General features: G+C 40.4%; 1 protein-coding gene across 8 annotated transcripts; it reads left to right on the top strand.

Annotated features, from left to right (window-relative positions):
• Positions 1-28,656: 28,656 nt before the first annotated feature.
• On the top strand, positions 28,657-141,774 carry DCUN1D4 (defective in cullin neddylation 1 domain containing 4). Of its 8 annotated transcripts, none has more exons than XM_064285823.1 (12): positions 28,657-28,821; positions 71,862-71,932; positions 72,113-72,152; positions 86,634-86,748; positions 90,542-90,633; positions 99,243-99,313; positions 109,431-109,499; positions 110,822-110,913; positions 118,598-118,706; positions 136,057-136,161; positions 138,275-138,377; positions 138,488-141,774. In XM_064285823.1, exons 1-12 carry the CDS (start codon positions 28,806-28,808, stop codon positions 138,541-138,543), a joined length of 939 nt encoding a protein of 312 aa, XP_064141893.1. In that variant the 5' UTR covers positions 28,657-28,805; the 3' UTR covers positions 138,544-141,774. The 8 variants fall into 8 exon arrangements, with proteins under 8 accessions (XP_064141893.1, XP_064141892.1, XP_064141897.1 ...); XM_064285822.1 differs by lacking the exon at positions 28,657-28,821 and adding an exon at positions 41,990-42,121; XM_064285827.1 differs by lacking the exon at positions 28,657-28,821 and adding an exon at positions 42,530-42,586.
• Positions 141,775-144,179: the final 2,405 nt, after the last annotated feature.

Raw genomic sequence — 144,179 nt, 5'->3', positions numbered from 1 at the left:
CCTTGGGAACTCTATGGGGCAGTTCTACTCTGTCCTATAGAGTCGATATGAGTTGAAATAGACTCCATGGCAATCGGTTTGGTTGTTTGGTTTGTTTATAGTACACCTGATACAAACACATTATGACCTTGGGTCTCTGTCATGGATTGAACTGTGTCCCCTCAAAAAAATGTGTCAACTTGGCTAGTCCATGATTCCCAGTGTTGTGTGATTGTCCACCATTTTGTCATTTGATGTGACTTTCTTATGTGTTATAAATCCTACTTTTATGATGTTAATGTGGTGGAATTAGTGGCACTTATGTTAATGATGCAGGACTCAATCTACAAGATTTGGTTGTGTTTTAAGTCAATCTCTTTTGAGACATAAAAGGGAGAAGTGAGCAGAGACATGGAGACCTCATACCACTAAGAAACAAGAGCCTGGAGAACAGCTGGCCCTTTGGACCTGGGGTCCCTGCACCTGAGAAGCTCCTAGACCAGGGGAAGATTGATGACAAGGATGTTCCTCCAGAGCCGACAGAGAGAGAAAGCCTTCCCCTGGAGCTGGTACCCTGAATTTGGACTTTTAGCCTACTTGACTGTGAGAGAATAAATTTCTGCTTGTTAAAGCCATCCACTTTTGGTATTTTTGTTAAGGCAGCACTAGATAACTAAGACAGATACATATACCACTCTCTCATAAGGACTATGATGAGAGTTAAGTGAGCTCCTATATATGAAAGCACTTAGCGAGCCATGAACACAAAATAGATGCTTAGTTCCTCTCTTCTTCTCTTGCTGTGAGCCCCATAGCATCAGCAGTTTGGGATAAGTTCTTCTAGCTGATAGGGTAGATATCTTAGTCCCCACAACCCTCAGTATATGTATGGAAGCCAAAAATATTGTCTTAGGGTCTATAGGCTACGAGTTGAAATTTTATACTTTGTGAAGCTTTGGTCATGAAGTTAGAGAGGGCAGTGAATGAGGTTGACATATATATTTACCCTGTTATTTTCCACTTTAATTTCAAGCTGAAAAAAAAAGAGCAGTGTCAGTGATGTAGATTGTAGTAGTTCAATATCACATTGTTTTGTGGAACAGCTAGTAAAATCACTTTGCTGATTATTCTGATAGAGCAAGTATTTGGAGTTCTGCCTCAGGCCCTGCATGCTTCAATGTAGCAGCTGAACACAGCTGAGTTAGTTTGTGGAGATAATAAAAAAAGTTGGCCAAAGTTTTTCACTAAGGGGCCTGGGAAAGTGATTTTAACCTTTAGTGTTTCATAAAAATAGCCTGGGAAGCTTGTTAAATTTGCATATTTCTTCTGGACCTCACCTGCAGAGGTTTTGATGAAGTGGACCTTGGAATCGGCATTAACAAGTACCCCATGCGATTTTGTTGCAAATGATTTGTGTAGGAAAAGAATTTACATGACCTGAATCTGAAGATGTCTTCAAGCTGATAAGCACTTTAGAGCTCATTTGGTGTAAGACTTCCTAACTTTTTCCCCTTCATAAGAGCCATGATGATTGCCATTAAGAGAAATACGACGCTCTCTCATTAATATATTCAAATCTCACAAAACTACAAATCTTAGGAGAAAAGAATATTCTCTAATTACTAAAAATGCCACAACTATTAACAACAATAATTTATTGCTGACTGAGGCATAGCTAAGATTGTCGATGTATTTTACTCAATTCCCTACTGCTGATTTTAACCCTACCTCTCAAGAAAGAAAACCAGAATGCAAAGGAGGAATGCTGGAAAGATGGCGGCATAAGCAGGTCTACAATCCTAACCCTTCCCACACGAACATCAAGAAAACATCTAGAAGTCTGTGCTCGTCCCTGTGAGATTTCTGAAAGGTGAACAAAGGACAACAGCAAGGAACCATAAACTAAAACAAGATAAGGACAGAACAAGTAGGACAAGATCTTTCACACTGTTCCCCCCAACCCCCAAGCGTGGCAGATGGACAACTGCAGCGGAGCCATAGTCACACTCCCAGTGGACTCATGGCTCTCCTGTTCACTAAGAGTGGCCATGTCTTAGTTATCTAGTGCTGCTATAACGGAAATACCACAAGTGGATGGCTTTAACAAACAGAAATTTATTCTCTCACAGTCTAGGAGGCTAGAAGTCCAAATTCCGGGTGCCAGCTCCAGGGGTAGAGTTTCTCCCTCTGTCAGTTCTGGGGGAAGGTCCTTATCTTCAATCTTCTCTGGTCGAGGAGCTTCTCAGCACAGGTACCGCAGGTCTAAAGGACATGATAGTCTCTTGGCTCTTGTTTCTTGGTAGTGTGAGATCCCCTAGTCTCTTTGCTCATTTCTCACTTTTATGTTTCAAAAGAGATTGACTCAGAATACAACCTAAGCTTGCAGATTGAGCCCTGCCTCATTAACATAACTGCCTGTAACTGTGCTTCATTAACATCATAGAGGCAGGAATTACACCAAAAAAAAATCAAACCCAGTGCTGTCCAGTTGATTCCAACTCATAGCGACCCTACAGGACAGAGGAGAACTGCCCCGTAGAGTTTCCAAGGAGCACCTGGTGGATTTGAAGTGCCAACCCTTTGGTTAGCAGCCGTAGCACTTAACCACTACGCCACCAGGGTTTCCAGGAGTTACAACACACAGGAAAATCACATCAGATGACAAAATGGTGGGCTTACACCATACTGGGAATCATGGCCTAGCCAAGTTGACACACATTTTGGGGTGACACAATTCAATCCATAACAGGCCCCTATCTCTGACTCTGAGGTAAGCAGAACAAATATTTCTGGCACATCTTCCAGGTAAACTGTTGAGGGTGCCCCTGCCCCTCCGCCTCCTGCCACTGTAACCGAACACCGCTCGATTTCTTATCCTGTCCTATTAGCCAATACAGATAACATGGACACTAATTGCAAGGGAAACAGAGAGTGGCAAGTTTATTGTCTGTGCAAACAAGGAGCAATGCGGGGTCTAGTGACCAAAAGACCACGTGTTCCCCACCTGAGGGGGTTGGGGAGTTTTTAGTTCTAATGGTGTCCAGGGGTTGGGTTTGGTACCTGGAACTCTTCACCCTTAGTCCTCCCATGTCCACATTTGGAGGTCTGAATGTTGAGTCATCTTCCATCTGATGTCCATGTGGTGGGACCTCTCGCTTCTCAAATGGGCTCGGATAAAACCATGGGCTGGGAAATATCTTTCTTTCCGGTGACAATCCCATCTGGGGTCATGTGAAGGATGCAATTTTCTCAATCTGTGCATGCACCAAGGTCTAGCTAGTGCCAGTTTAGTGGACAGAACTGCAACCTGCTGGGACTTCCTGAAAAATGTTGCTCAAAACAAGCTTGTGGTTAGCAAGACAAAGAAAGGACGGGAAGGGGTGTTGACTAGGGGTTTCACCATGACAGAAAGCTACTGCATAGTCTCAATCACACTTGCACCTGCAACCGATGCACAGCTCTCCTGTGTGCTGGGAAGGGTCCTAATCTTTGGCTCCAAAATAAATAGGACAGATCTTGTTGGAGGACAATTGTGAGAATTTATCTTGACTGGTCTGGAGGTGGCCTGTAAGGCTGAAATTACAGTCTGGTCAGAATCAGAGCCCTCAAAGAACAAGAAAGGGAGCACTGACCAAGGACTGAGGGCTATACTTCTGAGGATAGTTTAATCAGTGAGTGCTTTCTGATAGGTTTAGTAGCTGCTAAAGCATGCAGTCTTGGTCTGGCCAGAATTTGGAGCCCTCACTGAACAGGGTAGGGAGTGGTAATCAAAGACTGACGGTTGCACCCCCGCCAAAAAAAAGCAGGTTGATTAGTGTGTTTTCTGATCTCTCTGGGAGCCACTGAAAAACTGAAATTTGTCCAGAGTTATCCCAAAGAGTAAGAGGGAGCAATAACCAAAGCCTGAAGACTGTGCCCTCCTATGAATTTCTTCGATAAATTAGCACTGTTGAAAGCACTGCATGTTTGTGAGACTTGAGAAAACTAACACCTGGTAAAATTTTAATGTCCTGGCTTCAATAAAAAATATCAAGGCAATAAAGAAACTAGAAAAGATAGCTCGTTCAAGTGAATAGGACAATGGGAGAGAAATTGTACTTTTGGAAGCCCAAATAAAGAACAGATTGAAAGAATATGATACAGTAATATTAAATATATTTAAAGAACTAAAGGAAAACACAGACAAAAATCTAAAGGAAATTAGGAAAATGATACTTGAACAAACAAAAAAAACCAAACCCAGTGCCATCGAGTCGATTCCAACTCATAGCGACTTGAACAAAATAAGAGTATAAATAAAGAGGTGCTATGGACTGCCAAAAGAAGAAACAAATCTGTCTTGGAAGAAGTACAACCAGAATGCTCCTTAGAAGCAAGGATAGTGAGACTATGTCTCACGTATTTGAACACGTTATCAGGAGGGATCAGTCCTTGGAGAAGGACATCATGTTTGGTAAAGTAGAGGGTCAGTGAAAAAGAGGAAGACTCTCAATGAGATGGGTGAACAGAGGCTGCAACAATGAGCTCAAGCATAACAACAATTGTGAGGATAGCACAGGACCGGGCAATGTTTTGTTCTGTCATACATAGGATCGCTATGAGTTGGAACCGACTTGACAGCATCTAACAACAAAAACGACATAAAAAGAATGCGTCAAATCTATTATTGAGATAGACGAATTGTGGAGTGACATCAAGGACATCATACATGAAGAAAACAAAAGATCACTAAAAAGAGAAGAAAGAGAAAAAACCAAAATGAATGTCAGGAGAGACAGTGAAACTTGCTCTTGAATGTCGAGTAGCTAAAGCAAAGGGAAGAAATGATGAAGAAAAAGAGCTGAACAGAAAATTACAAAGGATGGCTCAAGAAGACAAAGTAAAGTATTACAATGAAATGTGCAAAGACCTGGAGTTAGAAAACTTACAGAGAAGAACATGCTCAGCATTTCTTAAGGTGAGAGAATTGAAGAAAAAAATTAAGCCTCAAGTTGCAATATTGAAGGATTCTATGAGGGAAGTACTGAATGATGCAGGAAGTATCAAAAGAAGGTGGAAGGAATACACAGAGTCACTGTACCAAAAAGAATGGGTCAATGTTCAACCATTTTAGGAGGTAACATATTCAAGAACTGATAGTACTGAAGGAAAAAGTCCAAGCTGCACAGAAGGGAATGGTAAAAAAACAAGACTCCAGGAATTAACAGAATACCAATTGAGATGTTTCAACAGATGCAGCACTGGAGGTGCACACTTGTCTATGTCGAGGAATTTGGAAGACAGCTTCCTGGCCAATTGACTGAAGATGATCCATATTTATGCCCATTATAAATAAAGGTGATCCAAGAGCATATGGAAATTATCGAACAATATCAATATTACACACAAGTAAAATTTTGCTGAAGATTACTCAACAGCCATTGCAGCAGTACATCAACAGAAAACTGCCAGAAGTTCAAGCCAGATTCAGAAGAGGACTTGTAACAAGGGATATCATTGCTGATGTCAGATGGATCTTGGCTGAAAGCAAAGAATACCAGAAGGAGGTTTACTGTGTTTTATTGACTATGCTAAGGCATTCGACTGTGTGGATCATAACAAATTATGGATAACATTTCAAAGAATGGGAATTCTGACACACTTAATTGTGCTCATGAGGAACTTGAGCATAGACCAAGAGGCAGTCACTGGAAAAGAACAAGGGGATACTGCATGGTTTAAAGCCAGGACAGGTGTGCGTCAGAGTTGTATCCTTTCACCATACTTATTCAATCTGTATGCTGAGCAAATAATCTGAGAAGCTGGATATATGAAGAAGAACATGGCTTTGGTATTGGAGGAAGATTTAACAACCTGCGATCTGCAAATGACACAATCTTGTTTGCTGAAAGTGAAGAGGACTTGAAGCACTTACTAATGAAGATCAAAGACTACAGCTTTCAGTATGGATTACAACTCAAAAATAAAGAAAACAAAAATCCTCACAACTGGGCCAATAAGCAACATCATGATAAACAGAAAAAGATCGAAGTTGTCAAGGATTTCATTTTACTTGGATCCACAATCAATGCCATGGAAGCAGCAGTCAAGAAATCAGAAGACATATTGCATTGGGTAAATCTGCTGCAAAAGACCTCTTTAAAGTGTTGAAATGGAAGGATGTCACTTTGAGGACTAAGGTGCACCTGACCCAAGCCATGGTATTTTCAATTGCATCATATGCATGTGAAAGCTGGACAATGAATAAGGGAGATTGAAGAAGAATTGCTGCCTTTGAATTATGGTTTTTGTGAAGAATATTGAATATACTGTGGACTGCCAGAAGAACTAACGGATCTATCTTGGAAGAAGTACAACCAGAATGCTACTTAAAAGCAAGGATGGTGAGACTTTGTCCCACATACTTTGGGCACATTACCAGGAGTGACCAGTCCTTGGAGAAGGACATCATGCTTAGCAAAGCGAGAGTCAGCAAAAGGGAGGAAGACCTTCATTGAGATGGACTCACACAGTGGCTGCAATAGTGGGATCAAACATAGGAGGAATTGTGAGGATGGTACAGGACAGGGCAGTGTTTCATTTTACTGTACATAGGGTAGCCATGAGTCAGAATCAACTCAACAGCACCTAACAACAACAACAATAAAAAGAAACCAAACAAATGGACTGGAACTAAAAGACACAATAACTGAAATATGAAATTCATTGGAAGGACTTAAGAGATTTGACTTGGCAGAAGAAAGAATCAATGATCTAGAGGATAAGGTAATAGAAATTATGAAGGCTGAAGAACAATAAGGGAGAAGGCTCAAGACTGCTGAGCATTGTCTAATGGAAATTTAGGATGCCATCAAGTTAACTAACGTGCATCATGGAAATTCCAGGAGGTAAAAAAGGGAAAGAAAGAATATTTGAAGAAATAATAGCAGAAAGCTTGAAAAAAAGTTTGAAAATTGAATAACTAGTCAAGGAAAAATTTATATGCATACCTCATTTTATTGCACGTTGCTTTATTGCCCTTCACAGATACTGCATTTTTAACAAATTGAAATTTCATGGCAACCTTGTGTCAAGCAAGTCTATCAGCGCCACTCTTCCAACAGCATATGCTCATTTTGTGTCTCTGTGTCACATTTTGGTAATTCTCACAATATTGCAAACTTTTCCATTTTATTATATCTGTTATGGTGATCTGTGATCAGTGATCTTTGATGTTACTATTGTAATTCTTTTGGGGCATCACAAACCATGCCCATATAAGACAGTGAACTTAATCAATAAATATATGTGTTCTTACCGCTCCACCAACCGGCCGTTTCCCTGTCTTTTTCCCTCTCCTTGGGCCTTCCTATTCCCTGAGGTATGACAATGTTGAAATTAGCCCAGTTAATAACCCTACAATGGCCTCTAAGTGTTCAAGTGAAAGGAAGAGTCGCATGTCTCTCACTTTAAATCAAAAGCTAGAAATGATTAAACTTAGTGAGGAAGGCATATCAAAAGCCAAGAGAGGCCAAAAGCTAGGCCTCTTGTGCCAGTTAGCCAAGTTGTGAATGCAAAGGAAAAGTTCTTAAAGGAAATTAAAGTGCTACTCCATTGAATACATGAATGATAAGAAAGTTGTCTTAGGCTGGGTTCTCTAGAGAAGCAAAACCAGTAATGCATATAAATATATACAGAGAGAGGTTTATATTAAGGAACCAGCTCACACGATTGTAGGGGTTGGAAAGTCCCAAGTCCTTGAATCAGGATAGAGTCCTTTCCCAATTTACAGAGCTGAAGAAGCTGGTGAACCCAAGATGAGCAGGTTGCAGGTTTGGGATTCCGCTCACAGGTTGTGATGGTTGAGGAGTCCCCAAGGTTAGCAGACAAGACCGCAAGGCTTCTCCTGAGCCACTTAGCTGCAGGGGCTGGTGAACCCAAGATAGGTAGTTGAGGAGCAGAACTCTTGCTCACAGGCTGTGAAGATTGGTGAATCCCAAGGTGGACAGGTTAGCTGTTAGCTCAAGTCCCAAGACCCAGAGGTCAGAAAAGAGACAGCTGCTGGATCCAGAACAAGCCAGCAACCTTTGCAAGGGAAGCAAGAAGGAAGTAGGTAGTGGAAGGTGGAGAGATGAAGGCTAAGGGGGTGGTGAGCCTCCACAGGCCCCATCCCCACTGGTACCAGTCAGCAGATTCCATCATGGGGCTGATCACACATCAGATTTCAACAGGAAAATAATCACAATATTATACAACTGCCAAAACTGAGAAACATGGCCCAGCCAAGTTGACAGATAATCTTAACCATCACAAAAGTGAAACAGCCTTCCTGCTGATATGGAGAACATTTTAGTGGCCTGGATAGAAGATCAAACCAGCCATAACATTCCCTTAAGCCAAAGCCTAGTTCAGAGCAAGGCCCTATTTCTCTTCAATTCTGTGCAGGCTGAGAGAAGTGAGGAAGCTGCAGAAGAAAAGTTTGAAGCTAGCAGAGATTGGTTCATGAGGCTTAAGAAAAGAAGACATCTCCATAACAAAAAAATACAGATGAAGCATCAAGCACTAATATAGAAGGTGCGGCAAGTTATTCAGAAAATCTAGCTAAGGAAATTGATGAAGTTGGCTATACTCAACAACAGATTTTCAGTGTAGATGAAACAGCCTTATATTGGAAAAAGATGCCATCTAGGACATTCGTAGCTAGAGAGAAGTCAATGCCTGTCTTCAAAGGACAGGCTGGCTCTCTTGTTAGAGGCTAATGCAGCTGGTGACTTTACATTGAAGCCAATGCTCATTTACCATCCCGAAAATCCTTGGGCCCCTAAGAGCTATGTTAAATCAACTCTGCCTGTGCTCTATAAAAGGAAAAACAAAGCCTGGGTGACAACACATCTGTATAAACTGTGGTTTACTGAATATTTTAAGCGCACTGTTGAGATCTACTATTCAGGAAAAAAAAAAAAAAAAGATTCCTTTCAAAATATTACTGCTTATTGACAAGGCACCTGGTCACACAAGAGCTCTGATGGAGATGTACAGCATATTAAATGTTGTTTTCATGCCTGCTAACACAACATCCATACTGCAGTTCATGGATCAAGGAGTAATATTGACTTTCAAGTCTTATTATTTAAGAAATGTATTTTGTAAGGTTATAGATAGTGATTCCTCTGTTGAACATGGGAAAAGTGAACTGAAAACTTTCTGGAAAGGATTCACCATTTTAGATGCCATTAAGAACATTCATGATTCCTGGGAGGAGATCAAAATATCATCATTAACAGGAGTTTGGAAGAAGTTGATTCCATCCTTCATGCATGACTTTGAAGGGCTCAAGACTTCAGTGGAGGAGTAACTGCAGTGTGGTCAAAATAGCAAAAGAACTAGAATTAGAAGTGGAGCCTGAAGATGTGATTGAATTGCTGCAACTCATGATAAAACTTTAACAGATGAGGAGTGGCTTCTATGGATGAGCAAAGAAAGTAGCTTCTTGAGATGGAATCTACTCCTGATGAAGATGCTGCAAACACTGGATTTAGAATATTACCCAAAGTCAGTTGACAAAGCAGGGGCAGGGTTTGAGAGGACTGATTTAAATTTTGCAAAGAAGTTCTAGTGTGGGTAAAATGCTATCAAACAGCATCGCATGCTACAGAGAAATCTTTCAGGAAAGGAACAGTCAATCGATGTGGCAATAACTTCATTGTTGTCTTATTTTAAGAAATTGCCACAGACACCTAACCTTCAGCAACCACCATCCTGATCAGTCAGCAGCCATCAGCATCGAGGCAAGACTCTACCAGCAAAAGATTACAACTCACTGAAGACTCAGATGATGGTTCCCAGTATTTTTTAATTAAGGTATGTGCATTTTTTTAGACATATTGCTATTGCACACTTAATAGACTACAGTATAGTGTAAACATAACTTTTATATGCACTATGAAACCAAAAAATGCATGTGACTCACTTTATTACAATATTCACTTTACTATGGTGGTCTGGAACTGAACACATGCCGTCTCTGAGGTACGCCTGTATATAATATTGATACTTTAAATACAGTAATTAACAATCATTAACTAAATAGCAAAGGAGTCCTGGTGGTGCAGTAGTTAAGCACTCAGCTGCTATTCAAAAGGTTGGTGGTTCAAACCCACCCAGCGACTCCACAGAGTGATGTGGCAATCTGCTTCCAAAGATTACAGCCTATAAAACCCTATGGGGCAGTTCTGCTTTGTCACATGGGGCCTTCATGAGTTGAAATTTACTCAGTGGAACAGCAACAATAATTACCAATTAAGAAACAAAGAACAATTAATAACTATGGACCTGGAATTTTTTTTCTAAATTTTATACTTTGGTGAAAATATACACAACAAAAGATACACCGTTTCAACAATTTCTATATGTACAATTCAGTGACATTGATTACATTCTTCAAGTTGTTCAACTATTCTAGCTATCATTTTCCAAATTATTCTGTTAAAATTAACTTACTGACCCCTAAACTACTCATCTAATCTTTCAATTTGTTGACAATTTGATCCCACATAGATGATTCCTTAAAGGAGCACAATGCTTGTCTTAGATTGGGTTCTTTAGAGGTGCAATACCAGCGAAATATATATATATATGTATTTATAGAGAGAAAGAGATTTGCTCACACAGTTGTGGAGGCTGGCAAATCCCAAATGCATAGGTCAGCCATCAGGCTGGAAGTTTCTCCTGATTCACATGCTTCAGGAGTTCATGAATCCAAAATCTGCAGGTCAGAAGGTAGGCTGCTGGCTCACATCCCAAGAACTGGAGTTTGGAGGATGATAAATCGGATGCAGGATCCAGAGAGGGTGAGCTTTGCCAGAATATCTATATATATTGGATGCAGTCCACACTCCCAAGGAAACTTCCCTTTCAATTGATTGGCTGCTCACATTGGATCACAAAATGGAGGATGATTACATAATATCTGCCAAACCACTGAGAATCATGGCCAGGAAAGCTGACACATAACCTTAACCATCACAATGCTCAAGACAGACATACTTTACTAATTATGCTAAATCATTGTTTGGCTCAAAGAAGACTTTAGGGGATAGTTTCAGTTTGAGGTTTAAGTTTGAGGTTCATGAAAATATTTTCTGGGTTCATTCAGCCTCACTGGGTCTAGAATGTCTGTATTCCATTGAGATTTGAGATTTTGTTTCACATTTTTCGCTCTTTTGATCAGTATTCTTCTATAGAATCTTTGATCAAAATGATCAGTAATGGTAGTCAGGCATCTTCCAATTCCTCTGGTCTCATGGCATAGAAGGCAGCAGAAAAAACAGTTTTTAAAAGTGTAAATCCATAATAATGTGGTAATACAAGAAATGGTATTGTCATCAGGTAAGAGATTCTCAGTATTCCTATGAATAATACTGAGAAATCCCTAAAAGGCAGAAAATAAGTGGGATTGGGTTGATGGGTATAGCGGATACTTTCAAATACCTGCATTCATATTCCCTTGCACATTCTTGATTTCAGTTCCATACACAAGGGCAACATCCCACTCAAGTGTGCACTGCATGTCTGTCCACTTTTCTGTCCCAAGGTTTTCTCAGAAGCCGTGGGAGAATGTTGCTTTGAGGGTAATACAGGATGGAATACAGTGAGGACTCATACAGGTGCAATCTGGAGGTGTATGAAAGATAATACTCTTAGAAATCCTTTCCCAGCTGGGACAAGAGCCAGTGAATAAATGCTACAGCCTCATGTCCTTTGGATGAACCTCTTCTCAAAGGTCCCTGCAGAGTTGAGCCCCCATTGCCTACAAGATCCTTGATAATACAGCCTTTATTGGATTTTCTTCTTTTCTTTTATGACTTTTGCCTGCTTTCACTCTTTTTCTTCCTGAGATTGCTTACCACATAAACCATCTGCCACCAAGCCCTTGCCTCAGGCTCTGCTTTTGTGGGAACCTACAGACGGCAGTGGGTTTGGTTTTACACTAAGACAATGGAAAATCAAGGGCAGAGAAAGCCACAGCTGGAAACACACATAGGAGAAGATTATTGAAGAAGCAGGCAACTTTCCAGTGGTACTACGGACTCAGTTACACATACAAAGAACAAAAGTGGGACTTGTGATACTCACCAGGGTAATTAATTCAAGTTCTTTTTTTCAGACAGATGTGGCAATTTGGATTCCCTGCTCTTTTATTCAACTCCTAATAATGGTGACTTTCTCCCAGGCCAAAGTTCCCCAAACTACTTTTTAAACAGTGTGCATCTCCGTTTGAGGTGAATCCCTAGCATGGGTGGTAGGGCTGGGGGGAGAGAATCAGAGCAGAGTAGAAGCAAAGTCAGTACGTCATAAATAAGAGCAACAGAGAAGAACAAATGAAAAGGCAGTAGCTGACTTAGACATGTGGCCCAAGATTGCTCAGTTTCCAATCATAGACGGGGTTTTGTTCCACAAGGTGCAGCTCTGTTCACCACCCCCTACAAGCTCAAAGGGAAGGGCCTATCACGTGAGGGTAGCATTCAAATCACAGCAGCAGATTGGGCCACATGTCCCTAGGTGGTAGGGGTAGAGTGGGGTAGGCGATGGTACTGGTGTCATGGGAGTTCACCGTGGGGGAAAACATACCCTGGATAGGGATTCTTGAGTGGGGGAATCTCCTGGGCCATTAAGCTGTAGAGGGGTAGGATAAAAATCCAAGCAGGGTGAGGCATCTTACATGTATGTAACAAGTCTGTGACAGGCAAGGGGCTACAGCAGAAAGCTGGAGAGTGAAGAAGGGAATGTGAGGGGTAGAGAATTGACTGAGCTGGTAAGTTCCCCAGGTCTGTGGTTTGCAAAACTGAGAAATTCAGGCACTAGCAGCCACCTCAGAGTGCAGTGTTAAAGCAGGGACTGGGACCTAAGGCAGGTAAATGACTTGCCTTGATGTATTGAGGATGATTCTGGGTGGAATGCAGTGAGGGCTCTTCAACTCCCCATGCCAGAAACTGACTCAGGTATATTTGAAAAGATATTATATCCACAAAACAAAGGAGGGGCACCCAATATTGGGTTATTAAATAGCACACAAATGAAGATTGAAATAGTGAACTAGAAGTTCAAGCCAAAAAGTGTGCCCAGAACTCAATGAAAAAGGTTAACAGATGGAATCAATGAGAAAAAAGTTAAGACAAGTAGTGGAATAGTAGATAGATTTATAAGTTTTTATATTTGTGTAGAAATTATAAAAGGAATGGAGGAACAGGAATTAAGAAATATTACAAGAAAAATGTCCAGGCTGAAAAAAAAATCTTCTGACTGAACATGCCCTCCAAATTCTGAGCAGGATGAAGGTGACTAAATTCACATCAAAAGACACTCTGTGACATTTCAGAAATCACAGTCCTTGTTGCTATGGGATCCAGGCAGATTTCTAATTGCTTAAGACTGTGGGGTTGTAAGATTTTGCTTCAGTACCTCAACTCCTGAAATAATTCATCTGTCTTCAAGATACAGACCAAGCACCTAATGAATGTGTCTTGACTGTTATGCCTCAAGAGGAAAATGCCCAGAATAAAAATTATAAATTTAGATTCTAGGAATGGCATCACATATGAAAGAATGTAAAATGCCAGCAAGGGAGATACACAATAATTCACTGAAGAAAATAACTTTTATTTCTGTGCCTGCAGTTGAAGTCCCATAAAAACAGCACCAGGCAAACTTGTTGATTATACAAAGTGAGAAGCTGAGTTTATTCAACTTGCTGAGCAAGGGAAAAACATGACCTTGACAGAGTCTTAGTAGGGTCTCCAAATGGGAAAAATTAAGAAAGGTTCTTAGAGGATTTAGGGGGCTGGAGTTAGTCAGAGGGAGGTTTTAGGATAAGGATTGATAGATTTATAAATCTGGCAAATAGCTGGAAGAGTCAGTGGCCTGTGGAAACATAAATCCATGTGGAGTTACTATTACTGTGGTCATATCTTAGAATACATGGATCTGAACCAGCTAGTGTTAAAATAATTTGAGTTTAGATTGTTAACATTGCACATCCAAACTGGTTTGGTACCATTCGTTTCATGAATTACAGCACATTTGTTTGCGAACTGTGGTTTCCATTTCTTTTCTCACTGTAGGATTTAGCACAGTGCCTAGGTGCACACTCAGTGAATGTTTGGTTGAATGAATTAGTAAATTAATTATTAAAGAGGAATCAAGAACAAAGTTAGTGATCTCAAATGTCTACACATGAAAGTCTATGGCAGTGGTGGTTCAGAAAAACACAGATACCTGAATCACCACTCAGATATTTTGATTCAGGAGGTCTGGATTTGGGGCTAGGTGATCTGATTTCCAGAAATGATGGTTTTGTCAGTTTTGTCTAGCTTAATAGTTGTTTTGGGAATAAAGGATTTACTGATCTCTTTATTCGACCGTTGCCGGAAGTCACATCTTATTTCTTTTGATTCTACTGATTAGGTAACATCTTTGTTGGCTGTCCACCTATTTTTGTCCTGGACTCTGTGCTCTACTAACAATTTCTGTGGCTTTCTGATGATTAGGCTTCTAACAGTTATTCATTATCAACTGTCCTCTATTGTTGTGGGGTCCTCTCATTCCTATTGCTATCAGTGTAATGGCATATCCTCAACCTGCCTTGGCCTAGAGAAGACAACACTACAAAAGATTTCAAGGATACTGATGCCCCAATCACCAATGTATATCGCCTATGGCCTTGGGAAGCTGTGTAACCTCCAGGATTTTTCCATGGACCGTAATTATCTGATAGGTTTTCTAGTCTTACATAGTATATTCATTCTAGCTTGCCTACTTCTCTGACTCTTTGAATCCTTCTACCATGGCACTTCTACAGCACTTAGTTTTGGCCATTGCTTTTTTATGCTCCTAGGAGATATCCTAGCAGTGTGTTTACACTGTCTCTTAGATTCTTACTGGGTTTTAAATCCTATATTCTGTGTTGGTGCTATTAAATTGATAAGAAAAATCAAACTCTTCGCTGTCAGGTCGATTCCTACTCTTGGCAACCCTGTGTGTTACAGAGTAGAACCGCTCCATAGGGTTTTCTTGGGGGTAGTCTTTATGGAAGCAGATCACCAGGCCTTTCTTCCACAGCACAGCTAGGTGGGTTTGGACCGTCAACCTTTAGGTCAGTAGTTGAGTTTGTGCCACCCAAGGACCTTCCCAAATCGACAAACTTTCCCTTATCTTGACGCAGCACTACCCTAAGAGTCCAGACCCATGCACACTCTCCCAGCTCCAGCCAGTCCATGCTCACTAGGTCCTACAGCTCCTTTGGGATATAGTTAGGGTGACGAACATGTCCTGGTTTGTTCAGGACTTTCCTGGTTTTAGGGCCATGTCCAGGGAAACCCTTCAATCCCTGGCAAACTAAGTGGGGAACTGGAGTGTTATATTGGTGGAAGGGACTGCACCTAGGTATCGTCTCTTCTTTTCATAGCAGGGTCAGCATATCCGCAGTTGAGTTTGCTATGGCTCTTTCAGAGTTATTGGTTAAGTGACCAGGAGAAGATGTCAGGCAGATCCTGGGCCACGGAAGGGGGCAGCAGTTGTCTTAGGGAGAAGAGGCCTCTGTGGCATCTTCTAGTAAGTGAGGAGTGGGCCACTTCCACAGACTTAGGTGGTTCTGGGAATCTGAGGATTCAGGACTTCCAGATGTATTAACACAAATGTCCTCATCCCATGCATCAGGGTTTCCTTATTTCTCAACCATGGCCCTGACCTTGGCAGAGCATACCTGCCTTTGTTGGGAGTTTTACCCCTGAAGCTCTGTCACTTAAACAATGAAGTTCTGGGCCTGGGCCTCGGCTTTCTCTGCCCTCCCATTACAGGGGATGAGAGCCTCTTTATATGCTACCGAGGAGACCCTCTGGCTTTCACACCGGGCTTTTAATTGCCAATTAATCACTCTCAGCCTTTCTTTATTCTTTTCCAAAGTGTCAATCCAGCTTAGCAACAGCCACCCAGTTCCAGTGTCCTTATAGTTTTTATTTCTCTCACATCTCTGAAATGCCTGATACATTTCACCAGCCAGTATTTTCCCTTCTACCAACAGAACCTTTCAGTTCACCATCAAGTAAGTTTTAGCTCTGCTTCCTTGTGCTAGGTGCCATCTGTACTTCGTCTACCACAGTGAAGGGGTCCTCTTTGCCAGCCAGATAGTGAGTACTCCAGTTTCAAAGTCCTATCCCTAACTGCTTACTCAGACCACTTCCGTCACCAGCCCTCTTAAGCTGGGTTCTCCAGGAAGCAGACCCTGTGAGGAAAATTAGTGTGTAGCAGGTTTATAAAGGGGTGCTCTTTACCAGGGGGGGAGGGAAGAAAAAGTAGGCTTGAACAGCAGGAGAAGCTGGGTTACAACGTAGTTTCAGTGGAGGCCTTGGCTCTGAAACCAGAATGACCCTCCAGAGTTGTCCTCCCTTGGAGTGAGGGGACTGGGCGTTTATACCTCCTCATCCACCTGTCGTTCAATGCAGGCTACCTGGGATATGAACTTGACCTTGGGCAAGGCAGCTCTCTTCATCCTTGGCAACTCTCAAAGGGAGCTCATAGTTGAGAACTGCCTGCCACTCCAGCACTCACAGCAGGTGGGAGATAAGTCCTCTCCCTCTGACGGTGGACCGGGTCGAAGTAGCACATTGCAGAATCTACAGTAACAACATCATCACTCATCATCACCGTCAGTGAGATTCGATTATCATATGTCTTTTGAGGGGTTCTTTAGACAAGACCTTTTAAATCAAATGTAGTTATCTTCCCCACTAAACCATAAGCTCACCAAGAATAAATGTTACCTCTTATTCCCCTTTGTTTTCAATGTCTAACTCAGTTTTGGGCAATCAGTAGGTGCTCAATAAATGTTTAGTAACTGAACTGAACCAGAGGGCATATTCTTTCTACTGAAGAAGATTGCAGTCTAATAGGCAAGAAAACAACAAATAACCAACCAGTTGCCTTGGAGTCGATCCTGACTCGTGGTGATCCCATGTATGTCAGAGTGGAACTGTGCTCCATAGGGTTTTCAGTGGGTGATTTTTCAGAAGTAGATTCCCAGACTTTTCTTCTGATGTACCTCTGGGTGAACTTGAACCCCTAACCTTTCGGTTAGCAGTTGAAGGCATTAACCATTTGCATCACTTAGTGACTCCACAGGCAGGAAAAGACATGTAGTATTTGTAATCAAAGTAGTACATGATCAGTGCTGTAGAAGCGGCCAAATTAAGTGTTATCAGAATGCTCAATTGGATCCTGATTGGCCTTGGGAATGCCACCACTTAAGGGTATGCCCACTTTGGTTCTAGGGTTGGCTGATTGAGCCCTGTAGAAGAAAGCTTTACTTCCTCAACAGAAGGAACAGCCAGAAATCAACTGAAGTGTGGGGTGAGTCTTGTTTTAATTCCATTTCTCGGGTCCCCAAAAGGAATCTCAAATTTAAAGTTAGTCTAAAACTGAGTTTCTTGTCTTTTACCAGCCCCTTAAAAAAAAAAAAAACACATTTCACCTGCAACATTCCCCACCTCAGTTGATGGCAATTCCACCCAGTCGCTCAGGACAAAATCTGGGAGTCATTCTTGACTTTTCAATTTTTCTTACACAATTACTATATCCAATTACTTAGGAAGTCCAGTCAATTCTACCTTCAAAGTATAACCAGAATCCAAATACTTCACACCACCATCACTGACACTCAGGTCTGTGCCACCATCATGTCTAGATTACTTCAATAGAGTCCTAATTGGTCTCCCTGATTCTAACCTTGCCCACCTCCCTTCAGTTTATTCTTAGTTCAGAAGCCACAGTGATCCTGTTAAAAATATGTTAGATCATGTCCCTCCCCCAACACGTCAAAACCCTCCAATGGCTTCCTATATCACTCAGCTTAAAAGTCAAAGTTGTACAATGGCCACAAAGTCCACATGACCTGTACCCACTGCCCCTTCACCAATTCTTTGACCTCAACTTCTCTTCTTTCTTTCATTCCTTTGGCCTCAACCACACTGACTTTCTTGCTTTTCCTTAAACATACCTGGGATGCTCTTACCCCAAAACCTTTGCACTTGCTGTTTTCTTTGCCCGGAACACTCTTTCCCAGATGCACATGCGGCTTGCGACCTCACCTCCTTTAGGTCTCTAAGCATGTGTATCCTTTTTCGGGATACCATCCCTAACCACTCTGCCTGCAGTTCTAGCCCCTGCCCCTCCCTGGAACTTCCTATCCCCCATATGCTTTATCATCATTGAAAAAACTGTGTTTTTTATTTCTATTTTTCTGTTTGTTTTTCCTATCTCTCATTAGAATGTGAGCTACATGAGGGCATGAATGTTTCAGCAGCTTTATTGAGGCATAATTCACATATCATGCAATTCACCTATTTAAAGTGTACAATCCAGTGGTTTCTAGTACCTTCAGAGATTTCTGCAACCGTCACTGCAATCAACTTTAGATTGTTTCCGTCACCCCACAAAAAACTTTGTACCCGTTGGCAGTCACTCTCCTGACCACTCATGTCCCACCCCAGCCATCCGAAAAAAACCCCACTGCCATCGTGTCAATTCTGACTCATAGCAACCACGTAGGGTTTCTAAGGCTATAAGGATCTATGGGAGCCAACTGCCGTATCTTTCTCCTGCAGAGCCACTGGTGATTTCCAACCGCCAACCCTTTGGTTAGCAGTCAGTAGCTCTAACAACTGTGCCATCAAGGCTCTTTACCCTAGCCATAGGCAACCTCTTATCTACTTTCTGCCTCTATAGATTTGCTCGTTCTCAGCATTTCACATAAATGGAATCATACAATATGTGGTCTTTGGTGATTAGCTTCTTTCACTCACCGTATTTTCAAGGTTTGTTCATGTAGTATCATGTATCAGTACTTGATTACTTTTTATTCCCAAATAATATTCCACCATATGGATATATAACATTTTATTTATCCATTCATTAGATGATGGACTTTTGCCTGGTTTCCACTTTCTGGCTACTACGAATAATGTTCCCAAGGTTTTTGGGTGGATATATGTTTTCATTTCTCTGGAGTACATACCTAGGAGTGGAATTGCTGGGTGATATGGCAACTCTATGTATAACATTTTGAGGAACTGGCACACTGTTTTCCAATGTGGTCATACAATTTTACATTCCCACCAGCAGGGTATGAGGGCTCCAATTTCTCCACATCCTTGCCAATACTTGTTATTATCTGTCTTTTTTATTATAACCATCTAGTGGGTGGGAAATGGTATCTCATCAAGGTTTTGATTTGTGTTTCTCTGGTGATTAAATATGTTGAACCTCATTTCATACCCATATGACCATTTGTGTATCTTCTCTGGAGGAATGTCTATTCAAGTCCTTTGCCCATTTTTGAATTGGACCATATGTCCTTTTTTATTATTGAGATGTATTTTTTATAAAGTCTGAGTGCAAGTCTCTTATCAGATATATGATTTGCAAATACTTTGTCCCATTCTGTGGGTAGTCTTCATTTTCTTGATGGTGTCCTTTGAAGTGTAAAAGTTTTAAAATTTGATGAAGTCCAATTTATCTATTTTTTCTTTTGTTACTTTTGCTTTTAGCATCGTATCTAAGAAATAATTGCCTAATCCAAGGTCACAAAGATCTGCACCTATGTTTTCTTCTAGGAGTTTATAGTTTTAGATCTTACATTTAGGTCTTTGATCCACTTGGAGTTAATTTTTGTATGGTGTGTGATATCTTTTTGCATGTTGTCCCTGGAAACCCTGGCGGCATAGCGGTTAAGTGCTACGGCTGCTAACCAAAAGGTCAGCAGTTCAAATCCTCCAGGCGCTCCTTGGAAACTCTACGGAGCAGATCTACTCTGTCCTATAGAGTCGCTACGTGTCAGAATCGACTCAATGGCAGTGGGTTTGGTTTTTGGTTTTTTATCTGTTGTCCCAGCACCATTTGTTGAAAAGACTATTCTTTTTCCATTGAATTGTCTTAGCACCCTTGTTGTCTGTCTATCTGCATTACATGTGCAGACAGACTGTGGCTTAAACTTTCAAGCAGCAATAAAACTGCTAGGAATGAGGACTTCACCTAGTGTTACCAACCACGCCATGGGTGCTATGTTCAGTGTGCTTGAGCCTTACACATGAGACACATACACAGTGTTGGCAAAGTGAAAGCCATTACTATTATAATTTTTTTTTTTTATAGAAAGCAATTGGTAAACAACAGGAAAAGATTACTTATGGTGAACTGGCCCCACTCCCCAACATGTAGCTCACTTTGTAGGAGAGGGACCTGCTTATGTTTCAAAGAGGGAACTCCAGATTACCCAAATTACCCATGTCTATACTTATATCACTCAGCAGGTGTGCCATGGTTCAGGTCAGATGCTGGGTTCATGCCCCTGCTGCTACCTGGGCAGTGTGGTTCTATCAGTGCCGTCCAGGGGGCTTTCTGCAGAGGGTGAAGGATGGGGAGTAACTCTGGTCATAATCTGCTCTGCCACTGGACCTTGCTGGGCCTGGCATCATCAGCTTCGCCCTGCTGTAGGAAGACCCTGCACAGGATCTTCAAAGCTTCTGAAAGCAAGCTCTGCCTGGGGGTACCCAACTTCTATCTGTGGACCAACTAGACTACCATCTTTCTCTGTCTTCAGTGTTACAGCCCTTGATCTGTACTATAGCTCCTTTATTTGGGTCTAGGAGGTTCTCAGCACAGGGACCCCAGGTCCAAAGGACACACTCCACTTCATACTCTTGACATGTCATGCAGTCCCCCAAAACCTCTGTGAGATTGGCTGCTAATATAGGCAATCTCAAAGTTTGGCCCACCCTGCAGGACCTCAAACCAACCAATTCCCTAGGTAGACTGCAAGATGCCCAGTCCTACTGGGAAGATTACAAGCCGCTTGCGTGTCTGACAAGCAGAAAAATCACTTGCAAGATTGTGGCCTGACCAATCGTTTTGTGATAATTACATACCCAGGGCCCGAAAAGCCATATATGAGAGAAACCCATTGAGCTGCACTTGTCAAAAATCAATTGACCATAAATATAACAGTTTATTTCTGGACCCTTCAATTCTATCTCATTGTTATCTACCATCAAGCCAGTACCACGCTATCTTGATTACTTTTTCTTTGTAGTATGTTTTGAAATAGAGAAGTGTGAGTCTCCGATTTTTTATTTTCAAGAATGTTTTGGCTATTTTGAGTTCCTTAAATTTCCATATATAAATTTTTATCTGTTTTGTTAATTGCTATGCTCTCCAGTCTAATAAAGTGCTTGAGTCTAATAAAGTGCTTGATACATAGCACATGCTAAACGGGTACTATTTTATTAAATGAATAAATTCTCTTAAAACAACAACATATATGAAATAGACATTTTTTTTTTTTTAAATATGATTAGCGTCCTTTCTCTCTGTCTTCCAAAAACAGCACTCACGCTTTCTTTGGTGAACTGCCCCCTTACTAACTTCATGTTGTTCTTTTGGGCCTTCTAACTCTAACACTCATACCTCTAGATCCAGGAGAGGGCATAGGATTCAGGCCTGGCCAATCCCACCCCATCTCCTGCTACTCTGATAGGCTTAGGTACGAACTTGTGATTCAACTTCTGCAATCAGAGTTCTCTCCTGGGATCACGAGTTTTTAAGAGTGGCCTGAAACTGTAGAAGAACAGTACCTCACAAAATATAGAAGCCTGCGAATCAAGAAACAAACAAAAGAACCATCACAACAAAAACGAGACAAACACATACACAGAAGTACAAACAAGACATGGGGAGTTGAGGAAAGAGTCCTGTTGAGTTCTAGTTCCTGGATTCAGGTGACCCTGAAGCGAGATCTATCTCTGCTGAATTTGGCAGGGTCCTTGGTTGCACACAACAAAACCAACTCCGTTTAACTTGTGCAGGTGAGGAATTCAGTGGGAGAGTACTGGGGACCTCAAGGAATGCATGGGAAGGATGAAAACTCAAGCAAGAACTTGAGCTCAAGAAAGAACCGTGGGAGACAGAGCATAACCAAGATCCTGCCATAGAAATGTCTGCCTTCCAGGACAGGAACCATTCCCAAAGCCAACTCTTCAGACATGGACTGGACTGGACAATGGGTTGGAGAGGGATGCTGGTGAGGAGTGAGCTTCTTGGATCAGGTGGACACTTGAGATTACGTTGGTATCTCCTGCCTGGAGGGGAGATAAGAGGGTAGAGGGGGTTAGAAGCTGACGAAATGGACACAAAAAGAGTGGAGGGAGAGAGTGGGCTGTCTCACGAGGGGAAGAGTAATTGGGAGTGTGTAGCAAGGTGTATATGCGTTTTTGTGCGAGAGACTGACTTGATTTGTAAACTTTCACTTAAAGCACAATAAAAATTATTTAAAAAAAAAAGAAATGGTCCGGCTATGATGCCACCGTGTTCTTCATATATGCAACATGCAAATGACACAGCCTTGCTTCCTGAAAATGAAGATGACAGGAAGCACTTACTGATAAAGGCCAAAGACTACAGCCTTCAGTATGGATTACACCTGAACATGAAGAAAATGAAAATTCTTGCAACTGGACCAATAAGCGACATCATGATAAATGGAGAAAAAATTGAAGTTGTAAAGGCTTTCATTTTACTTGGATCAATAATTAATGCCCAGAGAAGCAGAAGTCAATAAATCAAATGATCTATTGCATCAGCCAAATATGCTGCAAAAGACTTCTTAATAGTTCTAAATGGCAAAACTGTCATTTTGATGACTAAGGTGTGCCTGACCCAAGCCATGATCTTTTCAAACATCTCATAGGCATGCAAAAGCTGAACAATGAAAAAAGAAGACAGAGGAAACATTGATGCATTTGAATTGTGCTGTTGGTGAAGAATATTGAATGTACTGTGGACTGACAGAGGAATGAACAAATCAGTCTTAGAAGAAATGCAACCAGAATGTTCCTTAGATTTACAAAATTTTGTCTTGCTTACTTCGGACACATCATCAGGAAAGACCAATCACTAGAAAAAGACACCATGTTTGGTAAAATAGAGAGTTAGCAAAAACAAGAGAAACCCAATGAGATGGACTGACACAATAACCACGACAATAGACTCAAGCATATCGAAGATGATGAAAACGCTGGAGGGCTGGGTAACGTTTCGTTCTGTTATACATAAGGTTGCCATGGGCTGGAGTTGCCTCAATGGCAACTAACAACAACAACGAGATGCTGTCATTGGCACCATGATCCCCAGACACCTGCAACATGATGCTGGACTCTGATTTCTGAGCTCTCTGCTTTGCCCTGGACTTTCAACTTTGTCCCCGTCAAAAGACTATCTCTAAATTGACCCTGTGCCTTTGCACCAATCCCTTAAGATGCAAGTCTAGGGCAGGAGCATCTGCTTTAGTTATGTGCCCCTAGGCCAGCCACCAGAGCCCCCTCCCTCAGTGCTAGGGTCAGTGGTCAATAAATATTTGCCCCTATTATTGATCCAAGTACAATGAAAGCCTTGACAACTTCAATTTTTTCTCCATTTATCATGATGTTACTTATTGGTTCAGTTATGAGGATTTTCATTTTCTTCATGTTCTGGTATAACAGTCCATACTAAAGGCTGTAGTCTTTGACCTTCATCAGTAAGTGCTTCGTGTCATCCTCATTTTCGCCAAGTGAAGTTGTGTCATTTGCGTATTGCATGTATGAAGAACATGGCAGCTTCATCCGCAGACCATTTCTATGGCAGGATCTGAGTTATTCTCTGCTCCCCTTGGTTCTTGCTTGAGCTAGGGCTTTCAGCCTTCCCGTGCATTCTGTGAGTTCCCCGATGCTCTCCCACTGAATTCCTCATTTGTACAAGTTAAACAGAGCCAGCTTTGCTGTGTGCAACCAAAAGCCAGCTTTGCCTTGTTTCGATTATGTGAGTCAACAAAGTCCACATTGGATGGATTCCTGCCATTTACAACAAAAGAATTCTGACTAAAGGAAACAAAAATAAAAAATAACAGCCACAACAATTTATGGAATGTTTACCTGGGAGTGGGGTAAGTGCCTTACATACTTTATTAGTTTCCTATTGCTGCTGTAACAAATTACCATAAATTTAGTAGCTTAAAACAACATGAATTTATTCTCTTACAGTTCTGGAGGTCAGAGGTTTAAAAGCGCCTCATGGGGGCTAAAATCAAGGCATCATCAGGGTTGCATTCTTTCTGGAGGCTCTAAGGGAGAATCCCTTTCCTTGACTTTTCCAGCTTCTAGAGGCTGCCTGCATTCCTTGGTTTGTGTTCACCTTCCATCTTCAAAGCAAGAAATTGCCTCACTCCAACCTTGCCAGACCTCATTCTCTGACTCAGACTCTCCTGCCTCTCTCTTTCACTTATAGGGACCCTTATGATTACATTGGATCCACCTGGATAACCAAGGATAATCTCTCCATCTCAAATTCTTAATCATACCTGCAAAGTCCCTTTTGCTATGTAAAGTAACATATTCACAGTCCCTGAGGATTAACACATCATCATTTTTTGGGGGGGGGCATTATTCTGTCTAGAGCCCTGGTGGCACAGTAGTTAAGAGCTCGGCTGCTAACCAAAAGGTCAGCAGTTCAAATCCACCAGCCGCTACTCTGAAACTTTATGGGGTAGTTCTACTCTGTCCTATAGGGTCACTATGAGTCAGAATTGACTCAATTGCAGTGGGTTTGGTTTTTTAATCCTGTCTACCACACATACATTATCTGATTTAGTCCTCACAGCTCTCTTATGAGGTAGATGGTGTTATTGTACCCATTTTAAAGACAAAGAAACTGATTCACAGAGAGGTCAAATAATTCATCCTATGGTGAGTAGAAGAGCCAGTGTTCAATCCTTGGCTTCTTCATTCCGAAATCTGGGTTTGTTAGCTTTTTGTACCCTTAACACCTGCTTTCAATAGGCTTGCTGGTTCTGGAGTCTTGGTGAAGAAAGCATAGACAAGGTCTGATGGATGTCTCATCTTTGTGTTTCTCCTGTTGTCTGAGGAATTGAGGAAAGAATAGCAGAGTTTCTTGAAACCCTTGGATCCCAAGATACTGTGAAGAAAATCAGCCTAATTCTGTGATTCTTCTTCTCAGATATTGGCTTTTTCAGCAGCCTCCAAAGGACAGTCTGAGTCTCAAGCCAAGAGAGTGGGCAGGCTTATTATAAGGAGGCATGAGTCTCACAAAGCCTCAGACACCAGCTTTTTAAACAAAACTAGTAGCAAGTGGCAGCAGCAGCATGAGAGCAGCATGAAGCTGAAATTCCTCAGGCCCTGGAGTTGGAGGGGAAGGAATTCTCAGAGGAGTGATTGCCCTTTATTTGGGAATAATACAAAGACCAATGGGAAAGCAGACTGTTCCTGGCTGACAAAACTGTGGAGGATTTCAAGTTCCTTGACACCCTTAGACAGAGCTTTAATGGATATTAAGTGGTGAAAGCTGTCTTTAATATTCAGCTATAGACTTTCAGATCTAGAAAAAGCTTCATCTTAAAGTCAGCCCAGTGGGACTCAGCAAACACACAGAGAGTAAACCAACCTGTCTAGCTATCCACAGCCAAACTCTAGGCAAATCAGAACCATCTATTAACATAAGTATAAGCTGGAGACTGTAAGTTCAGGGCTAGTGGAGGCCGTGGATGAACTTGGTGGGTGATGAGTGGATGCAGAAAGCCACTCTGTCTCCAAAGACTTTCCCAGTTCACCCAGTCATGGTGGACAAAGTGACCACCAGTAAAGTCAGTCAACTCTTGATTCATGAAATGTTTATTGAGTTTCTGTTATGTGCTAGAGATAATGCTAGACCATCAACTATACAGCTTCTACTCTGAAGAAGCTAGACTGCCAGGTGAGGAGACTATGCCGAGTGAAGATTTCTAACACGTGGAAGGGTGGTGGGTCCTGGCACAGATTATGGAGGTTCACTGGACTAGGGAAGCAGGAGAGCTGGACCAGCCCTGCTCTGTGAGCCAGGACTCTCCTGATCGCAGGTTACAAAAACCTAACTTGAACTACAAAAGGAGAGTGTATTGTCATAACACCAATTCCCTGGAAGAGCAGGGGTTGACCTGGTCTCAGGAGTGACTGGAACCAAGGACTAGAGGTCCATCAAGACAAGGCCATTGCACATGCTATCCCTATGTCTGGAAAGCTCTTTCTCCCCACTTAGTTTACTTCCTACTCATCATTCAGCATCAGTCACCTCCTCAGGGAAGCCTCCTACCTTTCTTCTACATCCCCTGTCTCTCTGCCTAGATCACACCCAGAGTCCTGGCTGGCCTATTCGAGACTTTGGGGCAAATTAGAAAAAATTTCCCCCTTTGGTTGGACAGTGATAGTGTTTGAAGAACAAGGTGCCCCTTCCTCTAGGCAGACAAAGTTTCATACCATGAGTTTTACGACTTGTAAGCTCCCAGTTGCACCCTTGCTGGGCTCCTTTGTGCAGTGCACAAACTGAACAACTGTGCAGGGCAGCTGAGCCAGATCCCCTATTGTATGTTCTCAGAAGCACACAATACCTTTCTGTCTTCATTTCCTAGGGCTGCTATTATAAAATATCACAAATTGGGTAGCTTTTAACAACAGAAATTTATTATCTCACTGTTTCGGAGGCTAGAAGTCCGAATCAGAGTATTGGCCGTGTAGGTTCCTTCTGAGGGCTCTGAGAAAGAAATTATCCCATGCCTCTCTCTTAGCTTCTGGTGGCTCCCGGTAAACCCTGGGGTTCATTGGCTTGCAGCTGTGTCTGCCTCCAACATCAGATGGAGGTTCTTCCTCCAGCTCTCCCTGTCTGTTCTCCTCTTTTATAAGAGACAGTTGGAAGAGATTAGGACTCACCCAATTCCAGTATATAACTTTATGTTAACTGATAATATCTTCAAAGACCCTATTTCCAAACAAAGTCACATTCACAGGTACTAGAGGTTAGGGCTTCAAAATTTCTGTTTGGGGGTATAATTCAATACATAAACTACAGTGAAACCTGTGAGAGCCGGAACTTGATGCGATTGTCTCATTTTTCCAGGTCTCACAAGTTTTCCACCTTTGACAGGGTGCAGTTTTACCACTTTTCTATCACTTGTTTTAGTGGAAAATATTTGAGTTTTTCTTCTTGACGGGTTTTCACCTTACATAAAAAACCAAAACCAAACCCATTGCCCTTGGGTTGATTCCGACTCATAGTGACCCTATGTATACACAGGTTCCAGCTTTTGCAGGTTTTACTATACTTGTCAAAATGGCAGTTTTACTTTGCTTGTTATTATTATTAATTAAGGAATTAATGCATTTTATTATTAATACTTATTGTTAGTCATTAGAGTATACCTAATATAGTATTATACATTATTAATATTTATTATTATTAATTAATTTATTATTTAAAGAATATCTCCCTTGCAAACTGCTTAGTTCCACAAGGGCAGCGATTGGGTCTGTTTTTGCTCAACGTTTTATTCCTGGAGCGCAGCATGGTGTCTAGCACATAGATGGTGCCTTGGTTATCTAGTGCTGCTATAACAGAAATACCACAAGTGGATGACCTTAACAAACAGAAGCTTATTCTCTCACAATTTAGTAGGCTGGAAGTCCAAATTCAGGGTGCCAGCTCCAGGGGGAGGCTTTCTTTCTGTGTCGGCTCTGGAAGAAGGTCCTTGTCATCAATCTTCCACTGGTCTAGGAGCTTCTCAGTGCAGGGATCCTGAGTCCAAAGGACACGCTCTGCTCCTGGCACTACTTTCTTAGTTGTATGAGGTCCCCCATGTCATTCTGCTTACTTTTCTCTTTTATATCTCAAAAGAGATTGACTCAAGACACAACCTAGTCTTGTGGATTGAGCCCTGCCTCATTTATTATAGAGGTAGGATTTATAACACATAGGAAAATCACATCAGATGACAAAATGGTGGACAATCACACAGTACTGGGAATCTTGGACTAGCTAAGTTGACACACAAATTTTTTGGGGGGGGACATAATTCAATCCATAACAGATGACCATTGATAAATAATGGTCATTTCGTTAATAAATGAATGAACAAGAAAGCCAGTGTTTCTGTTTATCCATTTCTCTTGCATTGGCCTTTTCTGTGAGGTGGGAGCCATGATTGCTAGCTGCTCCTGGGTTTACACACAGGGAAAGCTGCTTCTCTTTCATTCTGATTTTAAAAATTCCAGGGAAGAATGCTAACTGGCCCAGCCGAGATCACATATTCACTGGGAGCGGGAGCTACCCTGACTGGAGCGGGAGCTACCCTGACTGGAAACCTATCAGAGCTTTGTTTGGTAAATAGTGGGGTGAGTGTTTCCCAAAAGAAGAAAGGGCTCTTCCCAAGAAACAAGGGGTAGGTTGGACAGAAACAACTCCAGTGGCCTTGACAACAGCCACTGTCTTGCTCTGTGCTGGTCATTTCTGTGCCTTCATTTCCTCATTTGTGAAATGAGAGTATGTGCCAAACTCACCCCTGAGATCACCCGGCCCCAACATTCTATTCCCTTTTGTTCTGGTTCTAGTTCTACTTCTGTTTCCTCCTGCTGAATTCTGTTCTAGTGCTGTAGGCATTAAGTGGAGAAAGACATGAGTGTGGGCAGCCTTAGTCAAGGAAGGCTTAATGCAGGAGGTGAATTTTAGCTGAGTTGTAAAGGCTGAGGGAGCATTGTGTAAGGGGAGAGGAGGGAGGACACACTTTTAACGTTGGGGTTAAGTGTTAGTGTTGTGCCATCTGTTTGTTAGGATTTTTTTCAAATGTAAATACTTTTGTAAGGGGCAATAGTTTAACTCATCTATATTTTCTTCTGAATTAGCTTATCAGAGAACAGCAAGCTGGTCATCCACAAGGATCTGAGGGAATGAGACATTGGACAGGTAAGTTTTGTAAGTTTTATAAGGCCAACTTAACTAAAAATAGGTCCTGAACACAAGTATCTCTGGGGTGTAGGAATTAAGCTGATCACTTTGGGGCCTACACCTTGTATGTGTGTTGGGGAGTGGGGCCAGGAGGGGGAGAAGTTTGGGCTCCAGTATGGGGAGAGTGATTCAGAGGAGCAGGTAAGAGAGAAGGGTCTTCGTTTCACAAAGTTAAGAAGGCGTGAGGCTCTTACACACACGATTGGTGCTAAATCCCGCCCGTGATCATTAAGGTACAATAACCTCTGTGCTTGTTCCTTCCTCTTCCAGTTCCTCAAGGTACCCTTCTGTGGCTCTCCTCAAGGATGTTGTTCAAGCTCATTTCACTCTTCTCCAGTCAATTATGATTACAAAGGTTAGGGAACTGTGAGGTTTGCCTTCACTTGCTAATGATGAGTCTTGTCCTGAAAATGGGGGTAGTCTGTCTAAGTGGCCACCCACCAGGTACCACAATGAGGAGCTCTGGGCACTGGAACAGGAAGGTGGAAGGAGAAGTGGGAGGATGTGAGGAAGTGGTGCAGTTTTGACCAGTGAACAATGGCAGTCCTTTAAAGTTGTGTTGCCTGTAACAAATCTCTGCTGCTTTGAGCCTTACTTTTCCATACCCCAATATGCAGCCCTAAAATCTGGCCTTCTGGTCTGTTTAACAAGGAAGAGAATAAAGGCCCAGACGCTGGAATTGGGGAAACCGTGCTTCATGTTGCTTCTAATGATAGGCAGAGAGAACACAGATTTGTCCTGGCCCCCAAGGACTACACTAGGTACAGCTGCCTACTGGTGCTAGAAAAATAGGTGCCACTTTCACAATAAAGGACTTGGAGTGTGTGTTGGGTTGCAGGTGGACAAGCAACCCTCTGTAAAATGCTATGCAGAGAAGCAACATATCACAGTGATTAGGAGTACAGATTAGGAGCCAGTCTACTTGGGTTTAATTTTTCCAATTCCAACTTGTGTTAACTTGGCTGGGCCATAATTCTCAGTGGTTTGGCAGTTATGTAATGATGTAATTTGGCAGTTATGTAATGATGTGGAGCCCTGGTGGTGCAGTGGTTAAGAGCTCAGCTGCAAATCAAAAGGTTAGCAGTTCAAATCCACCAGCTCTATTCTACCCTATAGGGTCGCTATGAGTTGGAATTGACTCGACGGCAACAGGTTTGGTTTTAACAGGTTTGTAATGATATGGTTGTCTTTCATGACGTGGTTTGATGTGATTAGCCAATCAGTTAGTTATAAAGGCAGTTTCCTTGGAGGTGTGGCTTTCATCCAATGTATACATGTAGGTTCTGGCAAAGCTTGCTTGCTTGCTTGCTCTGAATCCTGCATCAGGTTCATCATCATCTGACCTCTGGTTCTTGGGATTTGAGCCTGCAGCCTGCCATAATGCCTGCTGATCTTGGGATTCATTAGCTTCCATAGCCTGTGAGCCAGCTGCCTGCCATCTGACCGGCTAATCTTGGGTTCCTCAGCCCCTGCAGCTAGGTGAGTCAGGAGAAGCCTCCAGCTTGATGCCTGACCCACAGACTTGGGACTTGCCAACCTCTACAACCACATGAGGCATTTCCTAGGGATAAATCTCTCTCTCTCTCTCTCTCTCTATGCTTCACTGGTTTTGCTTCTCTAGAAAGCTAAACCTAAGACAACCATATACTGGCTGTGTGACCTTGGGCAAGCTATTTTACCTATCTGTGCCTTAGTCTCCTTACCCGCAAAATGGATTTAACAAAAGTATTTACCTCTTGGCATCACTGGGAGGATTAAATGAGGTAATACAAGCACTTAAAATAATACCTGGTGCAACATCGGCACTAAAGTGTTTGCCAATATTTATATTCCTTAGTCTACTGTCCGTGAATTTGAAATATGTTTCTCAAAGCTAAAGTTACAAAATGTGAATGGAGGTTTGCATTGCTAGAGCTTCGAAGCCAGAAAAAGTGATTGTGAGATTGAAGAATAAAAAGAAAGCAGCAATGGGGACTCACAGAGTCCCTGGGTAGTACAAATCAATAGGTTGGTGCTAACTGAAAGGTTGATAGTTTGAATCCACCCAGAGGCTTTGAAAGAAAGTCCCAGTGATCTACTTCCGGAAGACCATTATTGTGAAATTCACGGGGTTGTCATGAGTTGGAATCAACTCCACAGCAACTGGTTTGGCTCGGTTTTGGGTGGAGGCTCGAGGTCAGGCTTTCAGTATAAACTGACCTGCCTGTGGGAGTGGGTGCAGGAACAGCTGGGACTTGCAGAGGGCTGTGGGAGTTGCTGTTTGTGAGCTCAGGAAGGTCGGGGCTGAGACGCAGCAAGATGAGAGAGAAGGCAAAGGGACTTTGCTGGCAGGGTAGGCTTCAGAGTCTGGGTATGGGTGGCTGCAGAAAAGCAGTTTGACTAGAACCGAGTTTGGAACTGGAGATCAGCAAAATTTGGAAAGAGAGGAAGTTTATTTTTGGCATCTCCTCTCCACAGAGCACTTCTCACCTCTTGTTCAATGTCCAATACCTTTATATACCACTCTGAAAATGCCTCCAGAACTAAGCTTTCCCTCCTGTCCACCTGCTCAATGTTTAGAAATAAAGTTTCTATATTTTGAACACAGGCTCAGATGTCAGCCAGACTTCAGAGGCAAACTAACAGGTTAAAACTAATCACCCACTAACAAAATTACTGATAGCCACTGACTCTTTCCTAAAGACCCTGGATTTTAAAAACGAAATACTTATAAACTGAAATGAATGTCTAATCTAGGAATTCTTAATTTAGGAAGGGTTGGGGTAGGCATAAGGTGCCCCGGTAGTGCAGTGGTTATGCACTTGGTTGTTTACCCAAAGGTCTTCAGCTTGAATCCACCAGCTGCTCCACTGGAGAAAGATGTGGCAGTCTGCTTGCATAAAGATTACAGCCTTGGAAACCCTATGGGGCAGTTCTACACTGTCCAATAGGGTAGCTATAGCATAGCTATGAGTCGGACTCGACTCAACAGCAAAGGGGTTTGATTTGAGAAAATGAGCATAAGCAGCCCTGGTGGCATAGTTGTTACAGTACTTGGTTGCTAACCACAAAGTTGGTGGTTTGAACCCACCAGCTGTCCCATGGGAGAAAGATGTGGCAGTCTGCTTCTGTAAAGATTACAGCCTCGGAAACCCTACGGGACAGTTCTACTTTGTCTTATAGGGTTGTAATGACTTGGAGTCAACTTAATGGCAATGGGTTTGCGGTGAGCATAAGGTACCCGGGTGGTGCAAAACAGTTGAGCACTTAACTACTAACCTAAAGGTTAGTGGTTCGAATCTACTCAGTGGCACAACTAAAGAAAGGCCTGGCAATCTGCTTCCGTAAAAGTGGTAGCCAAAAAAACCTTATGGAGCAGTTCTACTGTCACACATGGAGTTGTCATGAGTTGGAATCATTCAACGGCAATGGGTTTGGTGTGGTTTTGAAGTGGATATGTGTGGGTTTCAGGCCTTTGATAAGGAGTCATCATTTTAAAAGATTCTTAAAGGGGGTTGTGACCTCTAAAATGTTAAAGGCAATTGCTTTCATCTATTTTGGCTAAGGTAGTGCAACAAAGTAAAATGTGTGCATTCAGGTTAGTTGGAAGGAAATATTTTCAAATGGATAAAGTAGTGATTGTGTGTGTGTGTGTGGTTTCTTCTTCTATTTTGGAACCATAGTTTTTTCTTAAATGCTTGGTTCATTGCTTTCCACTCACCAACATGGCTCCTGTGAGTTTAGGTATGAGTGTTGGGGAGGGGGATGGGGCTGAGGCGGGTATAACCAGTTATAAGGTCTGGAATCTGCTTAGTCATGTGTTTTCGACATCCTATGTCTTCTTCCTTTCTAGAACAGGAAGGTATTACTTCCATAACATATTATCGTCACCAAGGAAATGAACATACATTTTTTTACAGCTCCCTTCCTCTTCTTCTCTCCCCCATTCCTATTGCTGCCTGCCTTCTCCAACCTCCCACAATGCTTCACTTTGAGATAATGAGATGCTCGGCTACGATGCAGCCACCGATGCCTGGAGATGGATGGGGTCTCCAGTACTACCCTGAGAAGGATGTTAAAAAGACATTGTATTCATGGAATCAGGCTAGGAAAGGCGAGGAGAAATGAAGAGCCTGACAAAACACAGAAGCCATTGTCTAAGTAAAATGGTTATTCTTTCTGTCCATCTTCTGCTAGCTGGAGTAATTGAAGTTATGCTATATTTATGGAAGTCACCATAGAGGTCATGCATTGTTTAGATTCAACTGGAAAATTATACCTTCTGAGATCGAATTTAATGCAGCCTCATTAGAGCTTGATTAGCTCAATGCGGGAGTGAGGTGAAACTACCCAATTCAGAGAAGAACATGTGGTAATGAATGAATACATTTTTATTCAAATACCGTTAATTCCCTAGGTAGGTGTGATTTCCATAAATAGAGGGTCCTGCCTAAAAAGAAGTCAGTTTAAGTATCGTATAACTGTGCTGGAGAAAAGGATTTGCAAAAAAGGCTTATTAATGCTATCCTAATAGTCACGTTTCAAGAAATCTTGGAAGCTAGAAGCAGTTTTAAAAATAAATGCAATTTTCTCTATATCTAGGCGAGGGCAAAAAAAAAGTCATTGCTAAATGAAATTAAAATTGAAATACTAAGGTCAAATCTCAATATAATTGGAAAATTCTTAGTTTTTCTAAGAGATTCCTAAGATAGCTGCTGAAAACGGCAGAAACCAGGATTTTCTAGAAAAATTAAAAATATGAACTCGTTTTTACTTAAAATATCCTCCAAGAAGAACAATGACCCAACTGTACCCCATGAGGTTGTGCTAGCTTCACAAGGAAGCCTCAGCATCGCATAATTGGTGCTCACACCTTCATTCCTGCTTCGCTCTCCTACTTTTATAAGTACTCTTTACACATTTGATCTTGTTTAACCTTCATGCATCCCTTGAAGATATTACCCCATTTTCACAGATGAAGAAACTGAGGCCCCAGCAAGTCTGATGCCTCGTTCAAGGACTGTAAGTGGTAGGATGTGAATCTTAATTCAGGCTGGTCCAAGGCTAATCCTTAAAGCACTTGGCCTTTGCTGTGGTATGGCAGATAAGAATGTTTTTTACCAATAACTGTGGCTCTCAGGGAAGGGTACAAACAAATTTCAAAAAACCAGTTGTTGTTAAGTCAATACCAACTCATGGTAACTCCATGTATTGCACAATAGAACTGCATTTCATAGCATTTTCAATGTTGTGACTTGTCGGAAGCAGATCTCCAGGCCTTTCTCCTGAGGCACCTCTGGGTGTGTTCAAACTGACAACCTTTTAGTTAGTGAGCTTTTGCTCAGGGAAGGGTTATATCACTTAAAAGTATATATAAGTAAAAAAAAATATTCATTCTGGAACACAATACTTATCTCTATTCATGTAGAATCCTTTATAATTTATTACAATCTGTTTACTTGTTTAGGAAGCCGTCTTCTATATTCAGGCGTGCATTGGTGGTTCAGTGGTACAATTTTTGCCATCCGTGAGGGAGACCTGGGTTTAATTCCTGGCCAGTGCACCTCATGTGTAGCCCCCACACATCCATCGAGTGGAGGTTTGCATGTTATTATGAGGCTGAACAGGTTTCAGTGGAGCTTCCAGACTAAGGCGAACTAGGAGGAAAGACCTGGTGACCTACTTCTGAAAATCAGTCAGTGAAAACCCTGTGGATGACAACAATCCAATCAGCAGTCAACCGTGGGGATGGCACCAGACTGGGCAGTGTTTCATTCTGTTGTGCATGCGGTTGTCATGAGTCAGGGGCTGACTTCATGGCAGCTAACAAAACAACATGAACAACTTTTATATTCACAGAAATTTCCTATGTCCTTTTGAACTCCTGGTATTAATTTTCAACAAGATAGTTTTCAAAGAGTTTGAGTGATGTAACATTGCTATTGGGTTCTTTATTTTTTTTCTTTATGGAAATATGTACAGCCTCAAATATCAGTTTAAAAAACTAGGCTAAGTCGTATTGGTTGCATGGTCTGGTGAAGGACGTTTTTGCGTCCTAACTCAATTAATTTACACCGTAAACTTTAGAATGGAGGAAGGAAGCCAAGCGCCAACACACAGTCACTGTAGAGTCAGGGACTAGTTTAGAGAAAAAGAAAAAGATTTGGGGTGAGACACTGGATGTGATGGGAAAGGATTCATTCTGGAGTGTGATGCCCATGCAGAGTGTTACAACAATGATGACAACAACAGCTAACCTTTATCGAGCATTTACTATGTGGTGTGGTGCAAATAAGGAGCCCTGGTGGTGCGGCGGTTAAGTGGGTGGCTGTTAACCAGAAGGTCAGTGGTTTGAACTCACCAGCTGCTCTACAGGAGAAAGATGTGGTAGTCTGCTCCTGTTGGAAATGCTATGGGACAGTTCTACTCCGTCCTCTAGGTTCCCTATGAGTCAGAACTGACTTGATGGCAGTGTTTGGTGTTGGGTTTTTCAGGTGCAAATGATTAAGCATTTGGTAACTACCTGAAAGGTTGGCAGTTAGAATCCCAGAGGCACCTCAGGAGACAGGCCGGAAATTGTGCTTCCAAAAGGTCACAGCCTTGAAAACCCTACAGAGCAGTTCTACTCTGCATACGCTCTGTTGTCATGAGTCGAAATTAACTCAAGGGCAATTAATAAAAACAATAACTAACCGAAAGGTTGCCAGTTCTAATCCACCCAGAGACTTCTTGGGAGAAATGCCTGGTAATCTACTTCTGAAAGGTCACAGCCATGGAAAATCCTATGGAGCATTGTTTCACTTTGTCACACATGGGATCACCATGACTTGGAATCAACTCCATGGCAATGGATTGGTTGTTGTTGGTTACTGTGTGCCAGGCAGTGGCATCACAAGGGAGATGCGGGGGGTATTACTGTCAGAGGGGATGACACCAAAATGACTGTCTATAAAAAAATCCCTGTACTTAGTTATAACGACAAAACATTTTTCATAAGCCCAGCGTAATTGCATGTATCAATATACCTACAAGGCTAAAATTCTGTTAATTTACTTTTTGAATTTTCTAATGCACTCCACTCAGAGCTATCATTATTACCCAATTACAGTGACACTTCAAATCATGTGGTTTCATCTTCGAATCATGTGCTATTGTTTTCTATACTTCCAGTGTTTTTATAGTCCCTGATTTTGTCAAATTTTCTGGTGCTTTAGCTATAATATTGTGGTAATTAGTATTTGTGAACCTAAATCAATAACTTTTTTGAGAATGAAATAGTAATTAAAGGAAAAGTAGAAGTGATATATGGGAGTTAAGATTTACAGGTAACATTAGTACAAAAAACATTAGTAAAGATTCTGTATGGTCTGGTACAGGATGAGATCCATGGGGTGGGTGACACTATGAGTTACTACACTGGGTGACACCAACCCTAATGACGTCACTGGTGCCAGGCCATGTTGTAAGTGCTTTACTTATGTTCATTTATTTAACCCTCACATCATCCCTATAAAGCAGGTCCTAGTATTTCAGTTTTACACATGAGGAAACCAAGTCAAAGAGACATGAAGTAATTTGCCCTGTTAAGTGGTGGAGCCAATGAAATTTTAATTCAGGCTGTGTGGCTCCAGAAAGCCTATGACTGTTTCCCCAAAAAATGACAAAAGTGCTCTTAGAGTTTTGGGGAGAGTCCTGAAAGTTCCTGTCAGAAGTGTTCAATTCCATCTGGTAGGGTTTTTAATTATGGGGGACACATTATAGCTTCAGTGAGGCTGGTGAAAATATGGAAGTCCCTTCAATGTACCCTATAGGCCCACATGACAGGAGCGTATCAATTCTATAAAGCAACCCAGACTGATTATAAAGAGGTCACTTGTTGTGTTCTAAAATTCAGTCTTCTGACCTCTAGTGTAAGATGTTACTGTGGTTAGGTGCCTTAGAGTCAATTCTGACTCATCGTGATACTGTATGACAGAGTAGAGCTGCCCCATACCGTTTCCTAGGCTGTAATCTTTACAGGAGCAGATCATCAGGTCTGTTCTATCATGGAGGGAGCCTCTAGTGAGTTTGAACTTCTGACCTTTGAGTGAGCAGCCCAGTGCTTAACCATTGCACCGCCAGGGCTCCTCGCATAAGATAGGCAGAGGAAAAGAAAGCTGACAGGAAAAAATATACAAAAAAGCAATAGATGGCAAATAGTGCCATTTTTTCAGCTTGTTAATGACCACTAGTTTGAAGAGAGGCTGTCTTCTTTGGTCATAATGAGGAAAGTATCTTCTATCTAAGCTTTCTCCATTATCCTGATAACTGGGACCTGACTGTACGGAGGTATTGAAAATGAAACCAACATTTTTATTACTCTCAAAACATCTGGTAAGTGGCTATTTGCAAAACTGTTCTGTGTACATGTGTGAAAAGTGACATATGCTACAAAGACATTCTTAAATAAGTAAAAGCTTGGGAGATGAAGCTGGTTCCCAATAACACAGGCCATGTTGGTTAATTCCAGTAAGGCTAAAGAGACTGCCCTCTCAGTGATACATCAATGTGGTGAATTTATTATATTCAGTAGAACCTCATTAGGTACTCAGGATAAATAAATCTTATTAAGAATATAGCATGAAGTAGAGAGTTGCTGTTGAAATAAGGTCAAATAGGTAAAATAGATAATAAGCATGTAGCAACCTGGAAATAAATCTGACTCATATTTTCCATAATATATACCTACAAAGGCAGCTTGAATGGCTAGCTGTTCAACTCTAGAAAGAGGCCTGGTTTCATTCTCTTTTAAAAGCACAGTCACATCCATATTATTGTATCCTTATAAATAAATCTCTGAAGTATGCAGGACACATATTAACCTGATTAAATAGAGAAGGAAGTGAAGTCGAGCGTGGGCATGTTATAGCACAGAAGCCTGGCTACTTAGCAGCACTATCACTTACTAGCTGGCTGGCAAATTATTGAAGCTCTCTAAGCCTTGGTTAATTTATCTGTAAATTGGGGATAATACTAGTACTTTCTTTACCTCATTGGATTGTTGTGAAGTTAGATAGAATAATTTATTAAAAGAAAAAAACAAAACAACCCATTGCCACTGAGTCGATTCCAACTCATAGGGACCCTGCCCCATAGTTTCCGAGGAACACCTGTTACATTTGAACTACCAGCCTTTTGGGTAGCAGGTGCAGCACTTAACCACTACGCCACCAGGGCTTCCAACTTATGAAAAGTAAAGCACTATTAGAGTAGCGCCTACCATATACATAAAAAAATAAAAAATTATTATATATATAAAAAAAATGGGAAGCACTAAATTAAGTTGTTACTATCTGGGACAGCGAACTGCTAGCTGGTTATGAGTTTGGAAAAATAAACTACCCTACATACTAAGGATGGATTTACTTTTTAAAATTTTTATTTCATCCACATCTTGGAAACCCACTTAGCCTGGCTTTTTGTAAATAGTAGCGTCCCACATACTCTCTCTCACAGTAATTTAAAGGCAAATTAATTTCTCCCTGCACGTGTTCTTTCTCATTCTCTTCAAATCTTACCACGGGCACATTTATCTCCTTGTCTGAGCAGGCTCAACCAATTCCAGTCTTGAGGACTACGTCATTCTGCATTCTGCACCCCTGCTCCCCAATACATGTAGGAAAAGCACACTACAGTGTAATATTTGCAAATGGGGGAAAGATTTAAAATTTAATTAAATTTACTGTACTGCTTTTCTCACTGGACTTTGCCTTATTAAATTCTAACCTAGGCTTAACCAAAAGCAGTTGATGTGGCATCAGTTCCTACTCATGGCAACCCCATGTGTTTCAGAGTAGAACTGTGCTCCATAGAGTTTTCAAATGGCTGTAATCTTTTGGAAGTAGATAGCCAGGACTTTCTTCCAAGGTGCCTCTAGGTGAATTGGAACCACCAACCTTTCAGTTAGTAGCTAAGCGCTTAACCATTTGTGCCACCCAGGGACTCCTAATCTAGGCTTAAGTTATTTCAAAATATATCTGATTAAAATTAATAGTGCACAAATAATAAAATAGAAAAATTCCAATGATATAGTTGACACAAGGTAGCTTGCTCTAATGCTAGCTTAAAGCAGTAACTAGATGAAGTGAAATGGCATAAGACTGCATCTCCAAATATTGCTTTATTCATACCAGTCCCAAGACACTCCATTATTAATTTTTTCTCCAAGGATTTGAATATAAATACACAGAAGTGTAAGATTGTTATCTCAGTAAACATTCCCACAGGAATCACGTTATTTGGGAATGCTACCGATGAGAAAAATTGAAATATTGTGTTATATATTGAAAAAATTATTTACTGAGATTCATAAAAAACGAAGGCTATATTCCAAATATGAACTATAGAATTTGTATTAGATTTATATAATCACTTCCAAATGTGAAGGAAGAGTGGTTTCTACATTTTTAAAATTTGAAATTCAGATATTGAATGGTGTGGAGAGGGGAAAAGACCTGGACTAGGAGTTGGGAAACTTGAATCAAACTACTGCTTTGTTATTAACCAGTTGAGTGACTTGGATTAGACATTTAACTCCTTTGGACCTCAAGTGTCATATCATTAAAATGAGGAAGTGAGATTTGGTCAACAAGATTCCTTTGAGATCTAAAATTTCATGTTACAGTCCACATTCAGTTCGCTTTGCAAATAAATGAGCATGGCAAATAGCTAGCTAAAACACCTCACTCTTGGACTTTACTAAGCATAATATCCTTCTCCAGGGACTGGTCCCTCCTAATAACATGTCCAAAGTACATGAGATGAAGTCTCACCATCCTTGCTCCTAAGGAGCATCCTGGCTGTACTTCTTCCAAGACAGATTTGTTTGTTCTTCTGGTAGTCCATGGTATACTCAATATTTTTCACCACCACCATAATTTGAAGGCATCAGTTCTTCTTCCATCTTCCTTATTCTACAAGTAGACTAGGAGTCCTTGGGTGTTACAAACAGTGTGCTTGGCTGCTACGAGGAAGTTTAAGGTTCCAGTCCACCCAGAGGTGCCTCAAAAGAAAGGCCTGGTGATCTGCTTTCAAAAAATTAGCCAAAAAATTTCAATCCTATGGAGCAAAGTTCTATTCTGTCACACATGGGGTCACCATGAGTCAGAATTAGCTCTGTGTCTACTGATTTTGGTCTTAGATATAGAATACGCTGAAAACAGAAATGGGATAAAGTGCAGGAGCAGCTTTTCTGCTCAGCATAATGAGACTTTCTTACAACTAGATCTGCGCAACAAGGAATTGCCTATCTCAAAGAATCTAGGCGGTACTACCCATCTGTGTCAGACCCAGCTGAGGCTCTGTCAGGGTAAGGGTGATCAGTAGGGACGCTTTATGAGAGATTCTCGCTTTGAGAAGGAGCTTGCAGTGGACAACTTGAGGTACAGTTCTGACATTTGTATGACTGCATGATGTGGTTCATAAATGCTTGAATGATAGACACGATTGATAGAAAAAAAATTTTAAGGATGTTATTTAAGGAGAAGTTAGGGATTAAGGGGGATGTTTATGAAGCCCAGGTGGTGCAGTGTTTAAGAGCTTTGCTGCTAACCAAAAGGTTGGCAGTTGGAATCCACCAGCCACTTCTTGAAAACCCTATGGGGTAGTTCTACTCTGTCCTGTAGGGTCGCTATGAGTCAGAATCAACTCAACGGCAACTGGTTTGATTTGGTTTTGGTTATGGTGCACAGGAAGTGGCTTGTCTCATTCCCTGTTCTTTCAATTATTTCCTTTTTGGCGTAACATTTATGCCCTGATTTGAACCCTAAATTTCAAAACCCTGAAATTCAAAAGCCTTGGTTGTAGAAATCTAAAACCAAAATGACTGATCGTTTTGTTACCCGTTTGTGGTGTCATTCCTTCTGTGTGGCAAGATCTGTGGAATGTCTTGGCTGCAGGGCTGAGGAAGGGCTTTGGAATACAGGGAAGTGGTGTCTGAGTGTTGCTGTTGGGATTGTAGGTGATGGGGGTGGGGAGGGAGGAGATCCTCCGTTAATATCTTAAAATATTATTCCTCTACAATAATATGGTGGGTGTAATGAGTTGGTTTGAAAGCAATGGAAAAACGAGGTGGTAACTCTAGAAAATGGTGCGAATTCTCGATTTAGGAAACTCAAGGATCAGAAGAATTCGCCTAAATTTACGCCCTCCTTTTTTGCCAAATGGCAGCCAGTTTCATTTCTGTATAGACTCTTCAGCGTTAAAGACGTTGGTCATTTTAATTTACGCTACTTGCCCTTTGTGGGCTGGCCACCTGATCCCTGGACTGCCGACGTGCCAGACTGACCCCACGGTCAGAGCGTGACCCTGAATTTCCTTCCTATATGCTGTTTGGGGGCATACAGACGTCTATGCCTGTAGTATTTCAAACACTGTAGAACAGCCTATAGTTGATAAAAGGGTGTTAATTCTGGAAAAATACATTTTGAAAGCGGGGAGAAGATGGATTGTTGTACAAGAAATGGGAATTTGCTCCCATTTTCATGTCTAGCAAACCAGAGGGTTTGCTAGACATGAAGACGCGGCAATTCTTGTAGGAAACAGACGACCGAAAAGTCCCAGTCCAAGTTCCGCGCGCACTGGGCTTGTGAAGAGAGCCGCTTTGAAGCATGCGAGACAAGTGGCTGGGAGACCTGGACGCTGAGACTCAGGAGCTAGGGAGGGGCTGAGCTCCCCGGGGAAGTACAAGCTTCCCCAACTGCGCTCCCTTGTCTACGCTCTTCGGGTATCCCTTCTCTTGCTTTGTTTCCGACGCCGACCCATCTTTTTCGGTTGGTCTCCGACTCCACCAATCCGGCCCCTGACGGGGCGGGGCTTCAGGGTCAAGGTAGACCAATTCCCCAGCCTCGCCCCTACACGCGCTTTCGGACCCCCGGGGGTGACTGACAGCAGGCGCGCCCAACCTGCTACTCCAGATCGTGGTCTCCGCTAGGGGCGTTGCGAGGACGAGGCATCAGAACCAATCGCCTTGGATCTTAGGGGCGGGGCCTCTTCGCCAGCTACAGAACCGTTCTATCGTCACTCATTTTGTCAAATCAGAGACTCGGAGGGGCGGCCCCTTATCCGAGGTCCAACCAATGGAGAAGGCGAGGTGGGCGTGTCGGGAGTGCCTGGCGGCGGGTCCTCAGCTCCAAGCTGAGGTGCTGAGAGCCGGTGGGGGGACCGCGAAGCTAGCGCGGGAGACTGGGCGGCGAGCGGGGTGTGAGCTGTCCGAAAATGCACTCGGATGCCGCCGCTGTCAGTGAGTAACGGGGAGCGATCAAGCTGGGTCCGGGCCGGGCGGCTGCCAACACTCTCCACTCGGTTCCCGCAGTCCCCGCCCCGCGCCTCCTGTCCCGAAACGTGCCAGGAGCCCCTGCCCCGGAGCCACCCCTTTCCCTCCCGGGGCCGGGGCGGGCGGTGACGCTGCGGGCTGCGCGGGGCGGGGGCGGGTGTGGGGGAGGGGGACGGCCTGCCGGGGGCGGGCGGAGGTGTGGGGGGTGGGGACTGGCTCCATTTGAGTGTTGGGGGAAGGGGGGGCGGGACGTGTGATGAAGGGCCCGGACCCGAGTGTCCGGGGTGAATGGAGGTGGAGGCGGCGGCGGGTTCTTGCAGGCAGGGCCAGGAGGTGGTACCGGCGGCGAGAGGGAGGGAAGGAGCAAGCGGGGCGCAGGGGTGAGGGTTTTCAAGGGGCTGAGCGGTGCTGGCGGCTCCGGGAGAAAGGCGGGTGAGTGCGAGGGGAACGCGGGGGCGGGGACAATAGGAAGAAGGGCTGGATGGCTGGAGTGGGGGGAACAATAGGGTGGGGGGACGGGGGCCGCGGTCAAGCGGGGCAGGAGCGCGGCCAAGGGGACGAGGGCTGAGGTAACGGGAGAGCGAGATGTCGGAGGGATTGTGGTGTGATGGGACAGTTGGGGAGTCTGGCAGGCGGGTGGGGTATAGGAAGGTTGGTAATGGGGGAAGATGTTGGGGCGATAAGATGGGGCAGGTGTTAGGAAGAGGGTAGTTGGGAGTAAGAGGAGAGGAAGATAGTGGGGAGAGTTTGGGGTGGCAGGATGGGAGCAGGAGATGCAATGGGGGTGGCGGGCTAGTTAGGGAGGAAGAGGAGGGTGGGAGGGGCTGGAGCAGCGGGAGGACTGTCACGTCCGGATTGGGTCCGGCACGGGGCTTGGGGGATGTCGGGTTGTGTTTGGGCAAGGTGCTCTCTCCCCCGTCTCAATCAAACCAGGGTCCTTGGAGGAGGCAGCCCACAGCTCCGGGGTGCGGGGAGAGGAGAGGGCGGGGCTGAGGTAGGGGGCGGGGAGGTGCCCCGAGGTTGGAGCTGGCCGCGGTTTCCCCAGAGCGGCGGGAAGCGAGGTCAGCGCTGGCGCGGGCTCCGGCTGTGAGACTGAGAGGCGGGGCAGGGGTGCGGGCTGCGCGTTTTCCGCGGCGGGAGCCGGGGGACTGGCCCTGGCGGCTAGGTGGGGGGTTAGCGCAGGGGAGGTGTAGGGATCCCCTGGCCGTTCGGGGGTTTGGCAGAGACTGTGACGCAGTTGTCTAATTTCTGGCCGGCAGGTGTGGAGGCTGGTGCCTCAGGGCCCGCTTCCCTGCGGGGAGGGCCGGCCCGGAGGCTCCACGCATTGCTTGGGGGGCGCGACCTCTCTTCGGAGCGCGAGGAGGACGCTTTAGGGGTTTCCTTTAGCGCCTGGCTCTAGTTGCCGGGTGTGAAGGGGAAAGGCGGTCCCGCGGAATTCTGGGACTTGTAGTCTGGGCCGCGCCGGGCTGCGGTTGGGTTGGGTGCACGTGGGTAACTGTGGAAACGAGTCCCAGAAGGCAGCGCGCCCCTCGGAGCCTCTCCGTTCTAACTCCTGCTTTATTCCCCGACTGACCGGAGCGCGCTCCGGGGAGGCGCTCCTGTTCACTGTGCTGAAGTCATTCAGTAGACCTTCTGCCTGTATCAACTGGGGAGCGGAACTCAAGCACGGGCTCTGTCCTTTCACTCTTGAGTTCTTGATCCATGAGTTAATTGGTTTCCTCTACATTTGATTGACTAATTTGTAGACTGAGTGCTTAGTCTTCAATCAGTCATATCGCACGTAGATTATGGAAACATAGTCAAGTTGCAACATAATCTAAAGCAGCGTTTGTTGTTAGTTGCTGTGAAGATTCAGACTCATGGCGAGCCTATGAGCAGAACTGCTCCATAGGGTTTTCAAGGCTGTGACCTTTAGAATCAGATCGCCAGGCCTGTCTTCCTAGGTGCCTCTGGGTGGGTTGGAACCACCAACCTTTGCTAGTGGTAGTCCAGTGCTTAGCCATTTTTTACACCCAGCCGGCAAGGCAGCGTTCAGGATCATGTATTTATTGTGGCATCCCGTGTGTGTAAAACACTTGGTTAAAAGGTTATCCTTATGTAAATCTGGAAAGGAAGTAGAGACAAATGTAATGCGTGGGAAGATAGTATAAACTATACATTTTTATTTCTTAGGCTGTTTGGATTGTCCAAGGATAAGGGGACTTTTTTAAAGAAGATTGTCTTGAACTGAGTGATGGAGACAGTTTAATGGAATTTAGGATGGAAATTAGCTCCGTTTATAAAGCCAGCATAAAAAACGTGAGGGTGAGCAAAGGGAATATGTGATATTTTCAGTTTTCGGTAAAGTGTGAGGAGCAAATGAGACTAGAGGGAGGCGAGCTATATAAAAAGCAGACCTTAGGAGATTTTTGTTTTGTTTTAAGCTACAGGCTGTAATTCTCTGTGCTTCTTTAATGTGAGAAACTCTTGTGTTAGTCTGTAGACACCTCAAACGTCACATCCATTACCTTTTCCCTTTGCCGGTTATACCCTGTGACTCTGAAATCGTAATGCAGAAGGCCGTAAAAGATTAGTTTCATGTGATACATAAGGAATTATGAAATTATTGCTAGCATAGTCACTAACCTAATGATAAAAATTTTACTAAGAAGAGCTAAAATCTGGAAACCTTTTGGGTATGGTTACTGAACTTGAATACTCGATTGCGTGGTGGTTCTTTTCATAATGGTTGAAAAATTGGGCAATGTGTGATGATTTGGGGAAAAGATTTATATCTGTCATATTTTACTTAGCTTGTGTTGAAATATCCAGAAAACCCTTTGTAATATGTAAGTATGTAATGTGGACATTTAAAAAAATTTCTATTCTGGAATTTGCTTTTCCAAAGGGTAGTTAAAGCAAGGTGATTTAAAAATATATAAAAGCTACGATTGTCTTCAGGATGTTGTTTTTAAACAAAATATTAGGCCAGTCATATCTCTTCCCTTTTCTCTTTTATTTTTACTCTTACATCCTAAAGGGCAGGTGCCTTTTATGTACACAGTTTCCTCCCCCCGCTGCCCCCAACAAGCCCTAGGCTGCTACACAATATCAGGTTACACTTTTCTGCTCTGGTTTTTAGGTTTCTTTTTAATTTTTGGTCCTTGGAGAGTTCCCTTTATTGTCTTGTGAATGAAGTCATGCATTTAAACGGGTTTTTTTAACACTTCGCTCAGAATTTCTGGGTATTTTATACTGGCAGGGATTTTTAGGTTATCTTCCCTGTAACATTGCCAGCAAAGAAGTTCTGCCGTGATTTTTTAACCTGGAGAACTTCTGTATACCTATCCTTTTCTTTGTTGCTGTCTACGAGAAGTATCCCTACATAGCACTTGATCACGATTATTTCACGCTTTATCATTATCTGTTCTTTTTTTATCTTTGGCTGCTCCCAGCAGCTCTTATTATTTTATGGCCTTCTTCCTCACTATAAATACATTTGTATTTTTCCTATCTCAATAGCAATAATCCTGTTAACTCAGTGGTGTAAAAAACCTGCAGATAAGAAACTGATCTCATGACCTCCGTTGTATATTTAGGATGTTTTTGGCAAGTGACAATATTCAACTAAAAATAATTTAAATAACTATTGTTATTTGCTGTTGACTCCGACTCATAGTGACCCTATGTGACAGGGTAAAACTGCCTCATAGGATTTCCTTGGCTATAATCTTTACAGGATCAGACTGCCAGACCTTTTCTCCTGTGGAACAGCTGATGGGTTTGAACTGCTGACCTTTTGGTTAGCAGCTGAGCACATAACCATTGTACCATCAGGCCTCCTTGGTTTAAATAATAGGGCTTATTTTTGTCCAGTAACAAGAAGTATGGAGATAGGTGGTTCTAACCTGGTGCAGGGGCTTAATTATGACATGAAAAACAGGTTTTTTGCATCCTTCTCTTTAAGTGTTTTGGTTTTTGATCCTCATGTTTATTGCCTCATGTTTGCATTAGGGTTGCTGCGGCACCAGACATCATGCTAATGTAAGAAAGTAGAGAGGGAAGGAGGCTTATTTCCTTTCAATTTCCTCTTTTCCAGAGAGCTTTTTCCAGACCCTAATTTAAAGAAAAATATTTCTGAAGCAGTGGATACTTTATCTACTGGAACACTGGGCACTACAGAAAAAAATCCTTAGATTTAAAATAATTATGCAGAGGTTGTTAAAATATATAATTCTAAAAGTGTACTTTAATACATGTTATTATATAGGAAATAAATTATAGACAAGGTGCACAGAAATGCTTGCCATATGTTAGAAATACTGGAAATATTTGGCTCTGAGTTTCCTAGTAGCAAAAACAAAAAGGAAAATAAAAACAATTGATTTTATTTATTTGGTTAATGAAACTGCAGTTATTCTAATAACCCACACTGGAATCTTAGACATTTCTCATCTTCTCTTTCCCGGGTCAGCAGTGAGAGGGAGCGGCTACAGCTCTTCCCTTCCTGACCTTGCTTTCTGGTACCTATTGCCATATACTATGCCTGATCCAAAGAGTCCTAGTGGCACAAGGGTTAAGCGCTTGGCTGTTAACCAAAGGGGCAGTGGTTCGAATCCACCCAATGGGAAAAAAGATCAGACAGTCTGCTCCTGTAAAGATTACAGCTTAGGAAACCCTATGAGGCCATTCTACTCTGTTGTATAAAGTCACTATGAGTTGGAATTGGAATCAACTCAATGGCAAGCAACAACAGATCTGATCCAGCCTTTTGTGTATTGTTGTAATAACCAGTAATCCTTTTGCTGATCTCACCTACTCTAACTTTGTCTTCTTTATCACCAGTTGAATCTTCACCCAAAGACCTTGAGAGCTCCTAGTTGCTTACAAATATAGACTCCCCAAGACCTAGAATTGAATAGCTTCTGTAGTTCAAGTTCATTTTCTTCTCCTTAGAATGCTACCTCCTCCCCCACTGTCCTCAATTCTGCTTCTGTGGAACTTTTCTTCATTGTGTTCCCTCTCCAGCAAACCCTCTCTCCTTCCGTTGAAGCTCCAAAGTACTGTCTAGTTTTATTATTTAATTTTACCTTATTTAATAATACTCCAGACCATTTGCTGTCAGATTGACTCCAGCTGTCACAGGCAACCCCATGTGTGCCCCGTAGGGTTTTCAGTGACTGATTTTTTGAAAGTAGATCACCAGGCCTTCCTTCCAAGATGCCTCTGAGTGGACTTGAATTGCCGATTTTTCAGTTAAGGTGAATGACATTAACCAATCGCACTAACCAGGGACTCCTATTTAATAGTAGCTGCTTTTTTACTTATTTACTCACTCCCCCGTTAGATTATAACCCCTTGAGATCTGGATCATGTTTTCCTTAGTATGTACTTTAGAGTCCAGCTTGATGCCTTCCTTAGGTCCTGAAACATGTATTGAATTGACTGTAAATGGTCAACTCTTGAATAATTAGTAGATTATCTGGAAATTTATAATTCTTCCTCCAGCCATCCAGCATGCATCTGAGTCCAGCTTTGATTATCTTTAGACTTTTCTTCAAGGAATGCAAACTTCGATTTATTTATTCTCTACCTTTTTTTGTATGTGTGACAAAGTCAGCCATATGCAGACTAATTTAATAGTATTTCTTTTTAAATTCATGCAGATACTAGTTTTGAAGAAAGTGTGTGGCATGGAGAATTTCTCAAGGAGAGGGTAAAATGCTGTTGACGTGCCGAAGGAGCAGAGGAGTGTGTTCGCAGATGTGGACATGTCATTACAGAGCTGCTGTATACAGAGCTGTGGAGAAGGTTAAGGCAGGGGCTGACAGGCCTGATGTTAAGGGAATCTGGAGTGTTTCTGCTTTTTGCTCTTTTTGTTTCTTGAACAGATTCTAGTCCTAAGGATTGATAACCTTTGTGTTAACAACACATTCCAAAAACAAACAAAAACCCCATTACTGTTGAGTTGATTTCGACTCATACAGGACAGAGTAGAACTACCCTATAGGGCTCCCAAGGCTGCAAATTTTTATGGAAGCAGACTGCCACATCTTTCTTCTGTGGGGCGGCCAGTGGGTTTGAACCGCCGATGTTCCAGTTAGCAGCTGAGTGCTTTAACTACTGTGCCATCGGGGCTTCTTTTAACAATGCTTTAAGATGGCTGAAAGGCTTTCTGCATTTAGAAAGTATAGTGTCTGTGAGTTGGAGATGAATTTTTTGAGGTGAATCTGACATTAATGCTGATATCTTCATAGTTTGTTAACTTGAAATTAATGTTAATAGCTTTTCATAGCTTTTTCTTATTTTGAAATTCAGGTTAGAAGTTCCTCTTGAGACTTGTTCTTTTAAGTAGAACATGCATTTTCAGAATGTGTTTTAAGTAGAAATATGTATTAAAGTACATTTTTAGTGTTATGTATTTTGTATGAATATTTTAAATCTAAGGATCTTTTTCTGTAGTGCCCAGCGTTCTTGCATATAAAGTATCTGCTACTTCAGAAATATTTTTCTTTTAATTAGAAAATTGTGTTAATAAATTGTTTTCAATCTGGTAGGCTTATAGTTTTTGAAACTCACATACTGAATAAAATAGTCATTTAGTGATATGAAAAAGACCCCTTCTCTTCCCAAATAGCGGTACCTCTAGGTATGATTTTTTTTAGTTCCATCTTTGAGGATACTTGTGAATATTTGTTTGGAAACCTTTTGTTACTTGCTGGCCTGTAGTATTTATGGAGACAGAATAATCCATTTGTGTCTGTAACAGTCTTATCCCCCCCCTCCCCACTTTGACTGGGAAATTTCTACTTTAGGAGGCAGAACTGTGCAGACATACCCACTCCAGAGTGTGAATCTGAAGCCTGAAGAAGTGATGGAAAGAAGCTGGCAGCACATTGCAGTCATTTGGGAGAGGATGGCAACGGGGTGGCAGCTGTGCTGTTTCTAGAGGACACAGACGCTGCCATCATGGTAGCCAGTCAGGTCTGGCTGTGTCAGTGGTACTCTCTGTTGTGTGCCTTTGGGCTTTGTTCTGGTTGGATGGGTGTTAGGCTTAGTGGTACTCTGGATTTCCTAGTGATTCTGTGAACTATCTACTAGCTCTTTTTTAAAAATGTCTTTTTTCTTTTAATTAGCTAGAGTTACTTTCTGATGCTTGCAACTAAGAATTCTGACACGTTCAATGCCAAGACCTGTCACTAGTCAAATACTCGGTAGAAGCCTTTGTAGAGAAGAGCGCTGATCTGCCATTTCACCCTGGTTGCCTGTGCGCTCTGGTCTGGTTGGAGGTGACCCAAAGGACTGAAGGAGGGAACAGGTGATGTCGATTGCAGTTTGTTGGCGTTACCTTTGCCCATGGTCAGGTGGGCTTGTGAATCATATACATCAGCCACCCCACTGCATTTCATCCTCTGCGGTTTTTTACTGCTGCCTTTGCTTGTTGTTAGGTGCCCTCAAGTCCATTCCGACTCATAGCAAGCAAATGGATAACAGAATAAACCACTGCCTAGTCTGTGCCCTCCTCACAATCGTTGCTATGTTTGAGCCCACTGTTGCAGCCACCGTGTCAGTCCGTCTTGTTGAGGGTCTTCCTCTTTTTCGCTGACCCTGTACAAAACATGATGTCCTTCTCCGGAGACTGATCCCTCCTGATAACATGTCCAAAATACATGAGATGGCATCTCTCCATGCTTGTGTCTAAGGAGCATTCTGGCTGTACTTCTTAAAACATATTTGTTTGTTCTACTGGCAGTCCATTTTATTATTCAGTATTCTTTGCCAGCACCATAATTCAGAGGTGTCAGTTCTTCTTCCATCTTCCTTATTCATTGTCCACCTTTCGCATGCGTATGAGGCATTTGAAGACACCATGGCTTGGATCAGGTGCACCTTCGTTTTCAAGGTGACATCTTTGCCTTTTAACACTTTGAAGAGGTCTTTTACAGCATATTTGCCCAATTCAGTGTGTCTTTTGATTTCTTGGCTACTGCTTTCATGGGCATTGATTGTTGATCCAAGTAAAAGGAAATCCTTGACAACTTCAGTACTTTCTCCGTTTATCAAGATGTTGCTTATTGGTCCAGTTGTGAGGATTTTTTTTTCTTTATGTCGAGGTGTAATTCGTACTGGAGACTATAGTCTTTGATCTTCATCCGTAAGTGCTTCAAGTCCTCTTCATTTTCAGCAAGCAAGAGTGTGTCATCTACATAACGCAGGTTATTAATGAATCTTCATCCAATCCTGATGCCCTGTTTTTCTTCATATAGTCCAACTTCTTGGATTATTTGGTCAGTATAGAGATTGAGTAAGTATGGTGAAAGGACACAACTCTGACACACACCTCTCCTAATTTTAAACCATGGTTCTGTTCATATGACTGCCTCTTGGTCTATGTACAGGTTCTACGTGAGCATAATGAGGGGTTCTGGAATTCCCATTCTTCACAATGTTATCCATAATTTGTTACGGTCCACACTGTCTAATGCCTTTGCATAACCAATTAAACACAGGTAAACATCTTCCTGGTATTTTTTGTTTTCAGCCGGGATTCATCTGAAATCAGCAGTGATATCCCTTGTTCCATGTTCTCTTCTGAATCTGGCTTCAATTTCTGGTAGTTCCCTGTTGTACTGCTACAACTGCTTTTGAATAATCTTCAGCAAAATTTTACTTGCATGTGATATTAGTAATATCGTTTAATAATTTCCGCATTCTTTTGGATCACCTTTCTTTAGAATGGGCACAAATATGGATCTTTTCCAGTTGGTTGGCCAGGTAGCTCTCTTCCAAATTTCTTAGCATAGATAAGTGAGTGCTCCCAGCATTGCATCTGTTTGTTGGAACATTTCAATTGCCAGTTACCTCTTTGTCCCTTAACAAATAACTTTGAGAGGTGTGATGCTTAAGGAGCTGATGTACAACTTCTTGTTTATTTCTTTGGATCTAAGAGTATTAGCTATGAAAGTATTGTTCTTGACTTTTTTTGTGTGGAATATTTGCTTATTTTATTTAGCCAAAAATCATATCTGATAGTCCTTATGGCGTTTTAGTCAACTTTGTTGAGACATAATTCACATACTGTGCAAATGTACCAATTTTAAGTGTATAGTTAAATGAATTTTGATAAATACATATACTGGTATAACCACTGTTACAGTTGAGATACATGACATTTTTATTACCCTAAAAAATTCTCTCCTGTTTTCTTACAGTTAGTATGTCTCCCCTTCACTACTTTTCACTTGTAAAATATGTTCATCTTAGGCCTTTGCTGTGTCAGTTAATGACTTGTCATTTTGGTGTTTATGGGCACGACAAATACTTCAGTTTTTTTTTTTTTAAACTTGAGCTTTTAAATCCAAAGAGAAACTATCAGTGCTGTATTCATTGTAATACTGATAATCAGTACTTTACCCCAGGAAATTAGTTTTATGTTAGATGACTTATTCTGTTGAAAGGTTTTCCAGTGGGATGACTTTCCCTGCTTTTCTGTGGCCCAAAGACATACAATGCTAGGGTTTCTATCTGGGTCAGGTTGGGAAGCAGCAAAGCATAGTTGTTAGGTGTGGGCCCTGCAGTCAAAATGTCTGGGGTTCAAGTCCTTGATCTCCTATCTATTAGTTTATGACCTTGGGTAAGTTGCTTAAGTTTTCTGTGTTCCTTCTGTGGGCTTCAGAGCTCTCGTGTATAAAAGTGCTTACTGCAGGGTATGGGGTTGTTCAGTCAGCAAGTGTTCATTATTGCAATTACTGTGTAGCACACCCTGTTCTAGGTGCTGAGGTGAACAGAAGAGACAAATCTTGAAGTTTTCATTCTAGTTTGAAGAAGACAGTTAGTAAACAAGTAATCGTGTAGCTTATCAGAGAAAAATAACAGGGAACAGGAAGAACACTGATACGCCTTTGTGGGTAGAGGAAAAAGGAGGCAACACAGGGTGTTGTAATTTTAATGAAAGCATATAGGTCGGACCTCACCAACTTTTTAAGTTAAAACATGGAGGTGAGGGAGCATTCCAGGCAGAGCAAACACAAATGAAGAAGTGCTGAGGGGGAAGCACCCCTGCATTTGAGGAACAGTAAGGAGGCTTATGTGCCTGGAGTAGAGTTGAGTGGGTAGAGGGGAAGAAAGTAGGAGGAGAGATCCAAAGTGATCCTGAGGGAAAAGATTGTGCAATATGAAAAATGTAATGTCACTGAATTTTACATGTAGATATTCTTGAACTGGCAAATGTTTTGGTGTGTGTATTTTCACCACAATTAAAAAAAAAAAAAAGTGGTCCTGAGGATTAAAAAATGAAGTAAAACACATGAGGTATTTAGAAAAATGCTTGGCACTTTTTTTGTTGTTGTTAATGATTATTGTGTAATAACAGTTTTCTCATTAGACATTTATGTAGGAAAGAGAAGAACCAAGTGAGCCATTCCCTCACTCAGCCATTCAGCAAATGCTTGAGATCTTTCTTTTTCAGGCACTGCTGCTACAAATAGGACTGAGCCGGAATCTCTGTGTTCAAGGAACTTCTTCCAGTTAGTTCAGGGGTGGAGGCAGAGATGTAATGAACAGTGCAAATATGGGATGATGACTGGTAGGTTAGATGGAGACCCCAGTTGCTTTGGGAACATAGGGGAAACCATAAAATTAGACTTTAGGTGAGAATGAGGAATTGTCATGTGGGTTTAGCTATGTGAAGAAAAGAATCTGTGTTTGAATACTTGTAGGTGCTTGGTGGTAGTGGTGTGGAAGGGTTGCTTTCTAAGCAGTCAGAACAGCATGGGTGGGGATACAGAGGACTGTGGCAGTAGAATGGGTGTTTGGTTGGTTAGAGTGAAGGGGAGGGTGAGAGAGGGTAGGCAGGAGCCAGATGGGGAAGTGCTGAAAAAAGGCACCAGGGAGAGTTGAGGGGTGGAAAAGAAATGAAAGAAGGAAAGAGAGAGGTCAAGGAGGTGGGGCACAGGAAGAAAGGAGAAGTGAAGAGGGGCAGGTACTAACATGTATACAGTGCTGACTCTATTCCAGGATCTGTTGTAAGTGCCTTGCCTGCATTTACTCATTTGATCCTCATAGCAACTCTCTGAAGTATGCTTGGTGGTATTGTTATTCACATTAAACAGATGAAGAAGCTGAAGTGCCAAAAGGTTAAGTACCTTTCTCAAGGCTACACAGTTTGTAAATAACGAATAGAGGTTCTAACTCAGGCGTTCAGGCTTCAGGGTCTGGGTGCCTTATCACTGCCAGTGAATTAATACTCAGCATTTGTGCTTTTCATTTAATCCTATGGTAACCCTGCAACTGTATTGGAATTCCGTTTTTTTGTCACTGGCCTATGAATGATAACAGCAGAGCCAGTTGATAAGATTACCTCTGGTTTGCTTTTGGTTCTTTTCTTCTTGGAATGAGTCCCAGTAAGATTAGGATTTCTGAATCCTTGATTTTTGCACTCCTCTTCTTTCCTCTTTCATTTCTGTAGACTTGATCACAATGACAGTAGACATTTAAAAACTGATTCTAATTGGGCAACTGAAGAATTGTGGCAAAGAAAAATACTTCCATACTTTTCCTTAACTCACTAAAGGAATAGTTATTTTTAGTCCTTTTAGATTTTATTTATTTTAAATAGATGTGTATTAAATACTTTCTAAAAACTTATTATCTTCAAATATAAGAACATTGCAGAAAAGCCTAGAAACATAAAATTTACTTATAATTCTACCATCTTAGTTGTTGCTGTTGTTAGGTGCTGTCAAGTCAGTTCCGACTCATAGCAACCCTATGTACAACGGAAGGAAACACTGCCTGGCCCTGTGCCATCCTCATAATCGTTGTTATACTTGAGCCCATTGTCGTAGCCACTGTGTCAATCCATCTCATTGAGGGTCTTCCTCTTTTTCGCTGACCCTCACTTTACCAGGCGTGCTGTCCTCCAAGGACTGATCCCTCCTGATAACATGTCCAAAGTATGTGAGACATAGTCTCGCCATCCTTGCTTCTAAGGAGCATTCTGGTTGTACTTCCAAGACAAATTTGTTTGTTCTTTTGGACCCCATAGCCCTCAGGCCAACAATTCGATCCGTCAGGGAGTTTGGCTGTGTCTGTGGAGCTTCCGGAAACCGTGGTGGCATAGTAGTTAAGTGCTATGGCTGCTAACCAAGAGGTCAGCAGTTCAGATCCGCCAGGCGCTCCTTGGAAACTCTATGGGGCAGTTCTACTCTGTCCGATAGGGTCGCTATGAGTCAGAATCGACTCGACGGCAGTGGGTTTGGTTTTTTTGTTTTATGGAGCTTCCATGACCTAGCCTTGTACAAGTTGTGCTGGCTTCCCCAGTATCATGTACTGTCCTACCATCACCAAAGTTACCACTTATCTATTGTCTATTTAGTGTTTTTCCATCCCCACCCTTCCTGTTCCTCGTAACCATCAAAGATTGTTTCCTTTTGTGTGTAAACCTTTTCATGAGTCTTTATAGCAGTGGTCTCATGCAATGTTTGTCCTATTGTGATTGACTTATTTCATTCAGCAGATTCATCCACGTTGTGAGATGCTTTGCAGATTCATCATTGTTCTTTATTGTTGTGTAGTACTCCATCGAGTGTACGTATCATAGTTCGTTTATCCATTCATCTGTTGATAGGCATCTAGTTTGTTTCAGTTTTTTTGCTGTTGTGAACAATGCTGCAGTGTGATGGCTCTTATTTCTTTAGGATATGTGGGATTGCTGGATCGTATGGCGTTTCTATTTCTAGCTTTCTAAAGAAGCTCCACGTCGTTTTCCAAAATGGTGGTATCATTTTTCATTCCCAACAGCAGTGCTTAGGAGTTCCAATCTCCCCGCAGACTCTCTAACATTTTATTTCCTGTTTTTCTGATTCATGCTAGTAATGTGGGGGTGAGATGGTATCTCATTGTGGTTTTGATTTGCATTTCTCTAATGTTTTTATTTTTTTTTTTAATGACTAGTGATCACCAGCATTTCCTCATGTGTCAGCTGCTTGAATGTCTTCTTTGGTGAAGTCCTATTCATTTCCTTTACCCATTTTTTACTGGATTATTTGTCTTTTTGTTGTAAAGGTATTGGATCTTCCTGTAGATTTTAGAGATTAGACCTTTTTCGGATTTGTAATAGCCAAAAAATTTTCCCATTCTGTATATTCTTTTTTTACTCTTTTGGTAAAAATCTCTTGATGAGCGTAAGTGTTTAGTTTTTAGAAGATCCCAGTTATCTAGCTTATCTTCTGGGTTTGTGTGTTGTTAGTTATGGTTTATATCCTATTAATGCCGTGTATTAGGGCCTCTAGCGTTGATCTTTTCTTCTATGAACTTTATAGTTTTTGGCTTTATATTTAGGTCTTTGATCCATTTTTAGTTAGTTTTTGTGTATGGTGTGAGCTGTGAGTCCTTTTTCATTTTTTTTTTACAGGTGGACATCCAGCTTTGCTGGCAGCATTTGTTAAACAGACTGTCTTTTCCCCATTTGATGGACTTTGGACCCTTATCGAAGATCAGGTGACCATAGGTGGATGGATTTACATCTGGGTTCTCAATTCTGTTCCTTTGGTCAGTGCGTATGTGGTTGTACCAGTACCAGGTGTTTTGACTACAGTGGCTGTATTGTAGGTTCTGAGGTCAGGTAGTATGAGTCCTCCTATTTTATTTTTCTTCAGTAGTGCTTTACTTATCTGAGGCATCTTCCCTTTTTATATAAAGTTAACAATTAGTTTTTCCATCTCTTTAAAGAATATTGTCGGTATTTGGATTGGGATTGCATTGTGTTTGTAAATCGCTTTGGGTAGAATTGTCATTTTCACAATGTTGAGTCTACTCGTTCATGAGCATCATATGCTTTTTCATTTATGTAGATCTCTTTTTGTTTCTGGCAGTAGTGTTTTGTAGTTTTTTTTATATGGGTCTTTTACATCCCTGGTTACATTTATTCCTAAGTATTTTATTTTTTTAAGGGCTACTATAAATGGTATTATTTTCTTGATTTCCTTTTCATCGTTCTCTTTATTGGTGTGTAGGAATCCAATTGATTTTTGTGATTATCTTGTAAACTCTGTTTAATCTTTCTGTTACAGTAGTTTCCTTGTGGAGTCTTTTGGGTTTTCTATGTATAGGATCATACCATCTGCAAATAGGGACAGTTTTACTTCTTCATTACCAATTTGGATGCCCTTTATTTCTTTTTCTTGCCTTATTGCTCTAGCTAGGACTTCCAGCACAGTGTGAAATAGGAGTGGTGTTAAAGGGCATCCTTGTCTCGTTCCTGTTCTCAAGGGGAATGTTTTCAGCCTCTCTCCGTTAAGAATGATGTTGGTTGTTGGTTTTGTGTAAACCAAACCAAACCAAACCCGTTGCTGTCAAGTCGATTCTGACTCACAGTGACCCTGTATAGATGCCCTTTATAATTTTGAGGAATTCCCCTTCTGTACCTATTTTGTTGAGAGTTTTTATGAGGAATGGGTGTTGGACTTTGTTGCATGCCTTTTCTGCATCAATTGAGATGATCGTGTGATTCTTTTATTTATGTGGTGGATTACGTTGATTGATTTTCTGATGTTGTACCATCTTTGCATACTTGTTAGGAATCCTACTTGGTCGTGGTGTATTGTTTGATAAGGTGTCGAATTGTTGGCTACAATTTTGTTGTGAATATTTGCATCTATATTCATGAGAGAAATTGGTCTGTAATTTTCTTTCTTTCTTTTTTTTTTGATGTCTTTGCCTGGATTTGGTATTAGGGTTATTCTGGCTTCGTAGAATGAATTTGGAAGTATCCTTCCTTTCCTGTGTTCTGAAATTGTTTGAGTAGTACTAGTGTAATTTCCTCTCTGAATGTTTGGTAGAATCCTCCAGTGAAGCCGTTTGGGCCAGGGATTTTTTTTTTTTGTTGAGAGTTTTTTTTTTTATTACCTTTTCAATCTCTTCTCTTGTTATGGGTCTATTCAGATTTTCAACATCCTTTTGTATTAGTTTGTATAGGTAGTGTGTTTCTAGAAATTAGGGTCAAGTATTTTTGCCCTTTAATGTCTCTTCTAAAGATGTCATTCCCAAAGTTAGACTACAGAATACTTGTTTTTTAATTCAACTGAGATGGATGGTCCTACAGTGAAGCCCAAGTACCTGGCTATTGATAAAATAGTTTTAAAGACCTGTCACCTTGTCACCCTTTCCACTCTGTCTTTATGTTTTGCTCCTGTAGGTCTTAATCTCTTCTGTGTTCTAATAACAATAAGGATAAAAATAATAAACCTGTATTGGTATATAGTACGTGTCAGCACTGCGCTAAGTGCTTTACGTGCACCATCTCATTTAGTCCTTACAATAGCCTTCTGAAGTGGGACATGTTATAAGATGAGTGAGACTAAAGGATATTTTTTGTTCTGAACTACCAAGTGGCCCTGTGTTCTTCAGTGGGTGGGGTGGTGGGAAGAGAATGAATTGGGCCTCTTGTACCTTGTCACATTGCTTGTGCAGCCAGATCAGGTGTCTTAAGGTGGCTAACTTCTTTGAGATGGCACCAGTGGGCCCAAGCGGTGCGGGTGGGTAATGGGTGCTAGGTGGCATGCTGTTTCCCTTGGGTGGCTGGTTTCTCCAAGCCTCTTTTATGGGTCCTGTGAGAGTTAGGAGAAAGAAGCCAGCAGCAGTTTGCCTGGGCAGCTTTAATGTTTGGATCTTATTATGATCAATGAAAATGCTGAGTCACCTAAGATGACCTGCTTCTCACCCGTTATCTATTTTCCCCTCTCCGCGACTCACCGTTTTGGCTTTTGTGCCTTGTAAATAGCAAATATTTATTGGTGAGGAGAATAATGTTAACACCTTCCTCACCTCCTACTTTTGTTTGTCTTTTCATTTTCACCTGGCTTTTCAGCCCTGTGATCTTTTCCCTGGATCTTGATCTTTTTTCCTCCTGCTGATGCAGTTTCTCTGAGTGAGTTAGCCTTCCTGTCTGGTCTATGCTTAGGTTGTTGGAGAAGTAGGTTGGCTGCTGGCAGGTTGGAATTGAATCATGGGTGGGAATAGCATTTGGGTTTTCTGGTTGCACATTAGAATCACTTAAGGGCAGCTTGAGAAAGGATTGATGTTTCTACTCCCATTTTTATTTAATGGTTTGGATTGGGGCCCTGGCGGCAGCATTTTTTCAAGCTCCCCAGATGATTCTAATGTGCAGCCACTGGATTAGTATACCCATTGCATTCAAGTCGATTCCAACTCATGGCAACCATTTAGCACAGAGTAGAACTGCCCCATAGGGTTCTCAGGCTTTAAATCTTTACGGGAGCAGACTGCCACATCTTTCTTCTGCAGAGCAGCTGGTAGGTTCGAAATGCACACCTTTTGGTTAGCAGCCATGTGCTTTAACCACCGTACTACCATTTGTTGATATTAGGTGCCGTCGAGTCAGTTCAGACTCATGGCAACCCTACATGCAACAGAAACACTGCCCAGTCCTGCGCCATCCTTACATTCTTTGCTATGCTTTAGCCCATAGCTGTAGCCCCTGTGTCAGTCCATCTCATTAAGGGTCTTCCTGTTTTTCGCTGACCCTTTACCAAGCTTGATGTATTCCTCCAGGGACTGATCGCTCCTGATGATATGTCCAAAGTAAGTGAGAAGTAGTCTCGCCATTCCTGCTTCTGAGGAGCATTCTGGTTCTGTGTCTTCCAAGACAGATTTGTTCATTCTTTTGGTATATTCAATATTTTTCCCCAACAACACAGTTCAAAGACGTCAGTTCTTCTTTGATCTACCTTATTCATTGTTCACTGTTCACATGCATATGAGGCGATTGAAAATACCATGGCTGGGGTGTTCAAGATGACATCTTCGCTTTTTAACACTTTAAAGAGGTCTTTTGGAGCAGGTTTGTCCAATGCAGTGTCTTTTGATTTCTTAACTGCTGCTTCCATGGGTGTTGATTGTGGATCCAAATAAGATGAAATCCTTGACACTTAAATCTTTTCATCGTTTATCATGATGTTGCTTATTGGTCTGCTTGTGAGGGTTTTTGTTTTATGTTGACATTAAAGTAATAAAGTAGTGAGCTGAGTTTAGTTTTGGCTGGATGGGAGGACTCAAAAGGTTCCATGGGCCCATGCTGGACGGGTCTCACAGACCTTTGGGGCTCACTATGTGACATAATACCCAACACATAGGTAGTGCTTACTGTGTGCCAGGCACTGTTCCAAGTGCATGGCAGCATTAACTAAGTTAATCCTCCCTGGTGGCGCAGTGGTTAAGAGCTCAGCGGCTCACCAAAAGGTTGGCAGTTTGAATCCACCAGCTGCTTCTTGGAAATCCTATGGAGCGGTACTGCTCTATCCTATAGAGTCATTATGAGTCGAAATCAACTCGACTGCAACAGATTTGGGTTGGTTTAACATCCTTATGAAGGAGCCCTGGTGGTGTAGTGGTTAATGCGTTTGGGTGCTAACCGAGAAAAAGATTGGCAGTTAGAGTCTACCAGCTGCTCTGTGGGAGAAAGATGTGGCAGTCTGCTTCTGTAAAGATTATAGCCTTGGAAAAACCCTATGGAGCAGTTCTACTCTGTCCTGTAGGGTCGCTGTGAGTTGGGATTACTCGACAGTGATGGGTTTGTTTTGGTTTAACATCTATATGAGGCAGGTGCTATTATTACCTATTTTATAGATAAAGCAATTTCTAGTTTTAGCAGTGAGGAGCATTTAGTACGTAGTAGACCCACAAATGTAGCTTTTGATTTTTCCTCATTTTAGGATATGGAAAACTTATTGCATATCTTTGTGGTTTAGTAATTTGTCCTTAGCTCTGAATGTATTTATTTTTACAAATGAAATGAAGACCTGTGCCATTTATAGCTAGTGACTATCAGTGGCTAGGCACAATTTTAAATTGATGTAACTTTAAAACACTTTTTTTTTTTAAATTGTGCTTTAAGTGAAGGTTTACAGTTCAAGTTAGTTTCTCATAAAAAAATTTATACACATTGTTATGTGACCCTAGTTGCTCTCCCTATAATGTGACAGCACACTCCTCCCTTCCCAACCTGTATTTCCCATGTCCATTCAACCAACTCTTGTCCCTTTCTGCCTTCTCATCTCACCTCTGGACGGGAGCTGCCCATTTAGTCTCATGTATGTACTTGAGCTAAGAAGCACATTCTTCACAAGTATCATTTAATGTCTTATAGTCCAGTCTAATCTTTGTCTGAAGAGTTGGCTTCAGGAATGGTTTTAGTTTTGGCCTAACAGAGAGTCCGGGGGCTGTGTCTTCTGGGGTCCCTCCAGCCTCAGTCAGACCATTAAGTCTGCTCTTTTTACTAGAATTTGAGTTTTGCACCCTACTTTTCTCCTGCACTGTCAGGGAGTCTCTGTTGTGTTCCCTGACAGGATGGTCATTGGTGGTAGCCGGGCACCATCTAGTTCTTCTCGTCTCAGGCTGATGGAGTCTCTGGTTTATGTGGCCATTTCTGTCTCTTGGGGTCATATTTTCCTTGTATCCCACTACTTTTTATAGTTTGAACAAAAAGTGTGTTTTACTATGTGATAGGTCTTACATGCCTAGTCATTTTGAGGTAGAACCCATTTTAATGTTAGCTTTTTTACTTAAAATTGCATTTTGTATTCTTAAAAATCACACGCAGTATGTATCTCTGAGCTCATATATGGCTCTGTATAGACTTACGGTCTGACCTACCTCTTTATTCTCTGGTTTCAGTAACATCCAGGATACTAAGCAAGCCTAATATTAGCATTTTAAACATGCTCAAGTCTCACCATCATAAAACCCAAACTAAACACTGTCTCAATCACACGTGCACTGCGATCTGCTACCTTCCTTGTTCCCTTCACAGCTACACTTCTTGAACATGTCTGTGCTTGATAGTCTGTTTCTTTGCTTCCTGCTCCATCTTCAGCCCACTTCATTCTGGCCTCAATTTTGTCATCTCATGCTTCGCTGAGGTCATAGAGTAACCTCCGTGCTGCTAAATCCAGAGAGTATTTTCAAAGCATTTATTCAGCTGTTAATTGGTGCCAGGCTTGTGCTGTTCTAGGTAATGGGGAAGCAGCAGTGAACAAAGCAAAACAAAGGTTCCTTTCTTCAGGGGTCTTGAGCTCTATAGGGGATGACAAAAAGTAAATATATATAAAATATAATATCAGAGTCACAGAAGACCACATTGTGTGATTTCATTGATACGAAATGTGCAGAATAGGCTAATCTATAGTGAAGAGTAGATTAGTGGTTACCTAATGCCAAAGGAACGAGGGGAGAAATGGGGAGTGACTGCTAATGGGGTAATAAAAATGTTCTAAAATTAGATCGCAGTGCTCGTTGCTCAGCTCTGTGAATATGCTGAAAATTGTACACTAAATAGGTGAATTGTATGGTATGTGAATTATATCTCAATAAAGCTGTTTAAAAATACACCAGAAAGTGATGAGCGCGATGGAGAAATCTAAATCAGGTTGGAGGATGGAGACGCTGTTTGGATAGGGAGGTGATGAGGTGACATTTGATTAGATATTTGAATGAAGTTAACTGTCAGGGCCTGTGCACTCAGGTCAGTTCATGTAGGACCTTGTGGTGACTTGTTAAGGACTTGGATTTTTTCCTAAGCTATGCTGCAGTAACAAACAACCCCCCAACCTCAGTGGTTGAAATCTAAGTTTAATACATGCACTTTGCAGATTTGCAGGAGTCTGCATGCTACACCCTCAGTCTAGGATTTAGGGTAGATACTGACTTTTGACAACCTTTAAATTTGTCCAATATTTGCTTCACCCTTTTTTGGCAATACCAGAACAACAACAACAACAACAAAAAACCAACCCATTGCTGTTGAGTTGATTCTGATTCGTGGTGACCCCATGTGTTATAGAGTAGAGAACTGAACTCCGTAGGGTTTTCTGTGACCTTTATAGAAGCGGATCGTCAGGCTTCTACAGTTTTTTCTGTAGTGCCACTGGCTGGGTTTGAACCACCAACCTTTAGGTTAGTAGTTGAGTGCAAACCCTCCTCCTGTCCCTGAAGAGCCTTTACAGATTTATTTCATCATTTTCATTGTCATCAAAAAGCATTTATTAAATGCGTATCTGTGCATAGTGCTGGAATAAAAACTTTTATACATGAGAACATCACTCACACTTTGGCTGTCTGGAGTTTATCTAATAATGAAATACTTTCATGAATCTTTATTAACCAGAAGACTGAAATGAAATAGAAATAATGCTGAATGTTTTGTATCTTTTCTGGACCATCTTTTCTCTTAAAAAAAAAAAAAGTTGGTAGATTGTTTTAAATTTAACGAGTTTCAGTATTTTTTCTTTAATATTTAATTACTTTAAATTTGTATGCTTGATTACTAAGAAGTTTGTGTGGAAAATGCTGCTGTTTTTTTTCTTTTTTGGAGCATGACGATAGATTGCTATTTTTTGCCTAGGAATTAGAAGATGTGGGTTATTCCCAGCTTGGCCACAGCTAGCTGTCCGGCCCTGGGAAGTCACTTTACCTACTTGGGGAAAATTGGACAAAAGGATATGAAATATCTAGCTCCTCCTCCCATCTCATCTCCTGCAGGCAGTCCTTAAGGTTTTTACTTTTAGTACAATAATATTTTATATAGAGGTTGGATTCTAAAGTCTGCTTGTAAGGTGAAAGTCACCTCTATTAAAATACCCTTGGAAGTACTTTCAGAAGGTACCCTGTTGAAGATGTGTCTCAGATAAATCCAGCAAAGCCAGTTCTTTCCTCCAGCATTGGAACAGATCCCTAGCTGTTCAGTTGATCACCAGTTGAAACAGCTGGCTTGCGTTTAGGGGGCATGTTTTATGAAAAAGACATACGTTTAAATATGAAACTCGTATAGTATTGTGAGATGTGCAACGTGTGATTGGCACATGGAAACTGAAACCAACCAAGGGTCTAGTGGATTCCTGTTTCCTGTCTTGTGCTCATTAAGTAGAAGGGAAGACAGTTGCCTGAACAACTGAAATTTCCTTTTTCTCTCTCCCCCCCCCCCATGAATAAAGTTGAATTTGTGTGAGTTAAATAAGGACTTGCTGCAACTCCATTGTACTCAGGATGTCTCTTCTTAACCCATACTGCTACTGTCTCACCTAATCATTTCCCACCTCAGTGGCTTCCAGTAGTTGTGTAACTGTTGTCGTTGTTAGGTGATGTTGAGTTGGTGCCAACTGATAGTGAACCTGTGTACAACAGAACGAAACACTGCCCGATCCTGCGCCATCCTCACAATCATTGTTATGCTTGAGCCCATTGTTGCAGCCATTGTGTCAGCCTATCTCATTGAAGGTCTTCCTCTTTTTCACTGACCCACTACTTTACCAAGCATGATGTCCTCCAGGGACTGATCCCTCCTGATAACGTGTTCAAAGTACGTGAGACATTGTCTCTCCATCCATGCTTCTAAGGAGTATTCTGGCTGTACTTCTTCCAAGACGGATTTGTTCGTTCTTTTGGCAGCCCATGGTATATTCAGTATTCTTCATCAATGCCACAATTCAGAGGTGTCAGTTCTTCTTTGATCTTCTTATTCATCCAGTTTCATGTGCATGGCTCGGGTCAGGAGCACCTTAGTCTTCAAGGTGACATCTTTGCTTTCTAATACTTTTAAAGAGATGTTTTGCAGCGGATATGCCCAGTGCGGTGCATCTTTGATTTGCGTAACTGGCTCTTCCAAATCCAGGCCACCCATCACTGTGCTACACATGTACCCTAGAGTGATCTTTTGAAACTACTTTGCTGATTAAGACATTTTTGTGGCACCCAGACTCTCACAGCAGTTCTTCTTAAATTTCTTTGCCAACATTTTGCTGGGCCAGAGGCTGGTGAAGCTCTCAGGGTGCTGGGAGCATAGTTCAAAGCAGTGACAATTCTTTAAAGTCTTGTGTCATAATGGTGTTTGTTTTCAGGAAAAACTGTTTTAGATGAATTACTGTTGAGGGGAATTGATATTGCTTAAATGTCCCATGTTGATCTGTTACATTTATGTACTCTCTGGTGACCCACTTGGATATATACACCTTCAGGAGATTAAACTCTAACAGGATTCACAAGTTCTTCATTTTCTGACCTTTGCTTTCCTTTTGAGCTTCTTCCTCTTTTGCCATGCCACTCCTCACATTTGAGTATCTAACAATGTGGAAGCACTTGAAATTCCCTAAACATATCAAATTATAAATGTTGGTGCCTTTGCGTCTGCATTTGTTCATTCCTTGAATATTTATTGAGCACCTAATGCGTACCAGAAAGCCTGGTGGCATAGTGGTTAAGTGCTACGGCTGCTAACCAAGAGGTCAGCAGTTAGAATCTACCAGGCACTCCTTGGAAGCTCTATGGGGCAGTTTTACTCTGCCTTATAGGGTTGCTATGAGTCGGAATCGACTCAATGGCAATGGATTTGGTTTTTTTGGTAATTGTACCAAGCGTTGTTATAGGTGCTGGGGTTGCAGCAGTGAACAAGACCAAGTTCTGGCCTTGGCGGAGCTCACAATTCTAATGGGAGAGGAAGATGGCAAACAAATACGTGATACAATGTCAGCTAGTGCTAACTACTGTAAAGAAGGTAAAGCATGTTGAGGTGTGTAAAAATGATGTGGTGGCAGTGTTGTCCGACCTCCTCATCTCACTTCGCATAGGGGGAAGGAGGGTCAAGATCAAGAGCCTAAGGCCGATTGCTATGATGTCGAAGTCAGGCATACCTCCTCTCTCCAACCTTTTTACCACTTCTGATACCAGTTGTCTCTCCCACGGCACTCTGTACTTCCCTGCTGGGCTTGATGAGTCATTGCAATGGCCATACAGAACCCACAAACTGTACTTAGAGTTATTGATTATTAGGGAAGTAACAGGTTATAATTGAGGATACAGTTCTTTGATCATGACAGCCTCTTCTCTTCCGTGCCCATAGGCAGGCCTCTTTCTGGTCCTCAGCCTCTCAGCTCAGCTCTGCCCTGCTCAGGCAAGTGTTACAAAGCTCTTTAGCTTCACTGATAGGAGCCAGTAAGCCTCCTGCCTGAAGACACTCAGCTCTCTCGCTCTGTGGATCAAGAAGCCTGACTCTGCCGAGTGCCTGGAGGCAACCCACTCCACCAACCAGCCTCCTGCCCAAAGGCACTTAGGTCTTTCGCTCTGTGCTTTGGCAAGTCCAGCTTTCCCAGATGCCCAGAGGCACCACGCTCCGCCAGCAAGCCTCCTACCCAAAGGTGCTCAGCTCTCCTGTTCTCTGCTTCGGTGAGCCTAGCTCCCCCAAGTGCCCAGAGGTACCCCAATCTGCCAGCAAGCCTCCTGCCTGAAGGCTCTCAGCTCTTTCACTCTGTGTTACAGTGAGCCTAGCTCCCGCAAGTGACCAGATACACCCCACTCTGCCAGCGAGCCTCTTATCAGAAGATGCTCAGCTTTCTTGCTCTGTGAGCCAGGAAGCCCACCGTGCCGTCTCCTGCTGTCCTCCTGGTTCTGCTGCCTTTGCTGCCACTGTTTCTCTGCCACTGCTTCCCGCCATCTCTGGTAGTACAGCTCTCTATCTCTGTCTCCTGGGTCTAGGAGGTTCTCAACACAGGGACCTGGAGTCCAAAGGTCATGTTCTGCTCCCTTCTCCGTCTTTGTGGTAGTCAAGTCCCTCCTGTCCATCTCTAGGACAGTTCGTTTTAAGCCTAGCAGGATGACAAAACTGATCGGTTCCCACGTTAAGAGTTCCATACACCTTATTTGCACATTCCTGCCAGGGACTTGGTGGGCGTTACCAGACCGTGGCTAGAAAGACCATATAAAAGCGATCCATTGCACCAAAAGGTGATAAATGAGAAGGGGTTCTGTTTGCTGGTCATGCAAAGTTGTGAGGTGATATTTAAACGGCAACCTCATAAAATGTCAGGGCAAGCCATGCAGTTATCGGGGAATAGGGTTCAGGGTAAAGGGAACAGTATATGCAGAGGCCCTGGGGTTGGGGGAAGGAGTGTGCTGGGAGTATTCATGGAACAGCAGAAAGACCACTGTGACTGAGCGGAGTGAGTGCAGGGAAGAAGGGTAGGAGATGAAGTTGGAGAGATTGGTAGGAGGCACAGTGTGCAGGGCCCAGAACCATGATAAGAACTTTCCTTTTGCCTTAAATGCCTTCCCCGTTTATCTGTAGATGAGTGAGGTTGGTATTAACTTTATTTTCTTTCAATTGCTAGCTAGTTGCCCCTTGGTTTACTGAATAATCTTACCTCTTTCCCATTGATTTGAAATTCCATTTTTATCAAATATATGTGTGTTTCTACATACATAATAACACATTATGTTTATTAAGTTTCTTTCATTATCTTCTTGAACATGTACCATCCTGTTTTAATTCTGTACCTTACCAGAGATTGGTAAACTATGGCCCATGGACCAAGTCAGGTGCACCTCCTACTTTCTGTAAATAAAATTTTATTGGGAGGAACCATACTTATTCTTTTATGTATTGTTTTTGGTTGCTTTTGAGCTATAATAGAGTAGTTGCAACAGATTATATGGCTCACAAAACCTAAAATATTTACTCTCTGACCCTTTACAGAAAAAGCTTGTCAATGTCTGCCTTATGCTGTTAGGGCAAGTTCATTCTCATTCTTCTTTTTCAACAATTTCTTGGGAAGTCTAGCATATTTTTCTTCCAGAGAAACTTTAGAATCAATCTGCCAATCTTGCCTGACTCCTTTCCTTTTCCCCACACCTTTTCTTGGGTGAGGAACTAGGGGGCAGGGGAAGTAGGAACTTGATTGCATTTAATTTGTAGTTTAGTTGAGGGAGAAGTGATAGCTTTATACTGTTGAGTCTTTCCGTTCCAGAAATATGTCTCTACATTTATGTCTTTCGATAAGCTTTTATTTCATGTGTATCTTACATATTTCTTAAGTTTATTCCTGTATGTAGGATATTACTTTTTGTTGCTATTGTAATTGAAATTTTTTCCCAACTACATTTTACAGGTGGTTGTTTCTGGTATAAAAGGAAGCTTGTGGTTTTTCTGCTTTTAAATGCTGTATCAGATCCCCTTATTGGAGTAAACACCTATTTAGGACTGTTAATTTTTAAATTTGATTCTTTTAGATGACAGTCATTGCCTAAACTTACTGATAATTGTTTTATTTCTAATATTTATATCTCTGCCTGTATTGTGGGACTCTTCACCTAGGGTAGTTTGAGGGGAATGGGCCTTGACTCCCTAAGTTGCAGTTTTTTTTGCCTTCCTTTTATAAGGAGCACTGATGGCGTAATGGTTAAAATGATTGACTGCTAACCAAAAGGTCGGCTGTTCGAAACCACTGGCAGCTTTGTGGGAAAAAGATGTGGCATTCTGCTTCCATAGAGATTTACAGCATTGGAAACACTACGGGGTTGCTATGGGTCGGAATGAACTTTATGGCACTGGGTGGGTGAGTTTATATTATGTAGACCACAGCAAATGGTAATGACAAAAAAAAAAAAAACAGAAAATTGCATGACCAGTCAGCATTTGTTGATTTAAGAATAATCAGAAGTCAGGTAGGCAAGCTATTTACCAGGCCTACTGTGCCTTTTTGCAGAGCCATTTGTTGCTTTTAATACAGGATATATTTTGCATGTCACACAGGAGCGTTGTGTCCAGTAAGTGCTTTCTGTGGAGAGCCATTTGATCGTGGAAGAGAGTCGACTTAACCTAGCATCTATCCTTTGGAACTGAAATATGAGCAGAAGGAGATTTTTATGAATCAGTTAGTACTTTCCTAAATATGCTCTCTGTAAAGCATTAGATCTTTACCCTTAACAGCTATGCCTTAAGGATTTGAAATCTGTTTTAGATTTCAAGGCCTATTACTTGCTCTGAGCACTGAACAGATGAACCGTAGATCCAATATGTGTTAACCCTTCGAATTTATCTTTTAAGACCATTTTTGTAGGTTTTCCCTGATTTTGTGTCTCCTCCTTAGCTTCTCGTTACTCTGGTGAAACTGAAGAAAAATTACACTACTGGTATCTTTTCTTTCTTTGAGGGGTGAGGAGGTACAGTGTTGATGGGGTGATGGTAGTAGTAGTAGGGATTAGGTGTGGAAATGGAGAATTGCTGATAAATATTATGTGGTTGGTAAAATGAGCGTTTTTCTCACATTGCCTGTAAAGTGAAACTTAATATGTCAAATGTGTTCTTAAACACTCCTGTATGTGTTTTTCAGTGTGTTTGGATTATCTGCAACCATCATTATGAACATCTGTTGGTGGCATATAAATACAGCAGTGCCCTTGTAGGCTATAGAGATGTATCTCAGACCATACACCTCAATCACAGATGATCTCCAGTTTGGGGGTCTTTGGTATGGGGCTTGTGCTGGATCTAGGGAAAGTAGAGACCATTTTAGATGGCTGTATGAAGAGTGGTATAAACAAATACAGTGATTATTTCTTTTATTAAACACTGTGCTTCCGGCATTGTGATGGGTGTCTGATACTTTTATTTCCATCCTTATAACAACACTGAGAATTTATCTTCATTTCATTTTAAGTTTTATTATTTTATTTTGGTAAATATAACACATTTGCCAATTCAACATTTTTACACGTAAAATTCAGTGACATTAATTACACATGTTGTGCATCCACTACCTGTGTCCATTGCATGTATATACCACTTTTTGTTAAACCATACATCTGCTGATGGACATTTAGGTGGTTTTCTACCCTTTGGATATTGTGAAAAGTGCTGCAGTGAACATTAGTGTACAGGTTTCTCTTTGAGTCTCTGCTTTCAAGTATCTTGGGTATATATCAAGTGGTAGAGCTGCTGGGTCATATGGCAGTTCTATGTTTAGCCTTCTGAGGAATCACCAATCTGTTTTCCATAGCAGTTGTACCAGTTTGCATTCTCACCAGCAATGAGTGAGGGTCCCACATCCTTGGCAGCATTTGTTGTTTTCTGTGTGTATGGTTTTGTTTTTTTTTATTTTAACCTTAGCTTTCCTAAAAAAAAAAAAAAGTGAGGGTAAAATGGTATCTCATTGTAGTTTTGAATTGCATTTCCCTAATGGCTAAGGTAGAGCCCTGGTGGTGTAGTGGTTAAGAGCTCGGCTGCTAACGAACTGCTAACAAAAAGATCTGTAGTTCGAATCCACCAGCTGCTCCTTGGAAACCCAGTGGAGCAGTCTACTCTGTCCTACAGGGTCGCTATGAGTTGGAATTGGCTTGACGGCAACAGGTTTGCTTTTCAGTGGCTAATGATACTGAGTATTTATTTGTTGGCCATTTGTGTATTTTCTTTGGTGAAATGTCTAAGTTCTTTGGCCATTTTTTTGATTGGGTTGTTTGTCTTTTTGTTTTTAAGTTCTCACCCTTATTTTATAGGTGAAGAAACTAAGATTTAGGTTAAATACCTGATAGATCCGAGAATTGAGCCAGCTGTAAGACTCCAGAATCAGGTGGTGAAGCGCAGTAGTATTTCGGCAGGAACTGTGTGTGTGCGTGTGTATGTGTGTGCGCGGGCAAGTGTGTATGTGTGTGTGTCTCACTGTTGTGGGTAGGGAAGGTTTTGCGGAATAGTGTGGTGAAAAAAGTTTGGAAGGATGGGTCTGGCCCAGTTCATGAAAGTTCTGGAGTTCCAGCTTGAGGACATCTTGTGTTTACCATCTTTTCTTCTTCCTCCATATTCATGTAAAGGAGGGAGAAGGATTTAGCTATTTTAATTTGTTTAGATTCTCTATGTGAATTTCGACAGTTGAGTCAACAACAGCAGGGTGGTGAAATGACAAAAGCACAGCATGGGGTCAGGAAACCTCATTGCCTGAATGGTCTTTGACAAGCCCCTTTATTTCTTTGCTCCTCTCTGGCTTTGGTGAAAAAAGAATGAGATTCTGTCCTTTGTGGCCTCAGTGAGAAGAGAATCTGGAGCCTAAAGTTTCCTTAGTTTTTATTTTTTGGTGGGGGCAGGCATAAGAGTTCAAGCTCCCCACAGCCTCTTGTGTGTCCTGAGAGGACTGTCTCTTCTAGCTTTAGAGACCCCTCTCCATGTTTATTAAAAAAAGCAAATAAATACACACATACATGCATTCATATGCCTCAAATGCTTTTCTGACCTTTTCTGTGCAATTGCACGAATTAAGAGGGAAAAGCCAGACTCTGTGCCGCATTACTATGTCATTTACCTCAGGCATGGCTGAACCATTCAGGTACCAAACAATAACATGCGTCTTTATCTTAGGCCCATTTAGAGCCTGAGGCCCTGCTCTTGTGTTTTTGAGCCAAAAACCCTGGCCCTGGTCCTTTGAAGGATGGGACTGTAGTTTCAGGCCAGTGACTGCTGCCAGGCAGGCTGGAGGGTGTGTTTGTGTGTGTGGGTGTGTGTGCTGGAGCCCTGTGTGTGTGTATGTTTTCCTATCAGTTAATATGTGAATATCCAGGGGCTCTGTTCCCTGCTGGCCCCTCTGCCCCTCAGGCCTGACCAGAACTAGATTCCCAGCATGTTTTAGAAGTAAAAATAAAGCTTTATAAACACTGGCAGGGAAGTTAGCTGGCTTTCAGGATTCACAGTAGCAGCCCAGAGAGTCCAGTCCCAGCACAGAGAATTTACATTGTAGCATCTGCTGTTTGGATCTGATGCGTGCCCCAAATTGAACATTCCATTGAAGGGTGATTTTTTTTTTTTTTTTCCCCCAGAATAGCGTAATTTGGAAAGTTACAGTAATGAGCTATCATTTCAAGGTTACTTCCAGACTAACCTTTACTAACCTTTATGATAGGGAAGAAAAGAGACTAATGTAAATTCTGACGTTTTACAAAAATACTTCTATTGATGCTTATTCAAATGTGAAATTATTCCTATATTTTTAGCTTATATTTGAATAACTAATATGTATGCAAGTATAAAAAAGTATACTTTTTATAAATTTGAAATTAGAGATTCAAAAGCCTCACAATTTAATTTAGAGTGTTATGTTGTACAGGATTCTAAGATGGAGTAATTTAATCTTGTATGTGGGATTTAGTGTGTAATTCTGAAATTATTGGAGAGGATACATGGATACATTCTTTGATTTGGAGTGTTTCTTTATGGTTCTTAATGTGGGTAATTTCTGCTTCTGTGTTTCTGGTTTTGTGATGTGCTTTAATATTGCCATGCTTGCAAGTAACTTTGTAGACATACCACTGAGCCCCAGCCCTTCAGACTTGGAGTGTGCAGGATAGTTCTTTGACTTGTCTGTTTACTGGGAGGGGGAGGGGCTTAGATCACATTCTTGCTGTTGTATTTGAGTCAACAAAATATATTGTGAGAAATGCCCAATGGTTGATACATTTTTTTTCTCCGTTGTTATCTTTCCAGGAGCTTGCTTAACATACCAGTGATTTTGGGGGGAGGAAAAGATAATGTTTCACTCAGGAAATCAGTTTTCTATTTGTGTGATTTGTTTAATTTGGTAACATTATTGATATTTTTCTGCTAAGTTCAAGTTCACTGCTGACAGAATTTTACAGCCACTGAAATATTTTTTGTTTTTCCTTAGAATTCACATGAAAATTTCATTAATTTTAACATTTGTTTGGGAATTTAACTTTGCAGATTTTCTTTCTAGGAGATGGGTTAATTTTATGTTTTTTATTTACTAAGTAATAAATTAATTGAGATACTGTTCACTTGTATCAAAGTATTTGTTATCTTTACCTCTAAACTTTCTGTTCATTTACAGTATTTTTGTAGTATGGGAAATAAATAATGCTAAATTTTCTTCTTTTTCTTTTAAAGACTTTCAACTGAACTCTCATCTGTCAACACTGGCAAATATTCATAAGATCTACCACACCCTTAATAAGCTAGTAAGTCAGTCTCTTAAAGACAAAACTACCAACTGTTTAAAGTAGTTGTTTTGTATAAGTGTATATGATAAAAATTTAGATAATGGATATTAAGATATTAGCTGTTTATGAAACCACTGAATTTAAAACTTTGCTGTACAGTATGTGATTTCTTGGTAATAATGAACATATTTCTTGCAGAACCTAACAGAAGACGTTGGCCAAGACGATCACCAAACAGGTATTCTTATATGTTAGCATTAATTTTTTTTAATTGAGGTGGAATTCACTTAAGATAAAACTATCCACTTTAAAGTGAACAGTTCAGTGGTATTTACTATATTTATAATGTTATGCAGCTACTACCTTTCTCTAACACTAATTTTAAATAAATGCTCTAATATAAAGTTCTGAAGGAGAAATACTAGCTAAGAATGCTCTACATTCGTGCTACATTCTGTTACAAGTTGTTCCTTGGTAGAAGATGTTTTCCAGAGTGTAGTAGAGGCGGCCATGTTACAGCTCCTTCCCAGTAGGAAGTCTGTTCTGGTGCCCTGGTTTATGACAGAGCACTTTGTTTGATGCCTTGAAAGGGGCTGGGGATTCTCTTTAGTGGTTTCAAGATAGCATTTCTCTACTGAAACGGTTTATACAAAAAGGTGCTATGGTAATGCAGTTTAAAAGTAATGTAGTTTGCAAGGTATTCATAAATGTTTGTTGAATTGAGCTGAAAAATGATTTGATAGTTGTGTGCATGTGCGCATGAATATGTGCGTTGTACAGGCCTTGAGGATTTATGAACGGGGAAGTTGACGTCTGGTTATTGTAAATTTTTCTCTATCCTTGTGGTTCTCAAACTTTAGCTGGCATTATAACCACCCGGAAGGGCTTTTTAAAACACAGATTGCTAGATTCTACCCCCAGAGTTTCTGATTCTCTGAGTTTGGGGTGGGGCCCTGGAGTTTGCATTTCTAACAGGCTCCCAGGTGATGCCCCTGCATCTGATCAGGGGACCACACTTTGGGAACCTGTTGATAATCATGAAGTTCAGAAACTTGTATTTGATTTATAGCTACTAACTTCCAGCAAGCATTATTAAAATACATTTAACATTTTTTGAAAATTATGACGGTAGTATATCAATACATGCTTGCTAGAGAATTTTGAATAGCACAAAAGTACAGAGAATAAAAAGCGGCAGTTCTTCACAGCTGGTCTCCCAACCCTGCCACGTTCTCCGCAGTTCAATACTTAATTATGTTTCTTTCAGACATTTTTATACACGTATATGTTTTATAATGGTGTTTATTTTTTTTATTTTGCATCAGTGTGATTTACTGTACATATTATATAGAATCTTTTCATTTTTCATTGGATATATCTTGGAGACTGTTGGAATTTAGGACTTTCCCCACCCTCCTCTCCAGATTGGTTCAGAACCAGTTGGGAATTAGGCACAAGAATCAGATGGAGATTAAAGTAACAGTTTTGTTGGAAAATATGGCTTAGATATGCAGCAAGACTTCTCAGTATTTCCCCTGAATTAGATAGTCACTGCCACAACTGGATAAGCACAGGCCAGCATACCTGCTGTCCCTCCCTCACGCTCTGTATATGGCAATGGACATGCCTGAGCTCCTTTAGTGTCAGGCAGAGCTGAAAGAGTTCAGAAGGGACTGGGCCCCTCTGCTCAGTTCCTTCTCCCCGGATCTCCGGTTTGACAGACAGTCTTCTTTCCAACGGGGAGGAGTGTGAGTAGGGGACAGAGACCAAGGCCAGGAGTGTTCCGAGCCTGATCTTTCTGTGGCAGTTAAAAACAATTTGTTTAATGGCTTAAAAAGTGATGAATGCACGTGGTTAAAAAAAAAAGTATTAAAAAGGTATAAAGCAAAATGTGAAGATGAATGTCGTCCCATTCTATAATCCCTAGCCCCTTCTCCTACTAGTAACTCCACATTTGACTCTCCAGAGGTAGCTCTTAAGTTTCTTATATTTGTTTCCCGAAGATGATGATAATAATAGTGATAACAATTATTACTATATTTTACACTTGTATGTGCCACTTGTTTTTGTCACTCAGTAAATCTTGGAGATCTTTTCCTAACCCTGTGGGGCAGTTCTCCTCAGTCTTATAGGGTCCCTACACATTTATAAAGAATCTGCTTTCTTCTTCAGTGGCTGCATAATTTTCAAATTCTTGGATCTGTGTTTCTCCAGTCTCCTACTGATACACGTTTAAGTGTGTTTAACTATTAGCTACTGCCAATAATGCTGAGCGGGAGAAGGATGTGGCAGTCTGCTTCCTTAAAGATTACAGCCTTGGAAACCCTATGGGGCAGTTCTTCTCTGTTCTGTGGGGTTGCTATGAGTTGAAATGAACTCAACAGCAAGGACTGTGGGTAATAATGCTGAAATAAAAATTTCAAGGCCAGGTTTAATAGTTAAGAATTAACAACACATTTCTCTCTTATTCTGGAACACTGTGTTGGTGAGCTTTATGGATTTTTTAAATATAAGAATTGGTGTAGTATTATCAGAACTGATTTTTGTGTTTGTAAGGCTCTGAGGTTCTGTTTCTTACCTGTGAATCCCATGCAAACCAATTGCTGTTGCATCAACTCTGAGTTGTGGCTAGCCCATGTGGGTCAGGATAAAGCTGTGCTGCACAGAGTTTTCAGTGGCTGATTTTTCATAAGTAGGTCACCAGACCTTTCTTCCAAGGTGCCTCTGGGAGTACTTGAACGGCCACCTTTTGAATAGGAGCTGAGCATGTTAACCATTTATATCACCCAGAGACTCTGAATTCCATACATTAATTTTAAACTTCTGATTTAAATTATTTTTGTTGTTATAGTAATTTCCCATCTAAATATTTAACTCGAAATTTGGTGATTTAATATCTGTGCACTATAAGGAAAAAGAAAGAGAGAAATCTATTTGGCCTCATGACTTCTCTCTTGCCTTTAGGGACAGGAGATGTGTCTGATGTTTGGTATATGAAATGCAAGTGCAGTGCCTGGTACCTCGCAAGTGTCTGGTGTCATTTAGTGTTAGTAACTTCTTGGAGTAGTACATTTTACTACTATTTCCCCATCTGGTTATAGCATCCCCTTGTGGTTACTGTATCTGCAGAGTACATTTAAAAATTAAACTACATAATATCTATCGTGTTTGGAAATCTTCTGAGAAGGTTTAATTACTGTAGTGCTTGTTTCTTGGCACAACAATAGTCTACAAGAGTATTACAAGAATAATGTCAACATCTTTATGTGGAGGAGCTGAACCTAGTGCAAAAGAGGCTGCTGTCTTCAGCCTGTAACATTTTCTTTTGTGCTCCCAACCTTCCTCTCCCCACCAAAAAAAGAGAGAATGAATGAGTGGTTGATTTTGGAGGCGTGTCCCAAAATAGAGTATATTGTAAAAAGCCAAACTGAGAGACAAAAAAAAAGAAACGAGAAAGAAGATGATAGATATCTTAAGTCAATATTATTTAGAGAGAAAAGAAAGGAAATTTCTAGTCTTGCATAGTAGAATAAAAACTGTACATTTAGAAACTAATAGTTTTATCCAGGCATGCAAGTAGTTTAACGATCCGTTCAAGGACATGAAATAAAATATTAAGTACAGGTAAGAAGATGTCTTAAAATGCAATATTATTTAGTAACATACCTTACTGTATCTTTGTGACATTGTTCAGTAAAATAATGAGGTGAAACAGCTGTATAAAAAGCACTGGAGTGGCTTGAAAGTGCTACCAGTTAAGAGCAAATCATGTAAAATGTCTTTAAGTGTAACAAAGGCTATAATACAGCAAACTCTTTTGTATGAAAAATACGACAGTGAGATTTTTGTATTAGAACTTGCATTTGTACTAAGTTTGGAAAAGTAAGAAAAATTCTCTTGTTTCATAGACATCTAGTTTGGGGATGACTAGAAATTGGCTATACAATTTGATATGTCTTACAGGAAATGAATAATGACAAGACTTTTTTTTACTTGAGGCCCACAAAGCAAAAAGACTTGGTTGAGGGGGTGGGGGTGGGGGTGGGGGTAGTGAAGCACCTACTGAAAAAATTATTTGCAATAAGTTGCTTAGTTAAATTATTGTGAAAACAACAAGCTGGATAGACATTAAATGGCTTTTGATCTGATGCAGGTGAACTCAAGTTGCTTTTTAAATTGATTTTCTAGAGCAAATATTGGGATAGACTTGTTGAAAAGTGTTTACAGAATAGTGTATTTCTCATTCTTTAATGTGGGAAGAAAAAGCTGTATTGACTTTCTGATGTTTTTGAAAATACGATCAGTTAATAGAATAATTTGTTCTCTTTAAACACTGATTATAGCCAAAAAGAAATAAGCCTAAGGTCATATCATAGCCCTTGTAAAAATGACATACAATTTTTATTGCGATTCTAAGGATCGTATAAATACCACACTAAGGAAGACCATCTAATGGTGGAAGGACTGACTTCAGGTCCACTATTCATCTAACATGGAAATGCTTAGACTGGACACTGGAACAGCAGCCAACGTAATACTAAGGAGAATTACTTACACTTGGGATTACTGGTTGAGAGTCTTTTTCTCTACCCCTTCCTTTGCCTTTCTTTATTATTATTATTATAAAAAGGCTTTTCCTCTTTCTTATATACCTGCAAAACATTTGTAATGAGATTTAAGATGGATCCCTGAAATCTTTTTCATTACTGCTTTTTCTTGGGTGATTGGCAAAGAATGAAAATTTGCAGTTGGGTTTCTTAACGTTCATTAGAGAGTCACTTTTATTTGTAAACATTTATTGAGCTAGGACTGTCAGGTGCTTAATATTATCAGTTCGTTTTCTTATCTGTATAATTGGAACAGTAATAACAACTTTTAGATTTACAAAGATAAATGAGATAATTATGAAGGTGCTTTGTAGTTATTAATATATTAACACAGCACCTTTAATATTTTGCCTGTACTTATGTCTTATTGTTTTCATCTAAGTAGGCACTTTTAAAGGATTAAAATAGTTCATTCTCTGAAGCAGGGAAATATTCCATAGCATTTTTATTTATATTATTTGTGTATTAAGTTTTTTTCCCTCTTAGTTTAAAGATAAAGTTTAATTGAAGTGGATTAAATGATACAGGTTCTGAGCCATTGAAGTCCAAATTTAGTGATACAAATAAATACATCATTGTAAAACATTATTTAGATTTAAGTATTTTTATTACAAAAAGACTTACTATAGAGTTATTTTAAGAAGCAAACAAATCTTAGAATATTTGTATTAAAAAAAAAATAGCCTACCTGTCGAGAAACTTAAAGCCAAGTGTTTGTCTTACTGGCAAATTGAAAACAAAAATCTGAAGTGAGGGTATATTGTTTATTCTTAAGTGTTAATTTTTAACTCTGGAAATTTACTGCTTTATTTAGCAGAACTTGATTTACACGTTTTAGGAGCACATTAATTTAACAGATATTTATTGAGCATCTACTGTAAGCCAGATACTGTATTAGCTACTGAGTATGCACAGGTGAAGGTCCCTGAGTGGTACAAGCGATTTGCCCTAGACTACTAACCTAAGGGTTGGCAGTTCGAACCTACCCAGCGGTGCTGTGGAAGGCCTGGTGATCTGCTGAAGAAAGCCCTGTGGAGCAGTTCTACTCTCTAACACATGGGGTTGTCAAGAGTTGGAATTTATGTGACAGTAATGTTTTTAAACATTTTTAAATTTTTTTTACGTATAGATGAACCGTGCAGGGCTCTTTAAATGAAGGAATATCTTTGTATGCCCATTTGAAAAATCCAAGTTGTTGCTGTTACTCAGGATGCCAGGAGCTATGTTGGTGGATCAAGTTTGGGACAAACAACTTTGAGTCATGTACTCTCTCTATTTTGAGGATTTGACAAATTACCATTTAAAGTAAACTTTTTCTCAACATTAAAAAATGTATTTTTCAAAATGAGACTAAATGGGCACACCAGCCCAGGGGCAAGGACAAGAAGGCAGGAGGGGACAGGAAAGCTGGTAATGGGGAACCCAAGGTCAAGAAGGGGAGGGTGTTGACATGTCGTGGGGTCGGCAGCCAGTGTCACAAAGCAGTATGTATATTGATTGTTTAATGAGAAACTAATTTGCTCTGTAAACCTTCATCTAAAGTACAGTAAAAAAAAATATTTTTATGTAGCCTAAAACCTTTCACTACTGTCGTGATTGTGTCATTATCTAAAGCATTTGTTGATAGTGAAGGAGGTCTTTTGGTTTAAAAGATTGCTGGAAAGAAAACCAATGTTTTGAGTATCTGCCTTGTCGTTGACATGATTATCTTTAACTCTGCCCTTCCTCCCCAGTATTCCCCTCTAACCTCAAATTACTGTTTGTTGCACATGTCTGCGTCTAGAGATCTATTGATGGCCTTCAGGGGGTCTACAACCAGCTGCCCTTCCCCCCTCCCCACAACTGTATGCAAAATGTCAGGGGCAAGGTTGACTGTTTCTCAGAAGGAGAGGATTCAGAGCTTTTATCAAGTACTCAGAGAGGTCCCTAAAGCAAAGTTAAGAACCACTGCTGTAAAGGAATTCATTAAGGCTTCTCTGTCATACGTAGACTAAGGGGAAAAGGGTTTCCGTAAAGATACAAAATAGGGTCATTACAGGGGAGGGCACAAACCTTTAGAGGAATGAACAAAGGGAGTATAATCAGAAAACCATCGTCCTGTATTTCCTCACTTTTAGCCCTTCTCCTTGGTTCACTTCTTTTTTCAGTTTCAGTCTTGTTCATGGCTTGATTGTCCTGGAGGAGTCTCTTGCTTAGGAGCTATGTTAGGATCAGGTTTGGCTCCATATAACAGAAAACCCCAAATTATTTGACTTTTCTCATAAAAAAGCCTAGAGGTAGGTAACCCAAGGCAGGATTTGGCAACTCGACAAAATTGCTGGAAACTTGGGCTCCACCCCACTCTCGCTAGGGTGCGGCCACTGTGGTTATGGTCTTAGATTACCGTGAAGGTTACTGTGAAGGTTACTGTGAAGCTGCAGCCGCGTTACAGGCAGCAGGGTGGAGGAGGGGGCTGTAGCTGTAGAAGAATGGTGGGGCTCTTCCCTTTTAAGAGGGAGTGACCTGAAAGTACCTTACGACCCCCCCAAAAACACAAGCCTGTTGCCATCGAGTTGATTCTGACTCACGACAGCCCCACCTGTTACAGAGTAGAACTGTTGCATAGTGTCTTCTTGGCTGTGCTCTTCATGGAGCAGATTACCAGGCCTTTCTTCAGTGACTCCTCTGGGTGGGTTTGAACGATCAATATTCAGACTAGTAGTTGAGCACAAACCGTTAACAACATTTCTGCTTAAATATTTTTGGCTAGGGCTTAGTTATATGGTTCCGTTAGGCTGCAGGGGAGACAGGGAAATATGCTCTTAAGGTGGAAAGCTGTTTATACAGATAAAAGTTGAGATTCTGTACTGTTGAGGAAGAAGAGAACAGATGTTAGGAGGCAACCAGAAGTTGCTGCCAGAAGAGCCTGCCAGCCCATGCAGGAAGCCAGGGTAGAACCAAGGGAGTGCTCAAGGGAATGTGGGTATGGGCTTTCTAGATTTGCCTTCGAGTATAGGTATTGAATCCAAGGGGCTGAGCTACGGCAGATGACAAGGGGCTGGTCTGTCTGGGTTCAAAGATCGCTGAGAATTGCAGTGTAGAGGATGAATATGAGATAATGGTAACAGGCATGTAGGTGGATACACCTCCCCAGTAGTCCCCTGCTCCTCCCAAGGAGTACCTGGAAAATGGAAGCTCAGTGAGGCTCAGAGCCACAGACTTGTTAACTTTTATACAGTACGGCCAGGGGTGGGGCCTTGTCACCACTCAGGGGCTTGCCTGCCACCACATGAGGAAATTCTTGGTATTACACAGCTACATGCTTATGTATTTCATGGTTTTACTGCATCATGGTCATGTAAGAGACCTTGCTCTATTACCTGCCACAGGGTGAGAGGGGTATGTGAATTTCATATGCTATAATGCCCAGTTCATCAGAGTAGGAATTTAGGTCGTATCAGGAGCAGGTATTCTAACTTTTAATAAAGTGTTCATTTGGCCAGGATGTTCCTTGGCCATTTGTCTGGCAGGACTTAGCAGGGAGAGTTGGGATATTAGCCATGTCTTCTGCCTTAATGAACCTAGCATCTAGGTATTCAGTAGCCAAGGTGACTATAGTAGTTGTGACTTCGCGTTTTTCCTTCATGGGTCTAAGATTCTACCTGCAGAACTATGTTGTGTTGTTTTGGGCCATAATCTAAAGTCCTTTATAATTTCATTGCGTTATGAGTTGGATGCATTCTTCTTGTGAGTCGGTGAGTACCTGAACTGTAATGAACGTAAGTGACTAGACACGGTGAAAAGTGGCCCCATGAGAGTCGCTTGCTAGTGATTAGAGTGGAGATATTTAAAGAAACGCATGGCCCTCAGCTACAAAGTAAGCATTTTGAGTAAATGAAAGAATAAAATGTCAAATTTGGGATGGCTTGGGTCTCAAATGTAAATAAATTCTATCAGAAGCAAGAAGAAATGATTTGCAAAACTTTTAGCAGAAAGCATTTATCAATGAGAAAAAAAAAAAGCATAATGGAAAGTTAAAAAAGTAGGTTAACTCCTATTTGTATGTTTACCAAAAGCATGCTCTCTTGAAAAGTAGGATTCAGTAGAAACACTTAGTGTTTCTGTGAAGCAGCAGGTAGTAGAGGAGCTAGTGAATTAGCCTTATTGGTGAAGACGTTATTGTAAACAGTGTTACTTCTAGCATGTGATGCCCTGTGGCTGCAGAGACGGGTGCCTTTGTTGCTATGTTCTGCAAGCACTCGTGAAAGGCAGTGGTTACCGGCAGACCAAATGCTCAGAACCAAACCACGGCCATTATTGAAACAAAGTGCTTTTCCTTCACACATACACAAGAAAAACAACTGTTGAGATTTGAGATGGAGTTGACTTTTTCATTTCTGAGCAGTGTGGCAAGCTTTATAACTAGGCAGGGCATGCATTTTTGCTCTGCAAGCCCCACCTCAAGGCATTAATAGATCTTTTTCTTGTATGTTGGCACAGTGCAACTCTGGACCTTTTTCTGTGTTTTAGTGTTGTTTGTAAAGAGAGCTACCATTTGTACAAGGTGACTTGTACCTGTCTGTCAGTTTGTCATACTGTGGGAGCTTGCATGGTGTTGTGATGCTGAAAGCTATAACACTGGTATTTCACAAACCAGCAGGGTCACCCATGGTAGACAGGTTTCAGTGGAGCTTCCAAACCAAGACAGACTGGGAAGAAGGAACCTGGCAATCTACTTCTAAAAAATTGGGCAGTGAAAACCGTATGGATTGCAGCAGAACCTTCTGTGATATAGTGCCAGAGGATGAGCCCTTCAGGTTGGAACCCACTGCTGTCGAGTCGATTCCGACTCATAGCGACTCTATAGGTCAGAGTAGAACTGCCCCACAGAGTTTCCAAGGAGCGCCTAGCGGATTCGAACTGCTGACCTCTTGGTTAGCAGTCATAGTACTTAACCACTACAACACCAGGGTTTCCCTCAGGTTGGAAGGCACTCAAAATACTACTGAGAAACCACTGCCTCCTCAAAGTCAAGCTTTTGGGACTTTGATTTGCTGATGTGGCAAGACTCAGAATGAGAAGAAACGGCTACAAATATCCATTAATAATCGGAGCATGGAATGTACTAAGTATGAATCTAGGAAAACTGGAAGTTGCCGAAAATGGAATACTTGAAGATTGATATCCTAGGCATTAATGTGCTGAAATGGACTGGTATTGGCCATGTGAATCCAACAACATATGGTGTGCTGCCCTGGAAATGACAGATTGAAGAGGAATGGGGTTGCATTCATGGTCAAAGTGAGCATTTGAAGATCTATCCTGAAGTACAACACTGTTAGTGATAGGATAATATCCATACGCCTACCAGGAAGACCAGTTAATATGACTATTATTCGAATTTATGAACCAACCACTTATGCCAAAGATGAAGAAATTGAAGATTTTTACCAACTTCTGCAGTTTGAAATTGATCAGACGTGCAGTCAAGATGTGGTGATGATTACTGGTGATTGGAATGCAAAAGTTGGACACAGAAGAATCGGTAGTTGGAAGGTAATGGCCTCGGTGATAGAAACAATGTGGGAGATTACAAGACTAATGACTTATTCATAAGAAATACCTTTTTTCGCCAACATAAAAGGTGACTGTACACATGGATCTCATCAGGTGGAATACACAGGAATCAAATTGACTGCATCTGTGGAAGGAAACGGTGGAAAAGCTCAGTACCATCAGTCAGAACAAGGCCTGGGTGCTGACTGAGGAAAAGGCCACTTGCTCATATACAAGTTCAAGTTGAAGGTGAAGAAAATTAGAGCAAGTCCACGACAGCCAAGGTACGACCTTGAGTATATCCCATCTAAATCTAGAGACTACGTTAAGAATAAATTTGACACATTTGAACACTAATGATCGAAGACTAGGCGAGTCGTGGAATGACATCAAGGCCATCGTAAATGAAGAAAGCAAAAGGTCATTAAAAAGACAGGAAAGAAAGAAAAGACCAAAATGGATGTCAGAAGAGACTCTGAAATTTGTTCTTGGACATAGAGTAGCTAAAGCAAATGGAAGAAATGATGAAGTAAAAGAGCTGAACAGAAGATTTCAAAAGGCAGCTAGAGAAGAAAAAGTAAGGTATTATAATGAAATGTGCAAAGACCTGGAGTTAGAAAACCAAAAGGGAAGAACATGCTCGACGTTTCTCAACCTGAAAGAACTGAAGTAAAAATTCAAGCCTCAAGTTGCAATATTGCAGGATCCTGTGGACAAAAAATTGAATGACAGGAAAAAACAAAAGAAGATGGAAGGAATACACAGCCACTGTACCAAAAAGAACTGGTTGACATTAAACCATTTCAGGAAGTCACATATGATCAAGAACTGATGGTACTGAAGGAAAAAGTCCAAGCTGCACTGAGGACATTGGTGAAAAACAAACCTTCAGGAATTGACAGAATGTCGACTGAGATGTTTCAACAAATAGATGAAATGCTGGAAGCGCTCACTCGTCTTTGCCAAGATATTTGGAAAACAGCTACCTGGCCAACTGATTGGAAGAGATCTGTATTTGAGCCCATTCCAAAGAAAGGTGATCCAACAGAATGTGGAAATTACTGGACAATAGCATTAATATCACATGCAAGTAAAGTTACGGTAAAGAAATTAAAAAATGGTTTTAGCAGTACATTCCCAGGGAACTGCCAGAAATTTAAGACAGATTCAGAAGAGGATGTAGAATGAGGGTAGCATTGCTGATGTCAGATGGATCATGACTGAAAGCAGAGAATACCAGAAGGGCGTTTACCTGTCTTTTATTGCCTATGCAAATTATGAATAACGTGAAAAATGGAAATTCCAGAATACTTAATTGTATTCATGCAGAAACTGCACATAGATGAAGAGGCAGTTGTTCGAACAGAACAAGGGGATACGGCATGGTTTAAAGTCAAGAAAGGTGTGCGTCAGGGCTGTATCCTTTCACCATACATATTCCATCTGTATGCTGAGCAAACCCAAGAATCTGGACTATATGAGGAAGAATGGGTCATCAGAATCGGAGAAAGACTCATTAACAACCTGTGCTGTGCACATGACACAACCTTGCTTGCTAAAAGTGAAGAGGACTTGAAGCACTTACTGATGAAGATCAAAGACTTCAGCCTTCAGTGTGGATTACACCTCAACATAAAGAAAACAAAAATCCTCACTTGGACCAATAAGCAGCATCATGATAAACAGGAAATATTGAAGTTGTCAGGGATTTCAAAGATGTATTTCTTGCCTTGGGCAAATGTACTGCAGAAGACCTCTTTAAAGTGTTAAAAAGCAGAAGAGTCACCTTGAGGGCTAAGGCTCACCTGACCAAGCCGCATTTTCAATCACCCCATATGCATGCAAAAGCCGGACAATGAATAGGAAACATCGAAGAAGAATTGATGCCTTTGAATTATGGTGGTAGTGAAGAATATTGTGTATACCATAGACTGCCACAAGTACAAACAGATCTGTCTTGGAAGAAGTACAGCCAGAATAGCGAGACTTCGTCTCCCATACTTTGGACATGTTATCAGAAAGGGTCCAGTCCCTGGAGAGGAACATCATCCTTGGTAAAGTGGAGGGCCCGCAAAAAAGAGGAGGACCCTCAGTGAGGCGGAATGACACAGTGGCTGCAACAATGTGCTGAAACAGAGCAATGATAGTGAGGATGGTGCAGGACCAGGCAGTGTTTCATTTTGTTGTACGTGGATGGGATTGCTGTGAGTCGGAACTGACTGGTCAGCACCTAACAACGATATTGTACAAGGAAGACAAATGAATTGTGCGTGCTGGGGGGCAGCACTTTCTCTGACTCTTTCTTTCTCCCCTCAGTTCTCTCTAATACAGTGGGAAGGGAGGTGTAGGTGTGCCGTGTGTCCCTACAGAACCCTCTACTCCCACCCTTAGAAGGACAGGATCAGGCTGGGCCCTGAGATAAGGTGGCTGAGAGTCATCTGTTTAGGCCTTTTTGGAGTCTAGCTCTGTGCTAAAGGGGTCAGCAGGATCTTTGAACTTAGGAGTTTTCTAGTATTGGGCACCAAGCAGAAGGCTGATTTAGGCTGTAAAAAAAGTACAGTTGTGCTGGATTCGATTTTGACTCATGGTGCAGCCATGTGTGTCAGAGTAAAACTGTGCTTCATAGGATTTTAATGGCTGATTTTTCAGAAGTAGATCACCAGGCCTTTCTTCCTAGGCACCATTAATGGACTTAAACCGTCCAACCTTTTGATTAGCAGCCAAGTGCATTAACCAGTTGCACCACTTAAAAAAAAAAAAACCCAACCATTGCTGTCAAACAGATTCTGACTCATAGCAACCGTATATAGTCCTGGTTAATAACCGAGATGGTACTTTTGACTGGTATTTTCCTGAAGCACATCTCCCTGGGAATTTGGTACAGTGGTAGAGTGCTAAATAAGGAATTGGGATTTGGGTTCCAGTTCTCATCATTGCTCTTCCCAGGCAGTGGCAACTAGCCACTTACAACTCTCTCCCTCCCTTTAGAGCTGGTTTCTTGAATGAGCTGTGTACATTGACTGTGTCCGCTTCCTCACTTCACATCCATCCCCAGCTCCCTGCAGTCTGGCTTCCACCCCCACTGATGCACTTGGTTGCTAAATCCAGCATGGGCCTCAACTCCTTACCTTAGTTGACCTCTGTGCCTCATTTGCTGCAGTTAACCACTCCCTCCTGGAAACACTCTCTCCTCCTTGGCTTCTAGGACATCACATTCTCCTAGGTTTTCTCCTGGCCCTGGTTTTTACCTTTTTCTCAGCCCCTTGAGTATTGATGCTTTATAGGGCTCTGTCCTTAGTTTCTGGTTTTCGGTGTACCCAGAACCCAGTTTTCAGTGTATGCACCCTTTTATAGCCTCAGCTTGTAGAGATTCAACAGCAGACAGGGGCTGAGAGCTTGGGCTTTGCTTCTGGCCTGCTTGGGTTTGAACCTTGGCTTCATGTACTGCTTTCCAGCTGTTACTTAATCTCTCTCTGCTTCAGTTTCCTCATTAGTAAAAATGAGGGGAATAGCAATACCTGCATCAGGGTTGTTGTGGGGATTGAATGGACATGGTGGACAAGCATGAGCATAGTATAGGTACTTCCATTATGACACTGGGAGCATGTTCCTTTGTATCCCCAGTGTTCTAAGTACAATGCTTGGCACTCAAGCACTTATTAAATGGTTGTTTTTTCCTCATAAAAATCCTGAGAGGTAGATACTACAGATGGGGCATTATAATGCCTATATAATTGTTTTGTAATATATAATGGTTTAAGGGAGTCTGAAGCGAAAGACTGGGTTTGAATCCCTGTTTAGCCACTTATCTAGCCTTTCTGCCTCCATCTTCTCATCAGGAAAAGGCAATAATGATGATTCTTTTTTTCAGAGCCTTGTTATGAGGTTAAATGAATACATGCAAGGGTTCAGAACAGGACCTGCTGCACAAAAACCTCTCCAAAAGTGTTTGATGTTACCCTTGTCTGTTATTACAGTTTAGTATCTTTTACCAAATGAAAGTTACGCTTCTGAAAACCCTGACTGAAAGTAGCAGAATCTTCTTCAAGCGGCAGAAAGAAGTATTATGGAAATTTTGTTCAAGGTCACGTCAGACTTCTGTTTTCAAAAATCCAAATCCTGTTTTTTATCACATATCCTTTAAAGCTTAAGAGTGTTGGGACTACTTTGCTTGTGTGTATTTTTGACTCATGGTTACTAGTTTAGCCGGCCAGTGCCAGAAATACAGAAATGAGATACCACTGCAATTCCTTTTGAAAGAACATTGATACGTAGGAGTAGCTGAAAGCTTAGATGATTTATATTAGTATTTTTGAAGACTAAATTGAACTTCGATTTCTGGGATGATTTTGAGGAGAAAGTATTAACTTGTGCCATTTTTAGGTTTGTTTCTTGACTATAACTTTTTCTCAAAGAGGACCCGAAAACCATTTTCTCACTTTATAGAATTTACAGATAATCTCAAAACCCTTTGTAATACAAAGCCATGTATGTTTGTAACTTAGTGATAATATTCTTTGGAAGTGTTTTAATGTGTATTACCTTAATTTTGTGCTCTTTGGCTATTTGTTTTATAGGAAGTCTGCGGTCTTGCAGTTCTTCGGACTGCTTTAGTAAAGTGATGCCACCAAGGAAAAAGAGAAGACCTGCTTCTGGAGATGATTTGTCTGCCAAGAAAAGTAGGCATGATAGGTATGTTGTAGAGACAGTCGATCAAAATCATTGGCATACACATCGAAGATGCAGGTTTCTACCCAGTCCATTATGGGTCTTCTAAGTCTGCGTATGCTAACTTGAATACTGTTTTGGTTCTGCCAGATGATCTTTCAAAGTGTAATTACTTAATGATACTTATTTTATGCCTAGGAACCCTGGTGGTGCAGAGGTTAAGAGCTTGGCTGCTGACTAAAAGGTCAGCAGTTCGAATCTACCAGTGGCTCTTTGAAAACCGTATGGGGCAATTCTGCTGTGTCCTGTAGGGTTGCTATGAGTCAGAATTGACTCAGTGGCAATGGGTTTGGGTTTCTTTTTTTTTAATTTTATGTCTAGGTTTATAAAGCATAAAAAACAAATTAGCTAATTGGAGTTCTTAGAAATTAAAATTCTGCCTTAGTCCACTGATCCGCCAACACTGGTATAGAGTTTCTTTCTTTCATTTTAAAGTTTTGTCATCTGTACCTGTTGAGGACCACAGGATTAGTATCTGTTCTTTAAGAGTGTCTCACTCACTAATACAGCCACGGGGAGTTCTGTAATTGCCCTTGTAAGGGACCTGGGCCAAATGGTTGGAGAGAGCTTCCTGTACTGAACGCTGTAAGCCTGCATGGAGTATCAGCTGTGCTGACATTTATTCTAATGGGTGAGAATTTGTTAGAAAACTTGAAGAAAAAAAAAAGACCGTTTAAACCACTTCTCTGTCAGACAAGTGAACTGTTAACTTTGGTAACTCCAAAGATTGAATTTGTTTGTTTTAGGCCTCTCTGTTGTTTCACACTGATTTTGTCAATGAGCAAACGTTGCAGTTAAATCTTTTCTGCCTTATTCTACCTTTCCCCTTCTGGCTCTGCAGGTCACTTCACTAATGGGTCTGAATTTCCGCACCTGTAGATCCAGGGGATTGGATGAGATTTTTCTGTTTCTTGCTGTGATACTTCATGTGCCACAACTCAGTTGGAGGGACAGAAGGGGCAGAATATGAAAATAGCATTGCTGTTTACATCTCAAATGAATAGAAAATACTAGCTAAAAGAAGACATACACAAGTTAGGAGATAAAAAAAAAAAAAAAAAAACCAAGCCCATTGCCATCGAGCCAATTCCAACTCATAGCGATCCTAAAGGACAGCAGAACTGCCCCGTAGGGTTTCCAAGGAGCTGCTGGTGGATTTGAACTGCTGACCTTTTGGTTAGCAGCTCTAGCTCTTAACCATTGTACCACCAGGCCTCCTAATTTAGAAGATAGCAGATGATAGGCCACTTTGGTATAGATGTTATCATCAGGGAATTGTTAAATGCTAATCATCACATAGCATTTTGTGACTTTATAGCATTTACTGTTTTTTCACTGCAGTTTAGTATGTGAAGCCAATTTAAAAACTGGCCATTGAGTTGCAAAAGGATGAGGTACCCTAATTGGTAGCATTTCAGTAGTCATATAAGGGATGGAGAGCCATAACATTTTCTGAGCTATCATTCTTGGTCTTTTTTTTTTCCCCATATGACTTTATTTATACATCACAAAGTTTACGCATTTTAGGTGTATGATTCAGTGATTTTCGTTAAATTTGCCAACCATCACAAATCAGTTTTAGAATATCGCCATCACTCTAATTAGATTTCTGGTGCCCGTTTACATTTACATTCAATCCCTGTTCCCATCCCAGGCAACCACTATCTGTCTCTGTAGATTTGCTTTTTCTGAACATTTCATGTACAGGGTCTTCTTTCACTAAGCATAATGATTTTGAGGTTCATTCATATAGTAGTATGTATCAGTATTTCATTTCTTTTTATTGCCATTTGTGTGGTCTTGGGCTTCTTTCACTTAGCATAATGATTTTGAGGTTCATTAGTACAGTAGTATGTGTAAGTATTTTGTTACCTTCTATTGTTGAATAGTACTCCATTGTATGGTCTTCGTCCTTTTTTATGTAGATTATTTTTAAGTAATTCAGATTTTTCAGTGTCACATGTAAGTCTGCAGATTATTGACCAATTAGACTGTGAGCTGAGAAGGGCGTGTGTGTGCCAGGATTAGAGTGTATCTGAATGCTTGGGACCATACTCGTCTTCATTTCCAGCCAGTAGGAAACCCTGGTGGCGTAGTGGTTAAGTGCTTTGGCTGCTAACCAAGAGGTCGGCAGTTCAAATCTGCCAGGCGCTCCTTGGAAACTCTATGGGGCAGTTCTGCTCTGTCCTGTAGGGCCGCTATGAGTTGGAATGGACTCGACGGCAGTGGGTTTGGTTTTGGTTTTGGTATGGTACTTTCTATAGGAGAAATACAAAACTGATGGCTTGCAATGTCAATACCTCAGCACCCTGTAACTGTGATCTTTTTTGGTCTTAAAACCCAGGACCTCCAATCAGAGGTTTATGCAGATATTCTGGTGAATGTTTAGGTCATGAAAAAATGCTCCTTAAAAAAAATTACATATGATTTTTATATTCTTATATCCTATACACTGTATTTTAATTTATGTAAGTAAAAACCATACTCATAAATATTTATATGCGTAACAATATAGGTGGGATAACAATATAGGCAGTTTATACGTATGTAAATAAAAACCCAACAACCCATTGCCATCAAGTCAATTCTGACTCATGGTGACCCCATGTGTTACAGAGTAGAAATGCTATATAGGGTTTTCTTGGCTATAATCTTTACAGAAGCAATCGGCAGACTTTCCGCAGTGCAGCTGGGTGGATTCAAACTGCCAACCTTTAGGTTAGTAGTCAAGTGCAAGCCATTTACGCCATTCAGGGATCTTACATATATAAATAAGGGATATAAAATGTGTATGCTCATAATTTTTATATGCTTATCATCATTTTGGAGCCCTGGTTGCACAGTGGTTAAGACCTGTGGCTGCTAACCCGAAGGTCAGCAATTCAAATCCACTAGCGGCTCCTTGGAAACCCTGTGGGGCAGTTCTACTCTGTTCTATAGGGTTGCTATGAGTTGGAATCAACTCAATGGCAACAAGTTTTTTTTTTTTAATCACATTTTAAAGATAATGCCTCCTCTCCCCTCCCCATGTGAACAATACCTTGGTCGTCAGCCCTGGTTACCATGAAATAAGGAATTTCTGCAGGAGATCAGTGTGGCAGGAGGAGTGGCTCTGCTTGCTGAGTCACTTCTCCAGCTTGTGCCGAAATTTCAAGAGAATGGCAGAAGCCAGGACTTCTCTGTACTTCTCTTCCCTTAGGTTTTTAAGGTTTTACTAATCAAGAAACCCTCCAAGGGGCTTTCTCTCGTCAACCTTACAGCTGGCTTTATTTTTTTCCTAGAAGGTTAGGCATGATTTGATGTTTCTTTTCATTTGCTTAATGTGCTCCTCAGTTATCCAGTATTGACAAGCTCTTCCATAGACTGTGCTCTGTGTCCAGCCTGACACGTAAGACACAGAAGCCAGGAGAGCTTAATGGAGAGGCATGAGCAATGCCTCTAGGGCCATATTTGTTCGGGCTAGTGAAGTAGAAGGGAGTACTTCAAATACCTGTTCTGTTCAGTTCTTACTGATCATTTGTTAATCAGAGAATAACTCATGTTAAGTGCTTACCATTTAATTCTATATTAGGTGTGACTGTTTTTAAAAACTGTAGTTATAAAAGCAGAGACTTCCAAATGCAGGAAATAAAATGTTTATACTTAAAATGGTGATTGAATAGATGTCTGGTATAAGTAAAAGAATAAGAATTATCTGCTACTTAAAAGGACTCAGTACCTGTATTTTAAATAACAAAACTGCCTTCTCCATTTCTAGCATGTATAGAAAATATGATTCAACTAGAATAAAGACTGAAGAAGAAGCCTTTTCAAGCAAGCGATGCTTAGAGTGGTTCTATGAATATGCAGGTAGGTTTTTTTTTACTCATTTATATCATCCAAGACCGATTTTTATGAAAATCAAGGAGTACCTTAGAGGAGATTAAAGAATGAATGAATATGTACTTTTAGAGTTTGGTATGTGCATGTGTGTGTATATATGTGTGTTTGTGTCCCTGTGTAAGGAAGAGAAGAGGGTGGGGGCATGGTTGAAACAAATCATCAAATGTCCTATTTATAGCCAGAAGCTAAGCCAAAGAATTTGGAACACTAGAAGGAAACTGAAAAGATGAAATGCACTTGGAAGAAAAATACTTTGGATTGCTAGGAAACCTATTTAGAATGCCGATAATGAGTGATTATTTGGTTTAAGCACTAAAGTTAAAATAAGCTTTGCTGTTTTGAACCCGTACGTAGCACAATGGGATTTTTTTTTTTTAATTAAGTGCCTCTTTTGATATTTGGCAGAGAAGGCTTGTTTTGTCATTTAAAATGTCTTAAATTCTGTCCCATTTTTGCAACCTAATTATAGTTGGTTGGATGTTATTGTGGCTGTGCGTGGTGTACAAAAAAAAAGGAAAGAAAAATTTTCACCTAAGTTTGAGCTAAAGGCTCTTTTCTCTTTTTACCTTTTCTCTTCCCCTCCTTATTTCAGGCCCTTCCACAACATATGAACTTGAGTATTCCACACCCTTTGAAACAATTTTCCTGCCGTCCGTCTCTCTCTATTCTCAACCAGGTTTCATGTGCCTCCTGTTATCTTCCTTTAATAAAACACACAAAACAGGTCATATCATTCCTAATAATCCACTGTCCCCTCCCCCAGCTTTAAAATCTCTGCTACCTAGAGGATAAAAGGACAACTAACTTGCTGTCCCTTTGTCTGGAGTACTTTTCTTTACTTTTCCGTCTGATAAGCTGCCATGTATTTCTTAAGCACCTTAGTTAACTTAATAGTCCTCATTGTACTCCCACAGGACAGTGTTTATACCTTGTTTTGGTACCTTCTTATTGAGTCTCAAAACTAGGATTACCCCTGTGTCCTGATTTTGCTCTCCCCCCCACCCCCCTTCTAATAACAGCCTTGCCCCTTTGGTCCCAGAGATTGGTCCAAGGGGCTGGCAGGTAACCCAGGCCAGACCAGTGAGACAAAATCTCTGGGGGCTTTCAGATTGAAGTTGGGAGAAGAGCATCTTCCCTTTCTGGCGGTGGGGTTGAAAGGATGCTATCCTAATTCAGCAGTTCTCTGGAGCTGTGTAAGCCACCTCACTGTCTTTCTAATGAACTATCCTTCCTTTAGCTAGTTTGCACTGGATTTTGTTCACAGGCCATGGACACTAGAACAAACACTTATATAGTATTAGAGTTTGTTTTCATGTCTACTTCATTAGAGTGTATTTCTCTTGAAGATGTTTTGTATTCCTACTTCCTAGCAAAAGTGGTTGGCACTTTACCAGGTGTTTAGTAAACGGGTGCTGAATGAATGAGGAGTTTATCATATTCTTATCGCTTTGATTATGGTGATCTTCTGCTTTTCTATATTGGTTCACATTTATTATTACAGTAATAATATTATAAAAAGTAAATTCTAAACAGAGAAAAATACATTTAATTCTGTGATCATAAAACAGCTGTTTTGATGTGTGTGTGTGTGTCTTCCTCTGTAAGCAAACATAAGTTTTTCCATAGTATAAGCCACAGTTTTTGTTTTTTAAGACAGCAGGGTACAATTTTCCAACTTGTTTGACCCTCTTGGGCAAAAGATGACGTTTTGGGAATAAAGATTAAGCCACATGATTTAGGTTCTTCAAGATCCCTGCTGGCTGGTTCCTTGTAATTCATACCTGCAAGGAGTTTGTCTGGCTTTCCCCATTTTTTCCTCCTCCCCACTTTTTGTGCATACTTTCGTGTATTTTCATCAGGAAGGAAAATGGCTTGAAACTGGTTATAACTGAAGGTCCCAACTGGTATCTGCTGTCATTCTGAATATCCCAACCACATGAATCAAAACTTGTAGGTCAGCATTAATCAGGAAAACTAAATGTGAGAAGAACCAGGGCGACTGACAGGTTGTGCTATAGGATGAGTCCTTGGGAGTAGGCTGTGAGGCCACAGGCCCCCTAGATACTAGAGTGAGGAGGGCTTTAACACCCACTCAGTAGCTGCGGTGTGTTCATCTTCCCTAGGAGAAAGCCACCTGGTCTTTGCTCAGTATAAATGTTGACTGCCCATGCTTTAATCTGGAGTGGGGGCAGGAGGGAGTAGGGGTCTGGTTTCAGATGGATGGAGCTTTGGTTTTTCCCAGGGTTTTCAGTTTCACCTCTCTCTCCTGCTGTCTGCTCTCCATGGCATCTGCTGCCTGAGCCCAGCTCTTCCCCAGCTTCTGTCTGACCAGTTAACTACAGGCCTCCTTTGCAGCCTTCTCATAGCACATTCTAAAATACAGCCTCTCACCTTTTTTTTTTTTTTTTTTAATCCCTGCCAACTCAAATTCTGACTCCCAGAAATTTAATAAATAAAACTTCCTACTTTGGGGGCTCTTCCTCCTGTTCTCTGTGGTTATAGGTTTACTTCTTTTTGGCACTTATAGTTCTCTGTGATTTAGAAAGGACAAGAGTCAGATGTGTCATTTAGACTTCCACCTGAAAGTGGAATCCCATTTCTTTTCACTTAGCATTAAATAATCAGTTTTACATAAATAATTTAATGATTCCCACTTTCTGAAATATATTTAAGAGTAAGGAATTCAGCCACGTAGGTGCCAAAATTGATTTCACAGAGTTACTGCGCTAAAGCTCATATTCATAGGTGGTAAGAGTTCCACAAGCCATGGCTGTAGGTCCTTACTCTTTCTTTTGGATTCAGTTATATAACAGAATTGTTCCTTGGTTTCCCACAATCAGATTAGGGACCAGGAACAGGTGCTGGAGTTAGGCATGGACAGTTACAAAAGGTGACAAAATAGACAGTGAGGGAAAAGGTATTAAAAGACTACCACAGGAGACAATGTGGGGGCCCATTTGCTTCAGTGACGCAGTACAATGTAATTCTGGAAACTTTAGTGTGAGGTTCGTGGGCCACCATGAAAAGGTTAAACATGTTTAGTTAGGGGCTTCTGCTTAAGATGGTAGATGTCGGTATAGCTGTGTTTCCAAGTGTAGCTCCAGTACCTTGTCATCCTGGACTTTCCATAGCTTATTATTTTAGGTAAATTTGTTGTGTTTTGTTTTGCAAAACTGTCTCCCTCAAGCTCCAGCTTCTGTCTGACCAGTTAACTACAGCCTCCTCTGCAGCCTTCTCTTAGCACATTCGAGCATGCAAACATTCTGGAGTGCACACACATGTATATATTTATATTTGAATGTATAAAACAAAGCATTTTGTTTAGCACATTTGTGGTTAAAAGGAAAATAATGGGCATGAGGAAAAAGTATTTGCTTTGGCTAGCTTGTGAGGAAGGACCTGATTTTGGACTTTAGGGACTAATACTTTGTGTTACCTAGTGGCGTATTTGTTATCTTGCTTGACAAAGTTTATTGTCTGAATTTTGCAAGGGAATCAATTTAATGTAAATACAATCAAAATCCAAACAAACGGTATAGTACAACTAGATCTAAATGTGTGCGTGGAAAAGGTAATGAAAAAAAAAGAAAAAGTTGTGTTAGGTGGAGGGATTATGGGTAACTTTTAAATAAGCTTTATAAGCAAGCTATATTTTACCATTTTGAGAATGAAATATTACTTTTGGTAGAGCAATGCCATTGCAAATCATACTCTACGAACACACATGGGTGTTTGTATACATAATATAATAACATCATTGTACAGAATTTGGAAGAAGGAAAAAAAATGGATAACTTAATGTTACCACTGCAAAGTGTATTTCAGTAAACCTTTCTTGAGCGCTCACTATGTGCCAGGCTCTGGAATGTAGACAACAGAGTCACTATGCTCAGAGTTCATTATCTGGCATGGCAAACTCACATATAAATCAAGAAGCATCTTACAATGGATATTGTAAGAAAAGGGAGGCAGTAGCCAGGTTAGAGAGTGCGAGAGGGAAGAGCAAGCTGGGAGACAACCAAGCTGTGGGCAAAGGCATGAGGAAGCCACGTGGTTTGGTATGCTCAAGTATAGGGTGTAGAGAAAGAGCCTTATTAAATCAGGAAGGCTAGAAACCAACTACAGAAGAATCAAAAAAAAATGATAAAGTAACTTTTTTTCTCCAGCTCTATGCAACCACATCCAGTGAGTTATATCAGTAGATAGCAAAAAGCTGTCTGTTCCTGATTTTAAAAACAAACAAAACCTCTTAGCAGAATAGGAATAATTGGATATTTCCTTATCAGAGTAATTACTTTTTAATATCACAATTTAAATACCTTATAGTAGTGGAATGGGGAAAAGAACCATGGTACATGCAGGTACATGCATGTATACACATGTATATGTGCATACAGTAATGTAAAATGTATCAATTAAAAAGAATAAAGTAGATGTATAGGCGCTCTCACTGGAAGATTAGTCAATACCTTAAGTGAAAAAACAAGGTATAGAGTTATAGGTTCAGGATGAACCCATGTGTGTAAACAAATAAACTGCCTTTCATTATATATTTGCATATACATATATACATAGCAAAAAAGATCAGGGAAAATACATGCGTAACTGGTAAGAAAAGGGAGAAGGAGGGTTTTCTTCCGTTTTACTGTTTATTTTACCCTACACCTTCTGTATTTTAGAATTATTTGCAATGAGACTATATTATTGTATTGCTCGGGTGATATACTTGCCTATGCACGTGTGGCTGTGTGCACTGTCAGACCCAAAGCTAGCGACATAACAAATGATGAAGTGCTAAATGCATTCTCATTTGAGTGAGGAATGAGATGAGGGTGCCCATTCTCACTCCTCTTGTTGCCATTGCTGTTAGACAAGAGAAAGAAATAAGGGGCGTAAATATTGGAAAGCAGGAGACAAAGATGATCATTGCATGAAAATGAAATGATTAAAAGTGATTGTATACCTGTAAAACCAAAGAGCATTACCTGGACAAACTTAGAAACCCTAAGTAAATATATATATATTCCATATTTAGGGATTCTATAGATGGAATATTTGGGGAAGGATACTTAAAGATCTTTATAAATAGTTGTCTTTGGAAGTAGGGGATGAGTTAGAGGGGAACATTCGCTTTCCAAAACATTTATTTACTTCTACTTTTAAATGAAAAATTTTTATCATGTTCATACATTAATATAGTAAAAAAACTAGACTAAATTAAAAAAAAAAAATTTTATTTCTCCCTAAAAAAAAGAATCAGGTTAAGAAAAATAGGAATAAACAGGAAAAAAGTCCAAGAAGATAAAAGGGGAAAAAGAAATCCTAGACTACCTATACATATATGTATATATTTATATTTGAATATATAAAACAAAGCACTTTATATAACACACTTGTGATTAAAAGGAATTTTTTTTTTTAATGGCTTTGGCTAGATTATGAGGAAGGGCATGAGTTGGGTGACTTTAGGGGAGCCATTATATATCTAATATATAATTAAAGGGTTTGAAGCAGAGATGTGACATAAGACTTTCAAACAAGCTTTTCAGGTGAACAGCTACCTTATACATGCTTTTATAGTGCTATTATCACTTGTATGCATTAGCTCTCTTTCTGAGACCGTAAGCTCATGGCAGACAGAGACCATATTTTATTCATCTTTGTACCCTTGGGGAAACCCTGGTGGTGTAGCAGTTAAGTGCTACGGCTGCTAACCAAAAGGTCGGCAGTTCATATTCGCCAGGCGCTCCTTGGAAACTCCATGGGCCAGTTCTACTCTGTCCTGTAGGGTCGCTATGAGTCGGAATTGACTCGACGGCACTGGGTTTGGTTTGGTTTTGGTTTTGTACCCTTGGAAACTACCCCCATGTGTAGTCCCAGGGATGTGTTGAGTAAATGTATCAAGGTGGATTCTGCTGGACTTGGCAACTTGCTGGGTCCAGAAGCTATGGGAAGATTGTTGAGTAATTTCTGTATTCTAGTATTTGTTCACTCATTCAGTAAACCTTTATTGAGCAACTACTCTTGCCAGATGGTATGCTGAGGTTGTAGGAGGACATTGGCTCTTTTACTTTAGGAGCTTAGAGGAAATTTTAAGGCAGTGTGCTATATGCGAGAGAACCGTTCCTAGCATTTAGTGGAGTTATGGAGAAGGGATGCCTGACCCAGCCTCTGCAGATGGGGTGGGAGATTGGGAGGATTTCCTGTCTGGTACACTGTCTGGTTTCAGAGGGAGTTAGCCAGGTAAGATGGGGAAGAGGATGTGGAAGGGAATGAGAGGAAGATCATCGGAGGCCACAGAGTAATATGGTGTTGGATATGTCTTAGGATGTGTGTGTGGAGCAAAACCACAGGTAAGTAGGCATTTCTTTAATGTATATTCATTCAGCAAACATTTGTTGACGCAGTCAAGAAATGTAAGACTCAGTTAAGAAATATTTAGAAGGTAAAGTTGGTAGCACACCTGATGATTGACTAGCTGTTGGATTGCTGGAGAAGGGAGAATCCAGGGTGACTTCTAGGTTTTTATTTCTGGTGGCACCACCAGTTAGGACTACAGGAGGATATGCAGGCTTGGCATGGAGAAATGATTGACTCAGTTTTTGTGAGGTGGAGTTTGAACATGTGAAATGCAGTAGTAGGTTTGGAGCAGAAGATAAGTTTAGTTATGGCAGTTGAACAGGAGGTGGCAAGTGGGATAGCCAGGTGGTGATGTGTGGTAGACAGTCCAAAAGTAAGGGGGAAAATATGGACTAGAAAGAGATCTGGGTAGTGTCTGAAGCTTTGCGTATGGTTGAAATATCATTAGGAGAGTATATAGAATGGACTAGAAGAGGATTAAGGATGGAACTCTGCACATGAAATTTAAGGAGTTGGAGGAAGGAAAGGGACCCATTAAGAAGCCAAAAGAGTAGAGATAGGAAAACCAGATGAAAGAGGGTGCTTCCAGAAGCCATGAGGGGAAACATTTTTATGAAGAAAGACTTGCTTCAAATTTTCAAATGTCCCAGAGAGGTCAAATAAAATAAGGACTGAACATGTCTAATAGATTTGACAATTAGGAAGCTATTGGTGACTTCGGCAAGACGAGTTTCAATGGAGAGATAGGAACGAACCAAATTAGAGTGGGTGAAGAATGAATGGGAGGTAAAGCAGAGACAAAACTTTTCGACAGTTCTTTCAGGAAGAAACAGAGCTAAAGCCAGAGCAGGAAGAAGCAGGGTTTATTATCTTTATCAAGAACAAAAAGACTATTTGAATTTTTTCCATGTAAAAGAAATATTTATGTTATTTCCTAATTTTATAAAGAATATTATGTGGTTCTTTGCTGACCATATTTCCAAAAATTAATGTATGTATTGAAATTACTACCAAAATAAAAATAGAGCTTTAATCCACTTTAAAAAGCAGGAATTGAATTTAGGTAGCCTTAGTTTTGGGCATAAATGATAAGATGTATATCCCACGTCCAGAGGTTGAAGCACATACCTATGTATTCCTTTAAATGAGCAGAATAGAATACTTAAAAAAATATAACTGAAATTCTGGAATATTTTTCCATTTATACTTGAAGTGTGGATTTTTTTCTTCAGAAAGGAATTATGGTCTCTACAAAGGACCTGAATAGATATTTCTCCAACGAAGATACACAAATGGCTGATAAGCACATGGAAAGATGTTCAGCATCATTAGTTATTAGGGAAATGCAACTCAAAACCACAGTGAGATACACTTCACACCCGCTAGGGTGGCTATTATTTAAAAAAAAAAAAAAAGGAAAATACCAAGTGTTAGGGAGGATGTGGAGAAAAATTTGAACCCTCATGCATTGCTGATGGGAATGAAAAATGGTTCAGCCTCAGTGGAAAACATTTTGACAGTTCTTCAAAAAGTTGAACATAGAATTGACCATATGACCAGCAATTCCACTCCTAGATATATACTCAAAGAACTGAAAACAGGGACTCAAACAGATACTTGTACACCAATGTTCATTGCAGTATTACTCACAATAGCCAAAAAGTGGAAACAATTCAAGTGCCTGTTGACATGAATGGACAAACAAAATGTGGTACATACCTACAATGGAACATTACTCAGCCGTAAAGAGAAATGAAGTCCTGATACATGCTACAACGTGGATGAACCTTGAAAACATTATGCTAAGTAAAATAAACCTGACACAAAAGGACAGCTATTGTATGATTCTTCTTAAATCTTTCATAGAAACAGGAAGTAGATTAGAGATTATCAGGTACTGGGGGAGGGGGTGAAAAATGGGAAGTTGCTGCTTAAAAAGTACAGAGTTTCTATTTGGGGTGATGAAAAAGTTTTGGAAATAAATAGTGGTGATTATTGCACTACATTGTGAATATAATGTCATTGAATTATACACTTAAAATGATTAAATAGCAAGTGTTATGTATTTTTTACCTCAAGAAGATAATAAAAGGAGTTATGGCCTTTAAGTTTTACTTGATTTTAGTTTGATAATAAGTATTTTGACAGTATAAGGCTGTCACAGTACAGTGTACATGGTTGGACTTGACTGATGTAAAATGGCATTTCATTTGCAGGTACTGATGATGTTGTAGGTCCTGAAGGCATGGAGAAATTTTGTGAAGACATTGGTGTTGAACCAGAAAATGTAAGTCTAATTTAAAACAATTTTTGCTTAAGCTTCAACAATGAAATGAGTACATGGTTTTTATCACCTAACCAAGTATTAAAAGCTCTAATGTCAAACTAATGAACTCTTAGAAAATGTGACAAGGTATATAGTAATAGATGTTTTTTTATTTACATTTGGTCTGCATAATTTCTCATCTATAGTAGATTTAAACAAAGTCATTTGCCACTTTGGCACACATCTTTCAAATGTGAAGGCATCGAAAGTTTTTTTTTTTTTTTTTTTTAATACAGAGTATTATGCTAGAATGACATGGCATACTAATTTTTCAATTCTGAGGAGAGGAGTGCTTTTAGAAAATGCATCAATCTCTTGATGGATTTTGTTTTATGGAATATATTTCTTGGTGGGATTACTTTTTTACGACAAGAAAACTTTTCTAATTCTTTCGGTTTTTAATATTGCGTACAATTAAATAATATGTTTGGGATGTAAGATTTGGTGAGTTTCAGAATTTTCCTGTAAGGACTCTGAAAGGGTTAAATTCTTAATTGCAAGATAATAGTGGAAGTTCATTTGTTATAAAAGTAAATATAAAAAGAACAAATTGGTGAATCGGTTCTTTTTTTTTTTTCCTTAGATCTTTTGTCCCTTGACAAATAAAGCAATAATGAAGAAGTGAAAGAGTGTTAGTTTTTATGAGGCAGTCTACAAAATAAGTCCTAATTATAATTTGATTTGTAAGCAAAATATTTTGTGATTGGGTGGTATAACTACAGTCATTTCTTCTCTCGTTTTACTTCTTATATCTAAAAGGAAAAGAAAGCAATGGTGCAGGATAAAGTAATTAAACTAGGTATTTAAAAAGTACTTTGGATATGTGTACCTACAGTGACAGATCAGCTGGGGGGACCGAGTCATGGTGTCCTGTTTAACTTTGTCTCCCTCAGTAGTTGTTTGAGCTGAATGCAGAGTTTGTCCAGGACTTTGAATAATTATACATGAGGGCTTTGAGTTGTAGTTATCAAGAATTTTTCATACCTCTTTTGCTTTCATTTGACTGTAGCTTCAAAAGTGATTACTCTTTAGTGTAGATACTAAGTATTTCCTTTAAAAAAAAAACCAGAAGCTATTTTATATAGCTTAATTATTTTTGCTTAATTCTTAGCACCTTGTTATTGTTGAATTTTTTTCCCCATTCACATATGTCTCTCGTAATGCTAAGATGAAAAATTATGCCCATACAAGTGATCTGGCTCATTAACTATGCAGTTTAATATTACATTAGCCACTAATTTAACAAGATTGTCCTAGATCCCTAGTGAATTTATGACCTGGAAGCGATCTCAAGAGTTCTTTCCCTTCGTTCAGCCTGTTTCCAAGTCATCTGATACACGTGCACGTGTCATGCCTTTGAAGAATACTAGGAATTGAGACTTAACACTGTTTTCTTTAAATTTTCTTATGCTTACCATTTCTGGGCCTTTGTACCCCTCCCCCATACACTTTAAATTTTCTAATGAGTCTTTGGAATATCTTCTAACTTCTTACATGGACTTTTTTCGTATGTGTATATATAATATACATATAACCAAAAAAACCCAAACCCATTGCTGTCAAGTCGATTCCAATTCGTAGTGACCCTATAAGACAGAGTAGAACTGCCCCATAGGATTTCCAAGGAGCGCCTGGTGGATTCGAATTGCTCACCTTTTGGTTAGCAGCCGTAGCACTTACGCACTACACCATCATGGTTTCCTTTTATTTTATAGGCCTGTCTAAATCATCTTTTTTTTTTTTTTTTAATAAGTATGTGGCATCTTTAACTTGTCTGTGGAAAGAGACGATGGAAAAGCTCAATATCATTAGTCAGAACAAGGCCAGGGGCCAACTGTGGAACACACCATCAGTTGCTCATATGCATGTTCAAGTTGACACTGAAGAAAATCAGAGCAAGTCCACGAGAGCCAAAATATGACCTTGAGTATATCCCATCTGAATTTAGAGACCATCTGAAGAATAGATTTGATGCATTGAACACTAGTGACCGAAGACCAGACGAGTTGTGGAATGACATCAAGGACATCATCCATGAAGAAAGCAAGAGGTCATTGAAAAGACAGGAAAGAAAGAAAAGACCAAATGGATGTCAGAGGAGACTCTGAAACTTGCTTTCGAGTGTCGAGCAGCTAAAGCAAAAGGAAGAATTGATGAAATAAAAGAACTGAGCAGAAGATTTCAAAGGGCATCTCGAGAAGACAAAGTATACTATTATAATAACATGTGGAAAGAGCTGGAGATGGAAAACCAAAAGTGAAGGACACGCTCGGCATTTCTCAAGCTGAAAGAACTGAAGAAAAAATTCAAGCCTCGAATTGCAGTAGTGAAGGATTCTATGGGGAAAGTATTAAACGATGCAGGAAGCATCAAAAGACAATGGAAGGAATACACAGAGTCATTATACCAAAAAGAATTAGTCGATGTTCAACCATTTTGAGAGGTGGCATATGATCAGGAACCGATGGTACTGAAGGAAGAAGTCCAAGCTGCTCTGAAGACATTGGTGAAAAACAAGGCTCTAGGAATTGATGGAATATCAATGGAGATGTTTCAACAAATGGATGCAGTGGTGGAGGTGCTCACTTGTCTATGCCAAGAAATATGGAAGACAGCTTCCTGGCCAACTGACTGGAAGAGATCCATATTTATGCCTATACTCAAGAAAGGTGATCCAACTGAATGTGGAAATTATAGAATAATATCAGTAATATCACACACAAGCAAAATTTTGCTGAAGATCATTCAAAAACGGCTGCAGCAGCATATTGACAGGGAACTGCCAGAAATTCAGGCCGGTTTCAGAAGAGGATGTGGAACCAGGGATATCAATGCTGATGTCAGATGGATCCTGGCTGAAAGCAGAGAATAGCAGAAGGATGTTTACCTGTGTTTTATTGATTATGCAAAGGCATTCTACTGTGTGGATCATAACAAATTATGGATAACACTGCGGAGAACGGGAATTCCAGAACACTTAATTGTGCTCATGAGGAACCTTTGCATAGATCAAGAGGCAGTTGTTCGGACAGAACAAGGGGATACTGATTGGTTTAAGGTCAGGAAAGGTGTGTGTCAGGGTTGTATTCTTTCACCATACCCAATCTGTATGCTGAGAAAATAATCCGAGAAGCTGGACTGTATGAAGAAGAAGAGGGCAACAGGATTGGAGGAAGACTTATTAACAACCTGCGTTATGCAGATGACACAACCGTACTTCCTTGAAGTGAAGAGGACTTGAAGCACTTTCTAATAAAGATCAAAGACCACAGCCTTCAGTATGGATTGCACCTCAACATAAAGAAAACAAAAATCCTCACAACTGGACCAGTGAGCAACATCATGATAACTGGAGAAAAGATCGAAGTTGTCAAGGATTTCATTTTACTTGGATCCATAATCAACAGCCGTGGAAGCAGCAGTCAAGAGATCAAAAGATGCATTGCATTGGGTAAATCTGCTGCAAAGGACCTCTTCAAAGTGTTGAAGAGCAAAGATGTCACCTCGAAGACTAAGGTGTTCCTGACCCAAGCCATAGTATTTTCAATCGCATAGTATGCATGCGAAAGCTGGACAATAAATAAGGAAGACTGAAAAAGAATTGACACCTTTGAATTGTGGTGTTGGCGAAGAATATTGAATATACCATGGACTGCCAAAAGAACGAACAAATCTGTCTTGGAAGAAGTACAGCCAGAATGCTCCTTAGAGGCAAGGATGGTGAGACTGTGTCTTACGTCCTTTGGACATGTTGTCAGCAGGGATCAGTCCCTGGAGAAGGACATCATGCTTGGCAGAGTACAGGGTCAGTGGAGAAGAGGAAGACCCTCAACGAGGTGGATTGACACAGTGGCTGCAACAATGAGCTCAAGCATAACAATGGTTGTGAGGATGGCTCAGGACTGGGCAGTGTTTTGTTCTGTTATGCGCAGGGTTGCTATGAGTTGGAACCGACTCGACGGCATCTAACAACAGCAACAACAACAACAGACAAATGAGTATAGATAGGTTTTGAGGAACATACGTACATAGTTTGCATTAAAAATTGTGGGTTAGTTCACAATTCATTTATTGGTAAATGGACATACAGGAGTCAGAATTCTAAGAAAGGCAGAGGTATGAGATGGGGAAAGTCCACTAATATGTGAATAGTTTGAGGAACATGTAACCCCTTCAGTTTGGGAAGTTTTTCTTAGTAGTTCATTGGTCTCTAAGTCACCAATTTTAACCTGTTTTAATAATCTTATTTTGTGATAATGTGTATAATATGTAGAAAAATTGGTTTACTGATCAGTTCTAGTAATCTTCCTAGTAATCTAGCTTTTTTTTTTAAATCTAAAAAACTTAACGACTTTTTAAAAAAAAATAGGTATGCACTGATTTAATTGATATTTGATGAAAGGTCCTAAAAATTGAGTGGGTTTTCCCAGATGTTCATTTCTGAAGTGATAGAGTTAGCTTCAAGGCAAAAGCTTTTCATTCACGCTTACCTTATAAATTAGGCAAAGCTGGTAATTTGTAGTCTGCAGTTTAGCTTATTGGCAAACAGATAAAAGGAGGACAAACCTGAACTCCTAAATACTCTTGACTGGGAGTTTTTAGTGTATGGTTTGGTTCTGGGAGGCTCATTAAAACATTTAAAATGATTTCTAAGTGATTGGTTGCCTCATTATTTCATGTTTATATATCCCAGTTCCTTTCATCACCATCATCTGATCCAGTTGGGCATATGGATGTTTCGACAGTTTTTATAGTAGCTGAAATGAAGCCTTAGGTCCTGTGTTTAAAAAAAGTCAAAATTAACTGCCAAATGTGGCTGGTATGCTACTCCTGGGCCACATGTAGTATAGAAACACCTTTTATTTTCTTCCCACTGCATTTTTTTGTTATAACAAATGAAGCTGAGCACATCAACAGTGTATGCATGATCCCCAAAAAGGACTTGTGTGTTCCTTATATATGAATAAGGAACTTGGTGGTACAGTGGTTAAAGCACTCAGCTGCTAAACAAAAGGTCGGCAGTTAAAGATGTGGTAGTCTGCTTCCATAAAGATTGGAAACCCTATGGGGCAGTTGTGCACTGTCCTACAGGGTCACTATGAGTCAGAATCAACTCAACAGCAGTGGGTTTATGTATGAGTGACTGTCCAGTGACAGCTAGCCCTGCAGAGTAGCAGGGTAGTCTTAGGAAGGCCCTACCCCTCAATGCTGTTGGTTTTTTCCTTTTTCTTTACCTTTCTAGGACTGACATACTTTTCCTTTTTAGTTACTTTGGCTCCGCATCTTGAATCTTTGAGGTAGTTGTGAGGGAAGCTTTCTTCCTCTTCCCCCAGTCCTGTATGGCTTCAGTCTGTCCCTGTGCAAGGCCCTGGATAGCTTGAGGCTGGACATGCTTTTGAAATGTACATTTATCTTCATACCTTCAGGTATTTATTACAACTCACCTTTGGTATATCTGTGCCATCTTTTCTCCAAAGCAGCTAAATGAAAAAGTGAGAAGCAGCGGCATAAACCAGTTGTCATAGTTTCTCTCCTGATACTTGCTAAAGTATTTTTCTGTTTGAATTCTTTAAGATACAGTATAGCTCTCATAAAGAAGAATTTAAAAAAAGAAAGTAACAAATATCAACTTAGCTCCTAATTGCATTTTCATTTAGTTTCACTTATTTTCGTAACTCTGAGAGGGAGGTATTTTTACCCCTATTTTATAGATGAGAACAGCAAAACTCAGAAAATTTCATTAATTTACAGAAAAGTCAAAAAGCTGGTTTGAGCAGAATTTCTAGATTTCATATTTAAAGAGTGTCTGATTCCAAACCCCGAGCTTTTTCCATCCTCTACTGTTTCCCTCATCCTGGTGTAAGTTTCATGCTCATCCCGGCTACTGCTAAGCGAGCTGCCCGCTGTTTTGGAAACCAGGCTACCGCAGAAACATTCTTCAGGGGCCTGGGGTGGAAGAGGTTGAAGTATCCATGCCTACACAGTGCCCACGCTCCCACCCCCAGCCCCTGTGCTTTTTGTTCTTACCTGACTTTTTTTCTTTTGGAGTGAATTCTCTTGCAAGGAGCCTTTCAATTCATCCTTGAAATTTGTCTTCTGCTGAGCCTTCCTAGTTCTAGACCTTCCTAGTTCCAGACATGTACAGTTCTAGTTTTACTTACTTTTTTTCTCAAGGAGTGTTCTCATCGCTCGTAAATTAGTGGACATGAATTCAGTATAGAGACTGTGGGAGGGCTTGGTGAGTAAGGTTACCAAACTCTACATTTCAAGCACATCCTGGCTCAAGTATCACTGACAGCTGAGCATTAAGATGGTTCAAGAGACCAGAAATAAGGACACAGAGGATTTGAATAATATCATTAACAAGGTGGAATGGCTAGCTGTGTATACACAGAATGAAATGTTTTGATGATGTGCTTCTATTGGAAAGAAAAAAGTTACCTTTAATCAGCTATTACTTAAAATGCTACCTTAGCTCTAAGTGTTTAAATTATTTTTAGATTTTGGTGGAACCCTGTATTAGTAGGGATCCAATGAAAGCAATTAACATGTAGGCATTTTTTATAAATGTCAATATGGGGCTTCATAACGGAGCGGGGTCTGATGGATATTGGCAAATCTGAAAAACTGTTTGCCCATTTCAGATACTACTATTACTCGTTCTTCTTTTGACAGACACTATATAGAGGTTAGCACAGCATCCCTGAAAGGTAGTTTCTCTTTCTTTCATGATAGCAGACTTCATCGTTAAAAAAAGAAACAGGTACTTTGTTTTTATATATGTTTCAACTTTTTTAGTCTATACGATGAGAGAAATAAAATTAAACTTCAGAAATCGAAACTTTCAGGTCCAACACTAATAGCCATTAGTTTGACATCTTGTCAGTGGCATTTTGCTTTGGTTATTAAGGAGGAAAAAAGGTTAATAAAACAGAATAGTGGCAGGACCTGATGCTTTATCAACATTTGATTCTTTATTCTCATTTTTGTTAGGTCTTTTTTTTGGGGGGGGTCCTGTTTTTCTGTTCATAATTATAGTTTTTTTTATATTAAAAGTATCTTACAACCACAATTCTTGTCAAGTACAGGTGTTTCAAAGTTTTTGTAGAAAAGTAGACATTTGTTCGCTTCTTATGTTTCCTTTGGTGCTGTGCATTCCTGCTACTTTATTTACAAAGAGCCTCTAACAGAGTAGAGTAGGGAACGCTCAGTTTAGGAAAAAATGTCAAGTTTTTTTTTTTTAATATGAAAATGTAAGTCAAGGTAATGCTACCGTGCTTAATTTCGAAATGAGATCAGGAATCAGTGAGTAAATGGATCACGTAGACTCTTGCTAACTTATAAACCCTTGTTGTCTTCATGTTAAAATGACCATTTGTGAATAGCCTCTACTTACTTCCTCTTCTGGCTGGGGTCCCCCCTCAACCTCTGCTCCCAGGCACTCTTTTTCTCCAACATGCTGATAGTAAAGCTTTTTTGGACTCATCCGGCGATCTTTTTCACCTGGACAACTCCTACTTATTCGTTACCCGTCAGCTTAAATGTTGCTGCTTCACCAGAGGGTTCTGTGATACCTCTTTCCCCCATGTCCCTGTTATTCAGTCTGCCTGCAGCCTTCCCTTTCCTGAAAACATTTATATGAAATTATTTTTATTTATTCAACATCTGTGGCCCCAGCCAGATTTTGAGTTCTATGAGAACACGGATAGGGTGTATCGCTGGCACCTGGCTCAGTGCCGAATGGCTTTGTGTTGGTTCCCTTTGTTCCACTCAGTTCTTGTGTCTTGGGCTCAGTGCTTTGGCTCTTCTTAGTATATAATACTACATTTTAAATTAATCATCCTATTGTGGGATGATCTAGCAACAGTCATCATTTTAAACATTAGAATGTATTTTTTCATAAAAACAATAACCTCTTGGCAAATGGACTCTTAACATGCAGCTAGTTGGTAAATTGACTATTTGTTAATAGTCTTCACAGGTGCTCTGGACTCATCTTTGAAATGGTTATGTGCAAGACATTCTCAGACTGTCGTTTATTTTATTTATGCACCTATTTTACTTTATTTTATAGCCCCCTAAGCTCCCCCAGATAACACACAGTGAACAAAGTTCGGTTCAGAAGTTGGCACACGTCATGGACTGAGTTCTGTGTCCCCAAAATATGTATTGGAATCTAGCCCCTCTACCTGTGGATATAAGCCCATTTGGGAATAGAATTTTCTTTGTTATATTAATGAAGCCATATCAGTGTAGGGTGTGCCTTAAACCCAATTACTTTGGAGATATAAAAAGAACAGATGGGGGAGATAGATGCCACACCACATGAAGATCACCAAGGAACCGAGGAATGGAAGCTGAAAAAAGACAAGGACCTTACCCCAGAGCTGACAGAGAGACAAAGCGTTTATGTAGAGCTGGTGCCCTGGATTTAGACTTCTAGCTTCCTAAACTAAACCAAAAAACCAAACCCATTGCTGTCGAGTCAATTCTGACTCATAACGACCCTATAGGGCAGAGTAGAACTGCCCCATATGGTTTCCAAGGAGTGCATATGAGAAAATAATTCCTATTCATTAAAGCTACCCACTTAGGATATTTCTGTTATAGCAGCACTAAGAAACTAAGACAAATTGGTACTGAGAATTGGGGACGCTGCTCTAACAAGTACTAAAATGTGGAAGTGGTTTTGGAATTAGGTAATGTGTAGAATCTGAAGGAATTTTGATGTGCTTCATAGTAAATCCCTAGTTTGCCTTGAAGAGACTCTTGGTAGAATTATGGACCTTAGGGGCAATTCTGAGAGAGCTCAGAAAACTGAGCTGTGATGAAAGCTTCTATTGTGGTGAACAGAACGTTGCTGGAAGTATGAATGATCAATGTGCTTCTGGCGAGGCTTTCAAAAGAAATGGTGAACATGTTATTGGACACGGGAAGGAAGGTGATGTTTTTTATGCAGTGGCAAAGAACTTGTCTGAATTATGTTCAAATGTTTTGTGGAATGTAGAACTTAAAAGCGATGAACTTGGATGTTTGGCTGAGGAGATTTCTAAGTAAAACCTCGAGGGGGCTGTATGACTTCTTCTTGCTGCTAATAGTAAAATACAAGAGGAAAGAGATAGACTTAAAATGAACTGTGCCAAAGGAAACCAGAATTTTAAAACTTGGAAAATTCTGTTGTACAGACTAAGGAAACGTGGCCTGGGAGAATGTTCACCAAGGGAGTGGCTGTTCAGTCTTTTTGTTCAAGAGATGAAGCCTGTGCCTGATAGATGTAATCAATCACTGCAGCAGAGATTCTGTCTGAAAGAGAAAAAGAATACAAAATGAAGGAAAGTTGCTCACCTCCTGGATTCGTACTGGCAGGAAATGGGCCAGTGGAGCAACTTGGTTGCAAACACCCGTTGTCCTTCGGGGAAGGGAGGGTACCATCCCAGGAACAGTTTGGAGATTGGCAAAACTGTTGGAGGGACCGTAGCAGGCAAGGCTGTCTTCATGGGTGGAACCACCTCCTCCGATTCAAGGGGCAGAAAAACCACCTCCTAGGTTTCAGAGTCAGCTCTCCACCACCTCTGTGCTGGAGTGGGCCTGCTATACATGTGGGCCAAGAGTATAGGGCTGCTGCCCAAAGCTGAGGGAGTGGGGAAAATGGAGCCACAGGGGGCTGAGGCAGTGGGGTCACAACTCAAATAGACCTGGAGAATGGGATGCTGAAAGCCAGTGGAGCGGGGTTGCCATCCCGGTGAGCCTGAAAAGCAGGGCCGACTCCCTGGGCCGAGGTGCCTCCAGAATCCAGAGACCATGGCCAATACCCAGAGTCTGGAGGACGGAGCCACATTGCCCAGATGGTTCTGGAGAAGAGAGGATTATTTTCAATCCTTGAGCGCTAATGAAATTTGCTCTTCTGGATTGTGGACTTGCTTCTTGTTGTTAGGTGCTGTCGAGTCGGTTGTTCCAATTCATAGTGACCCTGTGTACAATAGAACTAAGCACTGCCTGATCCCACACCATCCTCATAATTATTGCTATGTTTGAGCCCATCGTTGGAGCCACTGTATCAATCCATCTCTCCCTGAAGGTCTTCGTCTACCTTACCAAGCATGGTGTCCTTCTCCAGGAACTGGTCCCTCCTGATAACACATCCAAAGTACGTGAGATGAATCCTTGCCGTCCTCGCTTCCAAGGAGCACTCTGGCATTTCTCCCATTTGTGATGGAAATGTCTACTTTGTACCTGTTCCACCATTGTACTTTGGAAGCAGATAATTTGTATTTTAGGTTTTACAGGCTCACAGATGGAGAGGAATTTTGCCCCAGGATAGAACATACCCAGAGTTATACTTGATTTAGATCTTCAGAAGATGAATTTTGGACTTAGAGTTGAGGCTGGGCTGGGATAAGACTTTTGAGATGATGTGATAGGGCGAGTGTTTTGCATGTGGGAAGGACATGAATTTTGGGGGGGGCGAAGAGTAGAATATTATGGATTGAATTGTGTCCCCCCAAAATACGTGTTGGAGTACAGACCCCTATGACACTCATCCCGGTCTCATTCCAGGCACAGCATTATTTAAATGGAATGTTGGGTTACTTTAAAATAATTTCCCCTCAGTGTATGTAGTTAAATTCACAAATGTTGATATACATGAGCTACAACTCCACTGTGTATCTCCTAGCACCTGTCTTTCTATATTTTATACACTGATCTGTACCTTGCTTTTTTCACATAATAAATCTTAGAGATTGTTCCATATTTGTACAAAGAGTTGTATTTTGTTTAATTGTTGGCATAGTGTTCCTTTGTACAGAGTGTATTCAGCAAAGAAGTATTAGCTATTCCCTTATTCTTGGTTGTCTCATTTTTTGCCATTACAAATAGTGCTGCAGTAAATACTGTTGTATATTTATCTTTGTGTACATGTACAAATGTGTTTATAAGACAACTTTCCATAGGTGGAATTTCTGAGTCAATACCTGCTTTTAGTTTTGATAAAACCCTGAAAAAAACCAAACCCTTTGCCATTGAGTCGATTCCGACTCATAGCGACCCTATAGGACAGGGTAGAACTGCCCCATAGGGTTTCCAAGGAGTGTCTTGTGGATTTGAACTGCCGACCTTTTGGTTAGCAGCCATAGCATTTAACCACTGTGCCACCAGGGTTTCCTTAGTTTTGATAGATACTGCCAGATTGCCCTGTGGAGAGGTTATGAACTGTATACTTGTACCATCGTACATAGTAAGTGTTCATGTTTCTCCAGACCCTTGTCAGCAGAGTGTATCATCAGACTTTTAGATGTTTGCCAAACTGAAGCCTATTTCTGAAGATTTACTGTGTTCATATTTCAGTAACTAAACTCCCATGAACAGATTTGGCAAGATGTTCACGTATTTATCATGTTTCAATTGCTGAGAGTTGTTATTCCGATCTGATCTGTCTTTCCCCCCTTTCCTTCTCACCCCCCCAAACAGGTAGTTATGCTTGTCCTAGCCTGGAAATTGGATGCACAAAACATGGGTTATTTTACTCTACAGGAATGGTTAAAAGGAATGACTTCTCTCCAGTAAGTCCTGAGGCTGCACTAATGGGGGCGCTGCTCTCTCCAGGTGGTGGTTGCCTCCTCCCTGGGATCTCAGGGAGCCTGGGTTGGGTGAGTGGAAGAAAATCAGGTGGTTGGGGCAAGTGTCCAAATATGTAAAGACCACAGCCTGTTTTTATGTGATGAGGAGAACTATTATGGATGAATTTTTATCAGTGGAAGTTTTCATACAATGTGTATGTGTATTGTTTATTTCATGAATTTCTTCTAGAGCAACTCTGTCAAATAGAAGCAGACCAACCTCTTCTCACATATGTGAGCCACATATGTGATTTTACTAAAAAATAGCTGCATTCAAAAAGGAAAAGAAACAAGTGGATTTAGTTTTAATAATATATTTTAAAAACTTAATACAGGCAAAATATCATTTTGACATGTAATATAAAAAACTATTAATGAAATATTTTACCTTCTTTAGTTCATACTGAGTCTTCAAAATCTGATGTGTGTTTCACACTTAGGGCACACTTAGCTCACATTAGCCACATTTCAGGTGCTCATAGTCACCTATACCTACTAAACTAAAACCAAACCCACTGCCGTCGAGTCGATTCCGACTCATGGCGACCCTACAGGACAGAGTAGAACTGCCGCATAGGCTTTCCAAGGCTGTAAATTTTACGGAAGCAGACTGCCACATCTTTCTCCCAAGGAGCAGCTCGTGGGTTCGAACTGCCGGCTTTTTGATTAGCAGCCGCCAGGGCTCCTTCACACGTGCCTAGTAGCTGTCAATTTGGATAGCGTAAGTACAGAGTTTAAAAAAGCGCGAAGGCTCATGAGAAGCTAGTTTGTTCTATAAACCATGATCTAAAGTACAATAAAAAAAAAAAGAAAAGGTTCATTAATTAGCATCTGGTTTACAGTCAGTGAGAAAAAGTTTGGAGTAACGAATAACTCATAAGTGAAAATATTTGATGTATGCTAGTTTATGTTTAGTTTATGTATCCTGATTTTAACTTTGGGTAAAATAGAACTTCATTGCTCTAGTGATTGAAAAATACTGCTACTCTGCTTGTGTTACTTGGTCCAGAATAAGAAAAACATCAGTGGCTTTGTATGTTCAGTTTGTGTGTGTTTGTGCATGTGTGTGTGTGTTTGCTGAGTTTCTCTCAAGTAAACAAATTGTTATTCCATATTATACATTGAAAAGTTCAGTTGAGGTGAGTGACTAGACATGTGAAATGGCATTGAAAGTTACAGTGCTATTTCTTAACAGTGTAACTTTGATCTTAAGTACTTGGAATAACTTTTCATTTTTTACTTTAGGAATAATAAACTTTAATTTTCACTAGATTGAAATTGGAGTAGAAATGAGTTTGTGCTTTTATTTAAGAAATTTTGAAGTTTGTCAATTAATGTCATCATCCATTCGGTATGATTAACAGTGCATTATTTGCGTTGTGCTTTAGTAGTTTATGAAGGCTTTTCACCGTTCTTCCATTTGTGCCTCACACCTGCTTTGTGAGGAAGACAGATCAGGCTTTATCTTGCACGTTTTACAGATGAGAAAACCAAGGCTTAGAGGGGAGACATGACTTGTGAAAGTAGAAACTCAAGGCTTCTGATCCTTAAGTCATGTTCCTTTAACACCTGTTGCCTCATGGCAAATGAGTTTTAAGTAAAAGCCAAAGCATTCTTTCACAAATACACTTTCCTTTTGCCATGCTCTAGAATTCTCAGGTTAAGTCTAGAGTCTCTTTAAAATTGTGTTTGTTATTTTGGGGAACATCTCTTTATATTTTTAAGCCTACTGGTTCTTGCGTTATTCTCCTTGCTGCCTTTCTTTGTTGATTTCCAAATAAAACATATGGTGGCTGCTCTAGTTTAAGTTTCCCTGTGATGATGAACGCATGGCAATAGCAGTATTTTATTTCAATGTCGAAGAACAGGATACCATCGTTTTTTTTTTTTTTTTCAAAAACAAAAACCAAACCCAGTGCTGTTGAGTCGATTCCGACTCATAGTGACCCTATAGGACAGAGTAGAACTGCCCCATATAGTTTCCAAGGAGCACCTGGTGGATTCGAACTGCCGACCCTTTGGTTCGCCACTGTAGCACTTAACCACTACGCCACCAGGGTTTCCAACCTTTTTTTAGGCACACTTTAATTTGTCCTAAAATGTTGTAGTATACATTTTGTACAGTTCTAGGTGCTTTTCGAATCGACGGCACTGGGTTTTTTGTTTTTACATAGTAATGTTCCAGGATGCCAAGCCTTGCCCATGTGTTTTATGTCTTGAGGGTCACATTCTCCTGAGAAGTGAGCGGTAATTTTCTAGAAGCAGTCTAAGAGCTGGGTGGGAGGAGGGGCTCCATGAGGCTCTTCGTTGGGAACTCTGCTGGCCATTTTGCATGTGACATAGGCAGGGCGAGTAGATTCCTATAAAATGCTACTGCTTGGTTCTTACAGTTCTTTTTGTGACATGAGGCCCTGAGGTTGGTTTCTTCATCAAAATAATCTTTAAGGTTCTTCTGTAGTTCAGAATAGTTCAATTTCAAGTTTTAAGACATTCCTTTCCATCCTCCCTAGATTAGTCATTTGTTCAATAAATATTGAAATGACGGTAATGTGCCAAGCACAGTATTCCAGGTCCTGGGAAAACAAGCCATGACCAAGATCAAGTCCATGAAGGGTAGGGACTTGGAAAACATGTTCAAGTAAAAGATCTAAAAGTCATAAGACTCTTCTCTTCATGCCATTTAAATTAACTACTTAGTACTATATTTTTAAGGTTTATACACTCAGTAAATAAGAAAACTCAGGAGAATTATTTACATGCTCTAAAGATGAAAGGAGTCTGTCTTTTTTATGAATCTGCTTTGTCTCCTATTTTGGATTTTTTTCCCCTGCTCATTTTTAGTTTTATTAAACCTGTCCAATGAAATGTTTTGAACTCAAATTGGAGTAAGCGTTATATGACAAAACCTGTATTTATATATATTAATATATTTAGTCAAAATGCAAAGTTAAAAAAATTGTTACTGTACGGTGGGAGTGTTCCAGAAATAGAAAGTCCGTGGGTTTTGGAACCAGAGAGGGTTTTGAATTAGTTCTGCCACTTGCTTAGTGTCTGCCACTGAGTGTCTCCATAGGCTAAGTGATGAAATGGGGCTCACACCTGGGTACTCAGAAATTCATCTCCTTGATACTCTCCAGAGGAACTGTGTACATGGTCTCCATAAGGCCCATCAGTCTGGAACGGGCACTGTTTTGTGGGAGTATTGGGAGAAATGAGAACAGCCGCTAGGGAACATCCATCCTGAAGGTCCCTGGATCCATTTCTGTCAGAGAACACACAGCTCTTATTTTGATTGACTGTTTTATTTGTTGCCTATTCCACCACTCAGGTTTCAGGTTATCCTGATGAATTAAGCTAATAGAGATGTTGAAGCTGAAAATAAAAGATGTGTTAGAGTTGTAGCTAACTTTGCATAGAACTGATGATAGACTGCAAAAATACCCTTGGGTTGACTGAGTGACAGGACCAAGGCCGTTCCCCTGGTAATGGAGGAGTGCTACCTCAGAGCTCAGTTTCACTAACGCGCTTCCTCCTTTCCACGTGCTGCCTGGTGGTCTGTCAGGAGCAACAACTGTCACTGTGTGGGAATTATATAAAGGCAGTTCTTGCGAGCCTCAAAGGCATAAAGCTGAAAAAGTTTGACATAAAATGCCTAACAGTAAGTTGACTTTGCTAATGTGTAGGGGTCTGATTTTATAACCTTTGGGGATTGTTGTCACTTCTGAATCTGTTACAATTGCAAAACTCAAACGATTTCACATTATGTGCCTAGTTTTGGGAAGTGATGCTTCTGAGAGGTATGGCACTGTTAGTCTGTGACGAGTTCTATTGCACATTACCATGGGGAGAAACTGGGGTTTAAGATATGGCTACTTTGTAATAAGTCTTAAGTTAGTTACTTGAACTTCCCAAGCCTGTTTCGTCGCAAAGCCAAAAAAAAAAACCCCAAAAACCAAATTCATTGCCAGTTGAGTCAATTCCGACTCATAGCTACCCTACAGGTTAAGAGTAGAGCTGCCCCACAGGGTTTCCAAGGAGTGACTGGTGGATTTGAACTGCTGACCTTTTGGTTAGCAGTCTGAGCTCTTAACCACTGCGCCACCAACATTGAGTTCCTCTGAAAACATTCTGAGCCCTAGTGGCACAGCGGTTAAGCACTCGGCTGCTGACTGGAAGGTTGGTGGTTCAAACCCATCAGCCGCTCTGTAGAAGAAAGATGTGGCAGCCTGCTTCCATGAAGATTTACAGCCTTGGAAACCCTGTGGGGCAGTTCTACTCTGTCCTATAGGGTTGCTACGAGTCAGAATCGACTTAACAGCAGTTGATAGTAGTGGTAGCCAACGTTCTTGTGGAGAGGCCACTAGATGGCAGCCTGTGGCTCCTTCCTGATCCGGTGACTCAGCCTGTTTCCCTAATGGAGGTTAGTCCAGAGGCTCTGTGGGACAAGGTCCAGTTAAAGCAGATTAAACTCTATATTGACAATATTAGCTCAGACCCATGTAACCATCCTTAATAAATGAAATGGCAGTAGTACATTGTGCATTTTATACTTAAAATAAGAGAACTGTTAGTTTTCTGCACTGTGGCGAAGGCCTCTAGGGTATCTTTCAATCATAGGGACATCTTTTTTGCCAGGGTGGCTGGACTTGCTCCCAGACATGCTGCAGAATTTCCCATTGGGCCTTGACGCTCTGCCCAAAGACTCACAGCTACTTTATTTATTTATTTTTTATACAGTAGTCGGAAACCCTGGTGGCATAGTAGTTAAGTGCTACGGCTGCTAATCAAAGGGTCGGCAGTTTGAATCTGCCAGGCGCTCCTTGGAAACTCTATGAGGCAGTTCTACTCTGTCCTATAGGGTCGCTATGAGTTGAAATCGACTCGATGGCACTGGGTTTGGTTTTTTTGGTTTGGATACAGTAGTTCTCTTAATGGGTGGTTTCTACTCCTGAATCTATTAAAACAAACATCTGCTCTTCTTCCCCTCACTAGGCAGGATTAAGCTAAACCTTAGCCAAAATCTGGCAGATTTACTGTGACTTTAGTCTTGACCTTCCTTTCCAGTGAAGGGCAAGGAACTGGGCTTTATGTGTTTTGGGATTAGTTGATTTCCCTCTTCGTTGACCCTCTCCCATCATCGTTATTATTAATAATTATTATTATTAATTACTTATACACACATGGTTAAAAAAAAAAAAATACAGTAGCACACCGAATGGAAAGTAAGCCCTGCTCCCATTCCTGCCTCCCAGACTCCCACTTGTCATTTTATGTGTGTCATTTGGGTTTTGTCACTAGGTCTGTAACTGGGCTGTTGGAATCTCTTCTTTGCCAAGCCCTTCTCCACGGAGAGCCAGAGAGAGCTTTTCAAGATGCAAGTCCGATCACGTTTTCTCCCGCAATGGGAAACAGCTTCCATTGTTTCTAGGATTCAATAAAAAAATCACTCTCTGTGGACCACAAAACCTGGGTGGAAAAACCATGTGGCATAACAGTTGCTAACCAGAAGATCGGCAATTCCAATCCACCAGGCACTCCTTGGAAACCCTATGGGGCAGTTCTGTTCTGTCCTATAGGGTCACTATGAGTCAGAATCGACTCAACGGCAACGGGTTTGTTTTTAACGGTGGACCGCAGAAGCGCTTTATGGCCTGGGCCCAGCTCCCTCTCAGTCTCATCTTTCACTTTTCTTCTTATTTTTTCCACTCTAGCCATAATGGTTTTCTTTAGTCCTTTGGACTTGGCCATGCTCCCTTCTGCCACTGGTCCTTTGCAGTGCTGCATCTTATATCTGGATAACCCTTCTTCCTCCCCCAAAATCTATACTTACCTTCCAGTTCTCAGCTTATGTGTCATTCCTTGAAGAAACCGTTTCTAACTTATCTTTTTTATTATTACACATCAGAAGGAAATAAAGAACGTTGTAAACTGTTCTGGACCCATAGAAATTAAATGTTTACTTTCAGGCTTCTAAGTGGTTTCTCATCTCAGTAGAGAGATCACGGGAACTTATTTGTAGTTAGATACAAAAAAAGGAGCTTTTCACAACTTTATTGCTGAAAAATAAGCCAGTGTACTTTATTATGAATAATATCTTAGTTTATAAGTTATATTTATGTTGATTTTACTTGCAATATGTATTATCTATACTTAGTAAGTAAACGCTCTACAGGGGAACATGAGGGAAGATCCATCATTGGAAAGCCTTTCATATTGTTCGCAAAAATGGTGACTCTTGGTACTTATTTTTAAGGGCTAGATACTGCAAACAGAAAACTAATTTGTAAAAATAACCAGTTAGCCTACTTCCTTATAAAAAGTAAACAATGTGTCATTTACTGTTAAAAATAGGTTAGCATCACCATGGCTCCCTGGAGAAATGGCTAATCTCAAATCGGGGGCAGAGAAAGTATAAAGTGAGCAGGAACATCTCATTCCAGAAAGCAAGGAATTACGTAAAGACTGACGGGGACATGTCAGAAGGACACTGGAGCCAGCTTGAAGGACCACAGCACAAATTGGGACAGTTTGTACATCAAAAAAGTATTGAAGACAGTAACAGATTATAACATACTGAATTAAAAACTAAAATCCAGGAAATAAAAAAGGTGGTGGACAGAACTCTTCACAAAATAATTCCAGCTAATAAATGTTGAAGGGATATTAGAATTTGGAAATCACCATTTTGCGTTACCAATGTAGTAATTGGGCAGATATCATCAGTGGATGCTAAAACCTTTGGGTATGAAAAGTTATTGAGGAACAGCACATTCACATTCTCAAGATACCATCCCACAGTTTACTTACTTTTTTCAAAGGGGGAACAAGTACGTTTAAAATGGGGGATCTGGTGGGCACCACCTGAACCAAATGAGCCAACATACTATTACCAATAATGGAATAGACTGATGTCATGAGCCTCCTGATGGGATGCACTGAGAAGGACACACCATCACATGTAGTGTTCCTATGAAAAGGGTGTAACCTAAATATGGTCATGGGAAATTCATCTGGCAAAATGAGATTCTACAAAGCACCTGGTCTGTACCCTTCAAAAAATTTCCATATCAAGAAAGATAAAGAGGAGACATTCTTCTGTGATGAGATAGGACAGCTCAAAAGCAATGTGTGATCTTTGATTAGATCCTGGATTGAAAAGAAATGACTATAAAGGAAATTTTGGGGACAGTTGGGAAATTGGTGTATGGATTGTACGTTAGATAAGAAAGTCAACATTAGAACACTTTTTAAGAGTGATGCTAGTATGCTGATTAAGTAGGAAAACACCTTTGTATTTGGGGGTGTTAAAGTGTTGAGGAATGAAGTGTCATAATGTCTTCAACTTCCAAATAGTTGAGAAAAATTAGCACATATATATGAGAGAAAGTGGACACAAATGTGACAGAATGTTCCTTGGGTGATCGAGGGGTTGGGTATATGGGTGCTTATTTACTATTTTAGCTCCTCTGTATATTTGAAAAAAATTTAAGTGTAGAAAAACGGGTTAGCATGGATGTGTTCCAATTTTAGGGTTTTTATTCTTTCCTTTTGCTATTGTGTTTTATATATTACTGTCCCAATTGAGAAAAAACTCAGGTTATAATTTGCCTTTATTCTGTTTTTCTAGATGTGATACAACAGAAAAGCTAAGAAATACTTTGGATTACTTAAGATCATTATTAAATGATTCTACAAACTTTAAACTTATTTACAGATATGCATTTGACTTTGCACGGGTGAGTTCTCTGGAGCCTATCCAGCTATTCCCTCCTCCCCCACTCGTCTTTTTATTGCCTTTTGAGGTTTGTTTTTTCATTCCACAGCAAAAAAGTTGAATCAGTTACTCCCAGGTTGCTAGTTAGCATTTCTTCCTACATGTACACTTTTAAACTAACCCTGGTTCTGGGCAAAAATTTAGTATGGTAGCACAAAGCCGTAGTGGAAGATATCTAATAGCTCTTGTGATTGGCTTAAAAGTAGCTTATAAATGGGCATGTGATAGATACTGTTCTAAATAAATGTCTGTTAGATCAACTTGGAAAGGTTTTGCTGTTTCAGTTCACACAAAACAAACCTTTGCCAACTGAGTTTATTGGAATAAGCTAAACATGCTAGTTCAGGTTCACATTAAGTATTATCACTGTATTTGGAAATCATTTAAATTTCAAATTTAAGCCAGTTGTAGTTAACATTATTCAAATGTATTCTTCTAATCATCATTTTGAAATGTGGTCATCTGTTTGTCCCATAGCGAGCCAGGCCCAAGTACAGGAGAGTGGTTATATCCGACTGAAATAAGTCTTACTTTTCAGCCTGATCGTCGTAGGTAGTGAACTCTGAAACAGCAGTTGGCATTGTATTCATCCAAACACAAGTCACAGCCCATACAATTATACTTTATTCAGGAATGGTGTTTTCTATTTTGTCCGCAAGCCTGGTGGAGTCAGGTGACTAAGCTTTCTTAAAAGGACTGCATTTTTAATGTTTTTTTTTTAAAAAAAAACAGGGAACTAGGTGATAAATGATTCTTTTCTTTTTTCCTGCCATCATACTGATCTTTTTTACTTTTTTACCCCCTTTGGCTCTGCCGGTTCAGCCCCAGAGATGTATTTGGTGATGAATTCTAATGCATCTGCAAGAACACAGTAGCAGTTTTCAGTAGTGCCCTCCTTCATGTTTTTTGCATTATTGCAACCTTGTAATAGAAACAAACATGCATAAAGACTTAGGTTCCGACCCTGTGTACAACAGAACAAAACACTGCCCAGTCTTGCGCCATCCTCACAGTCGTTGCTATGTTTGAGCCCATTGTTGCAGCCACTGTGTCAGTCCATCTCATTGAAGGTCGTCTGCTTTTGTTGACCCTCTGCATTACCGAGCATGCGTCCTTTTCTAGAGTTTGGTCTCTCCTGATAACATGTCAAAAAGTAAGTGAGACGAAGTCTTACTGCCCTCACTTCTAAGGAGCATTCTGGCTATACTTCTTTAAAGATAGATTTGTTTGTTCTTCTGACAGTCCATAGTATATTCAGTGTTCTTCGCCAACACCATAATTCAAAGCTTTATCATGCGTATGAGGCAACTGAAAATACCATGGCTTGGGTAAAGTGTACCATAGTCCTCAAAGTAACATCTTTGCTTTTTAACACTTTAAAGAGGTCTTCTACACAGATTTGTCCAGTGCAGTATATCCTTTGATTTCTTGACTGCTGCTTTGGTGGGCGTTGATTGCGGATCCAAGTAAGATGAAACACGTAACAACTTCAGTCTTTTCTCCATTTATCATGGCGTTGCTTGTTGGTTCAGTTGTGAGGATTTTTGTTTTCTTTATGTTGAGGTATAATCCATACTGAAAGCTGTAGTCTTTGATCCTCGTCAGTAAGTGCTTCAAGCGCTCTTCACTTTCAGCAAGAAAGGTTGTGTCATCTGCATAACGCAGGTTGTTAATGAGTCTTCCTCCAGACCTAATGCCGTGTTCTTCATCATATAGTCCAGCTTCTCAGATTATTTGTTCAGCATACAGATTGAGTAAATATGGTGAAAGGATACAACCCTCCTAATGTACACCTTTCCTGATTTTAAACCACTCAATATCCCTTTGTTTTGTTCAAACAACTGCTTCTTGGTCTATGTACAGGATCCACATGAGCACAATTAAGTGTTCCAGAATTCCCATTCTTTGCAATGCTATCCATAATTTGTTATGATCCACACAGTTGAATGCCTTTGCATAGTCAATAAAAGACAGGTAAACATCTTTCAGGCATTCTTTAGTTTCAGCAAAGATCCATCGGACATCAGCAATGATACTCCTTGTTCCAGGTCCACTTCTGAATCTGGTTTGAATTTCTGGCAGTTCCTGTTGATGTACTGCTACACTGTACTTGAATGATCTTCAGCGGAATTTTACTTGCGTGTGGTATTAATGATATTGTTTGATAATTTCCGCATTCTATCGGATCACCTTCTTGTGGAACGAGCGCAAATATTGATCTCTTCCAGTTGGTTGGCCAGGTAGCTGTCTTCCAAATTTCTTGACATAGATGAGATAGCACGTCCAGCATTGCATCTATTTGTTGAAACGTGTCAGTTGGTATTCCATCAATTCCTGAAGCCTTTAGTGCAGTTTGGACTTCCACGTTCAGTATCATCGGCTCTTGATCATATACTCCCTCCTGAAATGGTTGAACATCGACCAGTTCTTTTTGTTTCAGTGACTCTGTATTCCTTCCATCTTCTTTTGATGTTTTCTGCGTCGTTCAATATTTTATCCATAAGATCCTTTAATATTGCAACTTGAGGCTTGAATTTTTTCTTCAGTTCTTTCAGCTTGAGAAATGCTGAGCGTGTTCTTCCCTTTTGTTTTTCCAACTTTAGGTTTTTGCACATTTCATTATAGTACTTTGTAAAATATTATAGAAATGATAAGGCAAAATTCAGATGCAGTGTTTTACTGATTAGCATTTGTGTAATAGTATGTAGAAGTTACGTGGCAGATGCTTTTAGAATAGATGCATAGTTTCTATCATTAAATATTTTATTACATGGCAGCTTTTCCTCCTAAAAGTCAGCTGTAGTGTGGATAAAATTCATTTAGAAGCATTGTACCTTCTACACCAAAATCATCCCTATTTTCTCACTTCTCTGTTCAGGGGTTGGAATTTTCCTGATACCCCATTTCACATCTTGTTCCATTTTATTCCTCCCTGACTACCCCATTCCCATTAGTCACCTGTCTCATCTCACAAGGGTTCCTTTGGCTGCCACTGCAGCACACTGGCTGAGTCCCTTGTTAATTCTTCGTGTGCACTCATATAGTAACCTTTTTTCCACATTATTTTACTTCTCTGACATTCACATCATTATGGTGTCATCTTCCTTCAGTCCCTGTGCCCCTTGGTCACCTCTCTGCTCACCAGAGCCTTAAGTACCTTCCATTGCCTTTATGTTAATATGGCGCTTCATGGTATGTATAGTGCAGTTGCTTCCATAGCAGCTGAATGGCAGACAGGGATGGTTTCAGCCTGCTTTACAAGGGAATAAAATGGGCCTTAGAGAAATGGAGAAATTTGACCATGGTCACATCTACTGTTTTGTAGATCCAGGTCTCAAACCTACATCTTCTGACTCCAAGTCCAGTCTGCAAGTCACTCCAGGCCCTCACAGTGGAGTCCCCAGCTTCCTGACCCACGTGTCTTCTGTGTTATGGTGAAACTGAATTAGCTATTTTTCCCTAAACTTGCCACCTGCTCTTTTGTCCTTTCTGCCTTTGGTCAAACTGTATCCCTGTCTGGAACCCTATTTCTACTCTCATAGCTCTATCCACTGCCAGCTTCTGGGCCCAGGCCAGATGCTTCCTCTTTCAGGCCGCCTCCTGGGATTATCCTGTCTGAGAGGGATCTTGCTGCCCTCACTTACATAGCCTTGGTATCTCCTCCATCTCGGCTTTGACGTTTGGGTACAGGCCTTAATTTTACCTGGCAGATAAATGGAGTATGCCTTTTCTTTCTTCTTAGCCTCAATAGTAGCCAGCACAGTTCTTTGCTTTTAAGGAGGGTCTCAATAAATGTTGGTAAATGAAGCATTTTTCTGTAATGATGAATAACAACCACCATATTTAATCATTATTTAATGACCAAATAGATTTGGTTCAGCTAAACTCTGCTAGGAGTTTGTTTAGTGAATCCTTCCTCAGCTCTCACAAATTTTGATATGTTGTATTTCTGTTTACATTCAGTTCAAAATATTTTCCACATTGTGGCTTCTTTTTTTGGCACATTGGTTTTTTAAAAGTATGTTGTTTATTTTTCAAGTATTTGTGGATTTTCCAGATATCTTTTTTATCTATAACTAGTTTAATTCTGTTGTGATCAGAGAACATACCCTGTATAATTTCAGTCTACTTAAATTTATGGAGGCTTCACTCCAGAATGTGGTCTGCTGTGAATCTCGTTTTACACTTGAAGAAAATGAATATTCTGGTCTTGTTTGCTGGAGAGTTCAGTAAATGTCAGTTAGGTCAAGTTGGTTGATAGTGAGTTCAGGTCTTCCATCTCCTTATTGATTTTCTTTCTGCTTGTTCTATCAATTACTGAGAGAGGAACGTTGAACTCTCCAGCTATAGTTACTTATCCTGTCACTTCTATCAGTTCTTATTTCATGTATTTTGAAGCTCTGATACTAGTTTTGTACACATTTTAGTATTGTAATGTCCGCTTGATGAACTGACCCTTTTAACATTTTGAAATGCCTCTTTATCCCTGATAATATTACTTGTTCTGTAGTCTCCTTTGTTTGATACAGAGCCACTCCAGCTTTCTTTTAATTAAATTCTGCAGGGTATCTTTTCCCACGCTTTTAATTTTAACCTATTTGTGTCTTTATATTTAAAGTGGGTTTTTTGTACATAGCATATAATTGAGTCTCACAATATCTGTCTTGAGTTGCTTAAACCATTTAAATTTAATATAATGATATGGTTAGGTTTACATCTATCTTTCTTTTTTTTTTTTTTCCACCTATTCCATCTGCAATTTGTTTCTTTTTCCTCTCCTCATATCTTCTTTTGGATTGAGGTTTTGTTTTTGTTTTAAATGATTCCGTTTTATTTCCACTATTGCCTGATTAGCTATATCTGTTTTATTTTTCTAGTCGTTGCTCTAGGCTTTACAGTATACATCTTTAAATTTTCATAATCTCACTTCAGATAATATTATACCACTTTATGTATGCTCCAGAAACCTTTTTACAACAGTATACGTTCATTTTTTCTTCTCATCTTTTATACTATTTTTGTTATACATGTGACTTCTGCATATGCTATAAATCTCACAAAGAATCGTTATCATTATTTACATGAAATTAAAAAAATCTCTTTTAAGGAGATTAAAATGTAAGCAAAATGCCTTTATATATTTACTTAAATATTTATCATTTCTGTGTTTCCTTTTGGTTAGATCCAGTTTTCCATGGGGTATCATTTTCCTTCTGCCTAAAAAATTTCATTTAACATTTCTTACCATTCAGATCTGCTAGTGATGAATTCTCTTAAGCTTTTATTTTGCTTTTTATTTAGAAAGATATTTCTCTGGGTAAACAATTGTAGATTGATAGTTTATTCTTACAGTACTTTTAATGTCTTCATTGTTTTCTGTCTTGTGTAGTTTTTGGTAAGTCTGATGTCATACTTATATCTTTTTTTTTTTTTTCCTATTATTATAATGTCTTTTTGTTTTGTTATGTTTTCTGACTGCTTTTATTCTCTTTTCCATTCAGTTGATTATGATGTGGCTTGGCATAATTTCGCTTATGTTTTATTCTGCTTGGAGTTAACTGAGCTTTTTAGATTTGTAGGTATATAACCAAAAACCAAACCAAACCCATTGCCGTTGAGTTGATTCCTACTCATAGCAACCCTATGGGACAGAGTAGAACCGCCCCATAGGGTTTCCAAGGAGCAGCTGGTGGATGCAAACTGCTCACCTTTTGGTTAGCAGCCAGGCTCTTAAGCACTGCGCTACCAGGGCTCCCTATAGTTTATATTAAATTTGAAAATTTTTCAGCTTTTATTTCATCAAATATTTTTTTCTTTCCCCCTCTGTTCTCCTTCTGGCACTACAGTTATATTTGTTAGCCTGTTTGGTATTGTCCCGCAAGTCACTGATGCTGTGTTTTTTGGTTTTTTTTAAACCAAACTTTTTTTCACCTCTCTGTTTCATAGGTAGTTTCTATTTACTATTTCAAATTTAATCTTTTCCTTTGTAGCGTCTAATCTACTGTTATTCCCAGTCAGTATATTTTTCATTTTAGATACTGTATTTTTCATCCCTGGAAGGTCCATTTGGGTCTCTCTTATTTCTTCCACTCTTTTCTCATAGTGATGTTTTCTTCCACCTCCTTGAACATCTAGACCATGTTTATAATAGGTATTTTAACAGTGTTGGCTTCTAGTTCCATCGTATTATCCAGCTGCTTTGCATGCCTAGTAGTTTCTTTTATTAGATATTGGATATTGTGAATTTTATTTTGTTGTTTGCTTGATCTTGTTGTATTCCCTTAAATAGTGTTGGATTTTTTCCTGGTACATAAAATTACCTGGAATCAGTTCGATTCTTTGAAACAAATTTAGAGTTTTACCCAGCGTCCTGTGTATTAAGGGATCTCTCCACTCTGGCTTTCGGGAGTACAGATTATTCCCAGCCCTGTATATGCTTGGGGAATTTCTGCTTATTTATTTTCATTTCTTTTCTGACTCGGGTAGTAGCCTCATGTACAGATAAATATTCAACCAAAGACTTGAGTAGACCATTCACAGATCTCCAGTTCGTCCTCTGTGCAGCTTTCCCTTGCTGGTATTTTGCCCCACAAATTATAACCTCTCCAAACTCCAAACTCTGTTCCCCTTCAACTTAGCTGGGCTCTGTTTGGGTTCCTTCTGTCTGTGCGATAGTCTGAAAACTGCCTCCACGCAGTAAGCGGCACGATCATAGGACTCTCTTTTTCCCTTCTCTCAGGGATCATGGTCCTCCATTGCCTGTGGTGCAGTGTGTGAAAACCATCATTTCACATATTTTGTCCAGTTTTCTGATTGTGGGAAGCGAAAGGGCATATCCGGCCTCCCCCTCCCCCTTTTATTCAACTCTTATTTTTTCTACTACAGAAGCTCTTGGTGATAATATATTAACACAGCAGACCTGTTAAAATCACCTTTTTTTTTTTTTTTTTTTAACTGTGCTTTAAGTGAAAGTTTACAGTTCGAGTTAGTTTCGCATGCAAAGATCTACACACAGTTACGTGACCCTAGTCGCTCTCCCTGTAATGTGATAGCATACTCCTCCTTTCTGCCCCGGATTTTCTGTGTCCATTCAACCAGCTCCTGTCCCTTTTTGCCTTCTCATCTTGCCTCTGGATAGGAGCTGCCCATTTAGTCTTACGTATCTACTTGAGCTAAGAAGCATTCTCTTCACAAGTATCATCTCATGTCTTACAGTCAAGTCTAATCTTTGTCTAAAGAGTTGGCTTTGGGAATGGTTTCAGTCCTGGGCTAACAGAGTCTAGGTGCTATATCTTCTGGGGACCCTCCAGTCTTAGTCAGACTGTTAAGTCTGGTCTTCTTACTAGAATTTGAGTTCTGCACCCCACTTTTCTCCTGCTCCATCAGGCACCCTCTGTTGTGTTCCCTGTTAGGGCAGTCATTGGTGGTAGCTGGACACCATTTAGTTCTAGTCTCAGGCTGATGGAGTCTCTAGTTTATGTGGTTCTTTCTATTTCTTAGGCTAATATTTTCCTTGTGTCTTTGGTGTTCTTCATTCTCCTTTGCTCCAGATGGGTTGGGACCAATCGATGTATCTTAGATGGCCACTCACTACCTTTTAAGACCCCAGACGCCACTCTTCAAAGTGGGATGCAGAACATTTCCTTAATCAACTTTGTCATGCCAATTGACCTGGATGTCTTCTGAAACTGTGGTCCCCATACTTCCACCCCTGCTACTCTGTCCTTCAAAGTGTTTGGTTATATTCAGGAAACTTCTTAGCTTTGGGTTTAGTCCAGTTGTGGTGACTCCCACTGTATTGTGTGCTCTCTTTCCCTTCACCTAAGGTAATTCTTATCTACCGTCTAGTTAGAGAATACCCCTCTTCCTCCCTCCCCTCCCTCGTAACCATCAAAGAATGTAAAATCACACTTTTAATAGAAATTAAATTTCCTCATACAATTGTAATATCCTAAGTGTTATATCCCAAATAACAGTGGCATGTAGTGCATTCAGTATTCTGAGTTATACTTTAATATATGCCTTAGTCTGGGTTCTTCAGAGAAACAAAACCAACCAAGCATATAAATACATACAGAGAGACATTTCCATCAAGGAAATGGCTCATGTGATTGTAGAGGCTAAAACGTCCATGGGTCACGATAGAGGCTCCTCCTGATCCATGTAGCTACAGGGGCCTGTGAACCCAAGATCAGCAGGTCAGAGAGGGCTCTTGCTCACAGGCTGTGAAGATTGACAGATCCCAAGATCGACAGGCAAGACTGCAGGCAAGCTGCTAGCTCAAGTCCCAAGAGCCTGAGGTCAGACAAACAGGAGCCAGCTGTAGGATCCAGAGCAAGCAAAAGCCCATGAACCTTGCCAGAATGCCTGCTTATATTCAGTGCAGGCCACATGCCCAGTGAAACTCCCTTGCAACTGAATGGCTACTCATAGCAGATCCCATCATAGAGGTGATCATGTTATATGAAATCTCATCATGGAAATGATCACAACATCATACTACTGCCAAACTACATCATAACTGCCAAACCACTCAGAATCATGGACCAGCCAAGTTGACACACAACCTTGACCATCACAGTATATCAGGAAATAAATTATAATACAATACCAGAAAAAAAGGTAAAATAGTTCCTATAGCATCTCTCAACAGAAATTGCAGTCCCAAGGGTGTGACAGTTTCATTCCCCATCTTCCAACCTAGTAGTCAATTAAAAGTAGTATTTGGCTATAAAGTTCTATTATTTTTCTCCTAGTGTTTCTTTGACTTGAACTTACAGTTTTACAGATATCATAGAGTCATGGAACTTAAGGGCTGAAAGAAACCTTAAGAGGCCATCTGGTCTAGTCTTTGGTCTTGTCATTATGCAGAGGATGAAACTGAGAGCAAGAGAGGTTGAGGCAGCATGAGACCCCAGGGTTTTGCAGGCCAGTGTCCTCTCTACAGAGTCACACCATTTTCCCTGACCATCACCGTCCTATGGCATCTTCTTGAAGCTAAATCCGTCGCCGTTGAGTCAATTCTGACTTATAGTGACCCTATAGGACAGAGTAGAACTACCCTATAGGGTTTCCAGTCTTTACGGAAGCATACTGCCACATCCTTCTCCCATGGAGCATCAGGTGGGTTCGAACTGCGCCACCTGAGCTCCTTTAGAGGAAGTTGGTAAGGTATTAATGTGTAAACCACAGCCGATTCTCTCATACAAGTGGATTTTGTCTCAGTATTTCAGTGTATTGAAGTTGTAAAGGATTACCTTTTACTTGGATCCACAGTCAGCACACACAGAAGCAGCAGTCAAGAAATCAAGCAACACATTGCAGTAGACAAACCTGCTCCAAAAGACCTCTTTAAAGTGTCAGAAAGTAAAGATGTCACTTTAGGGACTAAGGTGCACCTGACCCCAAGCTGTGGTGTTTTCAGTCGCTTCATTTGTGTGTGAAAGCTGGACAGTGAATAAGGAAGACAGAAGAATTGATACCTTTGAATTACAGTGTTGGCAAAGAATATTGGACATAGCATGGACTGCCAGAAGAATGAATAATCTGTCTTTGAAGAAGTACAGACAGAAAGCTCATTAGAAGTGAGGGTGGCAAGACTATATCTCACATACTTTGGACATGTTATCAGGAGAGACCAGTCCCTGGAGAAGGACATCGTGCTTGGTAGAGTGTCATCAAAAAAGAGGAAGACCCTCAACAAGATGGACTGACACAGTGGCTGCAACAGTGGGCTCAAACATAATGATAATTGTGAGGATCGCACGGGACCAGGCAGCGTTTCGCTTTGTGGTACAGGGTTGCTCAAGTTGGAACCAACTTGACGTCACCTGACAGCAACAACAGCATTTTTATGCATAGGGAATTTTTTTCCCAATGCAATTTTTATTTATTGTAAAAGCAAATAATATTATCTGGATTACTTTAAATATAATAGCCTTTTTTTAATTCCTCTTTTAAAAAGGGCCTAGTGAGAACAATACAATTAGATAAAGAGAATGGTATAAAAGACTAAGGAAACCCTGGTGGTGTAGTGGTTAGGAGCTACGTCTTGCAAACGAGGTTGGCAGTTCGAATCCATCAGGCGCTAGTTGGAAACTCTATGGGGCAGTTCTACTCTGTCCTCTCCGGTCACTATGAGTTGGAATCGACTCGACGGCAACGGGTGTAAAAGACTAAATACAGTAATTTTTCCACACATCTGAGAATAGTTACTAAATATCAATAAATATGATTTTTCTACATTCTCTCTGGTAGAGGCAAGCTATTATGCTGAAGGTCATGTAGAGAGTTGACACTTAGAATTTAAGAAAAGATTGGGATAAGCGAAGCACTGATCAGCAACAGCCTTGAGGGCCTTGCTGGGAGTGGAGGCTGAATTGACAGTGTTGCTGTTCTCCTTAGCAGTAGGATTTTTTCTAACACAAAGTTTCAGTCTTGATGCAGAAAAAAAAAGAGATTAATACAGTGGGACAGATTCAGAGTGAGAAGTTTATGGGCTGAGAGGACAGAAGGTAACTGAGAGGAGCTGTCCTAGAGGGACTGATGTGATTCCAGATGGACTTGGGAAGGACATGAAGTTAGAGAAAAGTTGCTAGAAAGAGGGAAAGGGAAACCTTCAAGGTCAGAATGAGAGGTTTCTCTGAGGGGAGAAAAAAACCCTTGCATTCCTACTTAAAAAATAAACCTTTAAGAAGTTGTAATGAGTCATTTGATTTTTGACAAGAGTGCTAAGTCCATTGAAAGAAGAGTCTTCAATAAACGATGCTGGGAAAATTGGATTTCCAGATTAGAAAAATAAAATAGGATCCATTCCTCACACCATGCACAAAAACAAATTCAAAATGAATTAAGGACCTAAATATGTGAACTAAAACAATAAAATTCTTAGAAGGAAAAGCAGGGACAACGCTGTCAGTCAGGCCTAGCCTTTAACAATGGATTAGCTAATATAACAAGCACATACCGCAAAAGACAAAATAAATAAATGGGACCTAATAAAATTAAAAACTTTAGTTCATCAAAAGACTTCACCAAAAAAAATGAAAAGACAAGCTACCTACTGGAGGAGAATATCTTCAGAAACCATATAGCCAACAAGAACCTAATAGCCAAAATACATATAAAACTTGGGCAGCTTAACAACAAAAAGACAAATAACCCAATCGTAAAATGGGTGAAGGACTTGCATAGGCATCTTCACCAAAGAGGACATTCAAATGGCCACCAAACACATGAAAAGATGCTCAGTGTCATTAGCCACTGGAGAGTTGCCAATCAAAACCACAATGAGACACCATTTCACTCCCACTAGGATGACTAAAATAGATTTAAAAAAAAAAAAAACCAGAAAATAACAAATGTTGGCAAAGATGTGGAGAAATTGAAACCCTTACCCATTGCTGGTGGGAATGCTAAATGGTATAGCCATTGTGGGAAACAGTTTAGTGGTTCCTCAAAAAAACTAAAAATAGAACTACCATCCAAACCAAAAACCAAACCTGTTGCCATCGAGTTGATTCTGACTCATAGCAATCCTATAGCATAGACTAGAACTGCCCCCATAGGGTTTCCAAGGAGCACCTGGTGGATTTGAACTGCTAACCTTTTGGTTAGCAGCTGTAGCTCTTAACCACTATGCCACCAAGGTTTCCAGAACTACCATAAACCAAACAACCAAACCCGGGGCCGTCAAGTCGATTCCAACTCATGGTATATGATCCAGCAATTTCATTCCTAGGTACGCATCCAAAAGACTTGAAAGCAGAGACTCAAATAGAGACTGACTCACCAGTGTTCATTGCAGCATTATTCACAACAGCAAAAAGGTAGAAACAACTTACATGCTCATCAGCAGATGAATGGATAAACAAAATGTGGTACATGCATATAATGGAATACTACTTAGTCAGTAGGAGAAATGAAGCCTTGATACATGCCACGTTATGAATGGAGTTGGAAGACATTATGATGAGTGAAATAAGTCGCAAAAGGACAAATACTGTATGACCTCACTTACAAAAAAAAAAGACAAGTGTGTAGAGAATATCAAATATACCATGAACTGCTGGAAGAACAAATGAGTCTTGGAAGAAGTACATCCAGAGTGCTCCTTCGAAGCGAGGATGGTGAGATTTTGTCTCACGTACTTGGACATGTTATTAGGAGGGGCCGCTCCCTGGGAAAGGACATCATACTTGGTAATATAGATGGTCAGTGAAAAAGAGGAAGACCCTCAGGGAGATGGATTGACACAGTGGCTACAACAGTGGGCTCAAACACAGTAACGATTGTGAGGGTGGCGCAGGACTGGGCAGTGTTTCATTCTGTTGTACATAAGGTTGCTGTGAGTTGGAACCAACTCGACAGCACCTAACAACAACAACAATGCAGAACAAAGTTTATTGGTGGTTACCAGGGGAGGAAGGGGGGGGGTTAACGGTGATGGAGATATTGCATTGATTGAGGGTAGAGTTGCACCGCTGATTATTTTAATTGCTGTCAGTAAGTTGTACACCCATAAAAAGTTGGATTGCAAAAGTTGTGTGATAGCTATATTTACAACAATGACAGAAAAAAGAAAGAGTAGCTGCTGAGGCTGATTATGTACAACCAAAAACTTCGTGGGATTTGATTTCTTGGCTTGGACATCCTGGTTAATTGGCTTAATAACCAGCTTAGTACCTCTGTTCTACCTCCTAGTTCGATGTGTAGCGTCTTGGGTCTTAAAAGCTTACAAGCTGGCCATCCAAGGCACAATTGGTCTTTATTCACTTGGAACAACAGAGTTAGGGACAGGAGGATATGGAATGTGTGGCTAATTGCCTCCATGAGCAACTGTCTCCTTTACCATAAGATAAGAAAAACTGGATGGTGCCCAGCTACTATTACTGAACATTTTAATCAAAAATTCTATAGGAGAGCACTAATCAAAAGGGGGAAAGTGTAGAACAAAATTTCAAATTCTCATGGACTCCAGACTTCCTGGAGCCGTGAAGGTTGAATGAACTACTGAAACTATCTCCCTGATACAATCTTTAAACTTTAAACCTGAAGTTTTCTTAAAACCAAACAATAGTTTAGCTTAACTGGTAAGAAACGTCTACCTTGAACATTGGGATGGTTATGGTTATGGTTGTATGTCAGCTTGGCTGGGTCATGATTCTCAGTTCCTGGTTCAGAATACATAATTGAACCATTCTTTGCTGACAGTATATTACTTAGGTGTCTATAAACCCCAAGTTTGAAATAATAGCTTATTTCCTGAGAGTAGTGCTTACGGTGATAGAATATGATTGTGCCATATAAAATGACAAGGAAGAACTGTGACTACGGTGCAGATTTTTTTTCCCCCTTTTTGTTTTAAAGGAATTGTCAAGAGTTGAGCTTAAGTAATTGGTTTGTAAACATTGTTATCTGTAAACTAATGCTGGCTGGGTTCTAAGAGCATAATTATTTCAGGTTTGTTTTTCCCAATGTGATGGCACTCTCGAGTTTTAATGTGTTTTTTTTTTTTAAATCCTCATTCAGAAAACTTATTTCCTATATTTTCAGCTTCCTATTCTGAACCACGATGTTTAAGATTTGAGTTCTTTATCCTGTGTTCTTTTTACTTGGGTAGCTGTGTTAAAGAGGACTGACTGCATTTTCTTTTTATCCATTTTTTGTAATGCCTGTGGTCTCAGATGATGTGATATATGTTATAGGTCTTCAGTTTAGGCCTTTTTGTTTCACACACCGACTTCTGACTCGACTGTCACCATTTACGTTTGTGAATCGTGGTTGCTTATGTGTTGTTTCTTGAGTCCTGACTAATCTCTTGAAAATCCTCATAATTTTTTCCCCCCTGTTAAAAATATTTTTCTTTGTAAGTTTAATAATTCAAGATTGCTCTTCACATACAACTCCTGAGCTATTAATACTTCATGGAAATTGGAAACAGTTGGGGGCCTCTGATAAACCATATCTAATACCTAGGTGTTTGAAAACTTACTTTGTAATAATCATATTTACATGTTGGTTAACTACCTAATTGTTTTGTGTCACAAGAAAAAATACTTTTCACATTTTAATGGGAAGATGTATACTGTAACAGTCTTACATAAACAAAAACTCCTTTGATGTTAGGACTCCAAATCAGTCCTTAATAAAACTTTGCTGTTCTTCTCTACTGTATATTACCTGTTTAGGGAATGCATTTATGCTATATGTAAAACCTAACTTCCTGGAACATTTGCAATAAGATCTTTTGGTTTTGCAGCTGTATTATTAGAGGCCTGATTTTGTTCTGTAACTGCTGTTTTTAATCTATATTTAAGGAGGTAGATTCTAGTTGTGTACTGTGTGGGGTGGGCACATCCTTGTTGTATAGAACCTATTCAGCTTCTATTATTTGAAAATAAAACAAAATTAACTTTAAAGTTTATGCATACCTACTCATCTTGGGATAGGAAATGGACAGGTAGGACAGTTCCCATTTCTTTCTCCTTAAATTTTGACAAGCCTTCTGGGGATGCTGGTTGACCCCTTGACAGGCCATCTCAAGGTACTTCTGCTTAGATTCCAACCTTAGGACACAGGAATCTATTGGTCTGCCCCTGCGCCTTGGCACTCCATGGGCAGAGGGTCACAGGAGTGGTCGGTGTTGACATTGTACTATTAAATCCCTTGCAAGGAGCTTCTGAGTGTCTTTGCTGTACTCCTAGAATTTGTTAAGGTGATTATTAAGGGGAAAAAAAAAAAGCCCATAACGTTGATGGCTACCATATAGCAATCTGGGAACTTGTTTCATTTTTAACTGGGGATCCCTTTGCAGAGAATGCTATTATGGTCATTGTCAGGGAGCCGTCTGAGAGTGTCTCTACTTTGATGTGTAGCAGATGTTTGCTGTGGTGTTTCTGACTGTGTGGCTCCCAGGAATTTTGAGTGTTTCTGGTTTTGCTCGTTTGCACATAGCCTCAAGTCCACCTACAGGCAATGTTGGTGATCAGTTGAGATGCCACTATTCGGATTGTGAGTGCATCTATAATATCTTTCTCTTGTTTGCTAGGCAGAAGATGGTGTTAGTGATTGCGAGCTGCTGTCTGGCACCTTTGCAGAGCAGGAGTAAGTGAGTGCTGTTCAGCTTTCCAACCCTGTGAGTCTAATGCCTTTCCTCCATGTTTTGGCACCACTGCCAAACACATGCATTGAAATCCTTCATGATCATCAGTTTGTCAGATGATTATATTGTTGCAAAGAGTCTGTCCAGGTCCTTTGTACCTTTTTTTTTTTTTTTTTGTCACCTTAGTGTATGTCCATTGTGATGGGGACATAGGCATTGATGATGTTGAAACAAGGCACAATATATATCAAGGCAAGACTAGATATTTTGGGTTCAGTGAATGATTCAAACTCCCCAGAGGGAAAACTGTTCCAGAGCGACAGTGTTGTCAGCCTAGTGCTGCAGATCTGTTGTTCAACAAATGGACTGTGGCCCAGTTCTGCAGGGCCACATGTGTTTCTCAACAGTTTACTCATTTTTCTTTTGGATTGCTTCATAGTGTGATGTGCTGTTGCTGTCTGTCACACTTACGATACAGGGTAAGAGGAAGTTTTCCATTTGCTTGCACAGTGTATTGCAGAAGCGTAAGCCCTTGAAATACAACAAACCAATGAGGTTGAGTTGGTGAAAGGTGGACGATTGCTACAGCACCTTTTGTACCATCCTCTTCTCCACCGGGAGTGGGTGCTGCAGCCCTGAGCAGCATGCTATACATGGCCAGGGGACAAGCAAATAGAACGCTGTGGAAAGAAGGCCCCACCTGTTTGCATAATCTGTTGCTGTCCAGTCGATTCCAACTCATGCAATGCTATAGGGCAGAGTAAAACTGCTCCTTAGGGTTTCCAGGGAGCACCTGGTGGATTCAAACTGCCAATCTTTTGGTTAGCAGCCAAGCTCTTACCACTGGGTCTGATTGCATAGAGCTGTGGAATTGGAGTTCCCACCCTCACCCCCCACCCCCACCATCATCAGACTTAAGTTGTGTGGCCTTTAACGGAGAAGGGTGACATGGAGCCATCTAGCCTGGTCTCTTCATGAATGCTTGTTTTATGGCTGGGACCAAAAAACAGACCTATTGCACATCTTCCTTCGCAGCAAGTTTCCATATCTTCATCTACTTTGTTTGCTGTTGTTGAGTATTAACTCCTACGCTTTTAGATTCAGTGCCATGATCAGAAATTCTTTATGTTCTAAAGAGCACTTCTCTGTTAGAGCCATGGAGGTAACGTTACTTTTCAGGAGGTATGTGTATGGCTGCATATGTGACTGACAGTGGTAGTCACAGCATCGTCCCTTGACTTGGTAAACATTTATGTTCCGCCCAAAACTGGATATGTCAGGCATTTTCTCCCTTTGTAGAAAAGCACTTTTGCAAATTCCCACTATAGTTAAAGATACCACATGGAGGCTAGCTTTGACTATGTAAGATTACCACTTACAGTTCCAGAGTGAAAACCTATCAGAAGGATAGGAATGAGAAATTAGGATCCTCGACTGCAAATATAGTGGGAATGAACGTAATCTTTTCATATTCAAGTTCACATACTATCTCTTTTCTGATTTCCTTGTGGAGTGTTGTCTTTCACTTGGCTACTAGTCAGGACTATTCTGCTAGGAGATTCACGTCTAACAAATCCAAGGTAAGGAGGACTGCAGAGATAGACACGCTACTTTCCCACAAAGAGGGTGGACGAATGCATCCTCTTATTTGGAGGGATAATCCAGAGCTCCAAGATTTTATCTTGAGCCAAATTTAATTTCAACATGTTTCGGTATAAGAAAAATATTTACTAATGAAGTAGAATTGTTGAAAAGTGGCTCTTACTAAGGAAACTTGACTCCTAAGCATGGAAATTGAAATCTTTTAAACTCCATTGAGTTAAGTTACAGGCTTTGGGGTCAACAATTATGATTTTGATAATTATCGTAAATGTCAAATAAGCAAGCGATTGAGTTACAGATTTTGACTTATACCATGAAATACTTTGGATACTGCTGCTATATAATTAATTGATTTTGTGTTAGGGTGATCATTCAATTGACATAAGTCTTTCCCACAGTGAATTTATATAGTATCTAAAATGATGGGACCTTCCATTGTCTTTGGCTACCTCCCCTCTCCTGGCCTTAGTCCCAATTCAGAGTTTTTATGGTATATGATAAATGAGCTATTTACTAATTTGTCATTGAAGTTAAATACAAAATTTGGATTACTGGAATTTATTATTTGGGGGCATCCGGCTCATCCTTGTTTTTGTTTATTAAACAGGAAAAGGACCAGCGCAGCCTAGACATAAACACTGCCAAGTGCATGTTGGGACTGTTATTAGGAAAAATCTGGCCCCTTTTTCCAGTTTTTCACCAATTCTTAGAGGTACCAAATTGTTATTTTATGAAATGTATGTTTGTTTGCTTAGAACTACCAAATATATTTATTTAACCATATTATACAATTTTCGTTTGCTGTACTTTTCTGCCTGTAGGAATTATGGCGACAGAGTGGTCAGTGAGCAGCTACCTGTTTTCTGAGTATGTCTGCGTATGTGTTTTACATTGTGTTACATCATTCTGTGTTAGACGCTTCAGAAACAGCCACAGCTGTGTCCTTTCTGTCCTTTCTCCTTCCCATTTTAAGAGCTTTACTTTTGTTGAAATTTACTGCTCTTTATAGCAATAGATTTCTTTTCTCTTGTGGCTTTAGATGAATTTCCATTTTTATTAAGCAAAAGTTAAAAACAAAAAAAGAGCCATCTGCCTTGTTACTGACGTTATTATAGGGTGTTACAAGTTTATAATCTACTCTTACTGACTCTTATCTCCAACTGACTTGGAGACCTTCTGTCAATTTAAATATTAGGCAAAATGGCAGTATATCCTTCAGCTTAACTTTTTTTCGGATCTGTTAACTTTATTCCGTCATTGTTGGTTGGTTGGTTGCTTTAAGCACTGACGATCAAAACTTTCGAGCCACTGGTTATTAGCAGCTGTTTTTGATGAAATGTAACACTGGAAGTATTTCAGACGTAAGTTTGATTTACTTGGGTTATCATATGTGGCATCCTCATTGCCCTCCCCCGTCTCGAACCCTTTTTTAATAATGTCCTTTGCTTGCAAGGATGAAGGTGTTGGGTCTTTGGAAGATCCTGGGCCCTACCTTGACTCCAGCTTCACTCTTGAAATAAACTTTACTATTTAAGTAATGGTCTAGAAAAACTGACAACAAATCTGATTCTTTGAGGACTGTTGTTAGAACTTGCTTTTAACGTTACTAACTGGGACTTCTCAGGAAAGGCATAAAAACCAGCCTTAATATAAGTATTTACATACACGATAGTCCATATCTAAAAATGAAAATGAACTGTTCCAGTGTCTCTGAGAAGCCCATGAGGTATGTGAGCTCTATTTGAAAATAGATTCTTATTCTCAGAGTTTAGCAGGATTTGAGTATGGAGGGTTCTTTGGTGGAAAGGCCTTGCCTTGAGCAAATTTGACTTCGCACAATTCAGGAGCATCGTTGACTGTTTCAATTATTGGTTTTTGCATTTAGTTGCTTAGAAAATTAAACTTGTGATCTGTGCTTTGTTCTCTTTCTCTTTCTAGTTACTTATGTTAGTTTGCATTTTTCTTTTAAAAGGGGACAGTAATCCTTTAGCTTCTTGATTTCAGCTTTTCCTTGTTTGCATCCTGAAAACCATTGGCTCAACTCTCTTTGCTTTTCATGTACTTGTACTGTTTTATTATGTTCCTGATTTTAGTGATTTGAGGGTTTAAAAATTGTTAGTTCTGAATTTTATTTTTAAATTTTTGTCCAGGGATATTGTATTTTAAAATATACATATTGCATATTTCTTCTCTGAGAGGAATAGAAGAACTACGTTGTGGCAATTCTAGTTTCTTTTATGATCAGATTCAAGTCTTGAATTATTAGAACAGTAATTTTCTTCCATGGCAAGAGCACCAGGTTCTGAGACCACTCGCACCGCTTAGTGATTTCCTGTCGAATGACCCTCTGCGGCGCTTACCTGAAGCTGACGACTCAGCAGTGAGCAGTGCTAATCACATCGGGGATTATGGATGGGAGCTATCCTTTATTTAGAACTCACTTCGCACCAAACACTGAATGAAGTGCTTTACATAAATTACATAAATGATCTGTTTTAATCCTTGCAACCTCTATGAAGTAGATATTATCCCCATAAGGCTTTTGCAGCCTAAAACTTTCACTTCTAAGGACGTAAAATCATGTTTCTTTGATGTGCTTGCCATTTTATTTTGAGTCCCCATAAAATTATTGTAATGACACATTGTCATCTTAAATTCTGCTCTTGCTGTCCCTCACCATCCTCCTCACTTGGTGCTTAGCACACCTTCAATGGAAGAGTCAACCTTACATGAACTTGATTAAGTTTTGATTCATGCAGTGCTTGAAACCCTCCCATTCGTTGATTTTAAGTGTCAGTAATTCATACTACTTTTTCCTCCATCAGCAATCAAAATATAAAGTCATTAACAAAGACCAGTGGTGCAATGTGCTGGAGTTCAGCAGAACAATTAATCTTGACCTCAGCAACTACGACGAAGATGGAGCATGTAAGTACTGGTGCTGGGCGTCGCTCAGTCCTCCCCATCTGTGTGCGGTCACACATCCTGCTCCTCAGGAAAAGCCTCACAGCCACGATGTTTTCTCTCTTTCTCTTCAGGGCCAGTTTTGTTGGACGAGTTTGTGGAATGGTATAAAGACAAGCAGATGTCATAGGACTTTATGCATAGCAGCGAGAGAGTCACTGTTACCACAGTTCTGTCAACCATTAGCCATAAATTGCTGTTTGTATCAAAGCGCATGCGGCTTTTCTTGCACTGTCTCCCTTTTGCAGGGACGTTTTGGTGTTTGCTATTGAATGGGCCAGCTCTGCTTGCTGTGTGGCATTGTTCTCTTGGAAGGCTGCTTTGCAGTTTGTATTTACACTACAGATGGTGAATTTGCCAACGTCCTCACTGTGATTATGTGTATATTGCTGTTTAAATTTTGTATATGTGTATAAAAAGAAAAAGCTTCACCTAGAGATTATTTCTGCAAAAATGAATTGTAAAAATAATTTTGTGGCATATTTCTAGTCCCTTTTTTCAAATGAACCTGTTATATTTTATTTGGTCTCAAATGTAGCATTTCAGAAGAAAAGACAAAACAACTGTTACCGTGAGCAAACATTGCCAGAATTAACCTTATTGCTTTAAGAGGCCAATTTTTGGAGGGAGGAGGGAGTTATAACTTCTCAGCAGCATATGCCAAGTGTCATTTGGTTTTCTTAACAAAAGTAAAATGATGAGAGCTGTAATTATTTGAACAGAGATGTGTACCATGCTATATAAATCATTTCCACTCTGCAAGGTACAGTTTTTTATTTTGTAATGTTAAAACTATAGTAGTTTGGATACAGGTACAGATGAACAAATTAAAATTGCACCTTTTTTTTTTTCCTTAACAGGGTTTAAATTCTAAAATTTCCTTAGCGGTTTTTGTTTTGTTTTTTTTTTCCTTTTGCATTCTTCTAGTCAGTGTTTGGTCTACTGTTGCTTTCTATGCCATTCTAAGTAAAATTTATTTTGCTTCCCCTGTGAAAACCTAATGGTTTGCAGGCAATTTGTAACTACAGAGCACTTTTAGTTGTGGATTGAATTTTTAGTTAAACTTCCATGATGTCTAATTTCCTAGGTTTTTTGGAAAAAGAAATATACCATAAGTGAGAGATTTTTGTTTTCCTTTTTTTTTTTTCTTGTTTGTCTCTCTCATGCTAGGCTTCTCCTGCCAGAATGTCCATTGCAGGCAGTGGACACGAAACCACCAGCATTGAGTTAAGTCTAATAGACGATAGGACCTTTTGGGGAGGGGCCGCTTGTCATTACCTGAGTAATTTGTGCAGAAAGGTTATAGCCATTATTTATGTGAATGAGGAAGCATGTTGATATTTTTAGGCTTGTATTTTATGTCTTTTTTTTTTTCCTTATTCTTCTTTAGAAGATCTATAGATAACATGTTTTTTCCCCCAACTATCTGGTGCTATTGAATGACTATTCCAGTCCCTAAAGTTTTGTGAAAACACAAAAATCTAATGATTTAACCAAGTAAAAAGCTAACGATGCATTTGAACAAGTGAAAGCTCTAGTTGTGAACACGATGCATGATTGAACATGTAAGGATTGGAAGAGGATTGGATTATTTAGAAATCTGCCCCAAACGTCCTGTAGATTAAATGTGAACCTTTAAATGGCATTCCGTGAGTAAAGCACACAATGCTACCCCTGACCATTATTTCACAGTTGCTTTGTGAACAGTGTTCAGGTTTTCAGCTTATTTTTTTCCTCACTGAACCACCAAAGACAGAGCTTTTGTATGTAGATAGAGTGTGTGTGCATAAGCAAAATCATGGTATGGCAGAATGCAACTACTTCCTTTCTTCAAACCAAGTAGAAAGGTTTGGTTTGCTGTGAAATAGGAAGTTTCAAATGCTCTGTAGTGACTAAGCATACTTAATCATTCCTTGCTTGTAGACCCACCTTACAGATTAATACTAGTTTGTACAAATTACTATCTGAAAAGAATGGAAAATGTTTACAGCCAGCAGCAGTTATTAAGACCACTGTGTTGAAAGGGGCTCCATGGATGTGTATGGATTCGAGTGGTGATTGGCCAGAGGCGGACTTGGACATGTGGAGAACTTAATTCATTTTTCAGACGGATCCCATAAAGTTAACAAAGTTAACAAATCACACTTTCAAAGCAGCAGTTCTTAAATTTGATCAACTGCAGTTTTGCTTAAGGCAAATAGAAATCAGAGATGAAATTGTTTAACAAGTGAATTTTTGAAACACTAAGCAGAGTTAATTCTCAAATAAAAGGATTGTTGCAAGGGGAGATGTTGCATTTCATACACAATCAGCGTTTTGATGATAGAGTAGAAAACCCAAGTAAAAACTGTTTCATGGTGCATAAGATGAAGTATTCCAGAGGGGTAATCTAGCATCCTTAGAAAACTTCAGATAATCTTTAAACTCCCTTAAATTAAGCTCTGTGACTACTGGGTTACAGAGTGTTTGCCTTTGGTTTTCTTGATTTTGTGTAGTTAACTTTAAAGGGAGAAAAAAGGGATCAGACAATTATAATTTTTCTTAAAACTGTCTCCTTGTTACACAGAATTGGTGAACAATCATCAAGCATTTATTTACTGGCTAATGTTAAATACGTTAGGATCCCTTCGTCTGCGTTTTCTTTAGTACCGAGCTAAGTCACCTCCCTTTTTCTCCCCTTCCCTTGTATTTTGAACTCCACGTTGCAATACTCTGTGATAACAGAATACCATTCTTAGATGTTTACTGCTGCGGTAGGTCAGAAATCTCATTATTTGATTTGCCACAAGCACCCGCTAATGTTACGTGCATCTTTTTTGAAGCATGAACTATGAATTAAGGTTTTATAAATCTGAGTAGACAGATCTCTAGATTCTGGTTCAATAACAGATTTCTGTTGCCTCTGTCTCCATTTTAACAGAACTTTTGAAGTTTATACCCAAAAGCTTTAAAGATTAGTTTGTTCCCTTGATTTTAATTCTTACAACTGCTGAAATACCTCTGTAAGCCTTATCCTTTATCCTTTCAAATGTTGTATAATAAATGTATAGACTTCATTGACCAACTAAAATGTTGGGTGTCTGTAAATGAGACCAAAACATGGGTTGCTTTTTTTCATACAATAATTTTTATTCGGGGTTACTGTTAAATGAACAGCAACTAACCTGTAACTGTGAATGCTTCATGTCGTCAGTATTTGCATTACATCCATAAAAGTATGCAAGTCCTGTGACTCCCAGCTTAACTAAAATACTGTTATGCCACCTAACTTGAGTACAGCAAACTGGTTTTAGGTTTTAATTAATGGAATTGATGTAAAATGATATCCCACAAATAAAAAGTATTGTGTTTGGTTTCAGAACTGATTTGTGAATTCTTTCTTTTTCTTCAAAAACCATCCCAGGTGGTCTTTATGGTATCTTATATTTTTTGTCCTTTTTTATTTTTCCCCACTTTATTGCAAAATTTCAAAGCTACGGGGAAAAAAATGCAAGACTATACCTACCTACCACCTAGATTTTCTACTTGTTACCATTTTGCCATGTTTACCTCCCGACCAAGTGTGTGTGTCCATGTGTGTGTGCATACTTCTTTCTATAGATTAACTTCTTCCTGAATCATTTGAGAGTAAATCACAACATCATAACACTTAAAACCTAGTATTTCAAAACAGGGACATTCTGCAATAACCATGATAAAATGATCGTACTAGGAATTAGGCAGTACTATTCTCTAGCATACCAAAAAAACAAACCAATTGCCGTCAACCCTGTTCTAACTCATGGTGACCCAATGTTGCAGAGCAGAACTATGCTCCACAGGTTTTCAAGGCTGGGACCTTTCCTAAGCAGACCCTGGGCCTTTCTTCCCAGGCACTTCTTGGTGGGTTCAAACTGCCAACCTTTTGGTTAGTCGAGCACTTAACTGATTGCACCGCCCAGGGTGTCTGCGGTCCAAATTAAAATTTCCTAATTTGTACCAATGATTTCCTTAACAGCTATTTTATTTTTATTCCAGATGTAAGCATTGTATTTAGTTGCGATGCCTCTTTAGTCCCTTTTAATTTAGAATGGTCTAAGATACAGTATTTTAAATGTTTTGATTAAAGACAATGCAAACACTACTCAGCCAAATGATCATTTTAAAAAAGTCACTAGCATATGATGTGTATTTTTCTAAACACTCAGCTAATAATTGAATGCCTACTATATGCCAGAAGCCAAGCAGAAGTTACCATTTTTATTACCCCCGAGGGTCCCACAGAGTTATGCTGTAACAGCCTCTATCAGCCCAGGTTACCACTCCAAAACCATCTTAAACTAGAATGTCAGCTCTTTGAGGGCAGGATGTACAGCACAGAGTGGATGCTCAATAAATGTATGTAGACGAAAGCAAGGAACTGAGTTCCCACTGTAGGGCAAGAGCTGTCAAGACGTAACCTCATGTTAAGATTAGAGAATCCAGGAAGAACTGACAGATTTTAAGATTTTTGGGATATGCTTGAAAACGAGAGGGGATAGAAAACAAGATGCCTAAAAAGCAAACCCAGAATCCAGGTACACACTGTTTAAATTGATCTTATAGATGGTTCTCTCAACTGTAATTTGGGCCAAAAGCTGAGGCTCAAACCAAGAAAATACCTATTCTTCCTAACACCCAGAAAGAGAGGGGGTGGTGGGTGGAAATGAAAAACTTAAGTCTAAATTGATGGAAAGGAGTGGGTGGTAACAAACCTTAGAACAGGGAATTCTTAAACTGGGACACTGGCAAACAGTAGAAAGTCTTGAAGCACCTTATCCAGTAATAGAAAGTAGGAAGACGATGCGCTCTACTGGGCAATACTAGTAGTTAACATGTAAATAAACGGTAATTGAAATAAAGATCTACGGCAGTGTACTTGGAAACAAGATAGACTAGGGATAAGAATAAATCACTAGTGCCTAAAAAACACGATGAAAATCCAGCTGAGGTATGTTGCAGACACACCCACGAAGGAAAAAAAAGAAGATTACCTTAAAGAAAGGGCATTTTTAAAAATAGCTATTTGAAATAATGGGGTGGAGAGGAAAGTGAACTGAAAAAATGAAGAATGTTATCCACAGAAAAAATGGGAGATTATTAGGTCAGTCCCAGGACCACCAAAATGAGGAAAATTAATAACGAGCTACCTCTGGATGACAATTTTCTTGATTTGTCTGAACCAACACAAAGTTTGGAAACTTTGCATGGTTGCTCTAAAGTGTGTTAAAACCAGAAAACCAAACCTGTTGCCGTCAAGTCGATTTCAACTCGTAGCAACCCTATAGAACAGAGTAGAGCTGCGCCATGGGGCTTCCAAGTAGCTCTAGTAGCTGAGCTCTTAACCACTTTACCACCAGGGCCCCATAAAGTGTGTTACAGTATACCAAAATGACTAATTTGAACACCATCCCCCAAATTTTTGTGTGAAGAATAACCTTTAGTTACACTGTGGAGGGGGAAGGGGAGGTGGCTGCCAAGTGGGGAAATTCATCAAGCTTTCCAGCCCTGTCAAGCTAGGTAGGTTTTTAGGGCATAAAAAAAAAAGGTGATCCAAAATAAGGCATGTTCACACATACATATTTTTTCTCCTGAATTTGTTCTTAGTATTTATCTCCAGTTGCTTTAACAAAAATAAAATCATCCAATATATGGACGTACTTGCTTAGAAATCATGGTGAGTAAGTAAGTAGGCTTGCAGAGAATAATTAGAAACTGAAAAACAAATGGTTTATAGTGGTTAAATGG

Source organism: Loxodonta africana, chromosome 5 (genome assembly GCF_030014295.1).
Source record: "Loxodonta africana isolate mLoxAfr1 chromosome 5, mLoxAfr1.hap2, whole genome shotgun sequence".
In the NCBI taxonomy this organism is placed as follows: Eukaryota; Metazoa; Chordata; class Mammalia; order Proboscidea; family Elephantidae; genus Loxodonta; species Loxodonta africana.
The sequence above is the reverse complement of the archived record's forward strand: the minus strand, read 5'-3'. Positions and strand labels throughout refer to the sequence as shown.

Coding starts and splice junctions, on each gene's coding strand:
- DCUN1D4 (XM_064285822.1), top strand. CDS start 42,097: ATGCACTCGGATGCCGCCGCTGTCA. Junction 71,933..72,112: donor ACCACACCCTTAATAAGCTA/GTAAGTCAGTCT, acceptor TATTTCTTGCAG/AACCTAACAGAAGACGTTGG. Junction 90,634..99,242: donor GTGGTTCTATGAATATGCAG/GTAGGTTTTTTT, acceptor TTTCATTTGCAG/GTACTGATGATGTTGTAGGT.